At 35.0% G+C, this 143,131-nt stretch overlaps 14 protein-coding genes across 27 annotated transcripts; 5 read left to right on the forward strand and 9 right to left on the reverse strand.

Moving 5' to 3' along the window:
• The first annotated feature begins 21,651 nt into the window (after window positions 1-21,651).
• On the forward strand, window positions 21,652-22,266 carry LOC140879021 (uncharacterized). Its single transcript, XM_073282652.1, has one exon. The coding sequence runs from the start codon at window positions 21,652-21,654 to the stop codon at window positions 22,264-22,266; it is 615 nt and encodes a 204-aa protein (XP_073138753.1).
• Window positions 22,267-23,936: 1,670 nt separating this feature from the next.
• LOC140884265 (cytochrome b-c1 complex subunit 8-like) lies at window positions 23,937-25,318 on the forward strand. Its single transcript, XM_073290971.1, has 2 exons — window positions 23,937-24,203; window positions 24,964-25,318. The coding sequence occupies exons 1-2, from the start codon at window positions 24,034-24,036 to the stop codon at window positions 25,010-25,012; spliced, it is 219 nt and encodes a 72-aa protein (XP_073147072.1). The 5' UTR covers window positions 23,937-24,033; the 3' UTR covers window positions 25,013-25,318.
• A 544-nt stretch (window positions 25,319-25,862) lies between these two features.
• LOC140884473 (CDT1-like protein a, chloroplastic) lies at window positions 25,863-29,468 on the reverse strand. The gene is made up of 8 exons (XM_073291247.1): window positions 29,402-29,468; window positions 29,032-29,243; window positions 28,820-28,939; window positions 28,142-28,367; window positions 27,237-27,879; window positions 27,053-27,143; window positions 26,358-26,459; window positions 25,863-26,144 (listed from the first exon to the last, which is right to left on the reverse strand). Exons 2-7 carry the CDS (start codon window positions 29,226-29,228, stop codon window positions 26,405-26,407), a joined length of 1,332 nt encoding a protein of 443 aa, XP_073147348.1. The 5' UTR covers window positions 29,229-29,243; window positions 29,402-29,468; the 3' UTR covers window positions 25,863-26,144; window positions 26,358-26,404.
• A 12,216-nt stretch (window positions 29,469-41,684) lies between these two features.
• Window positions 41,685-50,200, forward strand: LOC140884362 (uncharacterized). Of its 5 annotated transcripts, XM_073291099.1 has the most exons (14): window positions 41,686-42,104; window positions 42,283-42,351; window positions 42,539-42,589; window positions 42,890-43,160; window positions 43,240-43,314; window positions 43,395-43,453; window positions 43,553-43,688; window positions 45,512-45,608; window positions 45,697-45,763; window positions 47,007-47,105; window positions 47,605-47,694; window positions 48,226-48,380; window positions 49,391-49,492; window positions 49,801-50,200. In XM_073291099.1, exons 4-14 carry the CDS (start codon window positions 42,908-42,910, stop codon window positions 49,922-49,924), a joined length of 1,257 nt encoding a protein of 418 aa, XP_073147200.1. In that variant the 5' UTR covers window positions 41,686-42,104; window positions 42,283-42,351; window positions 42,539-42,589; window positions 42,890-42,907; the 3' UTR covers window positions 49,925-50,200. The 5 variants fall into 5 exon arrangements, with proteins under 5 accessions (XP_073147202.1, XP_073147200.1, XP_073147199.1 ...); XM_073291101.1 differs by lacking the exon at window positions 42,283-42,351 and having other exon boundaries at window positions 41,685-42,104; window positions 43,243-43,314; XM_073291098.1 differs by lacking the exon at window positions 42,283-42,351.
• Window positions 50,201-50,534: 334 nt separating this feature from the next.
• Window positions 50,535-52,265, reverse strand: LOC140884363 (uncharacterized). Its single transcript, XM_073291104.1, has 4 exons — window positions 51,997-52,265; window positions 51,587-51,719; window positions 51,365-51,479; window positions 50,535-50,902 (listed from the first exon to the last, which is right to left on the reverse strand). The coding sequence occupies exons 1-4, from the start codon at window positions 52,233-52,235 to the stop codon at window positions 50,853-50,855; spliced, it is 537 nt and encodes a 178-aa protein (XP_073147205.1). The 5' UTR covers window positions 52,236-52,265; the 3' UTR covers window positions 50,535-50,852.
• A 143-nt stretch (window positions 52,266-52,408) lies between these two features.
• LOC140884361 (uncharacterized) lies at window positions 52,409-55,459 on the forward strand. The gene is made up of 5 exons (XM_073291097.1): window positions 52,409-52,436; window positions 52,489-52,706; window positions 52,807-53,641; window positions 54,644-54,810; window positions 54,893-55,459. Exons 2-5 carry the CDS (start codon window positions 52,525-52,527, stop codon window positions 55,098-55,100), a joined length of 1,392 nt encoding a protein of 463 aa, XP_073147198.1. The 5' UTR covers window positions 52,409-52,436; window positions 52,489-52,524; the 3' UTR covers window positions 55,101-55,459.
• Window positions 55,460-55,774: 315 nt separating this feature from the next.
• LOC140885155 (NDR1/HIN1-like protein 6) lies at window positions 55,775-56,653 on the reverse strand. Its single transcript, XM_073292090.1, has one exon. It carries the CDS (start codon window positions 56,598-56,600, stop codon window positions 55,902-55,904), a length of 699 nt encoding a protein of 232 aa, XP_073148191.1. The 5' UTR covers window positions 56,601-56,653; the 3' UTR covers window positions 55,775-55,901.
• A 530-nt stretch (window positions 56,654-57,183) lies between these two features.
• On the reverse strand, window positions 57,184-61,398 carry LOC140883459 (alcohol dehydrogenase-like 6). Its single transcript, XM_073289928.1, has 9 exons — window positions 61,166-61,398; window positions 60,942-60,988; window positions 60,024-60,346; window positions 59,457-59,539; window positions 59,269-59,344; window positions 59,111-59,172; window positions 58,522-58,617; window positions 58,287-58,448; window positions 57,184-57,605 (listed from the first exon to the last, which is right to left on the reverse strand). The coding sequence occupies exons 1-9, from the start codon at window positions 61,358-61,360 to the stop codon at window positions 57,489-57,491; spliced, it is 1,161 nt and encodes a 386-aa protein (XP_073146029.1). The 5' UTR covers window positions 61,361-61,398; the 3' UTR covers window positions 57,184-57,488.
• Window positions 61,399-63,328: 1,930 nt separating this feature from the next.
• LOC140883202 (uncharacterized) lies at window positions 63,329-69,535 on the reverse strand. 6 transcript variants are annotated; one of them, XM_073289577.1, is made up of 5 exons: window positions 69,426-69,496; window positions 66,801-66,866; window positions 66,528-66,719; window positions 66,001-66,421; window positions 63,329-65,733 (listed from the first exon to the last, which is right to left on the reverse strand). In XM_073289577.1, the coding sequence occupies exons 3-5, from the start codon at window positions 66,556-66,558 to the stop codon at window positions 63,444-63,446; spliced, it is 2,742 nt and encodes a 913-aa protein (XP_073145678.1). In that variant the 5' UTR covers window positions 66,559-66,719; window positions 66,801-66,866; window positions 69,426-69,496; the 3' UTR covers window positions 63,329-63,443. The 6 variants fall into 6 exon arrangements, with proteins under 6 accessions (XP_073145678.1, XP_073145677.1, XP_073145682.1 ...); XM_073289576.1 differs by lacking the exon at window positions 66,801-66,866 and having other exon boundaries at window positions 69,426-69,533; XM_073289581.1 differs by lacking the exons at window positions 66,528-66,719; window positions 66,801-66,866 and adding an exon at window positions 68,589-68,784 and having other exon boundaries at window positions 69,426-69,509.
• Window positions 69,536-84,361: 14,826 nt separating this feature from the next.
• LOC140881457 (pentatricopeptide repeat-containing protein At3g29230) lies at window positions 84,362-93,934 on the reverse strand. Of its 4 annotated transcripts, none has more exons than XM_073286785.1 (5): window positions 93,771-93,934; window positions 88,053-88,163; window positions 85,146-87,230; window positions 84,853-85,027; window positions 84,362-84,702 (listed from the first exon to the last, which is right to left on the reverse strand). In XM_073286785.1, the coding sequence occupies exons 2-3, from the start codon at window positions 88,110-88,112 to the stop codon at window positions 85,443-85,445; spliced, it is 1,848 nt and encodes a 615-aa protein (XP_073142886.1). In that variant the 5' UTR covers window positions 88,113-88,163; window positions 93,771-93,934; the 3' UTR covers window positions 84,362-84,702; window positions 84,853-85,027; window positions 85,146-85,442. The 4 variants fall into 4 exon arrangements, with proteins under 4 accessions (XP_073142886.1, XP_073142885.1, XP_073142884.1 ...); XM_073286784.1 differs by having other exon boundaries at window positions 84,362-84,707; XM_073286783.1 differs by having other exon boundaries at window positions 84,362-85,027.
• A 422-nt stretch (window positions 93,935-94,356) lies between these two features.
• Window positions 94,357-98,626, reverse strand: LOC140877785 (phytochrome-associated serine/threonine-protein phosphatase). Its single transcript, XM_073281362.1, has 10 exons — window positions 98,340-98,626; window positions 97,769-97,915; window positions 97,621-97,688; window positions 96,699-96,756; window positions 96,321-96,431; window positions 95,922-95,972; window positions 95,567-95,710; window positions 95,313-95,408; window positions 95,143-95,214; window positions 94,357-94,762 (listed from the first exon to the last, which is right to left on the reverse strand). Exons 1-10 carry the CDS (start codon window positions 98,418-98,420, stop codon window positions 94,679-94,681), a joined length of 912 nt encoding a protein of 303 aa, XP_073137463.1. The 5' UTR covers window positions 98,421-98,626; the 3' UTR covers window positions 94,357-94,678.
• A 1,131-nt stretch (window positions 98,627-99,757) lies between these two features.
• On the reverse strand, window positions 99,758-102,228 carry LOC140883190 (UPF0426 protein At1g28150, chloroplastic). Its single transcript, XM_073289557.1, has 3 exons — window positions 102,157-102,228; window positions 101,857-102,024; window positions 99,758-100,079 (listed from the first exon to the last, which is right to left on the reverse strand). The coding sequence occupies exons 1-3, from the start codon at window positions 102,193-102,195 to the stop codon at window positions 99,897-99,899; spliced, it is 390 nt and encodes a 129-aa protein (XP_073145658.1). The 5' UTR covers window positions 102,196-102,228; the 3' UTR covers window positions 99,758-99,896.
• A 2,772-nt stretch (window positions 102,229-105,000) lies between these two features.
• On the forward strand, window positions 105,001-106,277 carry LOC140885028 (aquaporin TIP3-1-like). Its single transcript, XM_073291946.1, has 3 exons — window positions 105,001-105,130; window positions 105,218-105,468; window positions 105,879-106,277. The coding sequence occupies exons 1-3, from the start codon at window positions 105,001-105,003 to the stop codon at window positions 106,275-106,277; spliced, it is 780 nt and encodes a 259-aa protein (XP_073148047.1).
• A 3,419-nt stretch (window positions 106,278-109,696) lies between these two features.
• LOC140880959 (elongation factor G-2, chloroplastic-like) lies at window positions 109,697-119,350 on the reverse strand. Of its 2 annotated transcripts, none has more exons than XM_073285876.1 (4): window positions 119,057-119,350; window positions 110,952-112,366; window positions 110,113-110,625; window positions 109,697-110,024 (listed from the first exon to the last, which is right to left on the reverse strand). In XM_073285876.1, exons 1-4 carry the CDS (start codon window positions 119,328-119,330, stop codon window positions 109,857-109,859), a joined length of 2,370 nt encoding a protein of 789 aa, XP_073141977.1. In that variant the 5' UTR covers window positions 119,331-119,350; the 3' UTR covers window positions 109,697-109,856. The 2 variants fall into 2 exon arrangements, with proteins under 2 accessions (XP_073141977.1, XP_073141976.1); XM_073285875.1 differs by lacking the exon at window positions 119,057-119,350 and adding an exon at window positions 112,897-113,208.
• Between the last annotated feature and the right edge of the window lie 23,781 nt (window positions 119,351-143,131).

Raw genomic sequence — 143,131 nt, forward strand, 5'->3', positions numbered from 1 at the left:
ACTCGGTTCTGATTCAATCTTAAATAAATAAATAATCACAGTCTTCAGATAAAACATGCTTCCAATCAATTCAGATAATCAGGTAGCATGTCATAAATCATCAGAATACATGCCTCTAATCATTTCCGATATTCCAGTAAGCATGCATCTTTAATCATCGTAATCATACTTTCAAATAAAATAAATACAACATCTTGTAATAAAGACTTGAAAGTAAATCATGCTAGCATTTACAACATGTAATTCAATCATGTAATTAAATCATAGCGTGAATCCATAAATAAGTAAGGCAGAAGACTCGATCTACCCCACTCACAGTCTATCTAAGTCCAGAATTTTCTTGCTCTGATACCACCTGTTGTGACGACCCGAGTTCTAATCTCTCGATAATCAAATCATCAAATAGAATAGACAATAATAAATGTCTAAACAAAATAAAAAAAAAATTTAAAAATGGGAGCACCTCGCTCGATCATTAAACATCTACCGATCGAGCGAGCACAATGCTCAAACTCTCGGGTGCAGATAATAGTGGCATCGCTCGATCTGTAAGAAATGACCGATCGAGCGAGCCACTTCTTTCAAGTGTTCTGTTCCTGATATAACAGCCTAGCTCGATCGGTAAGAATTGCCCGATCGAGTGAGCACAGGTTCAGAAGCAGAACAGAAACTGCATTTTGCTGTCAAAAATGAGTTCATTCATGCATTTCCATCCACGATCAACTCATACAAGGATTCATACATGATCTAATCCATATCAACATCTAACATGCATTCTAACATGCTATACAATTGATAGAATTAAATCATAACCAGGCCTTACAATCATAATAATCAAGGCTTTCCAAAAAAACATGCAAGAAGCATTGTTATATAATAAAGATCAAGATACACCATGTTGTCTCAAGGATTTACACATCTATCAAATCCTAAATACAACAACAAGATACTAACTTATTCATCAACAAGTCTTAGAACAAGTAGCTCTAACATTCTCATGTTTAAGACACTCAACAACATCATGACAGCTCACACAACCATCTACACTCAGATCATCACGCTATCTTCTTATCCTTTGTTCTTCACGTTCGCTTTTGCCCGGTTCCACTCCCTCCTATTGCAATGACACATACAACAAAACAATAGCCGGATAACTCCGGTGAGAAATAGATTTCCCAGTAAAAGCAACTAAACATGCATACAAACATATATCAAGATCATGATATAAAGAACATAACTTCAATGCATGTTTTAAAACAAGGTTCATCTCTTCATTCGTCGGTTGTAATCCCGAGAAGTAGATATCATAACTAATCCACCGACTCTCCCGATCGAGGTGGGGCTACTTATCTCACTTCTCTAGACTTTGAGGCCATCATATATGTAAATCAGACACTAGGCTAAAACAACCACCCAGGCCATACATATACAATCCCTCAAATCGTCTAATCGAACGTTTTTGTTCATTTCAAAATCAAGGAATAAGTCTTGCAAGATGAATGCAACATATATCATCAACAAAGCATTCATAACATCAAAGACTCATTCAATAAAGCATAGAAGAGCATATAAAAGCAATTAAGCAAATAAGTATGTGATTTAAGGGAACTCGATACAAACCATCTCGAGTTGTAATCCTAATCAAATATAGTAGTCCACTTTTACATTTTAAATGTGATGTGTAGGATGTCTTCTAACTTGTCAAAGTCTGTACAACATAAACCACCAAACCTATCTCAAAATCTGCTCAAGTTTCAACCCAAATGTCAAAGCAAAATGCTACCAACCTTGTGCTTTCTTCTTTCGGTTTCAAAGTCAAGATTATGGAGTTGAAATGCCCTGTTTATGCACTGAAATCACAGCATAACAAGCAAGGAATCATCAGCTAATAATTCAGCCACTTCTTAGTCCAAGAACAATAGCAAATCACTTCAAATCATGAGTTCGATGGCATATCGGTATAACTCGGCGATTCCGAACACATCTATAACCAATCTAACATTCATATCAGCTGTATATCACCTCAAACCCAACATATCAGCAGGTATAAAAATCGAATCATAGCTGGAAAATCATAAGAACATGATACAACAATCATTTCTCAACCCAACTTCAATATTACAAAAGATAGAAGCTCATCAACAACAATTCAAACACAAGTCTGATCTCTGTCCATTTCGAATTCTCAAACCTTGATGAACTAAGAGAAAACTTACATCAATTCGAAGGTTTCATTGCGAGGATTCCAGAACATCTTTCGGAATCGAAAACGGATACCCGTAACTCAAGATATGTGAATTGGAAGATGAAGATTGAACTTGGAAATTCTTTTGCTCTCACTCGGTTCCTTCCTTTACCTTTCTGATAGAAATCTGATGGAATACACGTGAATAAGTTTAAAAATCACAAGTGTCCAAGCTATTTGCATTTTAGCCCCTCAACTATTCAAAAATTGCAATTTGGTCCTCAGCTTCTCATTTCATTCAATTTCAATCCTAAATAATTTAAGAATATTAGAATTTAAATCAAAACTCCAAATATTCCCAAATTAAATATTCTCGGATTAAAATTAAATAATTCCGGGAGTTACATCTTCTCATGAGATTTTCTCCCCAAAATTTGACCCTGAAAGTAAAATATTTTCCTTCATCAAAGATTTCCACCCCCAACAAACAGCTGAAGCACCCAACTTCTTCCAGCTTACATCACCTAATACAAAAAAGAAGACGGTGGCACAATGGCTACCAAGAAACTGGTTCGCAGAGCCTGAAGAATCAGGACGTACAGATAATGATGACGCTTTTCGACTATCATTCCATGGTTCAATCTTTACATTCCCCTGAATTTTACAAGTTATGCATGGAAAGGAGACAACGTGTACACCTCCGCCTTCATCCGCACCGGCTGCTTCCACATTTCTCTCTAAATTCAGCAATTAGGGTTTGAAATGCAAATTGGGGACGAGATATCCTGGATTAGTCAATGTTAATTAATTTGTGTCCATTTATTTATTCAAGGTATATTAATTGATAATATTTAATTCATGTTGTTAGGATCGAAAACGTGTGGATAGAGGGGTGAATACACACTTTTAAAATGTTTTGAGTTACAATATATATCTCATTCTTAAAATGTTAAAAAACGAATCGAGCACCGAGAAATTATATCGAATTTGGTTACAAAACCAAACGGAAGAAACTCAACATAATCCTCTAAAATTTTGTGAAGAACAAAAATTAAATCGAACAATTAAATTTGCCCAGTTGGTTCAAGACAATTAAAATTATATCATAAATTGAGGTTCAGTTTCACTTGCATTGGAAATGAATTCCCCTCATTTATTCAAACCATCATTTATTTTTTGGGATTTGATAATTTGGCTAGACTTCTGATGTTTCATTTTCTAGGAATAGAGATTATAAAAATAATGGTGAGAACTAATTGTTTTATAGTTTTGAAAATTTTAAGTATAAAAAATTATAAGGACTAAAATTGTAATCAACAACAATAATTTCCTCTTATCCAAGGTAAAAATTACTCTCTTCGTCTCACTTATTTAGGTTAGTGTATATTTTCACATATATTAAGCAAGTTCTTAGAAAAATAAATTTTGTAAAGTAATTTCTCATTTTTTCCACTGTTAAGGAAAATGTTAATAATATGGATTTAATTTAATATGGATAAATTGATAAAATAGTAGGAAATATAATATTTAATATGTAAAGTAAAATATATAATTGAGGCAAATAAAAAAATAAATGTAGTTTAAATAAGTGGGACGAAGAGAATATACTTATAACTAAGTTTCGTGTTGAACAATTGAAACATGCATGTGTTTGTTTAAACTCTTGTACAATTTAAAATAGGGTAAATTTCATATATTACCCTTGTGAAATGTCGGGTTTGCTGATAACCCCCTATGAAAGTTTTTTAAGCTAATAACCCTCTGGGATTCTAGATATGTAGCAAGCACACCTTTACAACTAAAAAATGACGAAAATATCCTTATTTAAAAAATGATTAGATTAAATTTTTTTTATAATTTTATATTTAATTGAATAAAATGATAAAATTTTAGTTAAATAACTATGAAAATTATATATAATTATTTTATATTAATATTTTCATTTTTTTAAGCATGGGTATTTTCGTTATTTTTTGTTATTTTTAGCTGAAAAGGGTGTGCACGATACATATGTAGAATAATGGGGGGTTATTAACTTAAAAAACATTCATAAGGGGTTATAAGCAAATCTGAGATTTCACAGGGGTAATATGTGCGATTTTCCCTTTAAAATATTTGAGTTGCTCAATTACGACCAACGATAACTTGTAGTAAAACACAAAAATCTTGATCCTACAGTTTATAGAAAAAATCTATGTATATTTTTTACGCATTTCAACAAATATATAACATATGTTATTAGTTTAAAGTTGTTAGCTAAAAAATAAATCAAATTCAAGGTATAAACATGTAATAGCACTAAAAGAAAAATGATGATCGGAGACAGATAAATATCACAAAAAAGAAAGTTAAACACGTAATATTCCTGCTTCAGTAACTAAATAGATATTGAATCATTGAGACAGAATTTTGAACTTGTCCGTAAAAATTATAATATTTTCATGATATTACAAAAAAGCTAACATTCAAAATTTGATAAATTTGGTCTCGACCAAATAACATTGTTGTTACGTGCAACGCACGTGCACTTTTCTAATATATATATGTGACTAACAATTGTGAATTTTCTTAAATATTCTTGTTTTTTATACATAGTTTCCTATAATGTTTACAAAATAGTGTATGCATATTTGTGACTATTCAATTAAATTATTTATTTAAAAATTATACCATGCACTCTTTCAAATAAAAAAACTAAAATATTATTAATATTTTTTAAAAGTTTTTTACCATGATTTATAATTAATTTTATATCTATAAATTTTTCTATTAGTCTATCTTGAATTAACTTATTTATTTAAAAAATATATTTCCCAATTTTTCAAATAAAAGTTTAAAATACTATTAATATTTTAAAAATCATTTTTCCCATGATTTCTAATTAATTTTATATATAGTATCTACTCTATTAATATTATAAATACATGAGTAACAATTGTGAATTAACTTCAATATTTTTTGTTTTTTACACACTATTTTTTTATTGTTCACCTTTATATTTTATGAATATACTATGTTGGAACTTTACATACTTTTGATATATGTGAAACTGATCAAGCAAAGCCAGTAATCAACTGCACTCGCTCAACATGCAAAACCAAAGAAGAAAAATATTCAAGTTTGTTACGGAGCCAAACTGAAGACATCAACTGAGTTGATCGTTGCCCAAATCTCAACCAAAGCAAAAGAGATGAACTGTATTAAGTTTAGGGAGCTAAACTGAATCAATCTCACGTAAGATAAATTGAAACAGTTGATCACAACCAAACTACTCTAAGCTAAATCGCTAGACTAAAGCTGCCCAGACCGGAGATTGCATAATCCTATATGAGTTTAACTCTTGTGGATAGACTTTCCCGTACAAGATCAGACGCCGCAAAAGTAGACCACTATGGTGTATGATGTTGTTAGAAAAAGTATGTGGAAAAGAAAAGTTAACGATTTCAATTTGAATATTTGAAGTAGTCGTTACCCACCAAGTATATATAGACATCAAGGATCACTTGAAAAACATCCGGCTCCTTATAAAAGTTCTCACACACACATTTATCATTATCAGAGGTAAAGTGAATTGTTTCAGTTTACTCAAATTTATTCAGTCAAGGAACATAAAGCTCAATTCAAAGAATATCTCAAAGACTCGAATAACACAAGCACACATATCAGTGTATCAGATCATTGAAGATCATATTGTGCTAAGTGTTGGATTGTTATACAAAGTGTTGTATTTGTGACTTATCAGTTGAGGTGCTGCAATACTCGTTGTAACAAGAATCAATCGAGAGTTGAGCTCTTGAGTCTAGGGAGTTCTGTGATAAACAATCGTGTATAAGTCCTAGTCTTGGATTGGGTTGTTGCATAGTGTTGTAATAGTCAAAGTATTCTAGAGTAAATCTTTAAGTGGTGGAATAATGGATGACGTATGATTTTTAAAATCTTCGAACATCCAGAAACAAACCCTTGTGTTATCTTACTTTCAATTATGCATTCTTACTTCCTTGTTGCTCCGATCAACCCATTGAATTACTAGTTAGTTTTAATCTGTTAGTTGACATCATTAAATTGTTTCAGTTTATTCAGAAGAATGATGCTCACATGTTTGACGATTACATTACAACTAGCAAAAACCTTTGTTAATTTTTCATGGTAAAATAAATATTAAGACAATGTTATACATTATATTTGAAATTATAAAACTATCCCAAAGAAAAAGACCTTTTCATTAGTTTATTTGAGATAATTTTATAATTTTAAAACTTAATATAACCGTAAGTATAACATTCGTTATACATATAACGACTAATTATTTATTTATTTATTAAAAATCGACGATCATCTATTATTATATTATATATATTTTATATGCAAGTTTCATTGTAAATTTACAAACATATATTTGTGTATTTAATGGTTTTAATTAATGATTTTTCATTGCTTTCTAATGAATTTTATTTATATGGTTTATGTTTATACATTACTTGCATAAAACATGGTGAAAACATTATTGTGAGCAATTTGTTTTATATTATATTATATTATATTATATTATATTATATTATATTATATTATATTATATTATATTATATTATATTATATTATATTATATTATATTGTGACACTTTTGATTATGAATTTACAAATTTTTTCTCATTATTTCATTTAATAATTAATATTTTGTCATTTTCATGGTTTTTAAAGGTTTTCCATGTCATTTTATGGATTAGTCAATTTATTTATTCAAGGTATATTAATTCTTAATATTTCATTCACGTCATAAATCTATGTTGTGGCACTCATGGACACAAAAAAATTATTATTGAAAGCTAACTTAATATTTGGTCTATAAATTTAAAAAAATATTAATTTTTTTTGGACTTATTTCAAATTTAACGTATAGTTATGTTTTTAGTTTGCTAAAAAAATTTAACGGAATATTTTGATTATTAAACTTTTAAGAAAAACAAAAAATTAAATTAAATTGAACCATTAAATTTCACCATCTTGTTCAAGACAAGTGAATTCATGTTATTAGTTGAGGTTCTATTTCACCTATATAGGAAATATACTCTCATCCTTTATTCAATTATTCATTTATTTTTTGAAATTTGATAATCTAGCTAGACTTTCTGATGTTTAAGTTTTTAGGAAGATATATTATAAAACTAATGGTGACGACCAATTGTGTAATATTTTGAAAATTTTAGGGAATAAAAATGTAACCATCAACATCAATAGGTTCTTGTCCAAGGTAAAAAATGTACTCATTTAATCCTAATAATTTAGGCTTGTGTGTATTTTCACACACACACACACACACACACACACACATATATATATATATATATTAAGAAAGTGAAATTTTAATAAAATAAAATAATTATACATTTTATGAATTTAATAGGAATAAATTGATAAAAAAGTATTACAGATGATATTTAATATGGAAACTAGACTATATAATTGAGACAAATAAAAAATAAATGTAGTTTCAATAAGTGAGATATCAAGAGTATGATTATATATAAGTTTCATGTTGATGTTTGTACTATAATATAATACTTTTCTAATAGAATTCATTAATGTTAATACTATTGAAATAGTAAAAATTTGCGTGACAAAATAGAAAATCACACTAAACTCAAATCGATTTTTTTATGTCAGAAAAATTATTATTATATCTAATTAGTTACTTAAATCCTTAAAATGATTGATTATAAAAAATTTTAACTTGTTTAAAATAGATTGTTCATCCTCTAAAAATATATTTTTCTTCTAAAAATATATTTTTCTTCATATTTTTTAATCTGCTCACATTTTTATTGCAAATAACATAATTAACATACTATTATTAAAAATTATAAATTAATTATCACATTGTATATATAAATTCTTTTTATGGCATGTACTTTATAAGTATATCAAATTTAAAACTACCAGATTGGATTACAATTGAATAAAATTAAGCATAAAACATATTTGAGTCTTATCTAGACATTATCCTTTAAATTAATGGTTGAAAAAATAGATGTAATGAGATTAGATGACATAAAATTATTCTATCCATATACTTGATTAGAGGTTCGAGAAATATAAAAATAAGATATCTAAACTGAAAACTATGTTATTAGCGATAACAATAGAAAAAAAAATTATTTGTAGAATTATAATCTCGATTAGGAAGAAAAAATATAATTTAAAATAATGTCACGAGTCCCACCAAAACTAATTATTCTAAGAATTTTTTGAACAAAATATTACAAGATTTGAACAAATAAAAATATAAAATAGTTTTTTGAACAAAATATTAAAAGATTTGAACAAATAAAAATATAAAGAATAAGATGGAAAAATATACTTAAGAGGAAAATTTGAATATATTATTGTGTATGACCAAGATGATTGAAAATCAAATCAAGTCAAGCTACAAAAAATGTCTTATTATTAACAGGGTTTACTAGAGAAAAAAAAATAATATGCGATTTATATTTACTTTATCAATAGAAGATCAACTTCCATCTCAAAATAAAACTTTTGAATAAAGGAAAAATAATTTTTTTGTTCACCAACTTATTTACTTTTAGGATTTGATCATCTAAATTTTCAAAGTTTGTTTTTGGTACGCTAAATTTTAATTCTCGGTAATTTTTGGTCTAATTGGTAATGTAACACTGGAAAATACTGATTTATAATGGTGGGTTGCGGGTTGGCCCGCAAAAATCCGCCAATTTACATGTGAGCCCTCCGGGTTGGCCCGCCTCGCCACCTAAAATAGGTAGTTTGGGTTGGTGTTTTTCAAACCCGCCTAAAAGGTGGGCTAATGGTGGGTTGCGACGGATTGTGGGTTGTCCCGCCCCGCTGGCCCGTTTTGACACTTCTACTCAAAGGATTTCACTACCGAGGAAGCTGCAAGGATGTTCTTGAAGAACGTGGTCAAGTATTGAGGATTGCCAAGATACATCATAAGCGTCAAGGATCCTCGATTCACAGGACGACTATGGACAGAAATCTTCAAGCTCCTTGGGTCGGAGTTACATTTCTCTACAAGTTTTCACCCGCAAACGATGGCCAAACTGAGTGGGTAAATGCCTTTTTAGAATGCTACCTAAGGCACTTTGTGAGTGCCAACCAACGATATTGGGCGAAGCTTATGGATGTGACACAATTCTCTTATAACTTGCAACAAAGTAAAGCCACTGGGAAGAGCCCATTCAAGCTAATCATGGGGCAACAACCGACTAATCCACATATTTTGCAAATATCTTTTAGCAAGGGACAAATCCTAGAAACGACAAAGATGAACAAGTCTTGGAGCTAGTACATGGACTTGGCCCGAGTGCACTTAGAGAAGGCGCAACGACGCATGAATAAATGGGCCGATGCAAGGAGAAGGCAACAAGAGTACTCCATCGGAGATGAAGTACTCATCAAGCTCTTGCTACATCAATTTAAACCCTTCCGAAGTGTACACAAGGGTCTACTCCGGAAGTATTAAGGACCTTTTACTATCATTGCAAGGGTTGAGAAGGTATCATATCGTCTCGACCTCCCCAACACATTGAAGATTCATCCAGTCTTCCATGTGAGCATGCTAAAGCCTTATTATCCAGATGAGGAAGACACAAGCCGAGGTGATTCTCACCAAACACCTCTTGTAGCAAAAACTTCTTTTGACAAAGATTTTTGAAGAAGTGTTGGCCAAAGGCATCAAGCGGCGACGTGGAGTGAAACCTAGCACTCAATATCTAATCAAGTGTAAGGGATTTCTAGAGTCTGAAGCTACATGTGAAACAAGATATATCTTGAGGCAATTCAAAGAATTACTCCAACAATTTGAGGCGACGAGGGCATCGGCCGAATAGGTTGGGGAGAATGTCACAACCGGCACCTTCATGAGCATTTCGAAAGAATCTAAAGCATGGTGCCTGGTAGAGTTTGTACATATTCTAAAAGTCTCTACGTTATTCATGATATAAGTTTATTTAAAACTCTCTAGAATACACTTGTATATATATTACTTGAATAGAATCTTGTAGAAGGAAGACTCTAGACTTGTGTAAATGGTAGAAGCTTCTGGAGAGTTAATCTATACCGTCGGATCAAAACGATCTTGACCATTCATTGTAGGAAGTCATCATTATAAAGACACTTGCACACACACTTGCGCAACAAGGGCTACTTTGCTAGTACTCGCGAGGGTCGAAGTCGAGGAGCAAAGGTCGCACGTGATCTTAGAAGGGATAAGTCCGTGACAAGCTGCTCAGCCTTGAGGTAGAGAAAGAGACCACTGCCTCTTCAGAGTCGTCAAACCTGGCAGCCCCCAAGCGCGTGAAAACTGAAAATTAGCTGTCTGTTTAAAATTTCGATGGGAAAGTAGTGGTTGCGGTCGATATTTTCCATCAGCGTTAATGTTTGATGCTCTATTTATTTGATTAGTTTTTTTTTTTTGTCATTCTTCTGGTTGCCCCTTGTGTCTATCAATGTAAAGTGTCAGTCAACCTCTAAACTCCAACAATTCTTTCAAGTGAACCATAGATGACTTGCCTCAAGTAGTGACGGTCAGTTGGTTGAAACACTGGTGCAAACTACCCCATTAAGAATAATTCCACAAAATGAATTAGCGTTGTCCTGTGAAGATGAGAGCAAGTCAACAGCTAGCCAAAGCTGCAAGCAGCCCTCTTCTACGGCTAAGAAGTCATTAGATTTTTATTGCTTGAAAAATATCATTATTACAAACATTATAAATGTCAAGGGAAAACAATAAATGTGAATCCAGTTGACCAAGACTAGAGTGCAATAACTGAGCTCACAAGAAAAAAAGATAAAATCAGCTTATTGAAGATAAAATATAGTTAGGAGTACATTGACCTCAATAAGCTTCTTCTCATGAGATTTTCTTCCCAAAATTTGACCCTGAAAGTAAAATCTTTTCCTTCATCAAAGATTTCCACCCCCAACAAACAGCTGAAGCACCCAAATTTTTCCAGCTTACATCACCTAATACAAAAAAGAAGACGGTGGCACAATGGCTACCAAGAAACTGGTTCGCAGAGCCTGAAGAATCAGGACAGATAATGATGACGCTTTTGGACTATCATTCCATGGTTTAATCTTTAAATTCCCCTGAGTTTTACAAGTTATGCATGGAAATCTACTCATACGTCGTTCTCTTATTAATATCTTCAATTTAATGTATTTATTATTATTCTTATTATTATCATTATTATTATTTGGTTAAGAAAATAATTCTAAATATAACATAAAAAATTAATTTTGTCCTCATTTATTTAATTTAATAATTAATATTGTTGACATTTTCAAGGATTTTAAAGGTGTTTCATGTTATTTTATATATTAGTCAATGATAATTAATTTGTATCCATTTATTTATTCAAGGTATATTAATTGATAATATTTAATTCATGTTGTTAGGATCGAAAACGTGTGGATAGAGGGGTGAATATATACTTTTAAAATGTTATGAGCTACAATAGCTCGTTCTTAAAATGTTAAAAAACGAACCGAGCACCAAGAAATTATATCGAATTTGGTTACAAAACCAAGCAGAAGAAACTCAACATAATCCTATAAATTTTGTGAAAAATAAAAATTAAATCGAACAATTAAATTTCCCTATCTGGTTCAAGACAATTGAAATTATATCATAAGTTGAGGTTCAGTTTCACTTACATTGGAAATGTATTCCCCTCATTTATTCAATCCATCATTTATTTTTTGGGATTTGATAATTTGGCTAGACTTTTGATGTTTCATTTTCTAGGAATAGAGATTATAAAAATAATGGTGAGAACTAATTGTTTTATAGTTTTGAAAATTTTAAGTATAAAAAATTATAAGGACTAAAATTGTAATCAACAACAATAATTTCCTCTTATCCAAGGTAAAAATTACTCTCTTCGTCTCACTTATTTAGGTTAGTGTATATTTTCATATATATTAAGCAAGTTCTTAGAAAAATAAATTTTGTAAAGTAATTTCTCATTTTCTCCTCTGTTAATGAAAATTTTAATAATATGGATTTAATTTAATATGGATAAATTGATAAAATAGTAAGAAAGATAATATTTAATATGTAAAGTAAAATATATAATTGAGGCAAATGAAAAAATAAATGTAGTTTAAATAAGTAGGACGAAGAGAATATAATTATAACTAAGTTTCGTGTTGAACAATTGAAACATGCATGTGTTTGTTTAAACTCTTATACAATTTAAAATAGGGTAAATTGCATATATTACCCTTGTGAAATGTTCGGTTTGCTGATAACCCCCTATGAAAGTTTTTTAAGTTAATAACACCCTGGGATTCTAGATATCTACAAGCACACCTTTACAACTAAAAAATGACGAAAATACCCTTACTTAAAAAATGATTAAATTAATTTTTTTTATAATTTTATATTTAATTGAATAAAATAATCAAATTTTAGTTAAATAACTATGAAAATTATATATAATTGTTTTATATTAATATTTTCATTTTTTAAGCAGGGGTATTTTTGTTATTTTTAGCTGAAAAGGGTGTGCACGATACATATGTAGAATAATGGGGGGTTATTAGCTTAAAAAACATTCATAAGGGGTTATAAGCAAACCTGAGATTTCACAAGGGTAATATATGTGATTTTTCCTTTAAAATATTTGAGTTGCACAATTACGATCAACTATAGCTTGTAGTAAAACACAAATCTCTTGATCCCACAATTTATAAAAAAAATTTATGTATATTTTTTACGCATTTCAACAAATATATAACATATGTTATTACTTTAAAGTTGTTAGCTAAAAAATAATTCAAATTCAAGTTATAAACATGTAATAGCACTACAAGAAAAACGATGATCGGAGACCGATAAATATCACAAAAAAAAAAAAAAAAGTTAAACACGTAATATACCAGCTTCAGTAGCTAAATAGATATTGAATCATTGAGACCGAAGTTTGAACTTGCCCGTAAAAAGTATAATACTTGCATGATATTTATAAAGCTAAACATTAAAAATTTGATAAATTTGGTCTCGACCAAATAACATTGTTGTCACGTGCAACGCACGTGCACTTTTCTAGTAAAAGCCCACAATCTAACATAAAATAAATTGAAACAGTTGATCACAACCAAACTACTCTAAGCTAGATCGCTAGACTAAAGCTGCCCAGATCGGAGATTGCATTATTTTATATGAGTTTAACTCTTGTGGATAGACTTTCCCGTACAAGATCAGATGCCGCAAAAGCAGACCACTATGGTGTACGATGTTGTTAGAAAAAGTATGCGGAAAAGAAAAGTTAACGATTTCAATTTGAATATTTGAAGTATTCATTACCCACCAAGTATAAATAGACAACAAGGATCACTTGAAAAACATCCGGCTCCTAAAAAAGTTCTCACGCATACATTTATCATTATCAGAGGTAAAGTGAATTGTTTCAGTTTACTCAAATTTATCCAGTCAAGGAACAAAAGGCTCAATTCAAAGAATACGCCAAAGAGCCGAATAACACGAGCACGCATATCAGTGTATCAGATCATTGAAGATCATATTGTGTTAAGTTTTGAGTTGTTATACAAAGTGTTGTATTTTTTACTTATCAGTTGAGGTGCTGCAATTCTCGTTGTAACAAGAATCGATCGATAGTTGAGCTCTTGAGTCTAGGGAGTTCTGGGATAGACAATCGTGTATAAGTCCTAGTCTTGGATTGGGTTGTTGCATAGTGTTGTAAAATTCAAAGTCTTTTAGAGTGAATCTTTAGGAGGTGGAATAATGGATGACGTATGATTTTTAAAATTTTCGAACATCCAGAAACAAATCCCTGTGTTATCTTACTTTCAATTATGCATTCTTACTTTCTTGTTGCTCCGATCAACCCATTGAATTACTAGCTAGTTTTAATCTGTTAGTTGACATCATTAAATTGTTTCAGTTTATTCAGAAGAATGATGCTCACAGGTCTGAAGTTTACATTACAACTAGCAAACACCTTTGTTAATTTTTCATGGTAAAAAAAATATTAAGACAATGTTATACATTACATTTGAAATTATAAAACAATCCCAAAGAAAGAGACCTTTTCATTAGTTTATTTGAGATAATTTTATAATTTAAAAACTTAATATAACCGTAAGTATAACATTCGTTATACATATAACACGACTAATTATTTATTTATTTATTAAAGATTGACGATCATCTATTATTGTATTATATATATTTTATATGCAAGTTCCATTGTGAATTTACAAACATATCTTTGTGTATTTAATGGTTTTAATTAATAATTTTTCATTTCTTTCTAATGAATTTTATTTATATGGTTTATGTTTATACATTACTTGCATAAAACATGATGAAAAAACTATTGTGAGCAATTTTTTTATATTATATTATATTAATTTTTATTTTTATATTATATTGTGACACTTTTGATTATGAATTTACAAAATTTTCCTCATTATTTCATTTAATAATTAATATTTTGTCATTTCCAAGGTTTTAAAAGGTTTTTCATGTCATTTTATGGATTAATTAATTTATTTATTCAAGGTATATTAATTGTTAATATTTCATTCATGTCATAAATATATGATGTGACACTCATGGATACAAAAAAGTTATTATTGAAAGCTACCTTAATATTTGGTCTATAAATTTCAAATTTATCGTATAGTTATGTTTTTAGTTTGCTAAAAAAATTTAACGGAATATTTTTATTATTAAACTTTTATGAAAAACAAAAAAAATTAAATTAAATCGAACCATTAAATTTCATCATCTTGTTCAAGACAAGTGAATTCATGTTATAAGTTGAGGTTCTATTTCACTTATATATGAAATATACTCTCATCCTTTATTCAATCATTTATTTATTTTTTGAAATTTGATAATCTGGCTAGACTTTCTGATGTTTAAGTTTTTAGGAAGATATATTATAAAACTAATGGTGACGACTAATTGTGTAATATTTTGAAAATTTTAGGGACTAAAAATGTAAACAACAACATCAATAGATTCTTGTCCACGGTAAAAAATGTACTCATTTAATCCTAATAATTTAGGTTTGTGTGTATTTTCACATATATATTAGTGTTTGGAAAAATAAATTTTGTAAATAAATTTCTCATCTTTCCCTTATTTAGTGAAATTTTAATAAAATAAAATAATTATACATTTTATGAATTTAATAGAGATAAATTGGTAAAAAAAAAAAAGTATTACAGATCATATTTAATATAAAAACTAGACTATATAATTGAGACAAATAAAAAATAAATGTAGTTTCAATAAGTGAGATATAAAGAGTATGATTATATATAAGTTTCATGTTGATGTTTGTACTACAATATAATACTTGGCTAATAGAATCAATTAATGTTAATACTATTGAAATAGTAAAAATTTGCTTGACAAAAAATAGAAAATCACACTAAAATCAAATCGATTTTTTTATGTCAGACAAAATATTATTATATCTAATTAGTTACTTAAATCCTTAAAATGATTGATTATAAAAAATTTTAACTTGTTTAAAATAGATTGTTCATCCTCTAAAAAAAAAAATTTCTTCATATTTTTTAATCTGCTCACATTTTTATTGCAAATAACATAATTAACATACTATTATTAAAAATTATTAATTAATTATCACACTCTTTATATAAATGCTTTTTATGGCATGTACTTTCGACCAGCTAAATCGGTGTGATATAAATCTACTGGCAAGCGTACCAGGTCAAGTAATAGTAAAGTGGACAGAGAGTTCAAGTATCGACCCCACAGGGATTGTTGTCAATTCTCAAGAATTAATTATTTTTCTTAATCTAGACAAAATAATAAAAAGCAATTTGATTTAAATAAAATAAGAAAATAAAATAAAATAAAAACTTCTTAATAAATAAAAATTAAAATAACTGAAGATAAAATTAATTAAAACGAGACAACCAAGACACACGTAGGTACCGAATAAATCATGTAACAAGTAGTCGATTCAGGACTCAGATTTAATCTTAAATTACGGGAATTCTCCTATCTTGTTCAAAGGACTATTTTTAAAACAATCAAACCTATTCAAATATTGATGAACTAATCTTTCGTAATTCTAATCAAATTTGAATGCATTAAATATTTGTGAAAATTCAGTTTACACCCAAACCGCACACTGAAACCGAATTCTATTTTTAGTCAGTTTTACCATATGTTAATTATCAAAGTGATCAAAATCAATACCTCCTCTGTCGACTTGAAATCGATTAACATGCAAGCAAACAGTTGATCAGACTATTCACAAGACAAATATAAATCTGACAATCAATAAAATAAAATCAACTCTGAAAAATCCCAAACAAACATCCAAGTTTTCTACATAAATTTGTTCGGCCCAATCACGCCGTCTTGGTTGAAAATAAACTACTCAATAAGTAAAAAAATAATTCAAAAATAAAAATAAGAAGAAGAAAAGAAAAGAAAAATCTTCTCTCCCAAGCCTTGTAGCCGCCTCCCTTGCGTTGTCTGCGTTCTGGAACTTCGGAACCCTCAAAAATATGTTATATCTTCTATTTATATGGTCCGAAACTTGTACCAATTAATTTCCTTCACAAAATAGGACTTTTCAGAACCAAACTGACCCCAGAACCCGCGCGCGCGCGGGGCATAGGCCTCGCGCGCGCGCAGAAAAAAAAAAAACAAAAGTCTGGAACTCCGATTCGTGCGCGCGCAAGCTTGATTCTCGCGCGCGCAGTACAAATTTTTTTCTCCGAGCGACAATTTTCAAAAAATCATATCTCACAATCTAACCGTCGGATCAAGCTGAAATTTGGAGAAAAGCTTCAAAACATCTTGAAATTTAATCGGAACGGTGGAGATCGGATTTGTTTTTTTCTAAAATTTAATTTGAGTTTTCGAACAAAGCTACTCCGTAATTCACACTTCAAAAATCCATTTTCCTACAAAATCAACCCGAGGAGTGAAATACACAAGCATGCACCAAAACACAGAAAAATACATAAAAACAATATGAATGCACACAAAATAGACATAAATCTATCACAAAATAATGCACACAAAATGCCCTTATCAACACCCTCATACTTAAACCTTGCTCGCCCTCGAGCAAGACATACCAAAAACAATATGCAAACAACGACATAAGTAAGAATGAATCATGAACAACATAGCCTCCGATAAGTTTCAACTTCAACAACTAAAAACCACAAAAACTTCTGATTTTTCACAATACACTGTCAGTTTAACGTAAACGTGTGTGTATGTGCCATGTCATTCCAGCTTCATGCAACTTCAAAAGACTCTGTCCTAAGAATGCTTAGCGACCTATGACAAATCAGTACAAGTGTCACAATCCAATACTCCGTCATCTCAACAATCCCAAACAAAAACATGTACTTTCTTGAGATTAATTACGTACCTCCGGATTTTTCACCCGGTATTTTTAATAAGCCCCAATAATTACCCGCAAACTTAGCTATAACTAAGATAGGATTCAAATTTCAATCCCCTCGTCTATAACCCGGATGGAGCATCAATCTCATTTAACCCGCAAACTTAGCTATGAAACAAAGATTAGGATTTCAATCATTGTCCAAGCCCGGATGGAATTGTTACTTTAAAATTTTAAATTTATTAACCCCATGGAATCCGCATACTTAGTCAAGAACAAGAGATTAGGATTTCAATCTCTGCTCGTAACCTGGATGGAGTTAACTTAATTTTCAACAAAAGTTTTTCAAAATTTTTTTTTATAGGTACGTCCAAGATCATCATACATGCAATGTCTAACAACTATCAAGAATCCAAAGCACTATCATGATCAACAAACACCTATTGTCGTGCAATGATCAAGCAAACACGAACTTCATCAATTACATCGCTACACACACTAGTCTAACATGCGTGCTTAAAAAGATTCACGATTCAACCAACAGTTTCTCATGTTCAATCAAAAGCAACATTTTTTTAAAAAAACATTTTTAACTCTATCATCATCGGCTATTATGACTCATCCTACTTATGCAACACAAAACAAAAAAAAACAACAAAAATGAACGAGATGCAAACAAACACAAAACATTACTAATGCAACTCAAACACAACAAACAATAAAATAAACTAGTCTACCCCCTCATACTTATCCAAAGATTTGACCTCAATGCTTCAGAACAATGAACAGAATGCGAAACAAAACATACAATGAAAACAAAAATAACACTCCCCTGGTTTCATATTTGTCCTCTTCATCTTCCTTTGTAAAAGTCCAACAACAACTTCTGGTGTCGGGGCAATATACTGCACATATAAAGGCGACAGGTAAGGCATTGGATTAGCAAAATATAATAAAAAGAAAAAATAACAAAAACTAAAAAAAATAATGAAAAGAGAACACTGGGTTGCCTCCCAGTCAGCGCTAAGTTTATAGTCTACAGCCCGACTATGCAGAAGCAACCATCAAAGAGCGGTTGCCGCCCATAGTAAGAATCATACGACTCTACGTATGGGTCTTGATTTCTTTCTCCCTCAAGCTTGGCGTGATATATACTTTGTAAGCTCGTCGGTCCAACAACACTTGGTCTGAAATTTTTCTTTTGGAAGGAGACTCTGAATCTAGGCTGAAGCTCATAGAAGATGGAATATGCTGGAGGTGGCGTCAATGGCAAGAAAGAATCTTTTAACGGTGTACATGGAACAACCATTGACGAGGTAAAATATGTAGCCTTGTATGTTTCTTCCTCCTCCATTGTCACTTTTGATTCATCCTCACAAGAAGACTCCTCAAAAATTATTTCCTCATGCTCTGGCTCAATTACTTCACGCTCTTGGCAGATCTCAAAAACTGGTTCTCTATGAAGCGCAATCTGTTCATCCAAAAGACTCAAAAAATTGATGTGGCTTTCGAAGAACTGGTTTGTCTCTTCGTGCCTTTTCACAAAATTCTCCAATTAAGCCACATGATCCTCAAAATACCCTACACACTCTTCTTGACGCTCCGGTGGTTGGTTCGCAAAATTTGTGGAGTTGAATTCTGGAGGATATTTGTGACTCCAACCTTGCAATGAAGGATCACAATGCCATCATTTAACAAGTGCATAGCACTGTCTTCATCTCTTCTGAACAGGTGACTGCCAGTGGCCAAAGCACCATAATCCACCCAACTTCTTGTAGTCTTATCCAAACCACCATAAAAAATCTGAGTAAGCGTGTAGTTCGAAAATTGATGACATTGAAATCTGTTCGCCAATTCATTGAATCTCCCCCAAGCAGCATAGAAAGACTCTGAGTATTGTTGGCAAAATCTTGTGAATATCCGTTGATGATCCATCTCCAAGTACCTCACAAGCAAAGAAAAAATAAAATTAAAATTAAAAATAACGAAAAGAAAGAAAAGATAGAAGGGGGAAAAAAGTCTAGTCTCAAGCAAATAATCTATCCTAATATTAACTAAACAGTCCCCGGCAACGGCGCCAAAAACTTGACCGGCTAAATCGGTGTGATATAAATCTACTGGCAAGCGTACCGAGTCAAGTAATAGTAAAGTGGGCAGAGAGTCCAAGTATCGATCCCACAGGGATTGTTATCAATTCTCAAGAATTAATTATTTTACTTAATCTAGACAAAATAATAAAAAGCAATTTGATTTAAATAAAATAAGAAAATAAAATAAAAAATGCTTAAGAAATAAAAATTAAAATAACTGAAGATAAAATTAATTAAAACGAGACAACCAAGACACACGTAGGTACCGAACAAATCATGTAACAAGTAGTCGATTCAGGACTCAGATTTAATCTTAAATTACGGAAATTCTCCTATCTTGTTCAAAGAACTATTTCTAGAACAATCAAACCTATTCAAATATTGATGAACTAATCTTTCGTAATTCTAATCAAATTTGAATGCATTAAATATTTGTAAAAATTCAGTTTACACTCAAACCGCACACTGAAACCGAATTCTATTTCCAGCCGATTTTACCATATGTTAATTATCAAAGTGATCAAAATCAATACCTCCTCTATCGACTTGGAATCGATTAACATGTAAGCAAACAGTTGAAATCAATACCTCCTCTGTCGACTTGGATTACAATTGAAAAAAATTAAGCATAAAACATATTTGAGTCTTATTGAGACATTATCGTTTAAACTAATGGTTGAAAAATTATATGTAATGAAATTAGACGACATAAAATTATTCTATCCATATATTTGATTAAAGGTTCGAGAAATATAAATATAAGATATCTAAACTGAAAACTATGTTATTAGCGATAACAATAGAAAAAAAGTTATTTCTAGACTTATAATATCGAATAGGAAGAAAAAATATAATTTAAAATAATGTCACCAGTCCCACCAAAACTAATTATTTTAAGAGTTTTTTGAACAAAATATTACAAGATTTGAACAAATAAAAATATAAAAGAGTTTTTTGAACAAAATATTACAAGATTTGAACAAATAAAAATATAAAGATAAGCTGGAAAAATATACTTAAGAGAAAATTTTGAATGTATTATTGTGTATGACCAAGATGATTGAAAATCAAAGCAAGTCAAGTTACAAAAATTATCTTATTATTAACAGGGTTTACTAGAAAAAAAAAATAATATGTGATTTATATTTACTTTATCAATAGAAGATCAATTTCCATCTCCAAATAAGACTTTTGAATAAAGAAAAAATAGTTTTTTTTGTTCAATAACTTATTTAATTTTAGGATTTGATCTACTAAATTTTCAAAGTTTGTTTTTGGTACGCTAAATTTTAATTCTCGGCAATTTTTGGTCTAACTGGTAATGTAACACTGTAAAATACTGATTTATGATGGTGGGTTGCGGGTTGGCCCGCAAAAATCCGCCAATTTACACGTGAGCCCGCCGGGTTGGCCCGCCTCACCACCTAAAATAGGTAGGTTGGGTTGGTGTTTTTCAAACCCGCCTAAAAGGTGGGCCGACCCGCGCCGCCTAATGGTGGGTTGCAACGGATTGTGGGTTGTCCCGCCCCGCTGGCCCGTTTTGACACTTCTACTCAAAGGATTTCACTTCCGAGGAAGCTGCAAGGCTATTCTTGAAGAACGTGGTCAAATATTGAGGATTGCCAAGACACATCATAAGCGTAAAGGATCCTCGATTCACAGGACGACTATGGACAGAAATCTTCAAGCTCCTTGGGTCGGAGTTACATTTCTCTACAAGTTTTCACCCGCAAACGATGGCCAAACTGAGTGGGTAAATTCCTTTTTAGAATTCTACCTAAGGCACTTTGTGAGTGCCAACCAACGAGATTGGGCGAAGCTTATGGATGTGACACAATTCTCTTATAACTTGCAACAAAGTGAAGCCACTGGGAAGAGCCCATTCAAGCTAATCATGGGGCAACAACCGACTAATCCGCATATTTAGCAAATATCTTTTAGCAAGGGACAAAGCTCAGAAACGACAAAGATGACCAAGTCTTGGAGCGAGTACATGGACTTGGCCGGAGTGCACTTAGAGAAGGCGCAACGACACATGAAAAAATGGGCCGATGCAAGGAGAAGGCAACAAGAGTACTACATCGGAGATGAAGTAATCATCAAGCTCTTGCCACATCAATTTAAACCCTTCCGAGGTGTACACAAGGGTCTACTCCGGAAGTATGAAGAACACTTTAATATCATTGCAAGGGTTGAGAAGGTATCATATCGTCTCGACCTCCCCAACACATTGAATATTCATCCGGTCTTCCATGTGAGCATGCTAAAGCCTTATTATCCAGATGAGGAAGACACAAGCCGAGGTGATTCTCACCGAACACCTCTTGTAGCAACAACTTATTTTGACAAAGATGTTGAAGAAGTGTTGGCCAAACGAATCGAGCGGCGACGTGGAGTGCAACCTAGCACTCAATATCTGATCAAGTGGAACGGATTTCCAGAGTCTGAAGCTACATGGAAAACAAGAGATATGTTGAGTCAATTCAAAGAATTACTCCAACAATTTGAGGCAACGAGGGTGTCGGCCGAATATGTAGGAGAGAATGTCACAACCGGCACTGTCACGTCCCGAAACCGGGCCTAGTTGACATCGGTGTTGTTTAACAATTTAACATTGAAACAACAAGTCTCGTAGTACAAATCTTTCCAAAAACTAGTCTATTTCATAAACCATAACTGTATTTTACAGTGAAAAACACAAGTGCAGAAGCAATTAACGTAGTAAGAAATAAAACTGAAATAAATTCTTGAATTTCCATATTTTGAACTTGATCACCAACCCCAAAATGCGTGTTGTTCATCATCTTCCAACTCATCTTCGCCCGTATCTGGGGAGAGAAGTAAGGGGGTGAGTGTTTTGAGAAACACTCAGCAAGTGGGGGCCAATCGTACACACAAATATCGAATATATATACATGATACGAATTCAATATGAGTCGAGACAGGAGACAAATAGAATACGAAACAAAGAATCAAGACATATCATAACCGAATCATAACTTATACATGGCACTGTTATTCATCTCGTTAATCCTGACTAATTATCAGTCCCTAATTGTTACTCCTCTAAGGGGACGAGGCCTTAAACGGTTATTATAACCCACCGCATCAGGGCCTTATCATATCATGTTTTCGAAATTTCCTTATCATTTCTTAATTTGAATCCTAACAGTGCATTTCAAGATCTCATTGCATAACAAAGGAATCGTACAGAACAAAACATGAAACGAAATCAAAGGACATGAAACGAGGAATGTACGATCGAGTTTTCAAAACAGGAACATCATTCTTTTAAAAATATATTTATTCATATCTTATCATAATGACCATGGGCTTTTAATGGTTTTGTGCTCCCTCTGGGGCCTTTTCCTGTAAACGGGCTCCCTCTGGGGCCTTTTCCTGTAGACAGGCTCCCTCTGGGGCCTTTTTCCTCACAGGATTTTTCCAATACGCCATTATTCAAATCAGAATCATCACAAACGAACATATCAGATGGGTATCAATTGGAACGAAAAGAACAGAATGAATCTGAACAAAGGCTTAGCAAAGAAATGCATAACGAATCATAAGGTACTTCAAAATGCTGAATGTATTCTTAGTCACCTTGTAAAAATTGACTTTTTTCTTGTTTTCATAGAATATCCATTAATTTCTACTTTCTCAATAGTTTGAAAAACATCACCAGTGATTGCCACAACCGTGTTTGCTTTCGTAATAGTCATGGGTCGATACAAATGTCTTCTTGGTTGAATATTTCTAAATGCGCATCTTTTTTAACAGTATAGATACATGCATAAATAACGTCAAGTATAATATTTTTTTATATCAAGCTTTATCATTAGAGATTAGAGATAGTTATGGTAGAGTATCCTTGTATAAATTAGTAATAATCATATGAGAAAATAAGTTTTTTTTTGTTTAAAAACTTGTTCTATTTTGGATTTTGATTTAGTAAATTTTTATTTTCGGCTATTTTGGTCTAGTTACTGATGCGACATTGGAAAATGATGACGTGCCTCTAGAAAATGATGTATTGTCAAGTTGACACGTCAGTAATTAGATCAAATTATCCAAAAATTAAAACTAATGTATCAAAATAAAACTTTGAAAATTTATTGGATCAAAAATAAAAAATAGAAAAACTGAAAATTAATATCCGAAAAATCATTTCCTTATCACATTAAAATTCCTGAGCCCAAAAATTGGCAATATATGTATTCTTGAGCCTGCTGAAAATAAATAGTCCGGCCCATTTCGAGCCTTATTTTGTCTCCGCCTGGATGAAACTCTGAATCAAGATATCTCGTTCCCAATTTGCATTTCAAACCCTAATCGCTGAATTTAGAGAGAAATGGGGAAGCAGCCGGTGCGGATGAAGGCGGTGGTGTACGCGTTGTCTCCTTTCCAGCAGAAGGTGATGCCGGGTCTCTTGAAGGATATCCCAGGAAAGATCAGCCACAAATTCTCGAGCAGTTGGATGGGAGCCACCCTCCTTCTGGGACCTCTCGTTGGTACCTACACGTAAGTATATTACTTACCCTCGAGTCTTTAGATTTTGTTGGATTGGGTGTGTTTTGTCGGACTTGTTTGATTTGGTTTTACGTTAAGCTGGATGCAGCTGGCAAATTGTGGTTTCTGATTCTGTTGATTCGATGGATTTGGTTGAACATGATTCTGATTCGGCATTGGTTATGTTGCTTATATGAATTTGTTTGCATCATTTGACCGTAGATTTGGAGACTTCCCGTGAATTCTCTTTGGATTAAACTGTCTGGCTTGAGAAATGAGGAATATCATTATTTCAATTTTGCCAACAGGATGAAAAATCCTCCTTTTGTTCAGTGTCTGGTATGTATCGAACACGGATTCGCTTTGGGACAGTGTCTGCTATGTGCCAAACTACACATATGCATAACTTGTAAAATTCATGGGAATGTAAAGATTAAACCATGGAATGATAGTCCAAAACCAGTTTCTTGGTAGCCATTGTGCCGCCGTCTTCGTCTCTTTTGTATTTGGTGATGTAAGCGCCAGGTGATGAAAATGGAAGAAGTTGGCTGCTTCAACTGTAACTGTTTGTGGGGTGGAAATCTTTGATGAAGGAAAGATTTTACTTTTTTGGGGAGAAAATCTCATGAGAAGAAGCTTGATTTCCATTATATTTTCTTATTGAATGGTCGCATCAACTTTTGATGTTGTCACTGCTGTCCATACAATTCACGGGATTGTATTTGGCTAGTGGAACTACATAATTCACTCTTCTAATTGTTTGTTCTTGCAGGTATGTGCAGTGGTACCAGGAAAAGGAGAAGATGGCACATAGATACTGAGGTCGATGTACTCGATTCATCTGCAAAGATTCCATAATCTTCTACTTTTCCTTAGTCAATAAGCTGAGTGAGCTCAGATATTGCACTCTTGGTCAATTGGATTCACGGTTATTGTTTTTCCTGGACATTTATAATGTTTGTAATAATGATATTTTTGGGTTGTACGAAGGAGATATTGCCTCCGGTATATCTGGCTTCCCCTTGATTTCTATTTTTTTCCCCCTCGATGGACTGAAAATCAAATCGCTTGAACACTGTTTGATTATGGGTTCGAACTGATTTGAATTGAATCAATATTTATTTAAATTTAGTGTGAAAAATAAGAAAAACTTCTCATTATGTAAGTAATTACATTCAATTCAGTAGTTCTATTTCTAAATATAATGGAAGTTATGTTTCCTATTGAAAAAGAAAGGAAAATTGGCTCGAATTTAATTTATAGAAATTGAATTGTCTATACACGTTCAGGCCTTGAAATCTGTATGAATTTATATTTTTGTGATTGCATTATTTCGTGTGTCAAATATAATGCATCTCCTGTCGAAATGGAATTTATGCTTGTGATCTCGTGTTTTATAAAGGGCTTAGATTCGAGACTGGTTGGTGATAACCTTGTGAACTAATTAATCACATTATGCTACTAAATTCGTGGAAGTCAAACATTTTTGCTTGAACAAACTGAACAATGATCAGTTTTGTCATTATTTAATTGAGATTTTAATAGAATAAATAATTGTACAAGTAGTTAATGATATTAATTTATTATAAATAAATTGATAAAAGGGTCGGAAGATAACATTAAATATGGAAATTAGATTATATAATTAAGATGGATAAAAAATGAAATGTAACCTAAATAGGTGAGAGGAGGAAGTATTATATATTTTACAGGAGTAGAAAGATATGAATATTTTAAATACACCAAATAAATACTTGTGAGAATTAGCAACTCAAATTCTTGAATGCACAGCTACCGGATGACCAATAATAATTCTACATTGTCAAACAGTAAACAGTCTCATACTGAGGAAACTTCACTTTTTTTAACCATCATAAAATCTTCAAGGAGAATAAAAATTTTGACCCTTCAGTTCTTTACATCGCAAATGGACCAATCTAAAGTTAACATTCCCTGAAAAGAGATCATAAAGCATTATCAGAGAGTAATACAACAAAAAAATATGCCTAAATTCTTCAAGAGAAAACAATACACTTAAAAATTTTCGGTTTTTTCTTTATTGAAGGGGAGCGAATTGCACCTTCCGCCCCCCTCTTGGTCCGCCCCACTACTGTAATGATTACAAGAAACACAACAGAGCAGGTTTTACATTTTCCTGGAGCTTACCCCATAAGAGTATGCAGGTAGAGAGGCCTTCGGCACAAACTTACAGATCATATGACATTAATCCTTTCGCGAACCATGTTCAAATCTGATTCCTTTTTCACACTGCAAATGGGCAAAAAAGCAATAGAATCTTACATAAGCATGCAGTAACTTTATCAAAACCACTTCCATTCATTCAAGAATAAAGTGCTACAACCATTGGTTCCTTTTCAATGTAGCACCAGTATGAACCGTCATATAAGAGCTCATAAATTCGTAAATGATAATCAACCACTATAATAAGTATTTCGGTTAGCTTATGTACAGACTACTGCAATGTCTACATCTTCCCACAAAGCACATTACTTCCTCCAAAAAAATTATAATAATAATAATAATCATTCACTTTTTGAAGCAGCTTCTCAAGGTGATAATTGTCAACAATCTGCAAGTGAGAAAATATGATCAAGTTCAACTTCCACATACAAACTACAAAAGAACAGAAAAATCAGATTGTGGCACAAATGTGAGATATCACAAGTTTAATTGTCATGTTGCATGCAAAGAATCATTCTTTAGACTTTCTCAAACAAAACAAACAATAATTACCTTGTGAAGACACCGTCTACAGGTCAATATGCAGGACTAAAAAAATAGAACTTGCAAAGATTCAGAAAAAGCACAAAAAAAAATAAAAAGAAAGAAAAATAACTTACTTATATAGAATGTCGCCACTTAAAACCAGTTTCTTATTGAACCAATCTGGAACCAGTTTCTCAAGGTGCTCTATTTGTTTTTCAACCTCATCTAAGTAATTAACAACAGAATCAGGCTCTTTTATACGTAAAAGGAAAAGGTGGTCAATAGAGAAGAGAACAACACAGAGGCACGTATGCATACCTTGGTCATCAATCTCACAATTGTGCAAAATAATTTTCTGAATAAGTTCTTCCTTAGTAATCGGACAAAAGTTGACAGATTGGAATATCTTGTGAATCAACAGAACAAGGTCAGGCAAGCAAGCTGATATTTCCTTAGGTGAATTTTTAGTGTCATCACCATCCAAGCAATAAAAATCTAATGATTTCTTAGCCGTAGAAGAGGGCTGCTTGTAGCTTTGGCTAGCTGTTGACTTGCTCTCATCTTCACAGGTCAGCGCTAATGCATTTTGTGGAATTATCCTCAATGGGGTAGTTTGCACCGGTGTTTCAACCAACTGACCATCGCTACTTGAGGCAAACTTCACAGGAGTGCTCTCACATAAGCTGGCTTCAGGAGGATAATCTGAAAGCATCATTGCATTTTCATTCTCTTCATTAATTACACCAGCGGATGTAAGAGGCAAAATGAGATTAGTCTTCTCTATTTCTTGAACACCAGCTTTTTTAGAGAAGAATCTTGTAAAAGAAGGAGAAGAATGAGACAAATCCAATCTATCTGAGTCACATGAAGCTGACAAGTCCTTTAGAACTGGGTCTTCCTGGACTGTGAAACTTCTCTGGTTAAATGGCTCCAGTAGTGCAGATTCAGGGACATTTGTATCCTGCTTGGCAAAACCAAAACCACAGTTTCGAGAATTTTAGTGAAAATTATATGCTGAGGTTTGCATATCAAAGGCTGGAAAACAAGTAAAGATCTTGAATTGATGGCAAATTTATAATATTAAATGTGTTTTCGGTGAATCTGTTTTGGTGTACAAATAATTTAGAGGCTCAGTAACCATTGATCATTTCCGGAAATATTCAGCAACTGAATCTTGTCAAACCTCAATAACAACATTCTCATTTAAAGAAAGATGGCAATACCTCAGGATGTGCCACATAAAAATCTCTTAGCCTGGAAGAGAAAAGATTGCTTAAAGCAACAAACACAGATTCCTCACAGTGGCCATCTACAACATCAAACAGCAATGTGATCTTCATTTCTGGCTTTATGCACTTAGTTTTGTCGTCATGTATGAGAATCTTATCAATCTGAACTGCTTCAGGCAGTATGTATGTTATTTGTGCAAGATGTGTGACTAGGAATTCCCTGATAATTGGAAAAAAAATAATAATGAAGGATTAAAATGCATACAGCAATTGAATATGTTTTGAAGAACAGTATGAAAGTTGCAACGGGTAAAAATATTGCACCAAGATGGACGGATACAATCACAATTGCAATTACAGCAAATTATTTTTTAAGAGCAATTTAAAGTAGAATCTCGGTTCATATCACTACTTCCCACCGTGATAAAAATTACAATGATAAGTGGCACCATATCAGTAAGATAAAGTACATAAAGTTTTTGTCGAGAATCATCAATTAAAATCATCTATGGTTCACTTAAACGAAATGTTGGAGTTTAGAGGTTGACTGACACTTTACATTGATAGACACAAGGGGCAACCAGAAGAATGACAAAAAAAAAAAGGGAACGATCAAATAAATAGAGCATCAAACATTAACGTTAACGGGAAAATATTGGCCGCAACCACTACCTTCCCGTCAGAATTTTAACCAGACAGCTAATGTTCTTAAATGTAGGTGCCCTGTTGCGCAGACTGAGCAGCCTCAATGAGGTTATCATACCACCGTAAAACTCCGATAAGACCCCGTAACTGAAATTCAGAAACAAAACTTGTCTTGTTAGGCTGCAGGCTTTAGATAGATTTAGCAAAACATAAGAAAATGCAAATGCTCGGTAGCTCACTTCTCAGGAAGTTCTTCCACTGACGTTTCCTGGCATTTAACCAGCAAAGGCTCTTTCGTTTTCACTGGGGTAGGAGACGAAAAGTCCACACATTGATCATGGGTTTCACCTTTGTTTTGTGAACCGTCGAGGAAAGAGACAATATGGTCGGTTTCGGTCAATTCACGAACATTATTTTCCTCTCCTAAGTCTTTCATCTCGCAGACTCGAACCTGAAACAAACAGAGATGAGAATGCTTCGTCAGAATATACATTAATCAAGATTCAAGAGCACCTTGTGTGGTTCATGGTTTCGTGAAAGGAAAAAAACTTGTGCCAAAATATTGTGTGATTAAAATGAAAAGATGATGAGCAAGGAATCGATTTGTACCTCTTGTCCCAGAAATCGAGCTAATTTAAAATTTGAATGGTAAATGGAATTGGGGTTTAGGGTTTCTTCATCGGTTCGTATACGTAGGTGCAGGGGAGGGAAAGTAGCGAGTGTTTCAAAAAATGGGCTGGTTTGGCATTGGATTTTGGGCTCCTGCATCTCGGGACCCATTGGGCCTTGGAATACAAATCCAATCATTCGGAAAGTAATTGAACTCAAAGTTGGAATCGAACCAAAACAAGTTTTAATTATTGGAGCTTCATATCATACTTGAGTTCGAACCTAACTAACTCGATAACTTTTTTCATATACGACTCGATTTGATTTGTTATACTCTTACTTGAAAACTATGAGTTTATATGCAATCATAAAAATTGTCTCAAATTTGATTTAAAATATGAAACTTAATATTAACATTTAGATCTATTTAACATTATTGGTTTCTATTTACTCGATCGAACCTTGAAAACTTCATATACCACATTTTAAAAAATAATATTTTGAATTTTTTTTTCAAAAAACTGAAGTTATAAGATATGTGTGTGTGCACATAAACGTTGGTTGTGTTTGGATTTATAGATTTCAAATGTATTTTGTAGTTTAGAAAAGTAAGACAAAAAATTTCAAATCCAACATTTACATATTTGTTTGATATTTCACTTTAATTAAGATAGATTTCGAGTTCAACCAATGATTGGTATAACTTGAATTTTTTATTTTCTTTTAACATTGTTCTTTTTTTAAGTGTATGTTTGGATCCTATTCATATGCGCAAATACGTTCATGTTCTTGGGAGTTTAATATAAAATTAAACTATTTTAAACTATTTCTATGCAAATTAGCTTTTTATGCGTGATATGTTCCAATTTAAACCATCTTTGTACATAGAATTTACATATAATGTTAAAATTTAAAACTTTGTAGATAAGTTTTTACGACAAAATAAGAAATTATTTTAAAAAAATAATTGTCTCGTTGTTTCTTAAGTTTCCAATATTTTATTACAATTATCATTTGGTTCGAGGATAGGATAAATAGTACTTGAATAAGTAATATAATGTAATATAAAATAAATAAAAATGATAGTTAATATAGTATTTGATTTGATGGATAGATTATAGTTTATGTGATTTGATTGATTGTATTTTATATAAAAATGATAAATTACCATTTTGTCTTTTTTAAAAATAAATAAAATATGAATAATATTATTGATAAGGGTAATATAGTAATTTAAATTCAATGATTTGATTGATATAAAATAAATGATTAATGATTTGATTGATGTAAAATAAATAATTAATAGATGGATAAATAGTATGACGAGAAGAACGAATGATTAATAGAACAAGTTATACAAGTATTATTTGTATTTGTACCAAACAAGTTAGATTACGGGCAATGTGATAATTTGGTAACTACTACGTTTTGAGCAGGATTGCACCAGAAACACATTACTTTTCGTTCCATTTTCCGTTAAAGAGTGTAAATGGATATTTTACTTAAATATGTTTTAAAAAAAACATAAATAAGCTTCCGTTTGGACAAGTACTTATAAAATATTTTTATAAAAATTTGTTTAAAAAAAACCTTATAAAATGTTTTAAAATATATTTTAAAAATAAATAAATGTTTGACAGCTATTATATAAAAATGTTTTTAGAATAAACAGATTATGTTTTGTTTTCCAACATAGTTTTCAATTCTAAAAACATTAAGAAAACACATTTCAATTGTTTTTTAAAAATTATATACTTGAAAAACACTGTTTTAAAAATATTTTTAAATAAATTTTTATTAAAATCTTGTTTAAACATATATTTTGAATTTTTTTAACTTATAAAACACTAAAAACGTTTCTCAAGTACTTGTCTAAACAACCCTTGATCATCATTGAAACAAAATATATTATAGTTTCGATAGTTCGCGAGACGGAACAATGAGGAATGTTGATTAATTTTTAATATAAGAACTAAATATATAATTTTAAACATTATTTTTAATAAAAGGCCCACCTATTTCACTCATTTATATCGATATTATGGTGGAGAAGTTTTGATACTCAAAATATCTTATTTGTTGTGCCCAATTTAAGGGACCAGATGGGAGGAGAAGGGTAACCGTCTATTCGACGTACAAATTCCACGTGTCCCTACAAAAAACATATAGCCACCCACCCACTGAATATTTCAATTTTATATGTCTACGTTCACAATATGTATTATGTGACATCGTTTAAAGACTCTTTATACGTGAGAAAAAAAAAAATTGTTCTGAGATGGTCTTATTTTGTTAAGACAAATGTCGATTCGGAAAAAAAAAAAATTATATTAAAAATATATTTTTTTATCGTAAATATGAGTTGTATTAATATATCTCATGTGAAACCTATTACCTATGTGAAAATTGAACGATTTGTTCTTTATTTAAAATGTAAAGTAATACTTTTAACATAAAAAATAATATTTTTTGACGTGTTAAATGCGATATCTATTTTATAAACTCAACGTTGTAAAACCGTCTCAAATTGAGTTTTTGAGTTGCGTAATAAATTAGAAGACGAATACTCATTAAATTGTTGTTATTAATTAATTAATTAATTAATTAATTAATATTATTACTTAAAAACAGTGTTTTTAGAATCGAACCAGCCGGTTCGACAACCGGTCGTCGGTCAGGTTCGGTTCACCCCCCAAAAACCAAAAAAACGGTTCAACCGGTCAAGAACCGGTTGAACAACCCAAGAATCGGAAAATCGGTTGAACCGATTGAATCGGTTTTTTCGAATTTTTTTAATTTATTTTTGAAAATTTAATTTTTTTTATTTTTAAAACTTTAAATTCAGTATTTTTTATATATATGATTATTTGTAATTCATTAAAAATATTATTTTAATAATAATAGATTTTTTAAATTAAATAATTTGTTATTTAAATAATTTATAACTATAATTGACATTTTGAATGTACTTACATATTTTTTTTAGTTTTCAAACTATGATAATATATATTTTTTTGTCTATTTATATGTATTTTTGAGTTTTTAAAATTCAAAACATATTATTTATTATATTATATTATATAAACGGTTTTCTGTTTCGACCTTTCGGTTAAAAAGATCCGACCGATTGGATCGTTTTTTAACTAGACCAGTTCGATCACCGATCTGATTATGAAAACACTGCTTAAAAGCAGCATAGCCCTCTTCATTTGATGCGCGCATTAATAATACCGCTGTGTTTGTTTTAAAAAAAAAAAAGAAAAAAAAAAACCTTCGCAATAGAGATTTCCTTTTTTTCTTGAAACAACAATTTTTTTTTTTGAAAAAGAAACAACAAATTAATATAAATAAATGTGAATGAAAATACTAAACTAATTAATTTAAATTCAAGAAATGCTAAATATTATTGTAATTTTGTGGCTCGTCATCGTTACTATTGCTCACAGTATTTGTTTATTTTAATTGTTTTGCTTATAATAAGTACAAAGGAAAGTGTTGCAGACACGTGGGGTGGCAAAAAAATGGAATTTTTGGACAATACGTGACACACACCATGCATAATATCTGCGACCTAGTTTTATTGTTGTTTAACTTACCATATATCCGGAGATATAATTTTTTATGAAATAAGTTGGAAAAATGGGTTTTGAGGTCATTAAGACTTGGAAAATTAATCGAGCGCACTCGTCCGATAAAACTAGAAATTGACTTGAGAATTGATATCTACTTTTGATTAGATGATTTTGGTATATTAATTTGCTCAAAATCGATTTTGGGTGAATGAGAAAATAATTGTTTAAGATTGGTGTTCAAGACCCAATTAATGTATAGTAGGTGAGATAAGACTTGATCCACATGGAAAGTTTTGTACTTTTTATTCCTACATATATATTGTTGTGTATATTGAATAATCATTTCAAGTCAAATCCAAAGGCGAGGGAGGTGCAACGTGGTAGATAATATCCTAGCATATGGATAATACCCAAACTATGCATCTAATGGTTCTTTTTTTTACACATACGCGTAATTAATTATATATTGTTGACGTGGCAAATCATGGGACATTAGATCTATCATTGGGGTAATACTCATATGATAGGTTGAAATCTACCGGTGCAACGCACCGACCGAGCACGCACACGTGCGCAAAGGGTGCATTGATGGAGCACTGTGCATCGTCGCGAGGAGCTTTTCTTTATGCTACTCGAAAATGGTGTAAGCTGACGTGTCATGGAGTCCACGTGTGTGTGGATGTGGGGTACAGTGGATGCTATTGTGACACATGATATGGAGACGGTTGAGGAGTGATCAGATGCGTTGGATCTGGACCACTAGATTGGTGGCTGCTAGATCAAAAGGTACATCCAAGGAATGTTATCATCCTGAAGGGGTGCGATATGGATCGTTGATATGGAGATTGGACGCACTAGATTAAATACTACAAAAGAATATCATTCAGTGGCTGAGATCAATCAGACGGATTCAAATCTGATGAATCATATTGAATCTACTCTAAGAGACACAACTAATTGTGAAGAGACCCTATTATTCTTTTTGAACAAAATTTAATTAAAAATAATATTTATTATTATTTATTAAATTTATTTTACACCTCCCAGTCAAAACACTTCGGATCAGCGTGTCTGCTCGATGGGGTTCGTTCACACGAGGTGTGTTCGTTCATGCAGAGTCGTGTCTCTTGGTCGCATCCATTAACTGTCTTTAAATATATAAGTTCGCTTGTTTGCATCGAAGGATTTATTCTTTTGTATGCGATTTACGCTTCTGCTTTCTCACTTCAGATTTCTACCATATTTTGTTTGCTGCTATCAATAGATTTGTTGTGCTTCTATCACTTGCGTTGACGTCGTTGTATTTTAGAGACGAATTGCCGCTACCATTTAAGAACTTTGTATGGAGCAATTTCATCTTGCGGACAGAGAAATCTTCTTGCCTTAACTTACTTATTGTTGTTGTGTTGCTACAATCCAGAATCCGAAATACACTTTTTACAACAAAAAAAATAAGAAAAATTAAATATATATATATATATATATATATATTCTTACATGTATATAATACTATATTATATTGAAAATATTTGTTCAACTTCTTATCAATCTTATTCTTAGATATCTTTTTTTTAAAAAAAAAACTTATTCTTAGCCACTCATTTAATGCCACAGTACCCACTATTTCCATAGGTCAACTGTTTAAAAACGTACGTGGCACCCAATGACTCATCGGCCACAGGACTCCCCGATATTTCCCAGTCAAATGGTCCTTCAAATCTACGACAAATGTTTTTTCCCCAAGACATGAAAGTCTTAGATATTATTATTGAATCTTATTTTTAAGTTGAGACGAGATGATTATTAGTTATTACAAGAGTGATATTATATGTATAAAGAAATTTGTACATCAAATCTTACAATACAAAAAAATTAATATAAAAAATATTTTTTTTATAAAAATCTCAAGATACGTTAAATACAAAATCTCGCGATAAAATAACAAAATTTCACGATATTATTGTTGTAAATATCGTTGTACACGATATTTGTTGTCCCTCTACATTTTTCTTGTTATAATCGAGTTTTGAATTTAACACATCATCTTAAAATTGAGAAATTGGTGTTAAGCAAACTTTTGATTGTCGACTTAGGTAGTGTTGAGATAGATTATAGAAAATACTTTTCATTTTTTTTTTTACAAAATTTCAAAATTGAACCGAGTTAATCCATTAATCGATATGATTTAATTTAATAGGCCTACAAAATTTTCAAAACTCGAGCTTCATATATTTTTATAGTTTAAATATAAATTTATATATTTAAATGAAGGAAAATGCTACATGCACAGTGTATACATTGAATTACACACTGCACATAAAATTACAAAATTATCCCTCCATTTTATTTGAAAAAATTATATTCAAAATATATTAAAAGATATTTATGTAATTTCATGTGACTCTCGATCCTTAATTATACATACATTTAGCATCACTTTATAGGTATTTATAGATGTACAAGAGTCATGTTTTCAAATTGGAGTTGTATATAGCTTGCCCAATCCGCAGGACTTAACATGATTGGTCGAGATTTGTAAAGGCTATGATTCAAAAATACTGTAATTTGTACGAATATATTTCTTATTAGCTTATATTTGTTACTAGTGTTTGTTTATCTGGGGATTAGTTGGATAATTGTATCATGTGTCGGGATGTTCGGTTATTTTGTCAAAAACTACAAGTGTTGGTATCATGGTTATAACTGACATCTGTTATCTTTTGATGCACACTAGGTAAATTTTCGGACTAACCCAATAATCTGAAAATCACGTTAGTCAGGTAAATCGCATAGTTCGCACTAAGTAAATTATGTGCAACAGGTTAGTCCAATAAAGTTTTGATAGTGAGAATCGAACATTTAACAATTGACCAATTGCTTACCTACTTCACCAACATGACATCCCTTGGGAACGTCTCATCGTTATATTTGATCCTAACAGTTATTATCAAACTTAATATCATGTATTTGATTATCATGAATACAAGGTAGTATAATTGTTGGGAGAAAATTGTAAATAAACAATAATTAAATTATTGATAATTACTAATATAGAGAGATAAAGTGCGTTTGGATTAAAAAGCAAAAAGAGAAAATTCATTTTTTAAAATAAAAAAAATATTTTTATTGTTTCAAATGTATTTGGGTAGATCTGCAGTGCTTTTAAAAGCACTTATTAAGCCAAAATAAAAAAATATTTTTTTAAAGCTCATATTTATAGCTTTTCAAATGTTTTTTTATAACTCAACTAAAAAAGATGATTTCAATCTATTTATTCAAACACAAAATTAATACAACTTTTATTTAAAAAAATAATTTTAAAAGTCAACTTAAAAAAACCATTTTAAAAGTAAATGCTTATGTAACCAAACTGACTCATAAATTTGCGGTGCAAACTAGTGGAGATTTCAAAATGGGTAGGTCCATATAACAACATGTACGTTCAGTCATATAAAATAGGTGGATTGAATTGATAATTCCACGACCCGTCCAATTACACATAAATTGGTTAGGGACCTATTGAAAGGCGAATGAGCCCGTTCAACTAACTTGTTTTGAAATAGAATAATGCTAGAGGTACAACCTATATCGTGTACAACGATATTTACAACAAATATATCGTGAAATTTTGCTATTATATCGTGATATTTTATATTCAATTTATCATGAGATTTTGTTAAATGAAATTTGTGTATTGATTTTTTTGTGTTGTACAAATTGATGTACAAATTTGGTTGTACATGTAGCATTGTTCTTTGAAATATCTACACTGAGGCAACCTACTTTTATTTGGAAACATTTTAAATCTAATCCAAAATATTATATTGACAGAGTTTTTCCTTTTTAGTTTTGATTCAAGTTTGAGCCGATTTAATAAATTTTAAGATATATATATATATTATTTATAAAAAATGAATATTAATATTAGACACTGATATAGATCAATTATATGCTTCAAATGATTGCAAGGTTATAAATGTTGCACGTATATTTATATTGTACGTATAATAATTATTGAAAAAACATGTCTTTTGTTAGACGGTTTTACATGTTTATATTTGTGAGATATCCCAACTCTATCCACATTTATAGTAATTTGACTTACAAAATTGATTTATAAAACGATCTCATATTAATTTTTAAGTTATTTAAAAATATAAATAATGGTTGACAAATGAAGAGGCTTGATAAATAAAAAATTTGTTCATGTCACAAATGGGAAATCTCGAATTTTATAACTCTCATGAAATTTGAGTATAGCATACCACTAAACCAATGATCCATGACGAAATTACAGTGATAATAATTGTACTGTATGTACACAAAAAATTTCTATGAGACGTTCTCACGAGTCAATTATTTCATGAGATCAAGCTCTTATTCAATTTGATCCATATGTAAAAATATTATTTTTTGATGTCAAAATTAAATATTATTTATTATTGTCTACACATGTCAGATTGATACGTCTCACAAATATAAAACTATGAGATTGTCGCACACACGACATATTCGTATATGTATATCAGTTTGGATGTTATCTATAGATTGAGCATGATTTCTGAGGCAAACACGTGTCCTCGATGCATGCATATCTTTGTCATTCCAAAACATTACATTAGACTAAAGGCATTCCATTTTTATACATTTTTCACTGTGCCAATATATAGCTCCTCAATCCCTTTCAACAAATATATATATATATATATATATATATATATATATATATTATCATCATTATTATTATGATCATTGTCATCTAATCTAATTGATACACTAAGATAAGGGTACGGTGGGAACAAGAAAACAAATTAATTGTTCGAACATTTGTCGAGACTTTAATTAAATAATTTTTCTTATTATTTGTATAAATAGTTTTAACACATCTAATTAATTCAATATAAAAAGGTGGTGTTGATATATCTATTATTACAGTTAAATGACTTTTATTAATTGATTTAGTACGGATCGTTTATCCGTGAGACGAATCAACCTTACTCATATTTATAATAAGAAGTAATACTTTTAACATAAAAATTAATATTTTTTCATTGGTGACTGAAATAAAATATATGTCTCACAAAATTAATCCGTGAGACCGACTCACACGAGTTTTTGCCAAATTAAACGAGTATAGAAATTGCCTAATTATAAACATAAAAAACCTAAAATTTTAGGATTGTTTCATTTGAGCTAAAATAAACTATAAATGTAATAGGAATATTTACAAAGCTCACTAATTAATAATAGAATATAAACTAAAATTCAAATAAAATATTTCTATATCACACACGAAATTAACAAAATTTATCACACAATTTTTTTGTATTAATGTACAGTTTGGATTAGTTTGATTCAGTTTAATTTTATCTAAATCTTGAACCAAACAAAATTCTCGGTATGGTTAATTTAAAATCGATCAAAATTCAAAACCATGCGAGTTGGTTTGGTTTTACAATTTGGTTCGATTTTTGAACACCTTAAATATTATAATTTGGGGTATTACACTGATTTATATATATATATATATATATATATATATATATATATCCGATGATCATCACTATTTAAAATATGTGAGTTCATGCATGCTTGACTCAACATAAATATTTTTAAAAAACAATATATGATGATCATGAGATCTTACCACAAGGTATATGATGTCATACATCAATACTATTCATGCATTATAAATTTAAATAATTTTCTTATGAAAAAAATCTAAATACTTTAACACAGACAGAAAAAACAATGAAATTATTTAAATATTTTAAAGAGACCCAAAAGGTTTATGATGTGGAAAAAATTCAGGTGATGAATACGACCTTCAAAAGGTAATATTCGGTGCATTTAAAAGCTATGCGCCACAACTTATTCTCTTTGTCCACCTTGTTTAGGCATAATTTTTTTCCCCCAAAGCCGTCTTTTGTGACGGGGTCAGGCGGATTCTTACACGTTTATTAAATAAAAGGTAAATACAAAAGAGTGAGACAAGACCAAAATCTCTCAAAAAATTACATGATGTAAATTCCAAAATTAAGAAACACTAGACTTAACTCTAATATAAAGTAGACCAGATTTATCTAGTCTACAAATCCCTTTAAGCTTTTCAGAAATATCGTCGAGGTTAGCTAATTCATCCGCCGCTCCATTAGCTTCCCTATAAATATGCGACTTTCGCACCTCAGAATCCACAAGAATAGCATGAATCTTAGTCACAATTCCAATGAGTTCCCAAGAAGAAAATTCTGCATCCAAAATAGCTAGAGCTGTCAAAAGATCCACTTCGAACCAAAGTGAAAACAAATTATACAGCTTGCAAACTTGCAGACCCCTTAAAATAACAAGAAGTTCTGCCCTCATATTAGAACCAATCCCAATATAATCATGAAAAGCAACAATCGTCAGCCCATGATGATCTCGGATAATGCCTCCAATGCCAGATTATTTTTCCACTTTAGAACACAACCATCAATATCCAGCTTGAAAAAACCGATCTCCGGAGCCAACCATCTTACTAAACGAATGGTAGTAGATCTCGAGATTGCAGAATTCAGTCCCATTGATGTAGCCATGTCCTCAAAACCAGTCCAGTGACTCCCCTTCAGCAAGCCTGCACGGCTAATAGAAATAATAAACTCATTAATATGCAGAATAATCCTAGCCGATTGAATTCTAGATTGTTTAGGCATAATTATGTGTTCTTGATATTAAAAAAAAATTGTGTTGGTAATTGATTTTTATAACCATAAATTTAAACAGAATAAAAATTTTGACAGAGAAAGATATTAATTAAATCAAGAAAATGAAATGTCACTCGTCAAATAATCCCGAGTCAAAATATTTTGAATCATGATGTTTGAGTTGTTGTATAATTTAAAATATTTATATTATACTATTATTATAGACTCGAAAATACTTTGGTTAATACAACCATATATACTTATTAGATTCATTTAATCATTAAATTTGAGAGCAATTGACATGATTCGAGAGCCAATGATAAAGTGAGTGTGTTTTTAATGATTTGATTACTTCACTCCAAAATACATATCCAGATTATGAAAATATCGATCCATCAAAAGCATAAAAATGCACACGAAAATCAAACTACTTCAATTATTACAAAATTTATCCTTGAAAATACTTTTTTCCCCCACTAATTTTGGCTAATCTCGATCTTTTTTTTAAAAAATCACTATTATATTTAGAGATAAAAAAATTTAAGAGAAGGTACGGGTCAAACTGATACATACCTGTAATGAAAAGATAATAGTTTAATGTGAAAATAATATTTTTTTATGGATTAGATTGGATATTAGTTTCATGAAATTGACTCATGAAATATTGTCCACACAAATTTTTGTGAACTTTTAAAAGAATATTTAGAAGCCTGAAATTTAAATTTTAGTTTTCAACAATTTTTTTAATTACTTCGATATCTACTCGAACATATTATATATACTAGCGTCTCTTGCAAGTGATGCATGCGTATGCATAAAATTGTTTATGTAAATTGATTTTCATGTTGTTTTTAAAAATCACATGATGAATTAGATATTCAAAAGTCTAATAGTGATAATTATCTAATCTAAAATTTTAAAAATACAAACAAATAGAGCGTGATTTCATTTTTGTAAATAAGATAAAATCTAATGGCTAAAAAAAAGAAAACCATATAAAATGACTAATTTGTCTAATAATTTTGGTTTTGTCGATAATTTAATTATGATATAATCGTAAATTCATCCCAAATTTCACCAATTAATTGAAATTTAATTAATTAAAAGTTCTCTACGGTAATAAGGGTTTAGTTTAGTACATGCCGCCCGCAGGGCACTACCCTGTGGGTGACGTGTAACCCCATGATTGGTCAAAATTAGTGGGTCCCACGTAGGCCCCACTGATTTTAACCAATCTTGAAACCCCACATCACCCGCAGAGGCACTATCCCGTGGATAGCATCGACTCAACCTTTATAAGATAGTAAGATATATCTATGTCATATATATATATATATATATATATATATAGTTTTGTTATGCTGCTCACCTCTCGTGCCCACCTATGAGGTGTCACTCATCCATTGGATGAACCATTTGTATATGATTCATCTCATCCATGGAATGATTGCCACCTCATAGGTGGACATGGAGGTGGGCAAGAGAAGTGGACAGCATAACAAAACTCTATATATATATATATGACATAGATATATACATAAGGTTTTATTTTATTTTATTTTTGAGTTGAGTGAATAGTCTCAAGACAGTCCGTCACAATTTAGGAATCTTCATATTAGGAATAGGGAGGTAAGAGGTTAACAATCGATATACATGTTTTACGTGTATGGAAATAATTTGTCTTTCATTAAAATAAAAATAAATATGAAATATTAATAATTTGCAAAGAATATGTTTAGCATTAAACAAAATTACACCCAAGTCATCAAAATGACATGAAATACGAATTGGTTTTTGATAGTGTTGACGCAATCAGTCGATCAAAACAATGTATTGAGTGGTCTCAATTTTTATATAGAAATAGTATAGATAAATTACAAACATCGAGTAAAAAACATAGACATAGATTTGTTTATTCAAGTTTCGAATCCAAATCTCGTCTTAAATTTGAGACGATGCATCGAGTATTGATTGTATTTATTTGATATATCTATCTACTTAGGTCCGTTATAAATATATGATTAAATAAAGAGTTTCAGGTCAGATAAGCTTCAAACCTCCAAATCTATTAGACCCAAAGTAATAATAATGATTGACACGAAAGCAAGTGTTTAGATTTTCCTTTCCTTCTCTTCTCTTGTTTACTTGCTACGTTTGCTCACCAACATTTTCACTCCACGTCCAAGCTCCAAATCCCAATTGATTCATATATTTTCATCTCGCCTTTCGATTGAATTGTCCATTTCCTGCAATTGATGTTCACGTTGAATGGTTTTTTTTTTTTACTGAAAATTTCAATATCTATTGACTTCGCTATAGTCTCATCACTTTTGACCGAAACCCACAAGAGAATCGATTCGACAAGACTTTAAGATCGCATCTTTATCATTTTCCAGCTCGTTCATGTTTCCGTGGTTGATGGGATTCAACGGCCCTGTTTTGCTTCAGGTGAAATTTTTTATTCTGCTCGTTTATGTTTTTCTGTGTACTGATGGAGTTGATTGATTCCTTGGTTTTGGCTTGTGGTAAATTGAAGAGGGTCTCTTTCTTTTTTGTTTTCCTTTTTTGGGTTTTTTTGATTTACTGCTGTGAAGACTGAAATAAATTGTTTTATCGTGTTTTTCAGTAGCTAGCTGCAGTCTGATCTTAATTGCTGCTCGATTCTAAAGTTTCTGTAAAGAGAAAAACAGGAAATGTGAGTTTCTTTTGTTAACTGAATAAATGAGGGAGCGTTAAGGGCTACTAGCATTAGAAAAGGAAGCACGAGAGAATTGTCGATGTGTCATGCCTCTCTTGTGACATTGATGTAACCATTTTTTCTTGATTTTTTTGCTTTTGTTTTAATTTTGATCTGAATTTTATTTCTTATTATTCTGTTGCAGAAATTGCTGGACAAATTTACCCGTCTGTCTTCTGATATCTAAAGACGCCTGGTAAGCACATTTACCACCCACTATTTGTACAGTTTGACGTAATCTTGCCACCACCCGTGAGTTGCCATTTACTTTGTTAGTTGTGTAGTTTATTGACTTCAACTATTTATTCTGCGCCTCTACTCTGTTTTCTTATTTTCTTGTGAAAGTTTTGTGCATCATTTTAACTTTTGGGTCTTAAAACAAGAAACCAATTCTCTATGTGTATATGTACATCATAAAACTATCAAACTGCCTTTTTGACGACCTTTTGTGGCCGATCTCCTGATTTGCACCGGTGAATTGTGCTTCTGTTGACAGATCAAAAAAATATAGGACATGGGGTGCCTAGTATCAACTCCTAATGATTCAGGTGGAAATAGGAGGCGGCCATCAAATATTGGGGAGGTTTCTGTATTCGTCCCAGGTTTACGGATCCCTAAGCCTGTTGATTTCTCTCAGTCATTAGGTGATCACATCTCTAAAAGCTTAGTTGAACGCCTTTCTGCTCTCAGAACCAGAATAGTAGTTATGGCAGCACAAGAAGCTCCGACAATTACAAGAACGAGACGGAAAAGTGCTACTCAACATGGTTGGTCACCGAGATGACCTAAAAATTTCATGGTATCTAAAATTGCTGATATGGATGTTTGATCATCTGTTCTTTGCAGTAGGTTCAACCGTGGGTGATCTTCTTCAGGCTCTAGAAGACTACTTGCCAGTTCTTTTGGGATTGGTTAAAAATGGTAAGCATTTCCAATACCAATCCAGACACCAAAACTTTCCACGAAAATCATACTTTTGAGCACCCCTTTGTGTTGTGCAGGGAGCCTATCGCAACATAAAGTACAGTTTGTTTGGGTTAATCAAGAGGACGAAGCAGAGGTCCCGCTTAAATTTTACCTTCAAATCCATAATTTTCTTTAACCTGTTCTCTTGCGTTCAAAGCACTGATAATCTCATAATCATTATCAATATCTCCAGGAAACAGAAATGTTCAGCACTTGGTATGAAATATTATCTGTTTTGCACTTGATGTCCATGCTATCATTATCACAAGCCAATCTATTGCTTCTTCCAAGAACATCCATTGACGGCTATCAGCCAAAGTTATCAGAAGGTACTCAAGCTAACTCCAATTCCATATAATTTCAGTACCCAACGAGTTTTCATTATATGATCTCTCTCATTCATTTGTCAGTAGATCATCCGACAATTTTCTTATTTCAGACACCTCAAATAAAGAAAATTATCTCATTGTTTTTTGTTGGGTACTATGTTGCATAGATACGGGTACTGGTATCGGATACGATACGGGTACGGCGATACGAGAAATTTTTGAAATTATAGGATACGACTAGGATTAAAAAATAAATAATATATATATATATATAAAGCATTAAAAATCCTAGAGATAGGGCAGCTGAGGCGGCGGCGTGCAGCGGAACAGTTCAGAAGTGGTGTTGGTGATGATCGATGATGAGAAGCAGAAAAAATGAAAGAATGGGGAGCGAGCAGTAAGGACTAGAGAATGGAGAAGTAACGGACTGAGATAGGGCTTTTTAAGCCCAATTAAAATTAATATATTTATTAAGAAATCCTTATAAATTTATTATTTTTCAATTGAACCCTCAAAACTTTAAATTATTTGTAATTTAGTCCAAAACGTACCCAAAAACGTACTCGGGCCGTACCCGAGCCATACCCAGCCTGTATCCAACCGGTCAAACTTGAAAATGGTCAACGACACGGGTTGACAGTATCCGACACGCGTATTTGCGTGTCGTACCCGTACCCGATACTCCAAATTTTTTTTTCTGCAGTACCCATGCTACATAGGTTGGGTGAATCTATGTAAATTTTGTTGGCATATATGATAAAATATCTGGAATGTGCTCGTTACTCAATTCTGAGCATGCTAGTAAGTCGTCAATGATAGATGCTATGGTCATAACCAAATTAGGTTAACACAAATTTTTTCTTACTGAGATACTCAGTTGTTAAATGAGATTGAGTTTAAGTGAGATGCTGTATAAATGAAGAGGAGATTTCATGCTCTAATTAAGTTGCATTAATTGGCCGAGAGAACCTGAAATTTTTTGAGAGATCACTGCGGGAATGCTTGCATTCAGGAGTGATATGAGATGCTGTTTCAATAGAAATTAGACCTTGTTCATTTACCTGGCTAATGGATGATACAATGCACAAACAATCATCATTTACTGGATGCTTTACTCAAATGTCAATGAGTGACGCTGATGCATAATTTTAGATACAAAGTTAAAGTGATAAAACTGGTTTAGTTGCTTTTAATAGTTAAGAGAAAAAAATGAAGCGCTCAATCGGTAACTGGGGAGCAGGGGAAGGTGTTTCGATCAGCAGGAGATAAGGCCCCATCTTATGATTTCTTTGTTATATGCTGAATGCTTAGGTCTATTGTATACATATACGTTGAAGATCACAAGTATCAAATGTCACTCATCTCTAATAGCTTACAATTTCATTATTTCAATACATTGGCCATTCAGCATGAATCATAGCTTCTAATCCCATTGGATGCATGAGGACAGTCTCTTTGCACCCATTAATAGAAAAGAGTTTCACTTGGAAGGCTTAAAAAGGGGCGTGCAGAAATCTTAAAATTTAATTCTACATATATTTAATGGATTAATTTTTTAGATGAGATAGCCATCAGCAGTATGTATCCTTGAATGAACAGTCAATCAGTCATTTAAACATAAATATAACCAACGTATATATAATGTATCCAGCTGGAAGTTAACTGTACAATGGCTTGAACAAACACTATATAATAAAGACACAAATTCCACCTTTGTCATGTCCTTCCAAGTTGTTTGGTGGATATGCAGCATGTTCCTTTTTCCCCCCTTTTTCTTTTAGTAAATTTCTCACTTCTGCTGTGCTTTCTACATTTTCCAACAGAGAATCGACGATCTTCTGTTGATGTTTTCTTGAAGGCTGCTGGTTACCTTGATTGTGCTGTCCGACATGTTCTCCCACAGTTCCCCAATGAACTAAGGTATCTTGTTGTGGGCTGTAGAATGATCAATTAGGAGAACATTATGTGATATGGATTCGCCTTTCCCCCAATTAACTTATTTCTTTAGGAGAAATCTTCCCGTGGATCTTGCCGAAGGAGTTCTGCGAGCTCTTTGCCTCCAAGCGCTAGGGCAGGTATTATGTTTCACGAAGTTGCCACCTACGTTATCATGATGCCACTATTCAAACATGCATATACATTGACAAATGCTGAAAATTTACATTTCTTGGTTTTGTTAGTCAGATAGTGTTGCAAAGTTTTGGTCCTTGAAGCTGCATGGTTAATACAATTCATGGTCATGGTTAAAATGGTGTCTGAGCTTATGAAACATCTTAGACTTCATTTAGTTTATAGAAATTTCGTCAAAATGTTTAAACGTGATATGATGGAACGTTCTTCACATTTTCCTCATGAATGGATTCCAATTGGATGTGATGTATGCCATCTAAGAGTCTAAGGGAAGAGCAATTGTGTGAAATTGTTTAATTCCCATTAAGAATCATGCTTTAATTGTGACATTTTCTGAAAGAGCAGTTGCGGATATGACCAGGGAAGCAATCATTTTCACACAAGTTTCATAAGATAACTTGTAACAATTTTATGGATGTGACTAATGGCATCAGAGGCCCTAAATATTTTGCAAGACTCATTGACAAATTTATTAGTGATCTTGTGTGATGTTTGAAGATTATGACATATCCAGCTCTATCTTTGTACACTGTTTTGAGTCGGAGAAGACTTGTAAACCTAACAAGTTAGAAGTAAATCAATAATTTATTACCCAAAAGGTAACATCTCGCACCTCATACCAACAGTTGGCAAGGTGTGTTCAATCATAAAAACCTGGCCCTGCTGAGATGGATTATTTTTTTTATTGTCATTCTAGGACTAAGGTTTCTTTATTGTTGTTGTCTATTAAAATTACTGATTAGTAAATATTGGACGTCTATATAAAGTTGCATATTACATGCTTCTGATTATCCGCTGTCATTTCACGCCCCTTCTCTCGTGCATCGCCTTTGTGGTTGAAGCTAGTTATTGTTGTACAACTTAACTAATATTGGAGCTTTGAAGGATATGAATGCTCATGTGGTAGTTAGGAAATAAATAAATCAAAATTTAATGAACTTTGAAAATATACTTTCATTGGGTAGGCATGATATAAGTAGTTCTAGCGCATTTTGATGGTTTAAAACTTCAGAAAGCTACCTTTTGCCATGTGTATAATATTCCATGCAATTGCTAATAGACATGATTCCTGCAAGTTAGTTATGATTGCTATATGTCTACATTGTTCGTGCAGTTTAATTAATATATGATGCTCGTTTAATTTATATCAAGTTATATTTCTCTGGGCCTTGCATCTCCTTGGAATAGGGTGTTGATATTCAGCTGGGACTTGCAATCGATAGTGCCAAGGCCACCCTAGCTGTGAAAAGAAGACTTGCTTGTGAGATGGTAAAATACTGGCAGCAGGTATTAATGGATTTTATTGTCCTTTTTATCCACTGTAAATAAACTTTTCAACTTGTTTGGTTCTATGATTTGGCTTGGTAGTGTCAATTGTACCAGTATTTCTGGGGCTTTTTGTATTGTCTTCTTCGTGATACTATTTAGTGTGCCATACCTCATTTTGCAGTTTTTCTAGTTAACTTTTGTGGAGATAGGTGCCATTAGCATAAACTAATTAGAGAACAAAGGGGGCATTCAAACTCATGACTTCTGGTTTTTGCAAGCTGACATCCTCGATATTTGGATCACTTGTTCCATCCTTTGCTGACTTATTCATGGGGTTTAAAGAATATTCAATTCATTATAATAGTGTGGTTGAATTGAACCTTCTCAATTGCTTTTTGTTTGTTCATACCGAAGAGTTGAACATAGTTCATCTTTGTTTTCCTTCATTAGCTCCATGGGTATAACTCCTTTTTATGATTTTAGGAGGACTTAAGTCCGTGAGATTGTAATTTTGCAGGCCCAAGATAACATCATGAACCTTCCACTGGCAAATGGTTGGGGAGAAAAGCATTCTCTATTCGTGAAGTGGAAACACATTGAGGCTAAGGTATTGTTTAATGTCTTAAAATTGCCATTATCTTTATGTTGCACTGCAAGATCTGGCCTACTTTTATAAACCTATCCAAAAACAATTACTATGAGGGAACTTGAAATGCTATACTCTTACATACTTCCTCTGCTCATTAGCTCCTTGACCTCTTGACAATGGAGTTATTTCTGCTATTTTGAAATTTGAAGTGCCTCAAGGATTGGTCAAGTGGAAATTCTGATTACGATATGTATGCCAACCAATTGATTTATTATTTGGGATATATCTTTCAGTCTGAAATAAGGTATGTCGGGGTTGCTACATAACAATGAAGTAGAATTGATGGGATGTGACTGTTCAAAGTGATCCTGTATCAATAGGTGATAAAGAGCAAACTTTTCCTCATAATTGTACAAAATTATTACTCTATTTTGATATTTTGGTTATCAATATGTGAAACAGGATGTCCTTTATCATGATAATTTAGTTTTCAAAACCCCTTTCATATTCTCTGACTTGTGGTTAACAGAAGATTTTGATATGTCATAGGCTGCGGCATACTACTACCATGGTTTAATTCTTGATGAGGGGAATACAGAGAAGTCCCATGGGATGGCTGTTGCTGCTCTGCAAGCAGCCGATGAATATCTCAAAGAGAGCAAGAAGGCAGGTGAAGCTTTTAATGCATCAGTCCCTGTCTCTAGGTAATTTCTGTTACCCCCTTAATCTCTTGTTCACGCTTACGAGTAATATATACAATTAAACTTCCACTCTCCCAACAATCGGATTTCAGAAAATTCTGAAATTTATCATTGGGCCAGGGAAATTTTCTTCTTCACTCTTCATTCACTTAATGTGGAAATCTATTCTTATCCATGCTAAAGTTCTGAAGCCTTTGTCCTGTTCCCCATTCCTTTTTTCGGTTTCGGTTTCCATTTGTGATAACATCATGTTTTGAACAGGCCTCACATATCTTCTTTCAGTCCTAGTAATCAATCGCCGGGTGTCTTTTACAGTCTGTTTGGATACTTAAAAAATAGATTTTAGAATTGAATTTGGAATTGGAATTGGATTTGGAATTGGAATTCCTAGAATTCAAATTCCATTTTGGTGTTTGGAAAAAAGTTAAAATACATATTGGAATTTGCTAGCATAAATTTTAGAAAAGTGATATTTTTTTAAAAAAATTTTTTGAAAAACTTAAATTTATAACTAAAGTTTATAAATTTATTGTTTAGAAATAATATTATTATTTTATAAACTCAAATCCCATGAAATCCGACCAATTTTGTAAGGATTTCAGTTAGTTAAATGAAATTCCATGAAATCTCATCAAATACCAATCCCGTTTTAAAATTTCATTTTGCCAAACACCAAAAAAGTATTTGTAAATCCAAATCCCATCAAATCCCCTCCAAATCCTATCTACCAAACACACTGTTAGTGATTGGGGTCAGAAATTGTTTAGGAATGTCACCGTTTAATTTTTTCAGTCTGTAATGAGATAAAATGTGCATGTTAATCTGTAAAGATTTAATCCTTTCAAAAGAAATTGTACGGGTTTAAGCCTTTAATGCTTTTTTTTTTGTGGGGTCTTCTTTGCCTCCTATTTTTCTACCTGCTTTGTGTTTTTGGAACCAGTTCCTATAGAACAATGCACATCATTACACTGCTAAATGACATGTGGGAATAATAAATTCCAATTTTGGTGCAGGAACACACTACTTTGGGGAACCATGAAGTATCTGTCTGAAAAGATTCCTAAGGACACTTCTAACAAGGTGCGAATCAACAAGGATCTATACACTTATGAAAAGTAAGTACTGGACAAATTAAAGCATCTTATTTATCTGCGTACAAATAATTTATCCTTATTTATTAGCTTAATAAGCGAAACTTAATGCTTAAGTTGGCTAATTCACGAGTTTGACGCGTTGAGTCATTGGTAGCTAATTCTCTACTTAGGAGCTCGTAGCAGTCATCAATCGTTTATGCCAACGTCTGCTAATTAGGATGAATATCTGTAGATAGTTTGCCATGTGGTGATGTCATATAAATTAATGTACTAGCAAATTGATATAGAATATGTTATTCTCATTTTCATATTCCAATATGTGGGTGTAGAATTATGGAAACAGCACCTGCATTACCAGACTTTGCTTTGGCTCTGAAACCTGATGAATACCAGCTTCCTCCTGTGGACGTCTCTTGGAACGATGAAGAAGCTAACACGTCCTCTAAAGTGTAAGCTATCCAATCAAAAGATCCGGTTCAAATTTTTTTGAACATTTCAAATATCCGGCTATCAAGGTCCTCCAGAATAGTTGTAAAAAACTTGTCCAGAAATTTTTTGGGTCTAGACCCCATTTGATTATTGCTGTTGATTGTATGTCACTTCGAAGCTCCATCTACCGAAGGATGTTGTAGTTCTTCAGCCGAATATACCTTGTACGATTGAGATTTGTGTTTCCTGAATATACCTTGTACGATTGAGATTTGTGTGGAAACAGACCGACGAATGTATAATCTATATCTTGGTCATGGTAGCATAAGATTGTGTAGATTTTTTTTTGGGTACTTCAAAAGGCAAATTAGAATTTTATTGAACGGTTGGATAGAGTTATTCATAAATCTTTGTGATATATGTAGTAGAACGCAGCATTTGACAACAACGTATCCATTCTTCTTGAGTTGTTTTTCCCCTGTCCGAACAAAATCATATTGCTATGTGTTGAAGGCTTGCTACTTTATATTTTTAAGGCATAATAATTTAACAATCATCTCATTTTTGCAAATTTGTATGTAAGCTCCCTGTAAGTGTCAAAAGGTTTTCTACTATATATTCTCAAGGCATAATGATTCAACTATTATCTTAGTTTTGCAAATTTGTATGTAAACTAAAGAAGACACCTACTACATACACATCTTTCGCATGCAAATTTCTAAGTTGATATATAGTAAATCGTGCGCATTTGTGTACCTCCTGAGATTGTACAAATTCTAAGCGAAGCAATCCATGACAAAAATGAAGGAAAAAAAAAACAAATTATTTTCACACCAACTCATGGGAAATGATAAAAGGACGTCTCCATCTAAACTACATGGACCTTGGATCTCCGCTTCAAATCTAAAAACTCCATGAAATTTTCATTTTGATTCCCTTCTTTCTCCGCCATTTATGCCATGCCGTTGTCTTCCACAGCTCTCCTTTTTTCTTCCTCACGTTCTGCAAAAGAAAATCTAAATCAAGGCTCAATATTGACATGCAACATTAAAATCAATGTACATGACAAGTATGTTGTAAGATGCTGAGTAACCTAGCTAATGTATCGAGGGGATGTTAGGCTAGAAAAATAGCACCCATAAAACTTTGATGTGCTGCTACCCATTGAGACGAGGACGAAGAAAAAACCAGTTATGTACACAAACAAAAAGGGCTCCACTTCTCCGAACTAGTGGTTCTTCTAGGGCTAACAGAGAGTTCTCATTAGCTCCTACCACCAAAGGTGAACTAGATGAGATTTATGCATGAGAACGAGGGGTCTCAGTTATGCTCACAAACCAAAGGGCTCTACTAATTTTCATTTCTTCATTAACCAGGAAAAATAACAAAAAAAATTTAAAACCTTGCGGGAGAGGAGATGTGTGCATTGAGTAAACTACTCTCAAGGGAAAGAAGATACAATACCCATGAGTATCAGCATTGCCTTCTGAGTGCGTCTTTCAAGCTTGTCAAGTCTCTTCTGTACATCCCTTCTCAGGTCCCAATTTGGTTTCTTTGGTGCAATGTTTAGAAATGGATCCTGCAATTTATTCAGAACACATCCAATCACATGACTACATGAGTAATGCAGGGGAGAGTGAGAAGGCCGGAAAGGGATGGAGGAGATAATAAAACATGACAAAAGACCTCTGTTTTCTCCTCCGGTGGAGGTGCCGCCAGGACGGGGTCTTCAAATTTCGGTAGCACAGGCGGGGTGACTTTGCCTTCTTGAAGCTGCTTGTCATGAGGAAGGTAGTTTCGGAATTTCATATTGACATTGCTGCAATCAACAAATACCATTTAACCTAAAGAGTAGAATTGAAAGCTCACCACTTCCGAAATATCAAACAATTACATGCTGAGCACAAGTGTTCAAGTTCGATCAATAAGAACATCCGAAAGTACGGCAGCAACTTTATAATGAAAATGCGGAACTGGTGACACAATCAAAGTTGGCCAAAGTAGCGAACCCTAAATTGAAATCGCTCAAGTGTAGTAAGAAAAATACTTCCCAATTCCTACAAATTAAGACCTATGCTCAAAATTCGGAAACTTACTCCTCTCCTTCATCTTCTTCTTCATTTTCTTCTTCATCGGATTGATGTTGAGGTTCGATTTCACGAGTATCCTGATCGTTATCTTCACCTGTTGTAGCTTGGTGAGGTTTACGAACAGTAGCATCGTCATCGGGAGTGTTGAGGAGCTCCTGAGCGGCTTTAAGCGCTCTAAGCCTCTCCCGCCGCGCGGCCGCCGCCGCCTCAATCGATTCTTCTTCTCCTCCTCCTCCTCCGGCCATTCAGTTAACAGGGAAATTTTGCAAACTGAAGCAGATGTGTATCGCTTAATTAAGAACCGTCCTGTTCTTTGTCCAGCCCAAAGTAAAAGAACAAGACTAATGGGCCAATTGGGTTTACATAAAGATGATCCAAAAACAATAAGATTAGCCAATCTTAAAATACCGGCGTATTTTTCCAACCCAATGGGCTAATATACCTAATTAGACCATTGGGCTATCGATATATGGGAAGTTGCATCTCGATTTCCAATTTTCCAACCTCAGCCAGCTGGAGCTCTGGCCGGAGAAGATGGAGCCGCCGGGAACCGCCGCCTCTGCGGTTGAAGATGCCACGAGAAGGTTAGTTGCACTCAGGTATCGGATAATTCGCACCACAATTAGTCCTAAAGACACGCTACTTCGCCTGATCAACTCCGAGCTGTCCTTTCTCCGCCGTATCTCCGCCTCCACTCCGTCTTCTTCTCCTCACAGGTTCTCGTTGATTTATTGCTTTTTATCTTCAAGTTTTATCAGTCAAAATAGCTTCCTGCTGAGTGTTATTATGATCAATTCTAGCAATTTCACGTTGCAGTTTCAATGTTGGTCACTTAGAGGCCGTGGTTCACGTTCTTCAGCTACCATCTATAACTGGGGTATCGCGCGTTTGCAAGTCGATTGCTTTATCTCCTTCCCACAGCATTTACGTTGATATAGTTTGTTCTATGAATGGGAATCCGGTTTGGTTCGTTGTATCTGACAGAAATCCTAGATACATTTCGTGGGACGGCGGACCTTCCGAGAAGATTAAGGGATTGAAGTTTAGAATTGCACAAGTTGTTGATGCAGCTAGCCAAGCGCCTGTGACGCTGAGGCCGTCTTCGGTTGTGCTTTTTTTCTCAAATGGGCTTGATGAGAGTATTTGTCAGAAGATCAAAAAAGAATATGAAAGCATAAATTTGGAAATGGACCCGTTTTCCTATGAAGAGTTTGAACTGGAGCATGAATGGACCAATGTGGTCGTTGGGAGATCATTCATGCATGCTTGTGTTATTCAAATAAAGGTTGATTGGAACTGTCACGAGACAAATGGGAGAAATCTTTCGAATTCTTCTTCAAGGTTGGATAAGCCGATCTCTTGTAATAAGATTGATGAATTCTCTGATATGAATCTAGGGAAGTCTTTCTGGTCTCTAATATCTGGGATGAAGTGCTGGTGCTGCTCTTTGGCTGTTGATACAGCACCTGAGGTTGGATTATTGAAGGTTTCTTTGGGCGGTGCGCGTACCAAGTTGGTTAATTTTGACACAACTGCAATGATTGCGATTGTTTCAGGGATAAGTAATGGAGGGACAGAGAGACTTTTGGCTACACCTGAGAGTGAGTTGGTAGGCCGTTTCAAAGGCAATTATGAGTTTGTGATTGCCCAGGTAACATCCGGATGCTAAATATGTGTTCAGCATCATGTAGTTCATCTCTTATCTTCATTTGTGTCTTATCTTCATTCGTGTCGTTTTAGTTATTCTCCCTCTTAACAAAAACATCATGTTTATGTCAAGAAAATGCTTTTGTGGAATATGTATGTGCAATGACTATCTTCTTTCATTTCGATCTTCAGGATAGTGGGTCAACGTTATGCACTAAACTTACTTATTTACACTCCATGGTTCCACCATGTTCCTGTTTTCAGATTGAGATGGAGCAAATCGATCACAGTTTGGATCTTAACTGTCTGAATCAGCATGAATAGACTTTGGTTCGACCAAATTTATTGGCTGAAGTCTAGAAGAGGTGCATGGTATTCAAATGCATTTGCCAACTGGGCATGCTCATCATTTTTGTTTCCGGATATCAATTAAATTTTTTCCCATATTTCACGGGCCTCGTTCTAATTGGTGAAATGACTGCCTTATCAATTCTAATAAGGTCAATTTGAAACTAGAATTATGTTTTTAATTCTTAGTTAATGGTGTTAAGTTGTGAGAACTAAAAGCCCAAGTACTTATTTAATCTTTTCTCGTTTTCACAAAAAGAGCATATGATAAATTATTAAATCCCAAAGTACCAGGGCTTAGATAAAGCTCCATTTTCTATAATAATAAAAAAAATTTATTGTGAACAACGGTCGCTTATAATACACGAGCATATCTTGGTCTATCCAATCTTTAGTTAGTACTTTCTGATTTTTCTCATTATTGAATCCATGTTATGAAACCTTGTTTAATGGGGAAATCAATGCTGAGGAATTTTGTTTTCATCTGAACGAGTTATTGCAACCTTGCAATTCCATAATTCACTTTGGCTGTGCACTGTAGTTATAACATCCAAACAACATCTACATGAAGTATCGATACCCTATTGTTACTGTTAAACAATCGGTCAATCACTCACTGTCTCCATTTTCTGGTTTCTGACCTTTAATCTGATGCCAGATCAATTCTGAAATTCAAAGTCCAGTCATCAGTGAGCTTTCTGCTGTGGTATCCGGAAAAAGAGGTATTATATGTCAAAGTGTTTATTCAGAGTTCCAGGAGCTTATTTCAATGTATGGCGGACCTAATGAAAAATTAAGAGCCAAATGCCTGCAAAAGTTGCTCAAGTGAGTTTTCAGCACCTCTAGTGTGTGTTTTTTGACTTTTTCCCCCAAATTGTTTTTGTAACAAACAATCCAAATGGCCCAGGGTAATGCCTGATTGTCCATCAACACGTCTGGCGAGCCTTAAAACAACAAGGAAACTTGCTTTGAAAAACAAGGTGGTTTTTGGCACTGGTGATTATTGGTATGCTCTTACTTTAACGGCAAACATGGCTTTTGTCCGAGCTGTTTCACAGACAGGAATGTCTTTATACGTTTTGGAGCATAGACCACGGGCACTAATTGGTGACTGACATGTATTGATTGACTGAGCGATTGCTTCTACTTCATGGAAGAGGAAAAAGATCCTATCCTGTTGATTCTTGAGTTCTGTGGCTGGTAGGAATAATGGTTTGATGGTGAAGATGTTTATCATCTTTTTTGGTCGTCACATGGTGCATATTGTCGGAGAAAATTTCTATTTGAAGATAACAAACTATTGTTTAGAATCTTTAGATTCTTGTGATGAGAGTTCTTGGCCTGGTATCACTATCATCGTATGTATTTCCAATTTTCCTCAATTTGTTATATAGTTGCTAAGGGTCCATTCCAATTACCCATGTGATTATGTGAAGCACAAATGGTATTTACTAATAAAATGCAATTAATCGAACGGTCTGTTGATTGAATTCTTGTTAGAAAAGAATGAAAATTTTAATGTGTATATATTGAGTGCAAACATGTGTTGGTTGATGGGAGATAGAACGGCATTATGTGAATGATTATTTTCTGTCACTTACACAAGTCCTCCCACCAACACCCACCCCTCCCCCCTCTCTCTTTCACACTACTGTATAGTATGGTTGCCACAGGATTCTGTACTGAGTCATAATATGTAGAGGCCTTGTTAATTAACTTTCTTGACGAAGCAAAGACCATTTGAACACAGTACTACTTTGAAAAGCTTTATAAAATATATACCCTTAGATATCAGAACAAAGAATACGAGCTGTCTGCACCAAGCTAATTAAGGATTAAGATGCCGGAGGAAGGGGAGGGATAATATTACTCAATAGGAGAACTGTGGAAAAGAGCCATGAGAAAAAAAGTAGTGCTCAGGGTTTGAGTCCAAAATTACAGCTACTGGCTTTGATGCTGATAAACTTGTTGGTAGACAGGCTATCTACAATCAACTTGCAGCTGCCTAATATCCTTACTTTCATCAGCTTAAGCTTCCCTAATTTAAGTCTGACTGGCACATCTATCTTAAGATCCAAAGGAATCCTTCCAGTCTGTTGCTGCTCTTGCAAAGCCTGAAGCAGAGTTGTTCCGTATTGATTTTGGCCTGTTAGCCCCACGTCTAGCACTGTTGTATTCTGGTGACCCTGGTAGAATCTGGGAATTGATCCCTGGCACAGATTAGTGTCTTTATACCAGACACTAAGACGACTTCCTTTCTCGTAGTAGATTCCAATCTTTTTGTTGGGGTTATTGGCTGTGATGCTGACATCGAACCTCGCGTAAAGCGTTAAGTCAAAATTAAGTGTCAAATCTGTTATCCTGAGATTGTCAACAGAGTATTTCGGAAACTTGGGTTGGAACACAACGTAAAGAATGGCTAAAGCAGCCACAACTGTGATGAGTAGGAGGATGAAGGTGGTAATTATCCAACAAAAGCACTTGCACCAACAGTTCGTCCTTTTCACTACCGGAGCGCTACGTCCTGATGGATCCTCCTTTACTGATGGGAACGGACCTTGAGGAGGGCGTGTAGGCGGTACCACGACCGGATGAATTCTTTGTTGGTCTGCCATTCACAAGTATGCATGCACCACTAATATCAATATTTCTTGATTTTGAAATGGTGATACTAGTAGTTCTCTTGCTTCTACCAATTGTTTAATGTAATAAATATTGGTTGAATGGAGACAAGTGGTATTGAGTGTGGTTAATTTATGTTTCTGATTTTGGTGGGTTAGGAAAAGTTGGTCACCTTTCTTGACACCTAATATAGTGAACTGCTACGTCAAACCTTGCTTTGTAAAGTGACAATGGAATTTGGGAACTCATCAATATCGTGTTCCTCAGAGTCAAACACACATTGTGGAGGTGCAATCAAAATATGGAGTTAGTGTATGTTTGTGTTTGTTAACCTAAAACTCTGGCAAGTTTCAATGATGGTGTGATGATTACGCTTCTGCCCAGAAGATAGCTGGCAAGGAGGCATTTGACAGCATACATCTCACTTTCACCACGATGGTTGGGTTCAAGCAGTGAAATATTTTTACAAAAGAAGACACTAAGATAGTAATATAACATAGGAAGGGTTGAGGAATGTCGTGTACCGATCAAGATTATCATAAAATGTAATTAACTCAATAATGCATCACACATTCATTTTCAAAATGAGATATCCTCGTTATACATTCATTTTCAAAATGAGCTCAACAATGATTCACATAGTACATACTTTTTGACAGAGGATATGTACATTCCCTTCATATCCTTAAAAACTGTGATGATAAATGAACTGACGAAAAGCAAGCCAAAAATGTATTTCCTTGATGAGTGCAAAAACTAAAATCTTGGCACCACCTCACAAATATGTTCTTAACTAGAGCAAACTCCAGTAGCCTACAACATAATTACTGTGGAAGTTGCATCTGTTTCATCGGTTGCGCACCCAAAAGAAATTGATCCCCCTACTTAGCCATGTGTATGACACAGCGCAAGCATTGTCCTTGTCTCATCAGGTCAAATGATTTGTTAATATCTTCAAACATCAGGTTGTGTGTGATGTATTCATCAATCTTGATTTCCTGAAATTAAAAATTGCAATCATAAAATTATTCACATCTGCATATCTCAGCTGCAAAAGACGTATATTTTTCATTTCTAAGTTGAGATATACAGATATAACATCGACGAAAATTTTGAAAAACAGGAGAAAAGAAAACAGGTAACGTCACAATATCGCCAACGATGTATAACATCTGTATACACATGTGAAATAAATATAATGGAAGAATCAGTATTCCACTTGTTAGTTCAAGGAAAAGTCCTTTTTAAAATCTTATAAGAGCATCTAAACTTTTCTGCCATTTTCTCTTTGTATATATACTAGGTAACCTCCTCAGAGGAAGAGTAGAAAGGTGATATTGTCAAATACAACAATTTGGAAACATAAGATATTTTACAAATACAATGACAGAATCGAGATTGTTCGGTATCTTGAGATGACCTTTTTGTGGAATTGTTCACTTGCCTCACATATTGCTCAAAATTAAAAGTACTAATATTGCTTGGGACAATATACAGCATAATAATATGTAGTTCAGTAACAAATTTAGGTTGAGCGTACACAATTGTTAAGTCAAGGTATAATTTAAATTTAAAATCATAAACCCTTCCAATCCATTAAGCAGAAACCAAGAGTCATGTTAACTGTAGTCAACTTGGTACAAATTAAAATATTAAGAGACATTCAAGTTTTTGCTTACCTTCTGCAGGTACTTGTCAACAAGTGAAGGAAGTTCAGATTTCGGTTTCCATCCACCGAAAAGAGACCCTGTTAGTGTTCTTCCACCGAGAAACAGTCCATAGTGAGCCGCGATCTCAGGCTTCTCTTTGGGCACACCAAGGGTCACAGTCAAACCCCATCCCTAATGAATGCAAGGTTGATCAAAAAGATTTTCTATTATCAAAAGTATTGACGTCAGAGGCTACAGAATTTACACTGCAGCAAGACTGCAAAGCAGTGGTAATCAATCCAGTATCTCCTACACACTCAAATGCGTAGTCTGCCCCACCGTCAGTCATCTGGTGTATAACCTGAAAAAGGAAATCGGGTTCACTATATACATTTGGGAACATAAATTTTGATCATTTTATCAAACCGATTTACTTTCATGCTTGATGTATTGGTGGATCTTGGCTTTCATGCTGGAGCATGATCAGTTTACTATCTGGTTATTCTTCAAAACTCAACTTACCAAACAAGGATCTTGGCCAAGGACGCGAATGAAGTTTTGTTTGATGGTTCCTAGGCTTAATTTGTGCGTTTACTGTTTTACCGTTAAGATTTTTCGCTAATCTTGTGGCTACATCCAGTAGCAAGCTACTTTTTGATGAAAAATAGCATTCATGCACTGGAACTCTAGCACACCAACGAAGTGATTTTGCTTTAAAAATCATGTTTCTCGCTACACCAAATGCATCTATTGGAATTATTTTGTGGTACCAATTTTCTAATTAGTATCATTTTTGCGCAGACTTTGAGAACTTACGCCGGTGGCTGGTAATAAATAAAAAGATGAGAACAAACCTGCTGAATTGGTTGATCGTAGTCATTTGGATTTAAAAAGTCTGTCACTCCAAAAGCCTCAGCTGTAGTATCAAGAATGTTAAATAAGCTTCTTAAAATATATTCAATGGCATATATCATGCACTTCCTTACACATCAATGAATCAATCATTCAGTACCTTTTTCGCTCTTCTCGGGATTTGTGTCGACACCAATTATGCGAGATGCTCCCCTTAGCTTAGCACCTTGAGCAACCTATCATTGATGCAGTAAAACTTCCAATCTCGATACAAATCCAGAACCCTCTAGTTTTGCTGAAACATATCAATGCTAGTATTATATGTACTGATGAAAAGTTCACACTCACAGAGAGTCCTACAGTTCCCAGACCAAAAATGACAATAGTTGATCCTTCGGAGATGTTGGCGACCTTCCAAGCTGCACCTAGACCTATTCATGGCGCTCATTCAGATTCTTTGTCATCTCTACTAATGAAATTTGAAAATAAGGGTGGAAACAAGCATTAATAGAACAACTATCATAATCTAGCCGGGGACACAAATAGTGATTACTGAACAACCTTAAGACAAAGTAACTAAATTTTAAGAATGCATTCACGTGTTTCAAGGAAGCATGGGGATATGGAAACAGGGCACAGGGGCCAAACTTATGACTGGAAATTATCACAAGCAAACTACTAGTGAAAAATACCAACATGCATGTGGAAATATTAAAGCATCCAAGTAAATGAAAAAACCACAATTTTACGGAAGTTTCTTGAATAATGAATGCAAACAAATATTTTCAACTAGTTAAACAGAATTGCTTCCTACACCAACCACCAATACACCATACATACTAGGAAGAAATGAAAAATAATGATATTAACATCTATGCTCAATCTGAGATCCTGAAACTCAAGTGAGAAAAGTACCTGCTGCAACTCCACAACTTAGAAGACATATTTTCTCCAGAGGTGCAATTGAGCTAATCTTGACAGCACATCCAGAGTGCACAACAGTGTATTCACTGAAACTTGAAACAGCACAATAATGATAAATGGATTTTCCTTTCACCGAGAAGCGTGTTTTCTTGTCACTGTGCATTAGACCTTGACGCTCCAACCCAAGCACTTGGCACATATTGCTTTTCCCTGAAGCACAGTGCCTGCAACTCATGCATTCTCCAGTAAACAAAGTGAGAACATGGTCACCCTCTTCAAATTCAGTAACCTCATGGCCGACGCTCTCTATAATGCTGCAGAAGTTATACAGAAAAGTTTAGCATGATTTGCATTGTTCTTGGAGCTTTGAATGAAAGAAATGCATTTTGTAAGAGACTTCACATTTCAACATCTTTACATATCTTCCTCAAAGGTAATAATGGAATGTCCATGTGTGTGATATCATAAACTCCGATAAGAAAAATTTTGGAAAGAGTATTTTCAGAAAGTAGCATATATGGACTTCTATATGGCGTGATATTGGAGCATCAAATAGCAGGCAGGCAAATTGGCTTAACAAGAAAATAATAGTCAAGTTGGAGTAATTTGATTTATCATACTCGGTGGACAAGGATAACATTCAAGTTAAACTAAAATATTCAGATCCAAAAGGCTTCAGGGCATAGGCAGAGCATGAAAAATTTCTATCTTAGATTTTAAAAAAATACAAATCTAATAGTATGGATTAAATTTCAGAGAATCCAAGTAAAATTGACCAAGAAATACACATGAAAGATACAATTAACGTAAAAGACGTTAGAGAACCAGAAATCACTAAGCTTATTCTGCAAGCACGAGACAAGCTTAATAGGAAATGCACAGCAATAGACAAAAGCAATTAGAACTCACCCCGAAGCTTCGTGCCCAAATATTCGAGGAAATAGTTGAGGTTGAGCCTGCAAAAACATTAATTAAGATCTTACTTGCGAAGAAAGCTATTTTTCACGAGATTATGAGTAGGAATTGCACGCCGACCACCACGAGCAGCAGCTCATGCAATAACGATGGAAGTGGAAGCATACGCGATGAATGATCCACCACATTTTCTAATGCATAATAAACGGATAAATTACCTCAGAGAGCCAGGCAGTGAGATCGCTGCGGCAGAGGGAAGTGGAGACGACTTTAATGCGGATCTCCAAGGGTCCAGGAGGGCTGAGCTGCACCTCTTCGATCACCAATGGCTCTCCGGCGGCCCATGCCACCGCTGCTTTGCAAGTGATCACGCCTCCGGCACCACCTTCCGCCGTCGAAGTGGTTGAGTTCATTATCGGAGCTGTTCTCCACCAACAAACCAACTACTACTGTTTTTTGCTTTTAGTTTTGCTGCCTAAACTTGGCGGTAGGTAAAACACGTGATATCACGTGAGGCTGGGCGCGTGCATCTCTCTCGATTTCTTATTTATTATTATTATTATTAAAGTCTCTTTTTTATTTTATTTTATTTTATTATTATAGTGTTTTTTCCCCTGAAAACTGCATTTTTTTTTTGTTTTACGTGTTTTTTTTTTGAGTAAAAATTAATTTGGTACACGAACTATTGGTGAAATGTCAAATTGATATACGAACTTTTGTTAATGACTTAATTGATGCATATCCATCGAATTTCGGTTAATTTCCGGTGACATTTATAAAAAATATTCAATTTGCCTTTTATTACAAAAAAATACATATTTTATTTTTAATTTTAATTAGATATATTTGTATATTTTATATTTTAGACGTAAAAATTGATTTGATTAAAATTTTTATTTATACATAATATTTATTATATTAGATAGATTAAATAGATTATATATTTCAACGAGAAAGATTAGATAAATTATGTTAAGACATACAATATCTAAGTGATTGTAAATAAATAAATTGATATATTAGAAAATAAAAATATATTTTTAAAGCTAAAATTCTGATTTTTGTATACATGATTTTTTATTAATATTTTGAAAAATATATTAATAAATAGTGATTGTGATGAAATATTTTTAAATATTTTAACTATGTAAAAATTTATTGAATATATTATTTTAATAAAAATATTACGTAAGTTTTATTGAAAATTAATTTAAATTTTCAAATTATATTTATAAGAAAATTTAATCAAAGCACTAATTAAATTTCGTCATAACATGTCACACGTTTTTTGATCAACAAATAAAAATTGTAAGATGATTTAAACACAATAATTTTATAAGAGAACATGACTAAGATAAATTGAAAGTCCTTCTCGTTTTTCTGGTGGACAAAAACGATGAAGTTGGTTTTGAAACAAAATAATATTATTGCATTAATTAATTTGTATTATCAAAAGATTTTTATACTTTTTTCTTCATCATAATTTGGTCAAAATCTGGTGGACATGTATCAATTAAGTCATTAACAAAAATTTGTGTATAAATTTGACATTTAACCTTCACGTACCAAATTAATTTTGACTTTTTTTTAATATATTTTAACATATTATATTGACAAATTTTAATTTTAGTTATATTTCTTTTAATTTTTAACAATTTCAGTATTTTTTTCATCGGAATGACATGATATTGCATACGTTAACATAATGTTTGTGTGCATAAGTGGCACGCGCTGCGCTACCATGTCAACACTACATAAAAAGAAGTGAAACAAAAAAAAAATAATAAAGATAACAGATTACACTGATATTTGATAACATAGTGGACCAAAATCGATAAAAAGTAATATGTAAGACCGAAAAAATAATTTCCCTTTACTTATTTTTATTTTTTAATAATCAGAAATAGAGAGAATATTAACAAATATTTTTTTTAAAAAATATATTTTCCACTTTGTTTGGAACAATATATTTTAGGATTCAAAATACCAACTTATTGTTAAAATCAACTCAATAAACTCTTAACTTATTTGATACCAGTAATTTAGATACCGGTAATTTCATTCATTTTTTCGTGCTCTAATTTTATTTATCTAATTATTTTATTATAAAAATATATAATTCTAAGACTGAGATCTTATTGAATATGCACATAAATATCTTTCAATTAATGGGAAAGAATGGATTCGAATTCATGTTAAAACACCACCACTAATGGATAAAATATTCAATATCCATTTATTATAAAATCTTAGAATTTTTTTTAAAAAGATTTTCCATAGAACTGAAGGGGTGAACCTACTACTAACTGTTTGGGCAATTCCTTTTTTTTTTTCCCTAAACTATTTGGACAATTCTAAGAATCAACAATCACTGCAGAAAATCAAAATTCAATATCATATATTCATATGTAATTAGCAATAATTTCTAAGAGTTCATCCCTAGATTATGGTTGATTATACAAGATGTACAGTAGCAAATTTCCAAAATAAGCCTGCCTAAAGGGTGAGGGTAGCCTTACAAGAAGATCTATTGTGTCCAGGTTCTTTGCATCTCGAACAAGTGACCGTTCTTTTATCCGGATCCGATGTTTTAATCTGTTCCTTACTCTGTTGATTCTGTGCAGGAGGAAGCACCTGCACAGAACTTGAATCACCCTCTTCTTTTTTCATTTGTGCACCAATGCCAGGAATAGGATTTATGGATTCTAAATATGTCAGCCGGTAACTCTCAACTGTGAAGTGCCTAGAACAGTAGTCGTACAAGCTCATTCCGGCAGAGTTGAAAACAGCAATAGCATGGCGACAAGGCAGCCCCTTTTGCGTCCATTCTAAGCATGTACATTCCCATTTCTCAATATTCACGACGTGAGTAGAATCATCATGAACCTCAAATAATGTATTGGAGGAGATAAACACTCTAAGACCATGAGCTCTCAAGGCTGCTTCTTGTATCCTTCTCTCTTTGGATGGTGTCAGTGTCATCGTCCATGTACTGGACTCTTTCTGACGAGTATTTATCAGTTTAACCATCATGTCCATCAATGCTCCTATCTTCTGCATTATTGTCGATTCTCTTACTTCATCGACCAGCTTGCTGTATGGTTCTGCCACATTGTGAATAATATAGTTGTATGGTTCCCCTTTAAATGACAAACTAGTAAAATGATCTGGTGCACTCTGCATAATCCAATCATAAGCATTCTCAGAAATCTGTTTGATTTCCTCAGTGAGCTTCTTGAAACTGCTGGATCGAAGTGCACGTGCTGCAGCCAAAAATTTTCCAGGTAAAACACCTCTTCCTTCTCCATGAAATGGACCCTTCAAGCTCCTCTTGAAACTTTCTAAAAGATGATACATGGAATAACCATGGTGAGCATTCTCAAATACCGCTTGCACTAACTTATTTAGTCCCTTTTCCCTCTCTAAGACAAAAGTTAAAGGTCGGGATATTGAGACCGCAGATTTCAGTTGCTCCAGAAACCAAAGCCAGTTGTCATCATTTTCTCCATCAACTATGGCCAGTGCAACTAGAAAGAATCCATCATCTGCATCAACTGCAGTAGCTGTCAACAAGCTTTCTTGGTACTTGGATTTCAAAGACGTGGAATTGAGAAAAAGAATGGGACGGCAAAAAATCAGGAAGCTCTGTGTACAGGAATGAAAAGAAATAAAAAGGCGTTGCAGTTCTTTCTCATCATTAGTCACCAGCTTGACAGAACTACCAGGATTTGTCTCCATCAACTTTTCGCAGAACCAGGGCAACCGATTATATGACTCTTTATATGAACCCTGAAGTTGCTCCCGTGCGTCCTCCATCCCACGCCTTACTTGTGTATACTTCAGTTTGATTCCGAAGTCCTGTGAAATGCTTTTAGCAATATCATTGGGTTTGTGATGTGGGGAATCTCGTAACTTATACTTTATAACACTTGCCAACAAATTCTTTGCTGGATGAGCATTTTTCCAAGACTCCCCTCCACAACTATGTAAATTGTTGAACTTTTTTATCCTAAATGTCTGAGAAGCAGGAACCCAAGATGCATGTACAGTCCAAGAACAGCCTTCATCAGCACATATGCCACTTGCACGATTAGTGTCGTTCTTTTTTAGCTTATAAACAAAGCGGTGAGCTACAGCATACTTTTGCAGTGCCTCCCGGAACTCTTTAACACATTTGAAATCCTGACCTACGCCAGTTATGCAATCTTTCCATGAGGCAACTAATTTTTCGGGTAAATCATCATCACAGAAAGCAACAGTAGTTAGACTGTCACCATCAGTTCCATGAATAGCATCTCCTTCGCCTTCTATCTTGTCGTTGACAGTTAAAGTAGAATGATCTTTCATATTTTTCTTCCGCTGTCTTTCTCCCCCATCATTATCGCTAACTGCAACTATAGTCGGACCATGGACACCAATCATCCATGAGGCAGTGCGCCGCCGTTTCTTCACAGTATCTGCTGGACTGCTATCCATATCAAAACCAGCTGAACTCTGGGCACCATCAACTGCAGTAACTAAACGTGGCTTGTAATCAGAATCATTGTCAGCTTCATTTTCAGAGGACAGGGGTGAGACTGGACATGATTGACTGCGGTTTGAGCTGTCTACATTTTTTTCATCCGTTGCTGAAGAATTGATCGGGACATCAACAAGTCGGGTAGCATCATCAGGTACACTGTTCTTACGGGAATCCAAAGGTTTGCCATCACGGACAACTGTATTAGCAGCAACTGAGGGTGTGGAAACATGATTTACTGTTTCAGCCAGCTTCAAACCACTATCCCTGCAGATATCATTCACATATTGATACACAAAAATTTTTAAAAAAAATTTAAATACACATGCCAAGTGCCACAGAATCCATGAATTGAAAGTACAGCTACAAAATGCGGGAGAAAAAAAATAGAAAAAGAAATGGTAAAAAAACAACAAAAATTCAATTTTCAATCCGCGTGGTTTGATAATAACACATGGGAATCATACGGCAAACTTCAGAATGCGATGTTTGAACTTTGAAGAATATGAAATGAGATGTACAACAGTCACTTGCCTGCTAGAGTGTGCTTTTATCACAGTGGGGTCAAATCCTTTTTGTCCATCAACAAAAATATCAGCGGTGACTGAATTCACGTGAAAGCCAATCATTCTCTTTAGATCTTTGTCATTTCTCAATGTGATGAGATTTCTCTTGTTTCCTGGGAGGAAATACTTGATAGAAATTGTTTTATGATCTAAATTAGACATTTCAGCTAGTTTTAATTTGAGATCATCAAACAAAGTTCCATGGCTGATATTCACAGCATTTGCTTCTCCCCCCTCATATAACAAGGTGCCATCACCATTGGTTATTAACTCACCACCAGACTGGCATATCAGTATAAGCTTTCCTTTCGCCATTATGTGTATCCTCAAAAAATCAAAGTATAAGATAAAAATAGAGGAACACCTTGTCCGTTGTTGAAAACACAACCCTGCTTGAAAATTTATTTGATGTTATGTATTAGTTCAAAATTCCTCACAAGCAACACACCCTATCGCCAACAAAAAACAAGGAAACAGAAAATGAATAAAAATCACCCTCTTTCGTGCTTTCTTTGTTTAGGGGCATAGACAAAGTGTAAATTAAAAGTTGGGGAAAGTATCATAGTAGCAAAACTATGAGGAAAAGTAGCTTTCTCATTGACTTGAACGTGAACCACATCAAAAATTTTACAGCTGATGGCAAGTGAAAATGGTATATAGTATGATTCCAAATGGTGTGGAATGTATCTGCAGAGAAGAACGAGAATAAGTGATGACAACAAAGCCAATGAACAAAATTAAATAACAAATTAACAACATTTCTGGCACCTAAGCTGATCGTGAGAACTAGCACAATCATTCCACAGGTAAGAATTGTGCAGACCAAATTTATCCCTGGGATGGTAATTTTGAAAAGAAATTTAGGTAGCTCATGCAATCACAATGCCTTTGACATAACAACAAAATTGAAATGGCAAAAAATTCAGTTATTTTAGTATTACTTTATGTTGGAGGGAGGGGGAAGGGTGGAGATTGCGTGAGAGAACCCTCATTGCCAAGATCAACAACCAACTAAACCAAATACTAAATGTTATGACTTTTTATTTTAATCGATTTTTAGTATTATCCCGGGTTAAATTTACCATTAAGTTTGTTGTGTAGTTCCAATGTCTAGACATCAACAATTGTCTAAGGTAATTGTTTGTTTGTTTGTTTCTTTGTTTTACCAAGGTATTTATTTTTTAATGAGTTGTTTCTTGTTTTTCTACTTATACTAAGTCATGAGTGAGAAAAAAACATATCAATAGATATTTTAGAAATTTCCTTTCCATTTGCAATCTTCTCCTTGGGTCATTAGAATTGGTGCTGAAGCATGATCTTGGCCACTGGTCATGATGGAGGAATTGGAGGTGGAAAAACTTAGGGTTGGAAAGGTAGAGTCAGCTGCTGAAAGAATCACATGACAAACAAGTAACCTTACAAGAATTATCCAGTACGCCACTGCTAAGAATGTGAAATTTGAACAATGCAACAATGAAGGCTTTGTCCAGTTGGAACACATTTCAATATCATTGCTGATCATCTATGTTTGAAGCATTTATTGACAACGTCAATTCAGGAGTTAAATCTAATGTTAATGGCCATTGCTTTTCCTGTGGCCCATCTGCTCCAAAATTTTAAGAGCCCATACAAGAAACTCAAGTCGCACCAAATTACCATTCTATGTTTAGTTAGTCCAATGATCGAATGATATACAAGATTATGGCTAGGCAATGAACACAAACTCAAGTAAATGTATTGCAAGAAGCTCAAGGTGGGATTGTTGATGCTCATTGTGGGGTCAAAAAAACTTGAGATAATATCTTTTTAATGGAAAAATATGAAAAAGGAAATCAGTAGATTTTGTGACTGAATGCGGTTCTTGTCAGCGAAACAAGACTAATAATGCTGATTATGCTGCCATTTTGCATCCATTATCGATACCAAAGGAAATATGGTTTTTAATCTCCATGGATTTTGTCAAGGGGTTACTATCTAGGCTGCAAGGTAAGGAGGTTACTATGGTTGTTATGGATAGATTACACAAGTGTGCTCATTTTTTGACATTTGTCACACCCTCATACAGCTAAGATGTCTCTAAATTATTCTTTGACAATATCTACAAGTTACATGACTACCCAATATCCATTTTAGAATGCTACAGCTCTTGATTTTAAAATCTATTTTGGTAAAAAATTTTAACTCAATTGGGTTTGAATCTAATCAATTCATCATACCATCCTGAACTTGAAGGTCATACTCAAATAGCAAATAAATGCTTGGAACAGTACTTGAGATCTATGTGCACTGGCAAACCAAGAGACAGAGATTAGATGGTTGCCACCAGCTAAATGGTGGTATAATATTTTGTTTCATTTCTTTTCTAAGGTGACAACCTAGACTAAAGTAGACCTTGAAATTGGTGATTGTATGTGGGCCTATCTCAAGTAAAAGCCTTTTAAACAAACTTTTGTAGCCTAATCCTCCAATAGGTAGTTTTCTCCTTGATTTTATGGTCCCTACAAAGTGCTTTAGAAGATTGACCATGCGGCTTATCAACTTGAGTCCTTGACTTACCTTGTAATTGTAAAACTCATGCCGACTTTCATGTTTATTGCTCGAAATGGAAGTTGCTCCCATCTCAATCACACTTGCCTTTGATCCACGAATATCAAAGACTTTCAGTGGTCGGCAATCAGGTGGCGAAAAAGAACAATAAACCAGTTGTTCAGTGGCTCGTTCACTAGTCTAATTTGCTTCCTAAAGAAGCCACCTGGGAAGAAGCTTTGACGAATGAGTAAAACTTCCCGAATTTCAGCCTTGATCATCAGACTGTTAAACTAAGGAGAATGCCACCATGGCATTGCCACACCACAATAATTTTATCTTAGTTTACTTTTAATACCATCCTCATTCAAAAGTTGCTATCTTTTTTGTTGCTTCTTCCAATAACTTAGTTACGTTGTGTATTCCAATGTCAACATATCAACTATTTGCAATCTTATTTATCACTGTCTTCCAATGGTTTCTTGTTTTTACCTTTGCACAACGTTCTGTATTCACGATGGACATCACCAAAAAGAAAAAAAAAAAAAAAAAAAAAAGCAAAAAGAAAACAACAGAAATTTCAGAATTTTCCTTTTTCTATGGGCAACATTTCCCTCAAGACATCAGTCTAAATTCAATCACATCACCAAAAGCAACATCAGGACCATTTTAAATTCCACTTTTTGATATTAAAAGCTAGGCAGATTACTATTTGCAGCATGGATATGCGACGGGCCATAGCATACAAACATGAAATGTAGGCAGTTAAAGTTTGTGAATCCACCATATCAATCAGCGGCACTAGCAAACCCAAAAAAAAAAAAGTAAAAAAGAAGAGAAATTGGAACTCATAAATTTACAATTTACCTGATTAATGGTAGAGAGTGATGAGTGGAGGTTTGGGGAAGAGGGTGATGAGTGAAAAACCCTAAACATTGTGGGCTGATTTAGAATTTGCTGCGAATGAAAGATTGGGGGTACCATTCTTCTTAATTACAGAAAGTTGAAGGGTTAGAACTGAATTATGTGTATTTGTTGGGTTCTTTCGTTATTTCATTGAAGGGTCTCTCGTCCCATCTTCTTAGTTGGTCTAATTTTTGTAAATTTTGGTATTGAAATATTAAATAGTATATTAATTAATGGGTAATTCGCATTAATATTTTTACGGTTTTAGCCTTCTGTTTTTGACATTCAACTTTTTTGTTTTTGACATTATCTCTCTTAAATTATAAGATAAATATATCTATTCTACTCTATATTGTTATATAATACTTCAACCTATTATACTAATCATTTTTTTTGTGTCAAATCAAACCAAAATTTCTTCTCATTTTATCCCTAAATTTAACAAACTCTTCTTTTATATTATATCTTAAATGACTAAATTATCTCCACTTTTCTCAAACATCCTTATCTCTTTTCATCTCTATCTCATTTTTCAAATGTCATCATTTATCAATTCTTATTAAATTATCAAATAATTGTTTACAACTTCTCTCTACTTTATATCAAAACTTCCATATTTTTTTCATAGTGATAATTTTTTACATTTTTTTAAAATAATTAAATTATCGAGCAGGTGAAAATCACGTGCGACGATTGTTAGTATTAAATCTATGAATTTGCCAAATCCAACTAAAATAATATGATTGATCAATTTATATTTCAAAAGTTTACATGTAAGGAAATTTAAAATCAATTTATTGGTTGAGTTTTTTTTAACATAATAATTAAAATATAGTATAATTTTAGTTTAGAAAAACCGACTATATAATGATTTTTAAGAAGAGAGATTGAAATTAAAATAATACAATAAATTTTCTTAAAAAATAATTGTCAATCGAACTATGTAATTAAATAAAAAGAAGACAAATCATTACGTTACCAAATTTAAATAGATTAACGTGCACTTGAGGAAATAAATTTAAAATCCGTGAATTTTGATTATAATTTTATTATTTTAAACAATACATCGAATCGTAAATCAGCTAAATGAAGATGAAATTGTAGTGAGAAACAATGCACGTCTAGTTGCTCAAGGATATATACATGCAAGAAGAAAGAATAAACTAAGATGAAACTTATGCACCATTAACAATATTGGAAGCCGTCCGCGTGTTTCTTGTCGCCTCTTACAAAAATTTCAAAATCTAATCAAATGGATGTTAAGAGTGCTTTCCTCAACAACCAACTGCGAGAAGAAGTTTTTGTGGAACAACTCATATGCTTTGTTAACCACTTATTCTCCTATCATCTATATCACCTTAACAAAGCTCTATATGGACTGAAACAAGATCCAAGAGCTTAGTATGAACTCTTACTAAATTTCTTTTCGAACACGTGTAGTGACCCAACCTAGATCACCTACTAACTAGCAGTTTTATGCATTCAATTAGCTTAATATAAAAACACTTAAGAAAATAATAGAGTTTATTGCGAAAACATAAAAACTCAGTACAATAGAAACCAACTGAATACAATCGGTACTAAAAACCCAAATGTATTTTTTCATATATTTACAACATAAAATTGACTCCAGGTAGAGCTGTTAGACGGGCCAACCCATGGCGGGGTGGGCCGGCCCACCAAAAACCACCTTTTGGCGGGTCGATGGAGGGCCGGCTCACCATCCCGACGGACTGAAAATCCTCAACCCAACCCAAGGTGGGTTGTGAGTTAGGCGGACCGACCCGCGGGTTGGCTCACTGTAAATAAAAATAAAAAAAATCATTATAATTAATTACAAATTTCATTTCATAAATAAATATTAATAGAAACATATTAATAAAAAAATTTAATTATTTATTTCATACGTGTAAATTTTATATAAAGTAATTAATACAAAAAAAAATTCACAACTTTCATTAAAAAATACATATATCACAATAAAAATTAAAATAAAATAATAATTCTCCAGGCCCGCGGGCCAACCTGCGTGGGTCGCCCACCTAGGACCACCTTTAGTTGGGGTTGAAAAAATTTCAACCCAATCCACTTAAATTGTGTGGCGGGGCGGGCCGACCCAACGGGTCTAACCCAATTTGACGGCTCTAACTGCAGGCAATATAACTCCCCACTAGCTCGTGGCCCTGCTCTAACCCTGCATCTAACTGTGGAATGAGGTGTCCAAGATAACACCATGAACATGGGCTACTGAGCCCAGTACGTAAATATGAGTACACAAACTAATATGATGCATGCAGTGTGAGATGACTGGGTGACTAGTCAACTACCACATCCTGCTCAGACTAGGCGACAATGATTACGTAACACCATCTAAAAATCTGACCACGGGGTGACTCACATACTCATCTAGATCACCGTAGTATCAGTCTCCGCTCGTTGCAATAACTTTCAGTATCAGACAGTATAAACAGGTGTAGGACTAAGCGATCCTACGAGAAATGCTATATCGAAGGAGATACGACTCAAGTGTATGTGCACATGCAGCATGTATAAAAATCAGTAAAACATATATCATGGCAGATAAATGCAATATCTAAGCATGCATACTTAGCCGACAATCTCAGTCAGTACTTATTTACCTCTAGGTGGTAGATCAAGTCTAATCAGAGTCTAGGTTCTAAACCTACAGTCAAGTAATTATCATATCACTAATCATGTTCTAAAAAACATTAACTAAGCTAACAGATACTCCTATAGTTTAAATAGGATTTTCGGACCATATTTCCGTCCGTCGTTAAAACTGCAGCCTTGGACTCCTATATATATGCGGAGTTCGGAAGCTCATAATTCTGCATGCCCGACACGTATCTGGGTGTCTAGGTTCGGACGCTCTGAACCCATGTTCGGATCTTCTGAACCCTGCATGCAATTGCTGAGTCACAATTGTTCGGACACCTCATTAACAAGTGGCTTGGACTGGGATCAGAATTTTCGATCATGGGTTCGGAATTTCTGAGCTTTCGAACCAATCATGCACACTTTGTTGCTTCTGAAGTGGGGGTGTGGACCTTACAAACTGCCCTGTTTACGAACTTAACAAGGGTCCGGTCCGATACTTCCGAACAATGGTTCGGATCTTCCGAACTCTCCGGTGGTTCTGAAGCCTACAGGACACTTCCGAACTCTCCGATGGTTCAGTTGTCGAAAACTCAACCGACAACTGAACCAGTTGAGGAAGTGTCACTGTTGAATGTTGACTCAATCTTAAAAACAATCACTCGGGACATAAAAAAAAAGTGACTGAGGGCAGTAGTCAAGGTGGTTTTGATAATCAATTCGAAGTCGAGATAGAAGATGCATCTATGAATAATGAAATTCCAAATACTGAAGTTGAAATGGAACTTGATGTTCCTGAAATCCCTGAACATAGAGTCTGAGATAGAGACTGAGATTCTTGAAGATAGAGCAGAGATGGAGGTAGAAACCAAGCTCCCTGAGATAGGGAAGGAAACTAAGAATTCAAAAACGAAGGTTCATGTTTCAGAAACTGAAAAGAACTCGAGACTGAGAGTGAGACCCAAGAACAGAGCAAGTACCATAAGTTGAAGAAGAAACTGAAAAGAGACTAACACTGAGACTCAAGAACTGGAAACAGAGAAATAAACAAATAGTGAGTTGGAAGTAGAGGACAATGAGAAAAAAAAAAAGGAATGGAAATAGAAATTCTTGAGAAAGTGAATGATACTGAACAAAAAGAAACTGAACAGGAAAAAGAAACTAAGCCAGAAGGTGAGAAAATTGCACAACCAGAGACGAAGAGTGAACCTGACATTGAAAACAGAGAAGTTGAAAAGTTTTCAGTTGAACTCGAGTCTGATGAAGCTATCTCGAGCAAGGGAAAATCAGTGAGACTTCTAAACCAGTAACTGCCAAAGCTGGTTCAAGTAGGATTCCTCTCACTTTGACAGAAACTGAAGCTCGTCACGATTTTGAATTACCATCAAATCTTGAAGATCATTTGATAGAGCAAATCGAACAAGTCTTGTCATTCCATGACAACCACCTAATTGAAGACTAGCTAGGGATGGCAACGGGGCGGGTTTGGGCAAACCCGAGACCCGCCCCGCCCAGTGGACCCGACGGGTTCAATCCGGGTGAGACTCGTTGGACCCGCCAAATTAAATATAATTTAAATTATATTAAATAAAATTTTAAATAAGTTAAAAAAATAACAAATAATTATTAAATTTATTTTTCAAATTTATATTAATAATATTTAAGATAAAAAAAATGTTTTACAAGTTAAAATATATCATTTTAATTTAAATAATAATTAATAACTAAGGAAAAATCATAGTACTATATTTTCATATTAAAAACATCATAATATATTAAAATTATTTAAATCCAAAAATATTATAAACTCAAATTAGGGATAAAGTATTGATTATGTAATATAAATAATATAATTATATATTGTTAATATATATACATATATAATTTATATTTATATTTAATATATATATTTTTTGGCGGGGCGGGTCCGGCCAAACCTGGGACCCGTCCCGGACCCGCATCTGGACCCGTTTGGTCGGGTCTAAACCCGTTCCGCCGGGCCGGGTTCAATGCGGGATCGAGTTTAGACCCGACCCATTGCCATCCATATTGAAGACGGGTGTTCAGCTCAATGATAAGAACATTTCCAAGCTAAAGAGAAAGAGTTACAACTGATCTTTTAAGTCCATCCAGACAAGTGCACTCCCTATTCAATTCAATGGAATCACTAAGTACTCAACCTCTCATAAGGCAGCCTCACATGAAACTTTATCCAAGATGATTGAAACTATTGAGACAAAATTTGATAAATATCAATCCATGATATCTTCTAAAATGGACTCCTTAGATGAACATGTAGCTGCCCTTGTTAGCACCCTCCAAAGTCAATCCGCAACCCCTGCTGGTGTTGACAAAAAGGGAGAAGAACAACCTAAGAAACCATATAGCAACAGTTCAAGAGCCGAACCAAGAGGTCATCAGGGCCATAATAGTTCAAGAACTGATCAGTCTAAGCCATCATGGCAGAGGCCATCAAGGCCACAACAGAAGATAGATGACTTTTTCTTATTTTATCTACTATTTATATCAGTCATCTTATTCTATCAGAATTTATCAGAATTCACTTTCAGTTATGACAGAAATTTTACGTCTATAAGTTATTTCAGTCATCTGTTGTGGGGACCTCGGGTTGCTAATCTCATCTTAGGACAATTAAGAATTAATAAAACAATTAATCAAGTCTTAAAATAATATTCAAACCAAGAGCTAAATTTTTTTTAAAAATATAGCACCTCGCTCGATCGGGCAAATTCAGTCGATCGAGCGAGCTAGGAGTTCAAAATCTCGGGTCTGAAATATTTTTGGCCTCGCTCGATCGGTGGAACTCATCCGATCGAGCGAGCTCAAAATTCCAATTCTCTGTTTTGAAAATTTAAAGGCCGCGCTCGATCGGTGGAGTTCACCCGATCGAGCGGGCACCCTCTCCAGAAAATCTGCAGAACAATTTTTTTGCTGTCAAAACTTGGAACATTCAATCCAAATCACCAACTCAAATCATGGTTCATAAAATCAGGAAACATGCATATATTGATAATACCAAGTATCAAGCATAAATCCATGCTTTTCTTATATCAAACGGCACATTACAAAGACATTAACCACAAGCTAAACAAAGTATCAAAATGTGTACTTCAAGTTTTAAGTTTCATAACAAGTTTGATGCTATCTAAGGTACATTATTTCAGCTAAAACCCGAGTTCTCACGTGCTAAAATCTTTCCCGAGCTGGCAATGACGTCTCTGATTAACTCCTTCCCCCTCTGTTGCCATGCACACATACAAAACAAAGCAACAACCGGATAAACTCCGGTGAGAAATCATTCTCAGTATAATCGACATATAAAGCGTTAAATAAATCATATCGACTCTAATCATAATCGACTCAACAATAGAGTAAATAACGCATATATCAATCAAGAATTGATTCATATAATGTCGTTACCATCAAGATTCGTAACCGATCTTGATATGGATATCCATCTATCGTAGTCGTCTCAGACTAGAAAATAAGATCGCCTCAGATCTTGGCATAAAATCAATTCAATATAATATCATATCGTAATCATATCGACTCAAACTCAAAGATCCACTACTTGAGATGGATCGACAACATCAAAATCAAATCTAAAAGATAAACAAGTATGTGATTTTAACGGGACAACTCAAGAAGCTTCATTCTCGAGTTTCAAATCCCTGATTCGCGATGTCATCTTATACCTTCTGGTTTTCTCGGTTTTGAAAGCTTAAAATCTGTAACATAACATCAAAACATTCATATCAAACATCGTTCAAATCTATCATTTCAAAATCAATTCAAAATCATCAATAGATCTTCAATCAAAATCACTTCAACCTCAACTTCTTCTTCTTCGGTTCGAATTCAAGTTCTTGAGTCGTTAGCCTTCAAACCAGTATGAAATTGAAGAATAAAAATACTACAACGTCAACAACATCTCTAAGAACGTCTCAGCTCAATCATCGGCTATTAAAATGGTCTCAAAACACGAATCGACAGCGTAGCGACTGAAAATCGGTAACCGACAAAATATCGAAATCAATATCAATCTCATATACTTCAAATCAACATGTAGCAGCAAGATAACATCATATATCCTCATATCAGCAGCTATAATCATCAACTATAAGCTGGAATTCATGATTATATATAAATAAGATAAACTCTTCGATCCGGTTGCAAATATATCGCGCATATAAACCTCAAGAACATACATAGAGCATAAAATCTTATCTCTGCCGAAATAAGTATAAACTTACACTAGATCGAAGCCCTTGTCGCAAGAATTCCAGAACTATTTTCGGAATCAAAATTGGACGATCGGATCAAAAGTTACGGCGATTTGAAAATCGAAATATCAAAGAAAAAAAGAAGATCTCGGCTTCTCTACTCTATTTTTCTGAATTCCTTATGACATATACACGTATACATGCTGATAATCTCATAATAATTCTGATAACTTCAATCAATATTGCAATTTAGTCCCTGAAACTTCAAAAATTGCAATTCAGTCCTCGACCCTTATTTTAATTCAATTTCAATCCTAAATAATTTAAGAATATTAGAATTTAAATCAAAACTCTAAATATTCCCAAATTAAATATACTCGGATTAAAATTAAATAAGTTCGGATTAAATCAAATAATCCTGGTTTTAAATTAAATAATTTCGGGCCTTACATTTATCCCCCACTAAGACATGAGTTCGTCCTCGAATTCATAAACAGTATAGATATACAGTCTGAATACTAATAAGAAGAAAGAATAACAGAAAACTGAATAAGAACTCGCATCAGTGGAATAGATAGGGAAATCTCTGCCTCATGTCTTCTTCGACTTCCCATGTAGCCTCTTCAACTCCGTGCCGACTCCATTGAATCTTCACCAATGGAATGGTCTTGTTTCGGAGTTGCTTTTCCTTTTGATCAAGTATTTGAATCGATCTTTCAAAATAGCTAAGAGTTTCATCCAATTTAGCTTCATCAGGTTGTAAGATATAAGATTCATCAGGTTGATACTTCCTCAGCATCGAAACATGAAAGACATCATGAATACCAGAAAAATATGGAGGCAATGCAAGTCGATAAGCTAGATCGTCTATCTTCTCCAGAATCTCATACGACCCAATAAAGCGTGAAGATAACTTCCCTTGCTTGCCAAATCGTATAGTACCCCTGAAAGGTGAAATTTTCAAGAATACTCTATCTTCCTGTTCAAAATATAACGGTCGTCGTCTGATATTCGCATATCTGGTCTTTCTGTGCTGCGTTGTTCTCATTCTCTGCTGAATTAACTTCACCTTCTCAGTCATCTGTCTGATCATATTCGGTTCCAACTCAGGTACCTCTGATATATCATCCCAATACAATGGCGATCGACACTTCTTTCCATACAGCGCTTCAAATGGAGTTATCTCTATACTTGTCTGATATATGTTGTTATATGAAAATTTCACAAGTGGTATGAAATCTTGCCATGTAGTACCAAAACCAAGTACCACAGCTCTAAGCATATCCTCAATAGTCTGAATGGTTCGTTCAGGTTGTCCGTCAGTTTGAGGATGATAAGCGGTACTCAAATGTAAATGCGTACCTAGAGCTTGCTGTAGGCTATGCCAAAAGTGCGAAGTAAATATAGGATCACGATCAAATACAATCGACTTTGGCACACCATGTAATCGTACCACTTCTCGAACATATAAATCTGCCATTTGATCATGACGATAAGTCATTCGGTATGGAATAAAACATTCAGATTTTGTCAACCTGTCAATAATCACCCAAATCGCATCACATCCTTGAGATGATCGTGGTAACTTCGTCACAAAATCCATGGAAATGTGATCTCATTTCCATTCAGGAATAAATAGACTCTGTAATAAGCCACTTGGTTTCTTTCTCTTAGCCTTCACCTGTTGTCAGTTCAGACATTTTGATACAAATTCAGTCACATCAGACTTCATTTGCTTCCACCAGTACTGATTTTTCAAATCGTTGTACATTTTTCTTCCTCGAGGGTGAATACTGAATTGACTACAATGGGCTTCTTTCAAGATATTCTGTCTCAAATCTGAAAGATCGGGAACAACAATTCGATTATTCACATACAGAATATCATCATCACTAACCTTATACTCAGACTAATGTCCTGATCTGATCATTTCAATCGATTTCTGAACATTCAAATCAGATTTATGTGCTTTTTTAATTCGAATCAACAGTTCTGGCTCAACACTGATAGCACAAACTCTCATTGGTCTTCTATCTGTCTCAAATATTAATCCAGAAATACAACAATCTTCAATCAAATGAGATATACCTATAGTAGACAAGGATAAAACACATACCTTTTTACTTAGGGCATCAGCTGCTGCATTTAATTTTCCTGGATAATATTTGATTTCACAATCGAAATCTTTCAATAAATCGAGCCATCTTCTTTGTCTCATGTTCAGCTCAAATTGTGAAAACAGATACTTCAAACTTTTGTGATCAGAAAAGATTTCAAACTGCTCACCATATAAATAATGTCGCCAGATCTTTAATGCAAAGACAATAGCTGCAAATTCAAGATCATGAATTGGATATCTGACTTCATGTGGTTTCAGTTGTCGTGAGGCATACGCAACAACATGTTCTTTCTGCATCAAAACACATCCCAAACTCCGGTGAGAAGCATCGCAATAAATAACAAAATCATCAGTACCTGAAGAGATTGTCAAGACTGGCGCTGTAGTTAATCTTTTCTTCAGTTCAAGGAAACTCGATTCACATGCTTCAGACCAAACAAACAGTGCATTCTTCTGTGTAAGATGTGTAATAGGCTTCGCAATAGACGAGAATCTCTGATAAATCGACGATAATATCCGGCTAAGCCCATAAAACTTTGAATTTCTGGCACAGATGTCGGTCTCTGCCAATTGATCACAACTTCAACTTTACTCGGATCAACAGAAATACCATCTCCTGAAAATATATGACCAAGAAAAACAACTCTCTGCAACCAAAATTCACATTTTGATAACTTTGCGTACAATTTCTCTTCTCGTAAAGTTCTCAATACAGTTCTGAGATGGTCAGCATGTTCACACAAATTTTTAGAGTATATCAAAATATCATCGATAAAGATAATCACAAAGTCATCTAGATACTTCTGAAATACTCTATTAATCAATCCCATAAATACTGCTGGTGCATTCGTTAGACCAAAAGGCATGACTATGAATTCATAATGATCATACCTCGTTCGAAAAGCAGTCTTAGGGATATCTTCATCTCTTACCCTCAATTGATGATAACCGGATCTCAAATCAATCTTCGAATATACTGACGAACCCTGCAATTGATCAAACAAGTCATCGATTCTAGGTAAAGGATAGCGATTTTTTACCGTTGTTTTATTCAATTGCCGGTAGTCAATACATAACCTCATCGATCCGTCTTTCTTTCTGACAAACAAAACCGGAGCGCCCCAAGGAGAAACACTCGGTCTGATATAGCCTTTGGTTAAAAGATCTTCAAGCTGTTTTTTCAGTTCTTTCAATTCAATTGATGCCATACGGTAAGGTGCTTTCGATATCGGCTGTGTACCTGACATCAGTTATACTGAAGTCTACCTCTCGAAACGGAGGCAATCCCGGAATCTTGTCAGGAAAAACATCACCGAATTCACTAACCACTGGCAAGTCAGCCAATTTCGGGCTAGTCTTCAGTTTATCAACTGCATAAATCAGAAATCCTTCTGCCCCTTTCTGCAATAAATCAGTCATAGCAAGAACAGATACTAAATGAATTCTGGCTCGTGATCCCTTACCATAAAATTTCCACTCATAAGCCATATCAGGTCTGAATCTTACAATCTTCTGAAAACAGTTAACTGTAGCTATGTACTTGGTTAACATATCGATACCGATAATACAATCAAAATCAGATAAACCAAGAACAATACAGTCTAGCTCAATCTCATGACCCTCAAACTGCAATGTACAATTTCTTACAGACTTCACTGATATAATACATCTTCCCAAAGGTGATGTAAGAGACACGAAAGTAGCTAAGATTTCAACAGGAAATTCATGTAATGCAACAAATTGCTCAGAAATAAAGGTGTGTGATGCACTTCCAGAACCTCGCTGTGGACATACTCTCGCAAAATGACCCGGTTGTTGGCAAATGTGACAACTGTCAAACACTCCTCTGCACTGCTCATTGGTGTGACGTCCTCTACATTTAGAATAGTAGACATCAGAAGTACCGGATTTCTGTCCACCTCTAAACTGTCTCGGTCCACTGGAACTCGAAGAGCTACTACCTGATCGCTTAAACTGTTTGCTTTTTCCTTTAAAGAAATTCTTCTTACCACTACCGCTACCTCCAGCATCAAATCGAGGTGGTGGTAGAATCTGTGGCTGCTCTTGCCGTTGTTTCATTGGCTGTGGGACAAACTGTACTCCTCGTTGCCTCAGTATACCTACTTCAGCTCCTTTTGCACGATCAAGAGCATCAGCAAAATTATTCGGTCTTCCCAAATTTACAAGAGTGAACACATCTGGATTCAAGCCATTTATAAATTGATCGGCTTGAGCTTCATCACTTACAACAATATGAGGAGCGAACTTCAATAGGCTGGTGAACTTTGCAACATATTCTTCAATATTCATCTGGCCTTGTTGCAAACTTGCAAACTCCGCTCCTTTGTCCTTACGATAAGAAACGGGAAAGAACCGTTGATAGAAAGCAGTTTTAAATACAGCCCATATAATAACTGTACCTCGATTTTCAAACGCTTTCTTCGTCGCTACCCACCAATTCTTTGCAAGGCCATGTAATTGATGGATCACCAGTCTCACACGACGTTCATCTGTATAGTCAAGGGATTCAAATAACTGCTCGATATCCTCTAGTCAATTCTCACAATCCACAGCATTCTCAATTCCTTGTAATGTCGGTGGTTTGAAGGATTGAAATCGTTTCAGCAGTTTTTCCATCAGATTGGCATCACCACTCATCATATCAACAGAAGTACTACCCTGTCCTAGTTCAGGTGCTGTCACTGGTACCTGTGGTACTGTCTGTGCTGCATTAGTCTGCTCTGGCTGATTCACTGCCAAAGTGTCTAGTAGTCGGTGTTGGTCGGGGAGGCATATCTGATAATCAAACAGATTAGTGTACAATTCATTATCATATCATAACACAATTATGTTTCAGGCCCTCCTCTGATTAGCACTTTCATGCCTTCTCAAAAGATCGAATCTGATTCAGTCTCAGTCCAACATGCTTCCAATCATATCAGATAACAGATAGCATGCAATTCTTAAAGCTGTAAATCAATTAAGATAATAAACATGCTTCAAAAATAAATAAATCAGAATAGAAGACTCGATCTACCCCGCTCATCTATTCTTAGTCCGAGAAACTTAAGCTCTGATACCACCTGTTGTGGGAACCTCGGGTTGCTAATCTCATCTAAGGGCAATTAAGGATTAATAAAACAATTAATCAAGTTTTAAAATAATATTCAAACCAAGAGCTAATTTTTTTTTTTTAAATATAGCACCTCGCTCGATCGGGCAAATTCAGCCGATCGAGCGAGCTAGGAGTTCAAACTCTCGGGTCTGAAATATTTTTGGCCTCGCTCGATCGGTGGAACTCACCCGATCGAGCGAGCTCAAAATTCCAATTCTCTGTTTTGAAAATTTAAAGGCCGCGCTCGATTGGTGGAGTTCACCCGATCGAGCGGGCACCCTGTCCAGAAAATCTGCAGAACAATTTTTTTGCTGTCAAAACTTGGAACATTCAATCCAAATCACCAAGAACCAACTCAAATCATGGTTCATAAAATCAGGAAACATGCATATATTGATAATACCAAGTATCAAGCATAAATACATGTTTTTCTTACATCAAACGGAAACATTACAAAGACATTAACCACAAGCTACACAAAGTATCAAAATGTGTACTTCAAGTCTTAAGTTTCATAACAAGTTTGATGCTATCTAAGGTACATCATTTCAGCTAAAACCCGAGTTTTCACGTGCTAAACTCTTTCCCGAGCTGTCAATGAGGTCTCTGATTAGCTTCTGCCCTCTCTGTTGCCATGCACACATACAAAACAAAGCAACATCCGGATAAACTCCGGTGAGAAATCATTCTCAGTATAATCGACATATAAAGCGTTAAATAAATCATATCGACTCTAATCATAATCGACTCAATAATAGAGTAAATAACGCATATATCGATCAAGAATTGATTCATATAACGTCGTTGCCATCAAGATTCGTAACCGATCTTGATATAGATATCCATCTATCGTAGTCGTCTCAGACTAGAAAATAAGATCGCCTCAGATCTTGACATAGAATCAATTCAATATAATATCGTATCGTAATCATATCGACTCAAACTCAAAGATCCACTACCTGAGATGGATCGACAACATCAAAATCAAATCAAAAATATAAACAAGTATGTGATTTTAACGGAACAACTCAAGAAGTTTCATTCTCGGGTTTCAAATCCCTGACTCGCGATGTCATCTTATACCTTCTGGTTTTCTCGGTTTTGAACGCTTCAAATTTGAAACATAACATCAAAACATTTATATCAAACTTCGTTCAAATCTATAATTTCAAAATCAATTCAAAATATCAATAGATCTTCAATGAAAATCACTTCAACCTCAAATTCTTCTTCTTCGGTTCGAATTCAAGTTCTTGAGTCGTTAGCCTTCAAACCAGTCTGAAATTGAAGAATAAAAATACTACAACGTCAACAACATCTCTAAGAACGTCTCAGCTCAATCATCGGCTATTAAAACGGTCTCAAAACACGAATCGACAGCGTAGCGATTGAAAATCGATAACCGACAAAATATCGAAATAAATATCAATCTCATATACTTCAAATCAACATGTAGCAGCAAGATAACATCATATATCCTCATATCAGCAGCTATAATCATCAACTATAATCTGGAATTCATGATTATATACAAATAAGATAAACTCTTCGATCCGGTTGCGAATATATCGCGCATATAAACCTCAAGAACATACATAGAGCATAAAATCTGATCTCCGCCACATTTCAATCTTCAAACCATGCCGAAATAAGTAGAAACTTACACTAGATCGAAGCCCTCGTCACAAGGATTCCAGAAGTATTTTCGGAATCGAAATCGGACGATCGGATCAAAAGTTACGCGATTTGAAAATCGAAATATCAAAGAAAAAAAGAAGATCTCGGCTTCTCTGCTCTATTTTTCTGAATTCCTTATGACATATACACGTATACATGCTGATAATCTCATAATAATTCTGATAAATTCAATCAATATTGCAATTTAGTCCTTGAAACTTCAAAAATTGCAATTCAGTCTTCGGCCCTTATTTTAATTCAATTTCAATCCTAAATAATTTAAGAATATTAAAATTTAAATCAAAACTCTAAATATTCTCAAATTAAATATACTCGGATTAAAATTAAATAAGTTTGAATTAAATCAAATAATCTTGGTTTTAAATTAAATAATCACGAACCTTACATCTATTATTATCAGTTGAGTTTTGCCTAGAACAATGAATATATATGCATAAGTTTTTTCAACACCAAAAAGAGAAAAAATGTTGAAACATTAGTTTTGGTATTAAGTCTTTTAAAATACAAAACTAGACCAAGACAAAACTGAAAAATATATTCAAGTCAACTAACCACAAGCTTAACTGACCTTACAAAACTGGACTTACAAGACTAGACTAGACAACTGGACTGGTCAAAGGATCATAAGTGGAAACAGTTGAGTAAATAACATAGACAAATCACGACTGACTCAACACCTTGAAGTATTTTAATAATTCAATAACCCTTGATTGATCATATTATATGGATGAATTTTACCCTAAAGGGATGAGCTTGATGAGGTATGCATATGCTCTGTTTTTCTCTATAGTAATATATTTTTAATAAAAAGTGTAAATATATGAATTATATTAATTCAAATGAAATTAAGAAGAAAAAAAAAGACAAAGGGAGAAGGAATACATGTTTTTCGTTCACATCTCTTATATTTAATGAGTTTGACATTCATCTATCTCGCATGCTATATTTTCCACACTTAATAAGAAAGTAATAACCACATGCTATGTTTCTCCAAAAAAAAAAAAAAAAACCACATGCTATGAGTGATACTATCACAAAGAAATTCTGGAAGATAAATTCATCTTGCAATCCTTTAATTTATTTATTTATAAATGAAATTTGCATATCAAGAATAAGTACCACTACGAAGAAAAAAATACCATCCATGCTAGAATTCATAAGTGCAAATGTATCCTAAAGCAATACCATCAAATTGAGTATCTTGTGAATACAATTGAGTACAAAAATCATAGAACATAAACTCAAAATTTTCCTAAATGTAGTGGCGATCCAAAGGTCAATGCCATCAAACAATATAGCGCCGTGTGCGGCCCAGACACAATATATTGTACATGGCATGGCTAGAATACAAGCTCTCATGTTCCATAATCCCTCGATTCATTGTTTTGAAGCCACTTCAACGTACTGGTTAACATAGAAAACTTGATTCCCAACCGATTCCGAACCCTGAACTAGAGATCATTGCTAAATGAACGTTCCAGAAGAGATCATTTTCAATCAAAAGTTCAAAACGCATCTCTTGTACGTCTGAACATCGTAGAATCTACATAAAGAAAATGTGGTAAATGCTTCCAGCCCACTCATCACTTAATTTACCTGTTGTCCGGGATTTGAACATCAGCATTCTACAATGGGCGACTGAAGAGAAACACTCCAAAGAGAGATAACTTGCAAACCAAAAGAGAAGGTCATGTTAAGGATGAAGGACTGATCAAATGAAGCCTCCCGTTTGGTGCTATAATATGGTGGATCGAAGCGCATACATTCATACCTTGCACATGTACAGAAGCTAGATTTCAGCACTTGAATATATGTTTTCCATACGTAAACTTCATTCAATCTGTAAAATTCTAACACAAAATGAATGTTTCATAGCTGCAAATTCATACCTGGTCAAATACCCTCCGAGGACACGAAGTGCGAGGACTTTCAGATCCACATCAAGAGTATATATCTTAAGGACAGCCAAAGTTTCTAGATGAAAAACATCTGGAATTCAAGACTTTTAAGATACTGACTTAGTCAGATGATCTTGCACTATATTCTCTGGTTTTGAGAGAAATCTGACAAGATTTAGAAACAAGCCAGTCTGCAGAATTCCTACTGGGAAGATATAAGGGCTCTGAGGACATCTAGTGCAAGGACTTTCAGCTCTACATGAGTTTATCTGGGACACAACACAGGTTTTAGACACAAGCATCTGGTGCATAATCAATCTTTTTAATATGCTGGCTCAGCGCATCGACGAACTGGTATATGCTGTTTGATTCAGGGTGAGTCACATCCATAATAGTGAATTCATGAAATCTATCATCCAACTCTATCGAACTAACTCCAGATGGATTTTTGTCGTCTGCCTTTCGCATCTGCATTCTTGTGTTTGAGACATTTCCCCAATTTCCAGATGCGGCATATATATTTGACAACAGCGAAAAATTTCCCGCATTAACTGGCTCGAGTTTCAATAATTGATTGAGTACCTTCTCGGCAAGGAATGCATCACTCTGCATTCGACAAGCACCTAACAGAGAACCCCAAATAACAACATTTGGTTCAAATGGCATGTCATGCACAAGCCGAAAAGCTTCACTTAGACACCCACCACGACCTAAAAGGTCAATTAAGCAACCATAATGCTGAATCTCAGGAACAATCCCAAAATCTTTTTCCATGCCATAAAAATAACAAATCCCCTCCTTGACCATACCGGCGTGACTACAAGCAGATAAGACACCAACAAATGTCACTTTATCTGGTGTACACCCCTCTTGCTTCATCCTAGCAAAAATCTGAAGAGCCTTCCTTTCATATCCATGCATTGCCAGTCCATGGATCATGGCGTTCCAGGTTACTACATCTTTTCTTTCCATCGCATTAAAAACACCCCATGCCTTGTTCAAGCTGCCACACTTTCCATACATGTCAATCAAGGCATTACTCACCACGACACTACACTTATGCCTACTCTTTATTATAGACTGATGAACCCTCTTCCCTAAACCTACCGAACCAGATTCTGCACAAGCAGATAAAATACTAACAAAAGTTCCATCATCCAAATTGAACCCTCCCTCCACCATTCTATCATACAACTTTATTGCCTCCTTCAAAAACCCCATTTCAGCATATCCAGATATGATTATTGTCCAAGGAACGGAATTTTTCACTGGCATTTTATCAAACAAAACCCTAGCCATTTCGAGATCACCCAGTTTTGCATAGCCTGATATAACAGTAGACCATGAGATTACATCCCTCAATGGCATCCTCTCAAAGAGCGCAAATGCCTCGTTCATCTTTCCAGCCTTCACATACCCATCCAATATCGTGTTCCAACTCACCTTATCTCTCTGTGGCATTTCGTCAAACATATTCTTAGCTTCACTCAACCTACCTGTCCTCACAAGCCCATTAATCATCGAATTATAGGTAACGACATCCTTCTCATCCATTGCATCAAACACATTCCTGGCCGCTCTAATACCCACTATTCCACACTTCGAGTATGCATCAATCAATGAATTACATACAAATAAATCCAAATAAAGATTGAGTTTTTCCACATGGGCATGTATCATTCTCACACATTCAAACCGTGAACATGCCTTCAGAAGAAAAAGATAAGTCCAGCTGTCTGGAGAAATTCCAGATCTCAGCATTTCACTGAAAACATCAAAAGCTTTCAATGAATCAGAATTTCGTAAATGAGCTTTGATTAAAGTATTACATAAACGAGCATCTGGGCAAGGAACTTGATCGAACACATTGATGGCCAACCCCGTTTGGCAGCAAAGTGAAAAGGCTGAGATAAGTTTCGGAGCCACAAAGGGATCTATATGAAGATTATATTTGTAAATAAGAGCATGGAGTTGTTTTAGTTCGTTGATGTTTGTGCATTTGTCGAGGTCTGCGAGTTGCTGCTCAAAAAGCCTTCGTTTGGAGAAAAATGCCGGAGCTCGAACCGGGACAGGCATCTGCATTTTGTGGTGTTCAGTGAGCAAACGTGTGCCAAAAATGGAAATAGACCAAAAACAAACTTAGCAAGGGATTGTGTTTCTGAACATGAAAGTCCATTGCTCTATCCATGACCAATTCCCAAAATAATTTTCAAATTACATATCTAAAGTTAAATTATGTTCTTTTCATATGTTACATATGGTGCATTGCACTTTTCCTTCCTATGTAACTGAAAAATACGATTGATATATTATCTCTGATATTTTTAAAAGAGAGGCAACATCATGTTAGTTTCTATTTACAAGTGGTTTTACCAATAACAAAGTGCTTTTTCAAAGTCAGCCCCCCACAATGCAACCAATCTAACGTCGAGAAGAGGTTTAGATGTAAATTAACACTGCCCAGTGACTAGATTTTTTTCGGTAACATACTCGAAGGTGAAACTACTGGCATAAGAATAGGGCTTAAAAAGATTCTTCAAACATAGTTGAAAAAAATTAGCTGACCACCTAATTACAATAAATAAACTCATATATACACTTCAAATTCAATTAATAAGTTAATCACTGGGGCTGGAGCAAGACAGCCATCTAAATTTCTAACAAGCCTGGAACTCTTTTACAACAAATCAAAAGCTAAAGACCCGTAAGGGTTCAGTCTGCTGAAAATAAACCAAATAAATAAATACACTTGATGTTCCTGTCAAGACGTATTAAAGAAAAGAAATTCAGACGCAATAAAGAGAGGAAAGCAGAGAAAAGAAAAAAGAAAATCATGTAGCAGATACCATATCATGAGTGACAATAAAAATTGTTACAGAAGATAAGAATAGTGTTTACCTTGAGTGCTTCCTTGAGAATGGGTGGTTGAATGGTATTGGGATTGAAGAAACACGCCATAACACAAAACTCACGGCACTTAGCTAAGGAATCACTCCTTCTCGAACAATGCTGATTGGAGGTGAATATTAAATGTTTTCACATTGACGCAGTAGCATTTTGACAACAACAACAAAGATAATAACAAAACTAAAATGGAGTAGATTAATTACAAATGAGTAGCTAAAGTGGACTGGAGATAATCATGCTGAAAAAGGGGGGGAGGAAGGGGAAGGCGAATTTGACTAACTGAGTCAGAGCATGCTGATAACTCCACAAGAAATTCTGCTAGCAACATCATATACTATCAGTCAGCATCTAATTCGAGGGTCGATTCCGAACACTACATTAAATGCCTTCAACATAACATCATCAAAATACAAAAAACACGAGCAGCTTCCCATTTCTAATCAAACCAGTATAAACCGTTCTATTATGATAGAATGCCACGATTAAAAAAAAAAAATTGCTAAATGTTGAAGAAAAGAAAAGACTTGGATTCCAATATTTCTGAATATTTGGAGATATATTAACTGTATATATTATATATATAATTGATTCAGTCAATATTGTAAAATAGGAAAATAGTTTAGATTGATTTCTTTCCTTCTATTAGAGATTTGTGCATGTATAAATAAGAACCATTGTAAAGAATTAAATATGAAACAAAATAATTTCTTCTCTGCTACAATCTTCATGGTATCAAAGCCACCCTAAACGAGAACACAGCCCCACCCATAGTTTCTGCCCCTTTTTTCCACTAATTAACCATGTCTGAAGAATCCTCCGTGTCTACTCCTCCTAGATTGACCCAGTTAAATACTCAGCCTCTGACATCCAATACCGACTCCCATTCTGTTCAGATCACTAACATTCGCCTTAATGGTGACAATTTTCTAAGGTGGTCTCAATCTGTGCGAATGTATATCAGAGGTAGGGGGAAAATTGGGTTTCTTATAGGAGATAAAAAAATGCCAGCTTCGGAGGATCCTTCATACGCGATCTGGGATGCAGAAAATTCGATGGTGATGACCTGGCTTGTGAACTCCATGGATGAAGATATTAGCTCCAACTACATGTGTTATTCTACAGCGCAAGAACTCTGGGAAAATGTGAGTCAAATGTACTCTGACTAAGGAAATCAATCTCAAGTTTATGAGTTGACGAAAAAACTTGGTCAGATCCGGCAAGGAGAAGACTCGGTCACCAAGTATTTCAATTCCTTAAAGCGCATTTGGCAAGACTTGGATCTGTTCAATGATTATGAATGGAAGTCCACCGAAGATGCTAAACATTACAAAACGATTGTTGAGGCTCATCGGATCTACAAATTCCTTGCTGGCCTCAACGAGGAATTTGATGAAGTGCGAGGGAGGATCATTGGTCGGAGTCCGCTTCCTCTAATTGGTGAGGTGTTCGCTGAGGTTCGAAGAGAAGAGAGCCGAAGACACGTTATGCTGGGAAAGAAGAATATTAATGGGCCTGTTGAAGGTTCAGCCCTTACTTTAGGCCCAGTTGAAGGTTCAGCCCTTGCTGCCACTAATAAATCAATAAACTTTCGACGGAAACCCGACGAAAAGCTGAAGGTCTGGTGTGATGTCTGTGAAAGATCATATCAAACTTGCTGGAAAATCCATGGAAAACCAGCAAATTGGAAAAGCAACAAACTTGGTAACAGACACAACCGCGTAATTCCTACTGCCAATGAAGCTGAGACAAGTCCATTTAGCAAAGAACAAATGGATCACCTCCTGAAACTGCTGAAATCCAATTCATTATCTGGTATTCCTAATGTTTCTCAAGCACAAACAGGTAGTGCATTTCATACTCTCTTTTGTAATACCACTCCATGGATTATTGATTCTGGAGCATCAGATCACATGATCTGTTCTTCAAACCTTTTTAGCACTTACTCACCATGTTCTGGTATAGAAAAAATTAGGATCGTAGATGGTAGTTTCTCGTCTATTGCTGGAAAAGGTTTGATAAAATTATCCAAGCACATAGACCTTAAATCTGTTTTGCATGTCCCTAGGTTAACCAGCAACCTTTTGTCGGTCAGTAAACTAACCAAAGAATCTAATTGTCGTGTAATTTTCTTTGATTCCTACTGTCAATTTCAGGACCAGAACTCGGGGAAGATGATTGGCAGTGCTAAGATGACAGATGGACTTTACTATTTTAATGGTGACTTCTCTGGTCATAATAGAGTTCATGCCTTCAGTAGTGTTAGTTCCAATCCTGTATATGAAAAAATAATGTTATGGCATTCGAGGTTAGGACATCCGAGTTTTCCATATCTTAAACACTTGTTTCCTGCTTTATTTCATGGATTGGATTTTTCATCATTTTATTGTGAAAGTTGTGCACTATCTAAGAGTCACCGTGCTACTCATTTACCAAAAGCTTACAAACCTTCAAAACCATTTTATTTAATACACAGTGATGTTTGGGGTCCTTCAAAAGTCACTACTATCTCAAAAAAAAGATGGTTTGTCACATTTATAGATGACCATACCCGTTTGTGTTGGGTATACTTGATGACTGAAAAATCAGATGTCGAAAAACTTTTTAAGGATTTCTACAGCATGGTTGAGACTCAATTTCAAACCAAAATAAATATTTTGCATTCTGATAATGGAACTGAGTATTTTAATGAGAAATTGGGGAGTTTTTTGAAGGAAAAAGGCATCCATCATCAGTCCACTTGTTTGGACACTCCCCAACAAAATGGAATTGCCGAACGGAAAAATAAACATTTACTTGAAGTAGCTCGTGCTATAATGATTTTCATGCATATCCCTAAGTATCTTTGGGGTGAAGCAATTTTACCAGCATGCTATTTGATTAATAAAATGCCTACACGAGTTCTGCCCTATAGCACACCATTAGAATGTTTCAAAAAATTAATTCCATTCTCAAGACTATTCTCTGATTTACCTCTAAAAGTTTTTGGCTGCATTGTTTTTGTCCGTATACCTAACAATAACTACTCTAAAATTGATCCCAGAGCAGAAAAATGTGTTTTTATTGGGTATGCTTCTAATAAAAAGGGATATAAGGGCTATAACCCCCAAACACGAAAAACTTATTTTAGCAAGGATGTCTCATTCTTTGAACATAAACCTTATTTTGCACAAAATTTTCTTCAGGGGGAGATTAACAAGGTAGTAAAAGGAAATTTTTGGGATTTATCCTATTCTTCTAATCCTTTACCAAATGTGATTTCAAGTTCACCTTATACTCATCTCATCCCAATTCATGAAAATCAAAGTCAAGAAAATGAAAATGAAAGTACTGAAGGAAATCCTAAGCATATTGTGCCAAACATTATTGTATCTAATACAAGGGGAGAATCACTTCAACATGGCACAAACAAGCCTGAACCTCGATATTACTACCGGAGAAGACATCATAAAATGGGTACAAGCCAGCCTGTTCATCTTGGTCATGATCAGTCTCGACCTCAGGGAGCTGGACCTCCAAATTCCACAGGTAACTCTGTTATTGATTCTCTTGTACTTCCTAATATTCCCCCTGTCCAAGAACCATCAGATCTTGATATTCCTATAGCCCTTAGGAAAGGAACCCGAACTCAAAAAAACAATCTCAAATATCCTATTGTTGAATACCTTTCGTATAAAAAACTCTCTCATCCTCATAGGGACCTTACCTCAAAGATTTCACACTTGTTTGTCCCAAGAAATATTCAGAAAGCCCTTGATAATCCAAATTGGAAATTGGCAGTGATGGAGGAGATGCATGCTCTTAAAAAAAGTGGTACTTGGGAGTTGGTCGATTTACCTGATGATAAAAAAATAGTGGGTTGTAAGTGGGTGTTTACTGTAAAATGTAAAGCTGATGGAAGCATAGAAAGGTACAAGGCAAGACTTGTTGCAAAAGGGTTCACTCAGACCTACGGAATTGATTACCAAGAAACCTTTGCCCCTGTAGCAAAGATAAACTCTATCAGAATTCTGTTATCCTTGGCTGCAAATCAAAACTGGCCATTACACCAGTTAGATATAAAAAATGCATTCTTAAATGGGGACCTTGACGAGGAGGTGTTTATGAATTTGCCACCTGGATTTGAAGGGAAATTGGGACCAAACAAAGTCTGCAGGTTAAAAAAATCATTATATGGTCTCAAACAATCTCCTAGAGCCTGGTTTGAGAGATATGGAAGAGCCGTGAAGAACTATGGCTACAGTCAAAGCCAAGCTGATCATACCATGTTTTACAAACACGGTAAAGAAGGCAAGACATCAATTTTAATTGTTTATGTTGATGATATTGTCTTGACAGTTAATGATAATGAAGAATTAAGAAGATTAAAAGAAAGACTAGCGGCTGACTTCGAGATTAAGGATTTGGGTGCATTAAAATATTTTCTTGGAATGGAATTTGCCAGGTCCCAAGAAGGAATATTTGTTAATCAACGCAAATATATCCTTGATTTACTTGAAAAGACAGGTTTACTTGGATGGCTTACCATTGAGGCCAATCTTAGGCTACAACCATGTAAAGATGATAAAGTTACAAATAAAGAATAGTATCAAAGACTTGTTGGCAGACTAATCTATTTGTCACATACGCGTCCAGACATAGCATTTGAAGTTAGTATGGTCTCTCAATTCATGCATGCCCCGGGACAAGAACACTTTGATGCAGTCTATAGAATCCTCAAGTATCTAAAAGGTAATCCTGGAAGAGGACTGTTGTTCAAGAATTGTGGGCATTTACAAATTGAAGCCTATACGGACGCTGGTTGGGCTGGGAGCACTATTGATAGACGATCAACCTCTGGCTGCTGCACATTTGTTGGTGGCAACCTCGTTACCTGGCGAAGTAAGAAGCAAAATGTGGTAGCAAGAAGCAGTGCAGAGGCTGAGTTTAGATCAATAGCCCATGGAATTTGTGAAGTATTGTGGATTAAAAGACTACTGGAGGAATTGAAGATCTTTAGTCCTAAACCTTTGAAAGTATACTGTGACAACAAAGCGGCTATTTCCATTTCTCATAATCCTGTGCTTCATGACCGAACCAAGCATATCGAAGTGGACAAACACTTCATCAAGGAGAAGATCGACAATGGATTGATTTGCATGCCTTATGTTCCTACCAGTGAGCAAATTGCAGATGTACTCACCAAGTGCCTTCCGACAAGACAATTTGAAAGATTAATTTGCAAGCTGGGCATGGGCATGGAAGATATTTTCAAACCAGCTTGAGGGGGAGTGTTGAAGAAAAGAAAAGATTTGGATTCCAATATTTCTGAATATTTGGAGATATATTAACTGTATATATTATATATATAATTGATTCAGTCAATATTGTAAAATATGGAAATAGTTTAGATTGATTTCTTTCCTTCTATTACAGATTTGTGCATGTATAAATAAGAACCATTGTAAAGAATTAAATATGAAATAAAATAATTTTTTCTCTGCTACAATCTTCATTAAATGGGAAAACTTAAAAACTAATACGTGGAACTTTTTAAATCAACTTCAAGATAGCAAAAGTCAAGGAGATTACAATTTGCAGCAAGAAAATGCTGGGCCATAAAATACAAACATGAAATGCAGGCAAATAAAGCTGGTGAAATCCACTCTATCAACCGGTGGTCCAACAAAAAAATAAAAAGAAGGGAAAATGGAATTGGGATTGAAAAAGTACCTGATTATGCCTGGACAGCGATGCGTGGAGGCAAGGATGGAGAGAAAAATCGAGGGCCGATTCCGGATTTGTCTGAATGGCGAGAGAATTGAAGATTGGGTGCTGTTATTAATGCACAGAATGGGTTCTCTTACAATTCAACTGAAATTTGGAGCGCTTCTTATCCGATTCTCTTTGTTTCCATATAACGAGACTCGGTTCACTATATTTATAGTCCGTCGAAGGAGCAATTATCTCCTAATCCGTATTTACTCGGGAAACAAATCTAATATTTTTTAAATTAAAAAAAACTATATATTCATTAATTAAATTGAATTGAATTATTCCGTCTACAAAATTAATTTGTCTACAGTCTCGCAAACGTCTGTGTTTTTTTGTTTTTGTTTTTTTTTTTGAATAAGTCTCTGTTTCTTCTTAAACATAAATAGTCGATTTTTTTTTTCATTCGTTCCAAATATACGGTCAAAATTTCATATTTAACTAATATAAGCATATAACGAATTCAATATCAAGAACTCTGAATCTTGGGATACTACGACGTACCCCAAGGGGCATTCATTTTAGGCAAACGAGCATATCCAATTCCAAATAACCAGCTTTCTGTCAATAATGTGTGCAAATTTCTTTTAATCAAGAATCAAGAAAGTGGTTTCATTGTATACAATAAAATTATAAACGAAGACTTCACATGTAATCTGATCTAAAACTGCACACGAAGCTATCTGGATACACAACAAAGAACAAACGATATAAAAGAAAGGAGCTGGGTTGACTCTGGTGGCAACTTTGCGCAGACGGAGGGCCGTTCCTTCAAGCGAATGTACTTCTTTAGTTCCTATTTTAAGCAGGAGACAAGCGTGTTGCACCAATATTGCAGTCCGGGCCTCGAAAGCAAACGATTTCTTCACCTAAAGAAAATACGGGACTCCGGTTCTTGGTCCTCGCATGTGGTTGTTCTCCTCAGTCTCAGTAAAAAACTTCACTTCTCTTTCCTGGGAAGGTAGAAACCGAAAACAGATAAGATTGTATGAATAATACTCAGAAACAATGTTTTCTAGTTTTGGATGCTGTTTGGTTTCAAATATACTATCCATGCCTAACGACCTTGTTGCAAAGGAGACCTTTACTTCAAATGCGAACAACTTATGCCCAACAACGTTTTGACGCACAAGGCATCCTTTTAAATATTTGGTGAGAGTTTTTTCCCCCATCAACCCTAAAAATGATCTCCCAAGGTCATTGAACAAATAATAAATAGGATCTAATTTCACATAGTAAAATATAAGCTAAATTATTCAACATATACACAAATTCACTTTACCGAGACACACACACAGATAAAGAGAACACCACAAGGATACGAGCCTAGTACCATATTTTCATTGAAGCTCAATATTGAAGCAACATTTCCGCACCGGTAACAATAGTTTGGCGCAGACCATACCTGCATGATACACGGACACAATTAAAATTAAAACAGAGGACATTCTTTATTTGAGCATGGGATACACCGTCATCCACGATACAGAGTTGGCAACTCACAGTCACAAGTCCTTTATCTTGAAACATATATTTTAAACCTTCTTGGACAAGTTGGTGGGCCCGACAAACCAAATCAAGTTTGTTAATATGATTGAACTGCAGAAAGCAATAACTATGTTAGCATGACTTCCATACATTGAAATCTGCTAAGCAATCCAAACATCATCGAGTGTTTTGCCATCAAAAGTTCATAACAATCTACTGATCATGTGCAGCTATTTTTGGCCATTTCGTCGGACGTCTCGTTGCCTCACCTCAGATGTAACCCTTGATCCAAAAAGCCAGCCTGCTCCTCGAGGACTGACTGCCCACGTCTCAATATCTTCAGGATCACTCCACATTAAGTCACAGAAGGGCCCTTCATGAGGGATTTCACAATTCCGCTCAATAACACGAATCTGCCAACCAAAACCAAACAAAAAAGAATCTAGCATAACTTACTCACTAACAAAAATTATTGCATACGCATGACATGCTCAACTCCTTATTCTCCTCGGAGAGTATATCGTCACAATCTCATATTATATCTGAGTTTTATCATTCTGTCAATTTTGACATTTCAATGCATATTCACAAAAACAATATTCTCGAAACTGATATTGATCTAACCTGATCAACAGTTCTAATATCTGGGGATAAGCCACCATGCACGCAAAGTACCTGGAATTCCAAAAAGGTAATACTTACTACCACCAGCAAACCATAGGGTGCATGAGAATAACAACAATGCTATTATAAGTGGATCTTCAGAGTATAATAAGCTCTTTACATTCCATTTCAAACAAATTTGAAAACCCTAAAAACTATGCAAAAATGGCACCAATATCTGAAGAAAATAGCAATCCAATGGTTTATTTTTTGCGACTTTCAAGTAATATAATATTTCTCTAGGTAGTTTTTTTCGCGGGGCGGGGAGGGGATGGGGGGGAGGGGTGTGTGTGTGTGTGGAGTGTAAGGCAGCATGGCTGGGGTTTCGGGGGGTTGGCTGGGAGGAGGGTAGAAGCCTACCGTCCCATCTATAATTGCTGACAGAGTTAGATAGTCAAAAACATCTGTGCAGTATCGCCAAGCATTCGCATTCCCATATTTCCTTTGACATTCATCGTAGAATCCATAAACCTGTAAAAACAATCATGTGAAAACCAGTCAACACACAGCAGTTTCCTGTCATGATGAATAATTATCTTGAGTAAAGGCTGTTGTTAGTTGATGCAAGAATCAGTAAATGCCATAATGTGGTCCCGCGATTTCTATCTAAAGAAAACTTATAGTTGTAAATATAAATAAGAATTTCATCGCCAGCATAATACAGTTCTTGTATGAACTTAATCATCAAACCTTGTAATTGTTACAGATAATAATGGCCAAGTTTACAGCGTCAATTACCTGTGTTAGTTGCCTGCTCTCATGATTTCCACGTAGAAGAGTTATGTTAGCTGGGTATCTGGTAGCAAAGGAAAAAGGATGAAAATAACTATCCAACTGGAGGAAAAATATGAGCTCAAAACCATCTAAATTTACTTAAAGGCTTCTGGCTATCATCGAGCTCAAAAAATAGAGTCCAAAGTGGTTGGTAATCCAAGAAGTCAATTTAAATATTGCAGTAAGACAAAACAGAAAGGGTGCAGAATTCTATTAACTACAAAGACATGTTGAACAGAGGTTTCCAGATATCCCTAATAGTGTTTTGTTAACTAAGGTCACAACAACAATAACTTGAGGAAGTTGCTTTCAATAAAAGGAAGAATTCCAGTTTGAGTTATATATTTGAAAAACCATGTATTTAATTTCTTGAATACCAAGCACAGTAATCAATATCAGCCAACAGGTCAACTTTGAATATCCCAAAGGTTTCAAAAACCACAATGATGTTGACATGTGTTCCTGAAAAGTTCTATATTGCCAATGAGCCCTTGGCCCAATGGTTAAGGGTGAGGCCCTGAGACCAATTGGTCTCTGGTTCGATTCCCGCTGATGGCGGGTAGGTTTCCCAATTTATTTAGGTAGATTTAAGTAGTTTCATCGCTCGAGATAAGCAAGTCTCGAGTCCATGCTCAAGTCCCGTCGGTTGTGCGGGCAGTTTCATTCCATTGTTGTATCGTGCAGTTGTAATATTGATGAAATATTGTACATGTACTCTCCAAAAAAAAAAAGTTCTATATTAAATCAAGTGAGCCAAATGCATAGCTAGATGATTTCGTAGAAACAGCAAAGCAATCTTATCAAAAAAGGTGGTGAATAAACTAGCAAGCAGATTAACAAATGCATATATGATCTTAACAGTTAAATCTCCCAGTATTTTACGCACCTTGCTTTGAGAAGCAAAAGAATCGTGAAAACTTCTAGACTATTATAACCACGATCAACAAAATCTCCCTGCCAATAAAATGCAGTAAGCAAAAGTTGGGAAGAAATTGACATATTGCTAAAAAACTTTTTAAGCTTCGATGGCTTACCATAAATATGTAATTTGTTTCTGGTACATGACCTCCAGTTTGGAAAAGTTTCATTAAATCATGAAACTGCCCATGGATATCCCCACAAACAGTAACTGGACTATTGACTGGTTGAACATTTGACTCCTCGATCAATATCTCCTTCACCTGGAAAAGGCACGTGCAGCTTAAGTTAAACAAAACTTGTATAACCACTCACAGCCCAACACAATACATAGTAGGAGTTTTGAGCAACTTATGAATCAGCACGAATCTTAAGTTTGAGAGAAGCAATGCACATCTCAAACGACCTTCTCAGATACAATGCACGATAACCAATTACCGAATTACTATATCCCGAACTACACTGTTTAACAACTTCCAACGAGAACGCTAGACAACAAAAGGCAAAACCTAACCACAAAAACCTAAATGCGAAGCTATTCGAAAATGAAAACCCAGCTCCCGATTCTCCCCCTTCCTTTCAGAAATAATTTCTTCAAAGCTTCCGGTTAATAAATAAGGGAAGAAAAACAATTCACCGCAAACCAAAAAAAAAAAAAATCTGAAAAACAGAAACTTTAAAACGTACGTATTCGCAGAGAAGTTGAAGCTCATCCTCAGACAAGTGCTGACCATCTTTCACCTTTGCTATCCACTGGTCCAAATCCATTCCCTTCTCTTTGTATTGCAGTCAATTAACAACTGCAGGAATATAAATACACAATGTGAATGTATGTATCGAATAAATCTAGCAGTAATCGATGTACAGCTAGGTGACAGAAGGTGCCGGGCAGGGGGGTAAGGAGGCGATCGGCGGCGGGCGGAGGAAATGGTGGAGTCGGAGAATGTATTCACTAGAACTAGTTAGGGGTCTGTTTGTCAGCTAATCATACAAGCTATTTATTTATTTTTCAGTTATTTAATTTAAGGGAAAATTTTCATAAATAATTGAAATTTTGATATTACCATATATTAATAATATGTCAAAAAAATAATATGTCAAATTTCACTATTTTTATTTTTCAAAATTATACTCGTAAGAAAATAGAAACTATAAAATAATTATAAAAATATCTCAAATTTTATCTAAATATAACCATAACAAGTCACAAAAACTTCAAGAAAAACCCAAATTATATAATAATATAAAACTATCTCAATTTTAATCAAACGTCTCAATTTTAACTAAAATAGCCTAACAAAATGACAAAAACTTCAATAGACCGTCTTATTAATTAATTTTGTAAAATAAATTTGATCTAATATAACTTATAAAAAATATTATTTTTTGTATTGAAAATATTATTTTTCAATTTTTATTATAGATACGACTCACGAGTCGACTTATGAATATTTGTTTCAGTCTTATATAAATTTAAATATCAATATGACATGATCTAAAAATTATTATAAAGATCATATTATAAAGTTTGAAATATCAAATTATTCTATTTAAATAATTATTCTAGTTACATCTTTTAAGTCTTAGAAAAGTAGTTTTTGCTAAATAAATAATGTTCCGTATGATTTCTTACGTATATATTATATTATTAAATTCAAGAGACTTTTGTACCAAGAAATTTTAATCACACATTTTTTTAATCAATGCTAAATTTACTTTCATCTGTTTTTAGTTTTTACATTTATTATTTAAAGAAAAAGTCTATAAACCATATACTATTATTATTGTTAAAAAGTCAAAATCCTCTATAATTTTTAATTTTAATTAATTTTTTAAAAACATTAATTTTATTTTTATAAAGACATTGCGTTAAAAAAATACTAATATATAAATTAAAGCCAAGAAGCTAAATAAAATTACTTTTAGATTTTAATTTCACTTCTAAAATTCAGAAAAACTCTTTTTCATTATTCCCTGGATTTTGATTCAAGTTATTTTAGTAATCACAAATTACCGTAAAAAAATGGCAACTTTAAAGGTACAAGGTAAGTTGTGTCAAAAGGACGAAATTCTAATAATTAATTTTTTTTTTGTTTTGAGGAATAATTAAGTATCAATTTACCAAGTATTGAAAGTGTATACAAATTCAAACAATAAGCAAATAATGATAATCCAATAACTGATGTGTGAAGTTATTAGTACTAAATATTTGCAATAAGCAACACACATTGATGACACTTTCTATCATTCTATCTCTATCTGCTGCGGTACCGTTTCTTCAGCTTCAACACTATTACTCCTCTCAATCTCTTCCACACTGAGTCCCGCGGCTTCAACTGTCCTGGTCACCCATTCCTTCAAAGGCTCTTCGTTCAAATCGAGCCTCAGGAGCCCTGCAAATATCCCTCCCACGAAAGCTACCGGCTCCTGCAAATTATTCAACAATATAGAAACTTGTTTAAAGGAAAAAAAATTGTCCTCCCATTTTGCTGAAATAAACGCAAGTAAAAGAAAGAAAAAAGAATTTACTCGGTGCAAGCAAAAAATGAGTAAAAGAAAATATATGTGCCCATGAATGGAGATCAATTACAAAGAATGGTAAATATAACAGCTGATTCTTATGGGGAAGAAATGAGGCCAAGGCATCAAATTCAAGGACTTTCTGCTATGCATGCATTTGATATCGGGAAAAAATAGTTTTCTTAGGCACAAGATTCTGGGGAATGGCGATCTTCTTAATATGTTGGCTCAGCTCATTAACTAACTGGTATATTCTGTTCAATTTAGGGCGTGTGATATCCATAACGGCCAACTCTCGGACTCCTAGAGAATTTTTCTTGTCTGCCATTCACATTTGCAATCTTGTATTCGAGCCATTTCCCCAGTCTCCAGATGCAGCATTAACGTTTGAGAGACAGAAAATTTTGCCCCAGTCAGTTGGCTCAAATTTACCAATCGCTAGAATGTCATCTCAGAGACGAACGAATCATTATGCATTTGGCAAGCACCTAAAAAAAGAACCCAAATGATAATAATCAGTTCAAGTGTCAAGTCATGCCCAAGCCAAAAGCTATCACTTAGATGCCTCCCACGACCTAGAAGGTCAATCACGCAGCCATAATGCTGAATCTTGGGGATATTCCTATAATCCTTTTCCATGCCATTAAAAATTCTCTCCTTTACCATATCGGCGTGATTACAAGCAACTAAGTCATGAACACAAGTCCTTTATCCAGTGCATATCCGTCTGTATCCATGCATTGCTAGTCTATGGATCATGGCATAATACAAATCAATTGCCTACTTCACAATCACATGCCCCTTTTCATCATATCCAGATAGAACTATCGTCCAAGATATCAAATTCTTCTCCAGCTTTCAATGTCACTCAGTTTTGCATTAACCCAACAAAACAATAGACCACGAGACAACACCCCTCAATGACATCATAAAACAGCAAATGCCTCGTTATCTTTCCAGCAAGTGCACATTCCAAACAGTGCATACACCTCATTTATCTTCCAGCAATGGCATCCTCTCAACAGCACAAACACCTCACCTATCTTTCCAGCCTTTTCACATACCTATAACCTATCCAATATTGTGTTCCAACTCCTTTAATATCTCTGAGGCATTTCATCAGATAAACTCTTAGCTTGTCTCAACCCACCTGCACTCACAAGCCCACTAATCATTGAATTATATGTTACAACACCATTCTCATCTATTCCATCAAACACATTACCGGTCGCTCTAATACCATTACCCACCACCCCACACTTCAAGTCTGCATCAATCAACAAATTACAAAAGAAATCCAGATAAAAATTGACTTTTTGTACATGAACATGCATTGCAAACTGGTAGAGCCGAGATGAGTTTCAGTGCCCCCAAAGGGATCTTGAAGATTAGGCTGTAAATTAACACTGCCCGTGATTATATTTTTTTGGGTGACATCCTCAAAGTTAAATCATTAGCTTCAAATCTGAACACCTAATAACCATAAATAAAGCACCTATACGCTTCAAACGCAATTAATAAATAACATAATCAATGAAAATGAAACCAAAGAAATAATAAAGATTGACAGCAGCAAGTAGTATTAAAGCAAAAAAAATTAACGACGCCACCAAGAATAACATACAACAGATAGAGAATTACGAGTACCCCTAGAATTGACATGAGAAACAAGAAACGAGTTTACCCTGAGAGCTTCCTTGAGAATGGGCATCTGGATACTATTGGGATTGAAGGAACACGCCCTAACTCCAAACCCGCCACCACACCCAGCTAACGCATCATTCCTTCTCGAATATCGCTGATTGGATGTGAACATCAACAGTTTCCCAGAAACAAAAGCCCGGGAATTGCACTAACACAGATTAAACGTTCACTTATTAGCATTTCAACAACAAAAATGGAGAAGATTACAAAGAAAAAGGGGGATTTTCAGATGATTATGATGCGAATACAAGGGAAGAAGAGGAAGTAGAATTGGACTCACAGGAACAGAGGATACCGATGGCGCCACAAGCAAAGCCATTCGCTTCCCTGCAGTGCTAGCTGGGGTTGGATCGAGCTTGCTTTATGAGTCTTATGACAATATATTTTTATATTTAATTTTTATCTTTTTATATTTTTATTTTGATGATAAATATAGCTACTTTTATATAGTTTGTTTTTTTAAAAAAAAATTATATTTTGATTTTAAAAAAATAACAATAAACATATGAGATAAATTGATAGTATTAATATTATAAAATGAATTAATAGTAGCAATGTTAAAAAATTTAAACTCAACAATTCACCCACTAAAATTAAAAAGCACAATAAAAAAATAATAGTATTGTCAAAATTAGGATCGAACAAAGGTCCCGTTTGATTACAAAAGCCAGACCAAAAAAATATTTTTTTTAAAAAAAGTGTTTTTTCAGTTAATATGGTGTTTGGATGACCAAATAAGTTCTTAAAAATCATTTTTTTTAAGTAAAAAAAAAAGCTTTTTCAAAAGCTAAAAATTATAGCTTAAAAATCACTTATTTTAAAAAATCTCTACAAAATCCAAACGGGCTCAAAATTTGAGTAAATCGAAATGAACCAGCTTATTTTCTAATATATATTGATTATGTATATACATATACATTAAATCTAATCAATTGAGTTTTTAAATCAAATTCTGCATTTGATATGAGATTTTTTTAAATAAAATTATATTATTTGAAGTAGAATTTTTTTTACTAAACCAAAATCTGGCAAAAAAAATTCATTAAAAAAAACGAACCGAATGGAATCAAAATCTATTATTTTGGTTTGAATTCGAGTTAATCGAATTTTGTAAACAAAATTTAAAAAATATATTCTAATTATTGAAATATCTAATACATATTGAATATAAAAAAATATGTTTATTAATAAATTGGTTTACTCAGTTTCATTTGTTTTTTGATAAAATCAAATGATAACCGAACATAGACGGTTTATTTTTTTATTTTTTGAAGAGAACATAGACGGTTTATTAATGACGATTATTTGAGACGCTTGACTATATATAGGTTGAAATGTTTTTCGTCTCATTAAAAATCATAAAGCTATAATTACAATCATTTAAATTTTGTATAAGTGTGAACATCACCTGAATTGATCTCTAAACAAATATAATTATTGTATTAATAAATAACGTGTTACATGATTAAATAACTAATAACCTCAATTAAGCATATATAATATATATTTGACGGGTTATAAGCCAAATTTCATTAATATTTGACTCATCTTGCTAAAAAAAATTCCAAGTGAACTAGACACTTCTTAAAATCTATAAATAGAGATTAGAGAGTACTTATTCACCATATCCAAAGTATACGTTTTCATTTGAGCTCCTTCATTTTTAGAGATTATCATTACGTAGTTTGTTGACTTATCAGCATGGAAGTGTTTACGTCGGCTAGGAAACCCCCGACGTCTCTAACATTTGCTTGTGATGTAGGTGATATCCCACGAAATTTGTTGTTTACCGTCTTACAGGCCTGCGAGAGTTTGCAATATTACGTATGAGACCATCTGCAAGACTGCCTACGAGACCAAGCAAGAACATCGCTTACGACGCTACATCTACCTACAAGCTTGCAACTTATTGATCTATGCTTATGACGTTCGTTGCAGCTTATACGAGGTTCCAACTCAGTGGCGGAGCCACACTTATTGCTACCCGGGCTTTAGCTCGGGTGGCACAAATTTTTTTAAAATTTTTATATATATTAACTTTGAATGATTTTGGAATAATTTGATGGTAGCCCGAGTAGTTAATTTCAAAATATTAAATGATTCAAAGGATAAAAGTTATAGCCCTGGTAGATTGAAATTTTTGGCTTCACCCTTGTATCCACCCTTATATCAACTTACTCCTCTACGCTTACAAGGTTGTAGCTTGATCTACGCTTATGAGGTTCTAGCATACCGGTCTATGTTTATGAGGTTCTTCTTACAAACTAGTTTGATTCAATTATATCTAATTTAACTACATTAATATTAATCGCCAAAACACACCTTTTGCGTAGGCATGATATATATATATATATATATATATATATATATATATATATATATAATATTAAAAAAATAGTTTTTAAAACATTTTAATCATATCTAATTAACTTAATTTGAACGATGACGACAACATTTAAAAATATATATATTTTCATATTAAGTTACACATATGATTATATAATATTTTTGAAATTACAAAATTATAGATATTTATATAATAATAAATAAACAGATCTTTTCGTGCAGTAATAAAAAAATCTTCTTATAGAGACAGTTTTATAAATTCCAAAATTAACGCAACTGTGTGTACATGACTTTTTCTTGATTTTAAGGTAGTATTTGTGAGAAATTCTTAAAAGCATTTTTCAATTTTTCGGTTAACAAAAATTTAAAATTTTATAAAATTTTTAACGAAATTTGAGAAGTGCGAAACTTTTCCAAACCCTACTTAATTAGTACTATGATAGATAGATGATCAAGTTCTATTATTAAAAAGAAAAAAAGAAAGATGATCAAGCAAGCAGGTATTCGATGTCAGGTCTATCTTTTACCTGGTTTGACTCGTAGTAGCGATATAGGATTTGCACTGAAAGAGCCCACGCACGCCACTACGTGTCACCATTCCTGCACTTCATCTCCCAAGTGTCCAAATATATCAATCCCTATCTCGTCTCCGCGTCTCTGTAAAGCACCATTTTCAACATTCTTCCGCTCCAGTTTTCTCACCAAAACAAGTAATTCAGAAGCAGATTTGAACACCAAAGTTCGTATACTATACCAATACAGCAAAGCAAGAAGAGATATGCCTCGCAGGTATGATTTCGGGAGGGCTGAAGAAGCCACCCACCCCGACTCTTTCAGGGCCACCTTGTCCGAATTCCTCTCCACTTTCATCTTCGTCTTCGCCGGCGAAGGCTCCATACTTGCTCTTGGTAAATTATTCTTGTTTGATTTGGTGCATGCATGCATTAGCGAAATGATAATGGTCTATTGCATGATCTACGTATATATGTTTTCAGATAAGATGTATAGGGACAGGACTTTAGGGGCTTCGAGTCTGCTCGTTATCGCGCTGGCCCATGCGTTAGCGTTCTTCGCGGCGGTTGCTTCTAGCATGAATGTTTCCGGCGGACACGTAAATCCAGCCGTAACCTTCGGCGCACTCGTGGGCGGGAGAGTCTCCTTGCTTCGCGCCGTTTACTACTGGATTGCTCAGCTCTTAGGCGCCGTAGTCGCTTCTCTTCTCTTGAGGCTCTCCACTGGTGGCATGGTATATACATTCTACGCAAACTCGAACAATTTGTGTGTAATTTCTGTTGGAAAAATTGTTTGGACAATTGGCCGTGAATGAGATATTGATGTTCATTGTATAAAATGTGGGAATAGATGTCCACATATATAGCAGCCTAAATTGAGACTAGGGGTTGGTACCCCATGGGTACCCATGTTTGTTAAGGGAAGTGGACCTAGATTATGCTAGGTTCGAACCATGAGCCCCACGCGCCGCCGCCCAACCGGCACGGCACGGACCGAGTAGGGGAAGACAATTTGATTAATCCCGTAAACACCTAGGCGGGCAAATTTGTCTTAAAGATTCGGCTCGCTAAATTCTGTTGTTGCTGCGTGCATATTGATCAAGGTTGATAACAATTTCTTGATTTTTGTTCGTTTTGCATGCAGAGACCTGGCGGGTTTTCGGTGGCATCGGGAGTAGGATCTCTGAACGCGTTGCTGATGGAGATAATAATGACATTCGGGCTTGTTTACACGGTGTTCGCAACCTCGATCGATCCGAGAAGGGGGAGCTTAGGCACGATCGCGCCGCTGGCGATCGCGTTCATAGTGGGTGCCAACGTGTTGGTGGGAGGACCTTTCGAGGGGGCGTCGATGAACCCGGCTCGAGCGTTCGGGCCGGCGTTGGTGGGGTGGCGGTGGAGACACCACTGGGTGTATTGGCTGGGTCCCTTTGTGGGTGCGGCGGTGGCGGGTCTGATATACGAGTTCGGGCTCATACAACCGGAGGCGGAGGCCGTTCGCCACACCGGCATTCACCAGCCTCTGGCTCCGGAGGATTACTGAGCTAGCTAGCTACAAAGCTAGTGCTTCTCTGATTTCTTCTTGAAAACGTCGGCTTAAACGAAACGAATAAGGATCGGGAGGGAGTAAATAAAACGAGACTACTGGTTCATGTACGTTTGATTGTGTAGTTTAATTAACTTTGTTACATTTTGTGGTGTGATCAGTGGTTGGACCGGCTCCTGATATGCATGAATGTACGTACTTTGGTTTTCATGTGTGTGTGTGTGTTGCAACAATTTGAGACATCTAATTAATAATCTATATATGATATTGCTAGCTACTTGCGGCCTGTAGGGTTAGCACAAGCTAGGTTTTCCATCCTGTAGTAAGAAGAGGTTGTATCCCTTAGATAATAGTTATACGTACCAATTGTGGCAAATAAGGAAATTAAAGCAAATATTTCATCTTCTAAGGTGGGCAAGAAGTAAAAGATTTTAAGAGCTTAAAGAGTTATATATGTTACATATATATATTGGATATTATAACCGCGTGGTGTTGAAATTACAAAACTAATTTGACGTGATGTTGAAATTATATAATTATCTTAAATGTATCTTTAATAGGGATGACGAACAAACGGGGCAGGTTTGGGGAGTATTTTTGGATATGAGTTCGGGTGCGGGGATTTTAAAAATCCCCAAAACATATTGAGGTGGATGATAGCGTGATTTTTTATGGATGATGTTATTCATGTTACTTAAACATATAAAATATTTATATTAGTTTAAATATATATATATATATATATTATTTATTTTGATAAATTTAAAAATAATATATAATCTTATTAAAATAAATTTTTGATACATAGTATTTTTTTTAAAATAATAATTTTGATTTATAGAAATATTTTGTATTTAAAATATTTTTTTAATTTTAAAATTTAATATTATAATAAAAAATTTGATCCAAAATATTTTAAGTATTTTATTATAAAATTGAATAATAATTTTTATATTCTTATATAATAAAATTTATTAATTCATATATATATATTATAATAAAATTTATTTATAATATAGATAAATAAATATATATATATATATTTTTTTGGGTATGGGGATGGAGACTTGATCCCGCGGAATGGGTATGGGGAATTCCAATAAAAATTAATGGGAATCGGGGCGGGTATGAGTATCAGATTTGAATTCGAGGATAGGGATGGGGAAGACATCCCCGACCATCCCATCCCCGACGCGCCCATTGCCATCTCCAATCTTTAAATCATGTATTTCTGACTCATATTTATGAAAGAAACATATATATATATGGGGTCTTAAATGTATTTCGGAAAGATACATAATGCATATTGAGTTTTAAAGAGTAATAGACATTACAAAATGATCATCCTAAATTTTTTAAATGTAATTCTGAAAAGAAATTACAAAAGTGTATTAGAAATTTAAAAACCGGTACTTGCAAAGTGTATTTTATATATAAATTACAAACCATTTTTTTGATAAGAGGGTTTGATTTTCTGGGCATCATCGTGGGCTACGACATATTGTGCATTTAATAGGGTATAATATCGCATGCATGTGCAATATTCAGTAGTTAAATATCACATTGTTTGGGTCCATCATCCATGAAAGTGTTTATGGTGGATACTCAAGATATCAAAATCCGTTTTCGTTTTCATTACGTATACAGAATTTCCGTTTTGGAATTACAATGCAACTGTACATGTATTTTTCAGTAATTTTGAAGTACGAAAAGAAACGTAACAAGACATAATTCCATGGAAATTATTTCAAAGTATATTTTGAAATCATGTCCTCTTATTGTAGATCAAAGTCTAATTTATTTTGCAGGAGTAAAAAAAATTAAAAGCGTAACTATCGAGTATTTGAGTGGTTGGGTTGGCTCCTGATGCATAGGGATGTTTATTTGATCGATGAATTAGTTAGTTTTGGTTTGAATTTGATCGCTTAGAGCCCCTCTTTCATCAATAGGTACTTCCAAGACGTTGACCACACGCCCTAGTTAAATGTAATCTTGGTTTAAAGCTAAACTGGTTTTGAATTGAACCAAGCAAAAAGTCCATGCAAATCTATTCAATTGACAAATATTCTATGGGACTGCATGGTTGAAAAGGGATTAAAATATTTGATAGGTACTACTCATATCACGAAATTGCAGCTTATTTTCGAGATCTTTTCACATTAGAACTTCAAAGTTAAGCATGCTTGACTTGAGACAATTATAAGATGAGTGATCCATTGGAAAGTTTCTCAGGGTGCGTGTGAGTAAGAACATAAGCACGCTGAAAAAACCACTCTTGATACAGTGAGGACAGTTGTTGAATCTGGGATGCTACGTTGGTATTAGAGCTTGACCTGAAAGATAGAAATCCAACCAATGAATGGGTGATGGGTGGCATGAATGAACTGATCCCACACTAAAATGAGAGTACAAAAAATTTGATATGTACTACTCATATCAAGAAGGTTCATCTTCTTTTCAGGAGCTCATCAAATAATAACTCTAAAATTAAGCGTGCATGACTTGGGGTAATTATAGGATGGGTGACCCCTTGAAAAGTTTCTGAGGATACGTGTGAGAGGAGATATAAGCACGCTGGAAAGATCCGTCTTTATACAGTGGGGATAGTCTTCGAATGTAAGGAGTCATCCACAAGTTTGAAGTCCGGATTTCAAATCCGAGAACGACTCTTATAAGTCATCGAATGTAAGGAGTCATCCACAAGTTTGGAGTCCGGATTTCAAATCCGAGAGACTCCTATAAATATCAAGCAAAAGAAGACGAAGACATCGATCATTCTCTTTATTTTTATTCAAAATAAATTTGTAATATTTTATTTCAAGTTTATGTATGTTGTATTTTCCACTATTCTTCAAAATAAATTTGTAATATTATCTTTCAAGTGTATGTGTGTTGTATTTTTCGCTATTAATAAGTAGTTAAACCAGTAATCTCTTACTTTATAGGAGGTTACTAATGTAATAACATTTGACATCTCTGAATAAAATTTCAGGCCTTTGTCCCTCTCATGTTGATTTCATTTATAAATTTAGTTTATTACTGTACGCCTAGAAGTAGGAAACGAGACAAAATTGTGCTAAGTATTGTTGAAAGAATCCATGACAAGAACCATCGGTTGCGACAACGTGGTTAGGCTGCAAGGAATCGTCTGTAAAACCTGATGGATACAACCCGACAACATTTTGGTCAAAAATACTAAACTAATTTATTTATTTTACAAAAGCATGATGAACTAGATAAAAAAAATGTAAAAAGTAAATAAAAAAAGACTAAAATGGGACAATCCCTAAAAATAGACTATTTTAGACATTTTCAAACAAAAGGGACTGAATCGAGAAATTTGTGAAACAAAGAGGACTAGAATGGGGTTTATCCCTGTAATTAAGCTACAACCTATGCAACATGAACTTCTGGTATGAGACCATATCTATTTTCTCAATCAACTCATTCGACAGTGATAAATACAAAGCAGACAATCGAAACCTTTCTTTTATGTATGTATCTATCTGCATTTTGCACGTCTTTCATACAAAAAAATCATCGAGTGCACTATGTTACAGATCCTGGAAAACTACATTAGGCAGCAACAGCCTCCTCTTTTGCAGCGAGCTGATTCTGAATGTGCAGTGGAACCACGTCGAATTTGGCCAACTGCATGGTGTAGGAAGCGCGGCCTTTGGTCATGCCTCGGAGAGTACTGACGTATTGGAACATTTCGGCAAGCGGAACCAGTGCATCAACCACCTGCAATCGTTGGTTGTCAATTTAAAGAGATCGAATAATTTGCGCAAATTTCAGACCGTAAAGGAGCATGAAACACTCTGTCACATACCTTCAATCCACCGGGTTTGTCCCCAAAGTTGTTGATCTGACCTCTCCTCGAGTTAAGGTCACCAATCACGTCTCCCAAATGTTCTTCAGGAGTGACAACTTCGACTTTCATAATTGGTTCAAGCAGCTGTGGGCCTGCTTTCCTCATCCCTTCTCTGAAAGCTCCTCGAGCAGCCAACTGGAATGCCAACACACTTGAATCCACATCATGGTAAGAACCATCCACTAATACTGCACGAACATCGACTACAGGATAGCCAGCCAACACCCCATTGGACATGCTTTCTTCCAATCCTTTCATGACACCAGGAATGTATTCTCTTGGGACAGCGCCTCCCTTGATCTCACTCTTGAACTCGTACCCGTTTCCTGCTTCCATTGGCTCAAACCGAACTGTAATATCAGCAAACTGACCAGCACCACCGGACTGTTTCTTGTGAACATACTTCACTTCTGTGATCTTGGAAATACTTTCCCGGTAGTTGACTTGGGGTGCTCCGACATTGGCTTCCACCTTTTAGAAACAGGCAAAAAATATTTATCAAAACTTTGCTATGAAATACGTTGCATTGACAATGACAAGGATGGAAGTCCAGAACAGCAACTCTTGAATTTCACACGTTAATGGAGAGATTGGCGGTTAACACACGTGCCACTTGTAAAAACATCATGTACGTATAATATCTGTATTTTCCAATCATGATATTGAACATGACTATAATTCTCTTTTCCTTTACCTGACTGGATTAAGTATGATATAAGTTTTTACCAGAGGAAGTCATGAAAACATTTTTGGCAATTGGCATACATATGGATAAATGAGTAGAGGCAAATACGAACCTTAAATTCTCTCTTGAGCCTGTCAACGATAATTTCAAGGTGTAATTCTCCCATTCCTTCAATAACTGTCTGGTTTATCTCTTCATCTCGTGAAAAGTGAAAAGATGGATCTTCTTGAGCAAGCTTGATTAAGCCAACCGCCATCTTATCAACATCAGCTTTTGTCTTCGGTTCAATGGCAACCTTAATAACAGGATCAGGGAAATCCATTCGTTCAAGTACAATAGGCTTATCTGGATCACACAATGTTTCTCCTGTAATTGTGTCTTTCAGACCCGCAAGAGCTACAATATCACCAGTTAAAGCTACTTTGATGTCCTCTCTGCTGTTAGCATGCATTTCAAGGAGTCTACCAATCCTCTCTTTCTTTCCTTTGTTTGCATTTATTACATAAGATCCAGCAGCAAGCTTCCCGGCATATATTCGAACAAATGTAAGAGAGCCAACGAAAGGATCGTTCATGATCTTGAAAGCTAATCCAGCAAATGGTTCGTCATCATTTGCATTCCTTTCAATTATCAACTCAGGGTCATCAGGGTCGGTTCCTTTCATTGCTGGCAACTCAATGGGAGATGGCAAATAATCAACAACCGCATCAAGTAGCGGCTGGACGCCTTTGTTCTTAAAGGCGGAACCACATAAAACTGGAACAAAACTGCCTGAAATAGTTCCTAGCCTGACTAATCTCTTTACTGTTTCCTCATCAGGCTCAATTCCTTCCAGATAGCTCTCCATAGCTGCATCATCCTGCTCCACAACAGTTTCAATCATCTGTCCTCTATATTCTTGAGCCAAGTCCTGAAGATCACCAGGAATGTCCTCGTAGGTAAATTTTGCACCCAATTCCTCTCCAGACCATAGTACTGCTTGCATCTTCACAAGATCAATAACCCCTTTAAAAGTATCCTCTGCACCAATTGGGAGTTGAAGAACAAGCGGTTTTGCACCAAGATTCGATACAATCATGTCCCTTGTTCGGAAAAAATTTGCTCCTAGACGATCCATTTTATTTATGAAACATATTCTAGGAACACCATATTTATCAGCCTGCCTCCAAACAGTTTCAGACTGTGGCTCCACACCAGCAACACTGTCAAACAAGCATATTGCACCATCTAAAACCCTGAGGGCTCGTTCCACTTCAAGGGTGAAATCGACATGCCCCGGAGTATCAATTATGTTAATCCTATGCTTGTTCCAAAATGTGGTAGTTGCAGCAGAAGTAATGGTAATCCCTCTTTCTTGTTCTTGCTCCATCCAGTCCATGGTAGCTGTTCCCTCATGTACCTCACCAATTTTGTAGTTTCTACCAGTATAATACAGAATTCGCTCGGTCGTGGTGGTCTTCCCTGCATCTATATGGGCCATAATTCCTATGTTGCGATAGTCCTTTAATGGAACCGTTCTCTTCTCCTCTGCAGAAAATTTAAGCAAAACTCTTGTTCTTTAGAGTTCCAATACCAATCAGCATTAGAAAAGAACAAGTTGCCCTCAATGGCTCACTTAGAATTAACCAGACAAATCATGTTTCAACAGCTAGTAAATCATCAGATAATTCAGGATAGGTATTTTTAAAACATATAATAATAGAGAAGAGAAGCTAATGCTGAAAGATCATTTGTTTTCGGAGAAAAGGATAAATGATAATGAAAAGTTCACAGAAAAGAAAGGGTAATAAGCATTCCATAATTCGCATGATGACCAATGATCTTGAGCTAAGAACACTAGTTATCTAACAATTGATAAAGAAAGTTGCAATCAATGAAATATGAATAAAAAACAATTCCAAATAGACAAGACCCAGAAACGAAATTTACACCAAACACAAAAAAAACATGAAATTGCTAGATTAATACCTAAAAGGGCACCACACAAGAAGTCATCTAAAAACAATTTGTACAAAAAGAATAGGAGAAAAGTGGAAATACAGGGATAAAGAGTTCACCAGCAGCCATAGAAAAGACAGAGAAGTTGTTCTTCAGCTGTTTATGCCGAAAAGGAGACATCTTGGCCGGCTCAGGACTGAACCTCATGGTCCCCAGAAACGAAGAAGTAAGGGCACGAGCTCTGGAAGCAGAATCGGCAATACGACGTCGCGTGGATGGAGAAAGAGGCGGCACGGACCTTCTGGAAAAGCCATTGCAGTTGCAGAGGGAAGAAGCATTGGACGTGGCGGCCATTGACATTTTCAGCAACGATTCAGCTGATGCTGTCGCCATACGTCTTGCACTTGGATAATGCAAACCCCAAACGAATGGGCTTTTGTGGATAGTAAAAGAAGATTTTTTTTTTTTTTTTTTTTTTTTTTAAATGAGTAAAGAAGATTTTTGTGAGGTTCAATTCATTCACAATTTTGGCCATACGATTTTCGGGTTTCTTTTATTTTATTTTTCGCCTCTCCCCGTTTCGTTTTTGAAATTATGACTCTCTCGCAAGATGTAAAATCCTTAGTGACATTTTATTAATTTTAATTTAATGATATTTGATTTATAAATTTTACTTGTTATTTTTTATATTTATTAGTATCTTCAATTAAAAAGATTTGATCGATTCGTATTGAGATATAATTATTTTTAAAGCTTGAAGACCTATCTATATAAGGACTATTACATGCATATTAGAAGATGGATCAACAGAGAAAATAGCGCATAACAAATTGAGAGGTTGATCAAGATTTTTCTAAAGAAGTTTTACATTCGGTCGTTGCTGTAACACTTATTGCAAAGTGTTGGTAGAAGACGTTCTCTTGTTATCAGATTTCAACACTCAGGATTAACACTCTATCGTTATCAGATTTCGACGCTCAGGATTAACACTCTATTGGTTTTATTATTTTTGTTGTTATTTGTTTTTAGGGTGTCATTTATTTTGTAATGTCCAAAAGTCCACTAGTTCAATCACGATAATTTTAAAAGATTTATATGAATTTATGTGTTTTATTCATGGAATTTAATTGTTATGTTTAAATTTTATATGATGATATGATTTGCCTGATACTTATGTGTTGCAAGTTATTTTAATGTTTTCAGGTTGGAATTAAATTCTGGACCGAAAAAACGAGTCTAGCCCTCGAACGAGTTAAGAAAATATTTCATGTTTAAATTTTAATTTAATGTTATGCACTGTATTTTATTTGTTGAGTGGGAGTATTTTTAAAAATAAATATTTAGTTTGCAACTAATGAGCCGAATTTTAAGCCCATTAGTCACAAACTTAGGCGTTAAACATTTCACCTCATTCTTTTTCTTCCTTAACGCCGCATACTCCCTTCTCATCTCCTTGTCATGTTCAATTGTACCAAGGCTAGGAAGATTCATCTTTGTTCAAGGCTAGATCGCTCCTAAAGTTCAGGTTAAATCCAAACGACGATAATCAGGCAAGTTTTAACGTTTTTAAACCACCGTTCAAGAGTATAAATATGTTTAATATGAACCCTAGGTAGATTTATGGTGTTGATTGATGCATGATGTTAGAAAGTTACATGAGTATGTTGCATAATCGTGAAGCGTGATGCGTTCCTGATGTTTTCGGTGTAAGTTTATTGAGATTCAAGGGAATCTATGTTGAAAAATCAGAATTTTGATGAGGAAGTTTCGAATGTGAGGTGTTGATTCAATCTTTGAAAAATTGTGTTGTGTGTGTGGATATTTTGAAGTTTTTCATGTGTTTGATGATATTTTTCAATGGGTAAGTGTTCAAACTTGAAAAGGAATGGATTAATGTCAAAGAAGTCGAGAACAGGCAGAAACGCGCCCTGCGAGCGGGCAGCCGCACCAGTGCAGGGAGCAGCGCTGGGGCCCGTTTTCTGGCACCCTTGCACTTCTCGGTCTATCCTGGCCAATTTAATTTGTTGTTTTTGAGTCCTAAAATTATGTTTATGATATTTTAAGGTGTTTTAAGTATTTTTAAGTGTGCTTATGCAAAAAATTTTAAGTTTTTGATGTCCGGGGCAGATGAAACTAGGGATGTAAATGAGCCGAGCCGAGCCGAACAGTATCAGGCTCGGGCTCGGCTCGTTTGACAGAAATAAGGGCTCAAGCTCGATCCAAGATTTTATCATAAGGCTCGGGCTTGGGTCGTTTAGTATATATATAAAAGCTCGGGCTCGGCTCGAGCTCGGCTCGTTTATCATATTAAACGAGCCTGGATCGAGTTCGGCTCGTTAAGCAGACTTGTTAGAGAGCTCATTTTCAGGCTCGTTAGTGAGCTCGTTTTCGGGCTTGTTAAGCAAGGCTCGTTAGCAGGCTCGTGAAGGAAGCTCAGGCTCGTTAAGTGAGGTCGTTAAGCAGACTTGTTAGCAAAACTCGCTTTTAGGCTCGTTTTTTGGCTCGTCAGACATATAACAGAGCTCGAGTTTGATTTTTTTTCGATTATAATTTTTCGATCAAATTGACTATAACTTGATTTATAAGCTTACCATGATCTAAAACTTCAACCTCCAACACAGCCCAATTCGAAAAATCCACCAATTTTATTTATTAAAGTTTTCGATCTTTATGAATTTACAACATCATTACTAACTGCTCAAGTCATGATATATCTTGAAATCTCCAAATTTATAATAGATCAAATTCTATATGCAAATTTCAACCACAATACTTCGGCTGCTTTCAATCTGTACAAGTTCAATGTGCACTATCCTATGCTATATAGTACATAATTGTATTCATCGTTTCCAAAATTTCACCACACGATCAAATAATTAATAAACTCAAAATTCAAGCTTCGTTATTCTTTATATCTTTCAAATAAAATCTGAAGCTTCCAAATAAAAATCCTAAACCCAAGTTTCGAGCACTTACTTTTGAAGAAAATCAACACAGTCAATGCTTATTTCACAAATATATAAAACTTTATTGTGTCGCTTAATTATTATAATATGTATTTTTTTAGATTTCAAAAAAATGTATATTTATTTTAAAATATTTTTAAAAAAACATCACACTATTATTTTTTATAATGAGATATAAGCATTACTTGTGATACGATCTGCCCGTATATGAAATATTTTATTTAATGATATTATATAACTTTATTAAAATGTTGTGCATATATACATATATTGAGTTTACAAGTTTTAACTCAACAAATTTAATTTAGATAATTTCACAACTTCTTTTAACTAAAATTTTTTAATATCATTAATCTATCACATATAGTTCTAATTCTTGCAATAAATTTTAAATAAAATTTTTATTTCAGTTCTTTAAAAATGTATTGATTGAATTGTCATCATTAGTAATATTGCACATAGAAATATTTTATTTATTGTGTTTTTAAGAGAATTTTAATACAATGATTTTAAAGTTAAAATAAAAAATACAAATTGTGGCTACATCTTATATATTGTAAATTCATCTTTATTTCAACAAAGTATTATGTTCTAATCATGTCATTTGTATTAATATTAATATTTTTTTTATTTTTCCACTCAAACTCAAACTAGATAAAGTCACATAAATTAAATGAACATATTCGTGAGCCTCCGAAACGAGCCAAGCCCAAGTTGGAGCTCGCAAGCTTCCTAAACGAGCCGAACATCCATAAGCTCAAGCTCGGCTCGTGAAAATTTTCGAGCTCAAAATCAAGCTCGGACTCGGCTCGATAAGCTTACCAAACGAGCTCGAACGAGCTTTCTACCAAGCCGAGCTCCGAATAGCTCGCTAACCGTTCGGTTCGTTTACATCCCTTGACAGAACGACTCACGTGGATCGATTATGCTATGTAACGCATGTTTACGTCTTGTACCTTCATGAAAGATATTTTTCCATGATAGTCATGAAATGTTATGAAGTATTTTATGCATGAATGATTTCTATATCGATTTTAGCATGCATGACGTTTTTACGAAAAATTATGAACAGGAAAGGATGAAGTTTATGGCCATGAATGTTATGATGATGCATGAGAAATATTTGATGTTTTATGTGCTCTTGTGGTGGCAATACGGGACTGGTACTTCGGATTGAGCTCCGGAGAGGCCTTTCCAAATATGTGCTCATGAGACATAATGATAAGACTGGCGTTCTAGAATGAGCCTCGGGGAGGACCTTTCCAAAGAATGAAAGTTTAAATGCCCGATGCCATGTGGTAGTTGTACAACAAATCCGTGATAACGGGAACAAATGATGTGCTCAAAATGATGGTTGCCACAACTACATGTATTTCATCTTCATAAATGTCAAGTTTTTTTATTTACGTTCATATAATGCTATTATTTTAAAGTTTCAAGTGTTATGTACGAATTTTTGTATGCATTTTTTTGATGAATTTTTAGACTCACTATATTGGAATGGTGCAGGTAATGATGATGTCGATGGATTTATTGACGAAAATGGGTCAGGGCAAGAAGATGAGCAAGGGGTCGGTCCGGTGGAATGTTGGGTTCTCAGCAGCTGAAGAGACAATGTGAAATTTGACCTATCTCATCTCAATTCAACTTAATCTCTTGATTTTAGGGAAGAATGGGTCAAACAGTTAATAAATAAAAAGCAACGGGTAGATTCGGTCACTTCCTAAGCTTGTACAAGTCATTCGGTTTATTTTAACTTCAATTGGATGGAAGGATCGATTGCAAAAAATGACAAAAAATTGAGGACCAGATCAGGTCATTTGAAAAATGAGGGACCAAGAATGCGACATAAATCGAGGGACTAAATTGAGAATTATCTATATTCTCAATATTAATTTTTGAGATATGTTTATGTAACACCCGGAATTTTTAATACGTAAATTCGCTTGCATAATTAGGGATTTTATTTATTTAGAATTTTAGATTATGGGTTAAATAATTATGTGAAATTATTTGTGCATGTTTTAAGTTATTTTAAGCATTTAACCCATAATTAGTGATTTTCATGATTTATGGAAATTTAATTGTTTTGATCGCGGAGACGGGACCGTGGACGGACGAGATACCGAAATATTTAGCCAAAAATATTTTATGAGTTCTATGAGCCTTAAAATAATATTTTAAGATATTTTGTCAAGAAAATTTTAGTATTTATTTATATATTTAATTAAGGGTTGATTTTTAGTCAAAATTAGTCCCTTTATTGACTTTTATTAAAATTTAAAATTATCCTATATTAATATTTCGAGATTTGAGATATTTTATCAGATTGTTATTTTTATTTAAGAGTTTAAAATATTTTGTTAAGGTATAATATCTTTATATTGAGTAATATCTATTATTATTCAATTATCTACCAATATTTTAAACCTAAATCACTCCCTAATCTATTCCCAAAACCCCATCAGCCGACAACCCTTCTTCTCCCACCCCAATCTTCAATCTTTTCATCGGCTTCCCACAGAAAACTCCATAGCCTCGTTTGTTCAAGCTTCAAGTTAGGTTGTTCGTCGTCCCGTCGTCCCGGAATCATCACCTTCGCTTTTTTTTCTCTTCAAACATCGGTGAAAGGCATGGTTTTTCTTCTAATTTTTCACGGAAATCAGTTTATATCATGTATGTTGGGTGTAGCATCGATTTTTCTTCAAATTTTCAGATTAAGGATCGGTTTTGTTGTTTGAAGCTTGTGTATGCGGTTGTTCATTCATCTCACAATTTTTCCTTGACATGGCTTGTTCTAGCTGTTGGTTATGGTTGGTAAGAGGTCTAAGGTGGGTCTAGGCTAGATAAAGAACAAGTTGCCCTCAATGGCTCACTTAGAATTAACCAGACAAATCATGTTTCAACAGCTAGTAAATCATCAGATAGTTTCAGGATAGGTATTTTTAAAACATATAATAATAGAGAAGAGAAGCTAATGCTGAAAGATCATTTGTTTTCGGAGAAAAGGATAAATGATAATGTAAAGTTCACAGAAAAGAAAGGGTAATAAGCATTCCATAATTCGCATGATGACCAATGATCTTGAGCTAAGAACACTAGTTATCTAACAATTGATAAAGAAAGTTGCAATCAATGAAATATGAATAAAAAACAAATAGACAAGACCCAGAAATGAAATTTACACCAAACACAAAAAAAACATGAAATTGCTAGATTAATACCTAAAAGGACACCACACAAGAAGTCATCTAAAAACAATTTGTACAAAAAGAATAGGAGAAAAGTGGGAATACAGGGATAAAGAGTTCACCAGCAGCCATAGCAAAGACAGAGAAGTTGTTCTTCAGCTGTTTATGCCGAAAAGGAGACATCTTGGCCGGCTCAGGACTGAACCTCATGGTCCCCAGAAACGAAGAAGTAAGGGCACGAGCTCTGGAAGCAGAATCGGCAATACGACGTCGCGTGGATGGAGAAAGAGGCGGCACGGACCTTCTGGAAAAGCCATTGCAGTTGCAGAGGGAAGAAGCATTGGACGTGGCGGCCATTGACATTTTCAGCAACGATTCAGCTGATGCTGCCGCCATACTTCTTGCACTTGGATAATGCAAACCCCAAAAGAAATGGGTTTTTGTGGAGAGTAAAGAAGATTTTTGTGAGGCTTCAATTCATTCACTATTTCGGCCATACGAATTTCGGGTTTCTTTTATTTTATTTTTCGCCTCATCGTTTCTATATTTTCCACAAATTTTACATGTAATATATTCTTTTTCTCGGAAATTCGATAAAAAGTATTTCATATTGGTACTTGTTTGCACACAAAAAATGGCTCGAGCGTGTTGATTGCAGGCGTGTCAGATATGTGAGTGCCAAATGAAAATAACAAATGAAAGTAAAATCTAACTTCTAAAACCAAGCGAAAATGAGCCCCGGTTCCATCGTCAGTCTCAAGTTCACCGGTAAAACACTAAAGAACTAAAATAAAGTAGAAGACGGATTATTAATAGCAACCGAATATTGATTCTTTGCTAGTGAAAATTCAAAATGACAAATGTTTGTCATACTAATCACAAAAGAAAGTGTTGTAATAATTCGAGGAACCCAGCAAAAATAAGCTAAACATGTACGCTACAATGTCTAGAAAATGATAAGATGAAGGTACGAAAATTCTGCAAAAAGATTGCTGAAAATACAGAGCTTTTTTTAGAGCTATGTTTGTTGTTGAGATGATGTCTGCTCTTTTTCTTATGCCGATGGTTCTTTTTGTTTCCAATTCCATAACTTTCATCCCACTACTTCTCAAAATGGGTCACGTTCACTTCTTCCCTCTTCAAAATTGTTTCTGACTTGGTCATCCTTTTCAAATGTAACCTCCACCTCACTTTTTCCGCTGGATTTTCATCTTTTGGGTTTCATTTCTACAGACCGAAACACTTGGGCAGCATGGTTTTTAGTAGCTGGGCCAAGAACTTTGGATTTCTAAAATATTTATTTTATGGGCTAACAATTGCCCTCTGCAGGTTGATGGCCCATTGGGCCATCGAAACTGGTTGATGAACTCCCTCTTAACTGTCGGGCCGCGCAACCTTACTAAAGTGGCTTTGAATTGAATAAGCTTTGTGATTTTTCAAAAAAAACTTCAATGATCCTGTTCTTCAAATTTTGAATCACTTGATCACGTCATCTCAACATTATCATTATTGTTCCTCCGATATTCGCACCTCTCTTTCTCTCTCCTTAGGGCTCTTCATCTTCACCAAGTAATTACTTTGAGCTGGCTTTGAATTTCATCTCTTTGCTCTTTGTAACGCCTCGATAGCCTAGGGTTTTGTCTGATTCACTGCTGCTTCCCTGATAAGTAAGCTTATACCATTTTGTTTGTTCATCCGTTAAAACCTGCACACACAACGGAAAATATCATTCAATGGGTTAATTCACTTTTCATTTGTGCAGTAGTTCCTCCTTATTTTCCATGGCTTCTACTCCTGCCAGTTCATGAATCGCTCCCGAGGAAATGGAGGTCATCAGGTATGTTCACTCTCCTTGAGCTCATGGCTAATATTATCGTTGCTTTGATTGCTTGGGACCCCTGTTTCCTAATTTGACTTATGTTCCTCACAGGCCTCCAAATCCCCTTTATATTAAACCTAACTGTGTTGAGGTTTTGGCCACAATAAATCACGCTCCATACGTAGAGGTTCCCTTGCCATCGGCAGTTTTTTCCAACCTGTTTCCTCTTGACTCTTTATCGGCCTCCTCATTACTTTTGACCAGTTCCGTACAACCCCCTGCCAAAGTGGCTAAATTCAAATCTTGGCCCTGTTTCTCTCCTGAATGGGTGAATTGGATCGATAAACTGGAACCCCATTTTGGTGATATCTGGAAATCCCAAGGGTTGTATTATTTCATTCAGCTTACAAAAGGTTCGTTCCCGTTGCAAACCAACCTACTAGAATCTGCACTCCGTTTTTGGTCTCCCTCTTGCAATTCCTTCATATTTGCTTGTGGACCAATGACCATTACTCTTCATGATATCCTTCGTTTACTAAGGATACCAATCATTGGTCTAGAATTGATAGGTGTCATCTCGATGATGGACGTTCCCAATCTTCCAGATGAGTACCTGAACTACACCTCCTATGCCTCTATAATAGGAACTTGGCATACCACCTCTGAGACCCCTAATGCTGAGGAACATATCTTGTTCATGTGGGTACTCATTTTCAAATTCTTGTTCTGTCCTGCTTCTGATCGTCCATCCACAGAGTACTTGTCCCTTGCACGTCTGTTGATTATCGGGAACATTGTCAATTTAGGGGTCATGTTCTTAGGGTCTATCTACTGAGGGTTGAGTAAAAGTGTACTCGATACTCCCCTCCGTAAACTTCAAGATGTGTGCTGGTTCTTGCAGTTGTGGCTCTTTTCCTATTTTCGGACATTAGGAACCTTCCGTTTACTAGCATTAATACTTCTGACAGTAACGCTCTATCCTACTGCATCACCATAGTTTTTAAGGATTTCTTGATGACCTTTTTCAATACCCTTGGGGAGGGGCTTTGTTACTATTTGCCAGTGTTTCTCAACACGGCAAGTTATCCTTGGATCTTGCGTTTCATGTCTCACCAAAACAGGTCTTTTCCACAAGTTGTTGATGACATACGAATTGTTTGCCTGCATTTAAAATTTTTGATTAGCAGTGGTGCCTTTGCCAATGATAATGCAATTCTCCCTTTTGAGATATATAATCCCTTGATAGTAGCCCGACAATTTGGTTTTCCCCCTACTGTACCCGAGAACCACTTTTTCTTCCCTCAATAGTTAACTGAGAACATTTGGGATGAGTTAGTTGATCGTCGTTTCTCTTTGGCAATCGCCAAATTAAACTTAGTGTGGGGATCCTTCTTTCAAGCTCTAATTCAGGAAGTGGCTCGTGATACATCGTTCCTTACATGCCCTAGTGGACTCCAAATACCAAGCTCTCACTGCCATGCTGACAGTTCCTCCCGGTAATCTTACGACCTTTAGTCTAAAAATTGAAATTGGTTTGCATACTCATGACCATTTTCCTTTCTTTGCAGTGCAATCTTCCACCAAAAAATTGAAGACCATGGGAAGTACAGTTCCAAAAGAGTCTCCCCCGGCTAAGGTCAGAAAAAGCACCCGTGCATCGCGCAGATTGGCCATGCAACCCTCACGTAGTTCTGAGGTTCCTGCTAATGCAGAAGAAGATGATACCATATCTATTTCCTCAATTCCCTTCAATGTTGACGCTCCTGGATCAACTGTTGAAGTGGTTCAGCCGCCGAGTTCTATGCCATTGAAAGATGCAGCATTCCCCACAAAGCACACAACGCCTGCTGATGTTGCTGAGAACATCATTGCGGCACAAATCATCACTGACATATCCTCAAAGATCCTCCTCCCAAACTAAGTGTTCCTGTTCATGCATCCCAAGTTGAACAAGTCTCCAATATAGTCACTGCCTCAACTGTTGTCGCGGTAATAATTTGCTTATGACTGTATGCTTGTGCCTATTGTCAGTACTTCACTAAATCCTAGTACCTTATTGTAGGATTATTCCTCTCGCCGGGTCCAAATGTGCATTCTTCCTTCAGTCACGATGGACTTAGACTTCAGCTTTTTACAAGACGTTAAAAGTGAACCTGAAACATCCTAGACTTATAAATTTCTAAAATGCGGAAAATTTAAAAATTTTTCTTTTTCTTTTAATTTTAAAATAAATACTAAGTAAAATATTTATATATATATATATATATATATACATATATGCCCATACATATATGTACAACCATAAAAGAGATTTAAAAAAAAATTTAATAAATAATCATGCAACATAAAAATAATTACTAAAGCGTCTGAATCATGCAATACTTAAAATAATTCAAAACAATTTAATCAACAGTGCATACCCTAAAAAAATTTGCATAAAAATAATACTTAAATCTCAACACTGGAATAAAAACTTCAAATAAAATAGTGTTTAAAATATTCATGCATAGACCACTAGCACGATGCAGACTACGGTCACGGGGCCACTGCAGCTCCGCTCATACGTCCTCACCACCGGTAGGGGTAACCTGCTCCTCTACGTACTCACCTGCACCATATCAGTGTAGTGAGCCTAGAGGCCCAACATGCATACTAACAAGGGTTTAAAATAATTTAATACACTTTCATACATACTACTTAACCTATAAATGCATGAGCATGCTTCAAAAATAATAACATAAATGTTGCTTAAAGAAATCACTGAATTATACATAACATACATAATATCATACATACTTGAGTTGTTGAGCACTTATTTTCTTAACATCGAATGGTCCTATCCGTAAGTGTGACCCATACTTATAGTGCGACTGATCAGTCTAAGAAACCATCGTACGAGGCTGGTGGCGAACCACCCATACATAAATGGCAGAAACTGCCCATACATAAATGGCCACACTACTTCAATTTCCACCTAAAATATTTTATTTGCTCAACCATAGAACTTCAATCATAGCATAAAAATTGATTTCATGAATGCATGTACTTTAAATAAATTGTGTGTCCTTTATTTATATTTAATTTATTTTCTAATATCATATAAATATTCAACTAACTTTTCATGCATAAAATAATTAAATATAAACTCAGGACACATGAATTTTCTCATGGTTTGATCCAACTGCTGGCCCTAGACATACAAGCCCATTAACTTAAGACTTGGCCCATTAGTGCACTTAAGCCCATTAACAACTTTTCTAGGCCCAATAAATCAACCAAAGCCCATTAAGACTAACTTAGGCCCAATAACACTGTCCCTGGCCCAATGGGCCCAAAAGCCCAATAACAGGCCCAATAGCTTTCATGGGCTCCCAAGCCCATAAAAATTTTCTGGCCAACTTAAAAATTAAATAAAAATTAATAAAAGCCCAAAATAATTAAATTAACCCAAAATAATTTAATGGAGCCCAAATAAATTAAATGGTACTAATTAAATTTTTTTTGGGAATTTAATTAGCCCATTTAACTCCTAATAAACTTAAAAACTTAAAAATAAAAATACCCGAGCCCGATTGAAATAACCCGGACCCGAACCCAACTAACTTAACCCATATTATTTTAGACCCGACCCGGACCACATGACCCGACCCGGATCCACCAACAACCCAAAAACCCGAAACCCTATTCTCCCTTTTCTCCCTTGCCGCGGCCGCACGAGCAGCAGGCCTTCACGGCCTGCTGCAGCCCAGGTCCGACCACCGTGGCCGGAGCCCCTCCGGCAGGACCTCCCCAGGGTCCTGCCGGTTCGAACCATGCCCTGGCCCGAACCCCATGCTTCCTAACCACTGAACACGAAGCAGCCTTCCATGAACCCTAATCTGTGCAGAAAAACGGGCAGCCATGGTTCAGTTCGAACCAGACCAATCCTAGCCCATTCCAGCCCATGTCTGACCCTACCACTCGACCCTAGGGACCCCAAGGGACCCCTATAACCATGGACCAGCAGCCCACCTAGCCATGGACATGAAAAACGTGAGTCATGATGCAAACCTTCAAGAACAAGATGCATAGATAGGAAACTGTGATGTTTTCTTTTTAACTTTCTTGATATGAAACGAAGCACTCACACACACACATGATATTACACTAATATGGATCGAAAAAGTGAGAAAGAATCATGCCTTTCACCGTAGATATGGATTTAACACGTGTAGGAAAGACTTCGGGACGACGGAACGACTTTGGCTTGCTTGGGACCTTGAAAACCGATCTACTATGGAGTTTTAGGGCTGAAGATCAACTGGAGAAGATGATGAATAGTTGGGGTGGCGGCTAGGAGCTTGGAGGCGCGGGGTTTGGGTAGTTTAGGGTTGAAATTTAGGATTTATAATGTGTAATATAATTAAAACGATTAATGAATGTTATATATATAAAATATACAACTTAAAAACCCCTAATTAAATATACATAAGATAATTTAGCTCAAAATCCCGAAAATACAATTTAGGGAATTTTTAAAGATACATAAAAGTCATTATTTTGGCTTAATTTGGATAAAAACGGGTCCTATAATTAAATAAAATTAAATACTAAATATTTTGGGGAAACATAACTCAAAATAATATTTTTGGGTTCATAAAAGACTCATAAAATAATTTAGGTAGAAAGTTGTCATCTCGTCCGTCCACGGTCCCGTCTACGCGCTAAAATAATCAAACTTTCATAAATCACTTAAAATTACTATTTATGGGTTAAACACTTAAAATTTAATTTAAAACATGCACCAATAATTCACATAATTTATTTAACCCATAAATCTAAAATATAAATAAATAATTAAATATCCTAATTATGCATGCGGATTTACGTAATTAAAAAACCGGGTGTTACAGAACCCATTCCAGAAGTTCCGCCATATCCCAGCATAGAGTCCGTCAATCATGCTATGACCACCATCAAGTCTTTAATCATTCAAGATTTATTCACATTAACAGAGCAGCAATATCAAGAACTTCTGAAACTTTTTCACTTACTTCAGAGTTCCCAGGGGTTTTTCGAATCCCCACTAGGTATGACTTCTCATTCTCTGCATTCTATCCTTTCACAGGCCCAAGATGCTGTGAACAGGCATACAGAGTTCTCGGCCAGACTGGAGACTTTCAGGGCCTCTAAAGAAACTTGGGATAATCTCAAGAGAGTGAGAGAGAGCAATGTCAACAAACTAATTGAGGAGGGTCAAAATTTTGATATTGTGGAAGAACAAATATTGCATTTGAAGAAGGAATTGGTTACCTGTGAAGCCATGAGAGTACAACTACTAAAGGAAGGTGAATCTCTCAAAGCACAAATATTGTCGGTAGACCAGGAGATTGGTGACACTGGGATTCAATTGTTGAATCAAAAGGCTGAGTACCAGGATGGAACACAATTCTGAATGAATCCATGTCCACACAGCTAGAATGTAAGCATAAGTGGGAAGAATTGGCAGCTGCAATAAGTTAATTTCACTGTTTCATGGAGAAAACAATATTTCTTTTTGTTGTTAGAACCTTTTCGAACGCATGCTTTTGAACACTTAGGTTTCTTCTCTGTTTCAGACCAATGGTCTGATTGACCATTTATCGTTGGTTATTTTACGCAATCATTCCTGCAAATTCTCAACTGTTTTATTTATTTACAAACACTCGGCCATAATTTAGCCTGATAATTACAAATGTGGCTTTTACAGCCACTTTACATTACTTAGAGAGCATGTTCCTCTCGCATACTAGGAACGTATTGCTTCAAATATCTTCCATTGATGCATCGTTTGTGAGGTTCCCCTTCTACACTAGCTAGTGACCGGCTATTTCGGTATGAATAAAATTCTACTAGCAAGCGAACCAGGTCAAATTATAATAAATTGGACAACGGTCCAGATGTCGAACCCACAGGGACTGTAAAAATATGATTACCAAAATATATTTATTTCTACTTAATCTAGGCTAATTAAAAAGAGCGATTTCAGGTTTTTAAACTAATAACTAAAATTGCAATAAAACTCAAATTAATTAAAATAAAGCTGGAATATTTTGGATTACTTAAAATTTGGAAAAAACTTCGATCAAGGACACACGTAGGTACCAGACAATTCACACAACAAGCAATCTATCTAAGATATCAGACTTAATTATAATTTACGGAAATTTTCCTAAATTGTTCGAAAGACTATTTCTAGAACAATCAAACCTATTCAAATTTGACGGATTAATATTTCATAATTCTAATCAAATCCAAATGCATAAACACTGTGAAAATTCAGTAAACACCTAAACCGCATAATGAAACCGAATTCTATTTCTAGTCAGTTTTACACTATGTTGAAAACCAAAGTGATCGAATTCGAAACCTCCTCTGTACAAATTGGAATCGATTAACAAGCAAACAAATAACTGGCCAAGAAATTTGTAAGGCAAAGATAAATCTGATAATCAATAAACTCAATTAAGTCTGAAAATCTCAAATAAATAAATCAAGTTTTTACATAAACTGTCTGGCCCAATCACGTGGCCTTGATCGAAATAAAGAAAAACTACTCACAATTCATAATTCAAAATCAAGTTTTAATCATGAATTGACAAATAAAATAAAATAAAAGAAAAGAGAAAAAACTCCCAAGCCTGTGCCGTAGCCGCCTCTCCAAATCTCCTCTAAAATTCTGGAACCCTTATAAAATAATAAAAACTCCTATTTATAGTGTTTGGAAAGACTTAAAAATTAATTTCCTAGTTGAAATATAATTTTCAAAATTTTCTGGCCCGTCGACACGCGCGCGTGCGCCTTGGAGTCCTCGCGCGCACGCAATTATATAAAACAGTGGCCCAAACTTCCTCTCTCGCGCGCGCGCGAGAAATAGTCCCGCTCGCGCGCGCTCCACTCACGAATCTCTGGAATTTTCTTCTGCACGCGCGCGAGATAATGCCCTCGCGCGCGCTCCATTCACGAATCTCTGGAATTTTTTTCTGCGCGCGCGCGAGATAATGCTCTCGCGCGCGCGCGTTATTTAATTGCTGAACATGCGCGATAGCGCTGCTTCTTGCGCCAACCACAGCCATAAAGCGCGATAGCGCTAATTCTTGTGCTAACAACTTGTTTCTCAGCGCGTTAGCGCTTCTCCCATGCTTATCAACGCCTAGACAAGGGCAAACGCGCAACAACTCTCATCATCAGCGCAACCTTCAACCTGCTCCGAGCGACGATTTTGATATGAAAAAAAAATTCATATCTTGAGTTCTAGCCGTCGGATTGAGCTGAAATTTGGACTGCAGCTTTAAAAATCTTGAACTTCATTCTGACCGGTGGAGATCGGATTTGGATCTCTGAAAAATTAAATATGATTTTTAGATCAAGGCTGCTCCGTTATTCGCTCTTCAAAAATCTAATTTCCTACAAAATTAACCGGGGAAGTGAAATACACACATATGAACTAAAACACATAAAAACACATAAAAATAATATGAATGTACACAAAATAGACATAAAAATAACATGAAATAATGCATACAAAATGCACTTATCAACACCCCCATACTTAAACCTTGCTCGCCCTCGAGCAAGACATGAAAAAACAAAATGCAAACAAAAACATAAGTAAGGACAAGTCATGAATGTGCACAGCCTCTGAGAAGTTCAATTACCAACAAAAATCACAGACATGCTCTCAACTTTTCATAATACACTTTCGGTTTTACGTAAACGTGTGTGTGTGAAATGTCATTCCAGTTTCATACAACTTAGACCGAATTCGTCTCAAATCTGCTTAGCGACCTATGACAAATCAGTGCAAGTTTTACTTTTCAAGTGTCCATTCATTCCAACGATCTCTAGACATACCCACCTCCCTTGAGATAATGAATTACACACCTCCGGATTTTGCACCCGGTATTGCATTAGCCCCAATAATTACCCGCTGACTTAGCTACAACTGGATAGGATATGAAAAATCATTCTATTTTTTCTTTCTAATCCCCTCATCTATAGCCCGGATGGAGCATCAATCCCATTTAACCCGCATACTTAGCCTTAAATTTAATCTTTTATAGGATTTTAATCCTTTCAAGGCCCGGATGGAATTGTATAAAACTCTTTTTTTTTTTTTTTTTTTTTAGGTGCGCCCAAGATCATAAGTGTAAACTAGAGCCTCATCAAAATTCATAGTACACAATCAAGATTCACAAACCACCTATTGTCGTGCAATGGTCAAACAGACAAAAACTTCATCAAATCTTTTGTTACAGTCCACTGGTCTAACATTAGTGCTTAAAAATATTTACGGTTCAACCTACAGTTTCTCATGTCAAGCCAAGAGGAAAATTTTTCAAAATTTTTTTTTTTTTTTTTCAAACTTCATCATCATAGGCTACCATGACTTATCCTACCCATGCAGGACAACACAAACAACAACAAAAACACACTATATGCAAACAAAAACGAAACACGACAAATGCAAAACAAACACACAAATGCTATAAATTAGTCTACCCCCCATACTTATCCAAAGCATTACCCTCAATGCTTCAGAACAATGAACAGAACGCAAACAAACACACAATGTAATGAAAAACAAAAATAACACTCCCCTGGTTTTCGATGCATTCTCTTCCTTCTTGACAGTATCCTCTGGGACGGTATCAATAGTCTAGATTATCGGCGGGCACGACCAACTGGCATGGGAAAGAAACAATAATCAAATAAAAACAAAAATAAAAACCAAAAACATAATAATAAAAAAAAAACAAAAACACTGGGTTGCCTCCCAGTCAGCGCTAAATTTATAGTCTATAGCCCGACTATACTCCTCTTTGAGTGGTGAAATTCAAGGTGGTTTATCCACCGTCTGTGAAAAACTCGAATCAGTCCTGCACTTGCATGCTACATCATTAAAGAACTTGTGCAAGGGATTAATTCCTGTAGAAAACTGCACCTGCAGACATGCACCAACATCATGCATCTCATCAACCAAACGAATAACAGAACAAGATTTCAAAATTGGGCTCTCAGTAGCCGACTTAGACATAGTAAAAACTACTTGTTCATCGTTCAATCTCAGAACCAACTCTCCCTTCTCAACATCAACTAGGGCTCTACTAGCAGCAAGAAAAGGACGCCCTAAAATCAGTGGAACCTCACAGTCCTCATCCATGTCAAGAATAGCAAAATCTACAGGGTATATAAAGTGTTCTATCTTGACTAGAATATTTTCCACTACTCCTCTTGGATATTTAATAGAACCATCAGCAAATTTAAGAGAGATAGCAGCAGGTTCTATATTTTCAACTCCTAATTTTCGAGCAATAGAATAAGGCATTAAATTAATGCTCGACCCAAGATCACACAACACATTCTCAAAAGACAAACTTCCAATATGACAGGGTATAGAAAAACTCCCTGGATCCTGAGATTTTGTTGGAAGCTTCTTTTGCAACACCGCCGAGCACTCTTCCTTCATTGTGACTTGCGTAAGATCATTCAGCTTCTTTTTATTTTTCAGCAAGTCTTTCAGAAACTTTGCATATCTCGGCATCTGAGCTAAAGCATCTGCAAAAGGTATGTTAATATGCAGTTTCTTGAAAATTTCAAGAAACTTCTTAAATTGAGAATCAAATAATAGTTGCTTAGCTCTAAGAAGGAAAGGTAAAGTAGATAAATCAACATTTTTATTAACTTCAAATTTTGAAGTCTTACCTTTCTTACCTGTCGTGGAGGATTTTTCTGTACGCACCTCCTCTTTTTCTTCATCAATTTTCGGCCCTTCCATAGCCTTCTCGTCTTCCGGTTGCTTCTCAGACTGTTCAGATTGTGATCTCGTCACTACCATAATTGCATTCACGCTTTTGGGATTGAGCTCAGTGTTGCTCGGTAGAGATCCAGTAGGACGATTTGACAATTGGGAAGCAATTTGACCCATCTGACTTTCCAACCTCTGCATCATAGCTTCTTGATTTTGTAAACGAGCCTCAGTACCCGCCACATATTTCATCATTATTTCCTCGAAGCTCGGCTTCTTCTCCTCTTGCTTGGACTGCCAGTTCTGATTATAATTATTGTTGTAGGAGTTGTACGGCTGCCGTCCTTGATTTTCCATAAAATTTACAGCATGAACTTCAAACAACTGCTGATCCTCTTTCAGATTCCCTTGTGTTGGCGCTGTTTTCATGAGTGCCGCTTGATGTGTTAGAGAGTCGATCTTAGCGTTCAGGGCCATCAAAGCATCGACCTCTAGAATTCCACCCCTCTTTTCCTTCTTTACATCCGGCCACCCAATATTACTCTCTGCCATGTTGCCAATGATCTCCCAAGCTTCAGCTGGCGTCTTCCTGAATAAGCATCCATTGGCGGCAGCATCCAGCATAGATCGAACCGACTGATCGGCTCCGTTGTAGAACGTCTGGGTCTACTGGCTTTGAGTAAGATTATGCTGAGGACATGTCCTCAACATCTTTTTGAACCTGGTCCACGCCGCATGTAGAGATTCTCCCTCCTTTTGCTTGAAAGATATAATATCAGAGAATAACTTAGCCATCTTCGTAGGAGGGAAGTATTTCTTTAGGAATTCTTGGACAAGACCCGTCCAAGTAGTAATACAACCAGTCGGCAGGTCATCAAGCCACTCCAAGGCTTCGCACTGTAGAGAGAATGGGAATAACCGCAGTCTCACTGCATCAGAGGTTACCCCATTAAACTTGAATGTGTCGCAAATCGACAAGAATCGCTCCAGATGAGCGTAAGGATCCTCAGTAGAAGTGCCTCCAAATCGTGCTTGAAGTTGGATCATCTGAATAGTTGAGGGTTTAAGCTCAAAGCTATTCGCCTCAACAGCGGGGCGAACGATGCTGGATCCATAACCTTCAACCGGAGGCCTAATAAGATCCCAAACAGTGCGGTTGTCAACTTCTTCTGCCATTTCTTCCTCAGACTCAGAATCAAGCTCCAAATTAAGATCTTTCCTAGCTCTCCGAATCCTATTAAGCGTGCGTTCTATCTCCAAATCGAGTGGTAGGAGATTTTTGAATAGTCGAGATCGATGCATGCACTAGCAGATGAGTACCTGACAAACACAAATAAAATAAAAAAAATTCAGAAAGCAGATAAATAAAAAAAAAACAGTCTAATCTCAAGAGAAATAAAAATTTTGATATCAAACAGTTCCCGGCAACGGCGCCAAAAACTTGACCGGCTATTTCGGTATGAATAAAATTCTACTGACAAGCGAACCAGGTCAAATTATAATAAAGTGGACAACGGTCCAGATGTCGAACCCACAGGGACTGTAAAAATATGATTACCAAAATATATTTATTTCTACTTAATCTAGGCTAATTAAAAAGAGCGATTTCAGGTTTTTAAACTAATAACTAAAATTGCAATAAAACTCAAATTAATTAAAATAAAGCTGGAATATTTTGGATTACTTAAAATTTGGGAAAAACTTCGATCAAGGACACACGTAGGTACCAGACAATTCACACAACAAGCAATCTATCTAAGATATCAGACTTAATTATAATTTACGGGAATTTTCCTAAATTGTTCGAAAGACTATTTCTAGAACAATCAAACCTATTCAAATTTGACGGATTAATATTTCATAATTCTAATCAAATCCAAATGCATAAACACTGTGAAAATTCAGTAAACACCTAAACCGCATAATGAAACCGAATTCTATTTATAGTCAGTTTTACACTATGTTGAAAACCAAAGTGATCGAATTCGAAACCTCCTCTGTACAAATTGGAATCGATTAACAAGCAAACAAATAACTGGCCAAGAAATTTGTAAGGCAAAGATAAATCTGATAATCAATAAACTCAATTAAGTCTGAAAATCTCAAATAAATAAATCAAGTTTTTACATAAACTGTCTGGCCCAATCACGTGGCCTTGATCGAAATAAAGAAAAACTACTCACAATTCATAATTCAAAATCAAGTTTTAATCATGAATTGACAAATAAAATAAAATAAAAGAGAAGAGAAAAAACTCTCAAGCCTGTGCCGTAGCCGCCTCTCCAAATCTCCTCTAAAATTCTGGAACCCTTATAAAATAATAAAAACTCCTATTTATAGTGTTTGGAAAGCCTTAAAAATTAATTTTCTAGTTGAAATATAATTTTCGGAATTTTCTGGCCCGTCGACACGCGCGCGTGCGCCTTGGAGTCCTCGCGCGTGCGCAATTATATAAAACAGTGGCCCAAACTTCCTCTCTCGCGCGCGCGCGAGAAATAGTCCCGCTCGCGCGCGCTCCACTCACGAATCTCTGGAATTTTCTTCTGCGCGCGCGCCAGATAATGCCCTCGCGCGCGCGTTATTTAATTGTTGAACATGCGCGATAGCGCTGCTTCTTGCGCCAACCACAGTCATAAAGCGCGATAGCGCTAATTCTTGTGCTAACAACTTGTTTCTCAGCGCGTTAGCGCTTCTCCCATGCTTATCAGCGCCTAGACAAGGGCAAACGCGCAACAACTCTCATCATCAGCGCAACCTTCAACCTGCTCCGAGCGACGATTTTGATATGAAAAAAAAATTCATATATTGAGTTCTAGCCGTCGGATTGAGCTGAAATTTGGACTGCAGCTTCAAAACATCTTGAACTTCATTCTGACCGATGGAGATCGGATTTGGATCTCTCAAAAATTAAATATGATTTTTAGATCAAGGCTGCTCCGTTATTCGCACTTCAAAAATCTAATTTCCTACAAAATTAACCGGGGAAGTGAAATACACACATATGAACTAAAACACATAAAAACACATAAAAATAATATGAATGTACACAAAATAGACATAAAAATAACATGAAATAATGCATACAAAATGCACTTATCAACACCCCCATACTTAAACCTTGCTCGCCCTCGAGCAAGACATGAAAAAATAAAATGCAAACAAAAACATAAGTAAGGACAAGTCATGAATGTGCACAGCCTCTGAGAAGTTCAATTACCAACAAAAATCACAGACATGCTCTCAACTTTTCATAATACACTTTTGGTTTTACGTAAACGTGTGTGTGTGAAATGTCATTCCAGTTTCATACAACTTAGACCGAATTCGTCTCAAATCTGCTTAGCGACCTATGACAAATCAGTGCAAGTTTTACTTTTCAAGTGTCCATTCATTCCAACGATCTCTAGACATACCCACCTCCCTTGAGATAATGAATTACACACCTCCGAATTTTGCACCCGGTATTGCATTAGCCCCAATAATTACCCGCTGACTTAGCTACAACTGGATAGGATATGAAAAATCATTCTATTTTTTCTTTCTAATCCCCTCATCTATAGCCCGGATGGAGCATCAATCCTATTTAACCCGCATACTTAGCCTTAAATTTAATCTTTTATAGGATTTTAATCCTTTCAAGGCCCGGATGGAATTGTATAAAACTCTTTTTTTTTTTTTTTTTTTAGGTGCGCCCAAGATCATAAGTGTAAACTAGAGCCTCATCAAAATTCATAGTACACAATCAAGATTCACAAACCACCTATTGTCGTGCAATGGTCAAACAGACAAAAACTTCATCAAATCTTTTGTTACAGTCCACTGGTCTAACATTAGTGCTTAAAAATATTTACGGTTCAACCTACAGTTTCTCATGTCAAGCCAAGAGGAAAATTTTTCAAAATTTTTTTTTTTTTTTCAAACTTCATCATCATAGGCTACCATGACTTATCCTACCCATGCAGGACAACACAAACAACAAACAACAACAAAAAAACACTATATGCAAACAAAAACGAAACACGACAAATGCAAAACAAACACACAAATGCTATAAATTAGTCTACCCCCCATACTTATCCAAAGCATTGCCCTCAATGCTTCAGAACAATGAACAGAACGCAAACAAACACACAATGTAATGAAAAACAAAAATAACACTCCCCTGGTTTTCGATGCATTCTCTTCCTTCTTGACAGTATCCTCTGGGACGGTATCAGTAGTCTAGATTATCGGCGGGCACGACCAACTGGCATGGGAAAAAAACAATAATCAAATAAAAACAAAAATAAAAACCAAAAACATAATAAAAAAAACAAAAACAAAAACACTGGGTTGCCTCCCAGTCAGCGCTAAATTTATAGTCTATAGCCCGACTATACTCCTCTTTGAGTGGTGAAATTCAAGGTGGTTTATCCACCGTCTGTGAAAAACTCGAATCAGTCCTGCACTTGCATGCTACATCATTAAAGAACTTGTGCAAGGGATTAATTCCTGTAGAAAACTGCACCTGCAGACATGCACCAACATCATGCATCTCATCAACCAAACGAATAACAGAACAAGATTTCAAAATTGGGCTCTCAGTAGCCGACTTAGACATAGTAAAAACTACTTGTTCATCGTTCAATCTCAGAACCAACTCTCCCTTCTCAACATCAACTAGGGCTCTACTAGCAGCAAGAAAAGGACGCCCTAAAATCAGTGGAACCTCACAGTCCTCATCCATGTCAAGAATAACAAAATCTACAGGGTATATAAAGTGTTCTATCTTGACTAGAATATTTTCCACTACTCCTCTTGGATATTTAATAGAACCATCAGCAAATTTAAGAGAGATAGCAGCAGGTTCTATATTTTCAACTCCTAATTTTCGAGCAATAGAATAAGGCATTAAATTAATGCTCGACCCAAGATCACACAACACATTCTCAAAAGACAAACTTCCAATATGACAGGGTATAGAAAAACTCCCTGGATCCTGAGATTTTGTTGGAAGCTTCTTTTGCAACACCGCCGAGCACTCTTCCTTCATTGTGACTTGCGTAAGATCATTCAGCTTCTTTTTATTTTTCAGCAAGTCTTTCAGAAACTTTGCATATCTCGGCATCTGAGCTAAAGCATCTGCAAAAGGTATGTTAATATGCAGTTTCTTGAAAATTTCAAGAAACTTCTTAAATTGAGAATCAAATAATAGTTGCTTAGCTCTAAGAAGGAAAGGTAAAGTAGATAAATCAACATTTTTATTAACTTCAAATTTTGAAGTCTTACCTTTCTTACCTGTCGTGGAGGATTTTTCTGTACGCACCTCCTCTTTTTCTTCATCAATTTTCGGCCCTTCCATAGCCTTCTCGTCTTCCGGTTGCTTCTCAGACTGTTCAGATTGTGATCTCGTCACTACCATAATTGCATTCACGCTTTTGGGATTGAGCTCAGTGTTGCTCGGTAGAGATCCAGTAGGACGATTTGACAATTGGGAAGCAATTTGACCCATCTGACTTTCCAACCTCTGCATCATAGCTTCTTGATTTTGTAAACGAGCCTCAGTACCCGCCACATATTTCATCATTATTTCCTCGAAGCTCGGCTTCTTCTCCTCTTGCTTGGACTGCCAGTTCTGATTATAATTATTGTTGTAGGAGTTGTACGGCTGCCGTCCTTGATTTTCCATAAAATTTACAGCATGAACTTCAAACAACTGCTGATCCTCTTTCAGATTCCCTTGTGTTGGCGCTGTTTTCATGAGTGCCGCTTGATGTGTTAGAGAGTCGATCTTAGCGTTCAGGGCCATCAAAGCATCGACCTCTAGAATTCCACCCCTCTTTTCCTTCTTTACATCCGGCCACCCAATATTACTCTCTGCCATGTTGCCAATGATCTCCCAAGCTTCAGCTGGCGTCTTCCTGAATAAGCATCCATTGGCGGCAGCATCCAGCATAGATCGAACCGACTGATCGGCTCCGTTGTAGAACGTCTGGGTCTACTGGCTTTGAGTAAGATTATGCTGAGGACATGTCCTCAACATCTTTTTGAACCTGGTCCACGCCGCATGTAGAGATTCTCCCTCCTTTTGCTTGAAAGATATAATATCAGAGAATAACTTAGCCATCTTCGTAGGAGGGAAGTATTTCTTTAGGAATTCTTGGACAAGACCCGTCCAAGTAGTAATACAACCAGTCGGCAGGTCATCAAGCCACTCCAAGGCTTCGCACTGTAGAGAGAATGGGAATAACCGCAGTCTCACTGCATCAGAGGTTACCCCATTAAACTTGAATGTGTCGCAAATCGACAAGAATCGCTCCAGATGAGCGTAAGGATCCTCAGTAGAAGTGCCTCCAAATCGTGCTTGAAGTTGGATCATCTGAATAGTTGAGGGTTTAAGCTCAAAGCTATTCGCCTCAACAGCGGGGCGAACGATGCTGGATCCATAACCTTCAACCGGAGGCCTAATAAGATCCCAAACAGTGCGGTTGTCAACTTCTTCTGCCATTTCTTCCTCAGACTCAGAATCAAGCTCCAAATTAAGATCTTTCCTAGCTCTCCGAATCCTATTAAGCGTGCGTTCTATCTCCAAATCGAGTGGTAGGAGATTTTTGAATAGTCGAGATCGATGCATGCACTAGCAGATGAGTACCTGACAAACACAAATAAAATAAAAAAAATTCAGAAAGCAGATAAATAAAAAAAAAACAGTCTAATCTCAAGAGAAATAAAAATTTTGATATCAAACAGTTCCCGGCAACGGCGCCAAAAACTTGACCGGCTATTTCGGTATGAATAAAATTCTACTGACAAGCGAACCAGGTCAAATTATAATAAAGTGGACAACGGTCCAGATGTCGAACCCACAGGGACTGTAAAAATATGATTACCAAAATATATTTATTTCTACTTAATCTAGGCTAATTAAAAAGAGCGATTTCAGGTTTTTAAACTAATAACTAAAATTGCAATAAAACTCAAATTAATTAAAATAAAGCTGGAATATTTTGGATTACTTAAAATTTGGGAAAACTTCGATCAAGGACACACGTAGGTACCAGACAATTCACACAACAAGCAATCTATCTAAGATATCAGACTTAATTATAATTTACGGGAATTTTCCTAAATTGTTCGAAAGACTATTTCTAGAACAATCAAACCTATTCAAATTTGACGGATTAATATTTCATAATTCTAATCAAATCCAAATGCATAAACACTGTGAAAATTCAGTAAACACCTAAACCGCATAATGAAACCGAATTCTATTTCTAGTCAGTTTTACACTATGTTGAAAACCAAAGTGATCGAATTCGAAACCTCCTCTGTACAAATTGGAATCGATTAACAAGCAAACAAATAACTGGCCAAGAAATTTGTAAGGCAAAGATAAATCTGATAATCAATAAACTCAATTAAGTCTGAAAATCTCAAATAAATAAATCAAGTTTTTACATAAACTGTCTGGCCCAATCACGTGGCCTTGATCGAAATAAAGAAAAACTACTCACAATTCATAATTCAAAATCAAGTTTTAATCATGAATTGACAAATAAAATAAAATAAAAGAGAAGAGAAAAAACTCTCAAGCCTGTGCCGTAGCCGCCTCTCCAAATCTCCTCTAAAATTCTGGAACCCTTATAAAATAATAAAAACTCCTATTTATAGTGTTTGGAAAGCCTTAAAAATTAATTTTCTAGTTGAAATATAATTTTCGGAATTTTCTGGCCCGTCGACACGCGCGCGTGCGCCTTGGAGTCCTCGCGCGCGCGCAATTATATAAAACAGTGGCCCAAACTTCCTCTCTCGCGCGCGCGCGAGAAATAGTCCCGCTTGCGCGCGCTCCACTCACGAATCTCTAGAATTTTCTTCTGCGCGCGCGCCAGATAATGCCCTCGCGCGCGCGTTATTTAATTGTTGAACATGCGCGATAGCGCTGCTTCTTGCGCCAACCACAGTCATAAAGCGCGATAGCGCTAATTCTTGTGCTAACAACTTGTTTCTCAGCGCGTTAGCGCTTCTCCCATGCTTATCAGCGCCTAGACAAGGGCAAACGCGCAACAACTCTCATCATCAGCGCAACCTTCAACCTGCTCCGAGCGACTATTTTGATATGAAAAAAAAATTCATATATTGAGTTCTAGCCGTCGGATTGAGCTGAAATTTGGACTGCAGCTTCAAAACATCTTGAACTTCATTCTGACCGATGGAGATCGGATTTGGATCTCTCAAAAATTAAATATGATTTTTAGATCAAGGCTGCTCCATTATTCGCACTTCAAAAATCTAATTTCCTACAAAATTAACTGGGGAAGTGAAATACACACATATGAACTAAAACACATAAAAACACATAAAAATAATATGAATGTACACAAAATAGACATAAAAATAACATGAAATAATGCATACAAAATGCACTTATCAACACCCCCATACTTAAACCTTGCTCGCCCTCGAGCAAGACATGAAAAAACAAAATGCAAACAAAAACATAAGTAAGGACAAGTCATGAATGTGCACAGCCTCTGAGAAGTTCAATTACCAACAAAAATCACAGACATGCTCTCAACTTTTCATAATACACTTTCGGTTTTACGTAAACGTGTGTGTGTGAAATGTCATTCCAGTTTCATACAACTTAGACCGAATTCGTCTCAAATCTGCTTAGCGACCTATGACAAATCAGTGCAAGTTTTACTTTTCAAGTGTCCATTCATTCCAACGATCTCTAGACATACCCACCTCCCTTGAGATAATGAATTACACACCTCCGAATTTTGCACCCGGTATTGCATTAGCCCCAATAATTACCCGCTGACTTATCTACAACTGGATAGGATATGAAAAATCATTCTATTTTTTCTTTCTAATCCCCTCATCTATAGCCCGGATGGAGCATCAATCCCATTTAACCCGCATACTTAGCCTTAAATTTAATCTTTTATAGGATTTTAATCCTTTCAAGGCCCGGATGGAATTGTATAAAACTCTTTTTTTTTTTTTTTTTTTTTTTAGGTGCGCCCAAGATCATAAGTGTAAACTAGAGCCTCATCAAAATTCATAGTACACAATCAAGATTCACAAACCACCTATTGTCGTGCAATGGTCAAACAGACAAAAACTTCATCAAATCTTTTGTTACAATCCACTGGTCTAACATTAGTGCTTAAAAATATTTACGGTTCAACCTACAGTTTCTCATGTCAAACCAAGAGGAAAATTTTTCAAATTTTTTTTTTTTTTTTCAAACTTCATCATCATAGGCTAACATGACTTATCCTACCCATGCAGGACAACACAAACAACAACAAAAACACACTATATGCAAACAAAAACGAAACACGACAAATGCAAAACAAACACACAAATGCTATAAATTAGTCTACCCCCCATACTTATCCAAAGCATTGCCCTCAATGCTTCAGAACAATGAACAGAACGCAAACAAACACACAATGTAATGAAAAACAAAAATAACACTCCCCTGGTTTTCGATGCATTCTCTTCCTTCTTGACAGTATCCTCTGGGACGGTATCAGTAGTCTAGATTATCGGCGGGCACGACCAACTGGCATGGGAAAGAAACAATAATCAAATAAAAACAAAAATAAAAACCAAAAACATAATAAAAAAAACAAAAACAAAAACACTGGGTTGCCTCCCAGTCAGCGCTAAATTTATAGTCTATAGCCCGACTATACTCCTCTTTGAGTGGTGAAATTCAAGGTGGTTTATCCACCGTCTGTGAAAAACTCGAATCAGTCCTGCACCTGCATGCTACATCATTAAAGAACTTGTGCAAGGGATTAATTCCTGTAGAAAACTGCACCTGCAGACATGCACCAACATCATGCATCTCATCAACCAAACAAATAACAGAACAAGATTTCAAAATTGGGCTCTCAGTAGCCGACTTAGACATAGTAAAAACTACTTGTTCATCGTTCAATCTCAGAACCAACTCTCCCTTCTCAACATCAACTAGGGCTCTACTAGCAGCAAGAAAAGGACGCCCTAAAATCAGTGGAACCTCACAGTCCTCATCCATGTCAAGAATAACAAAATCTACAGGGTATATAAAGTGTTCTATCTTGACTAGAATATTTTCCACTACTCCTCTTGGATATTTAATAGAACCATCAGCAAATTTAAGAGAGATAGCAGCAGGTTCTATATTTTCAACTCCTAATTTTCGAGCAATAGAATAAGGCATTAAATTAATGCTCGACCCAAGATCACACAACACATTCTCAAAAGACAAACTTCCAATATGACAGGGTATAGAAAAACTCCCTGGATCCTGAGATTTTGTTGGAAGCTTCTTTTGCAACACCGCCGAGCACTCTTCCTTCATTGTGACTTGCGTAAGATCATTCAGCTTCTTTTTATTTTTCAGCAAGTCTTTCAGAAACTTTGCATATCTCGGCATCTGAGCTAAAGCATCTGCAAAAGGTATGTTAATATGCAGTTTCTTGAAAATTTCAAGAAACTTCTTAAATTGAGAATCAAATAATAGTTGCTTAGCTCTAAGAGGGAAAGGTAAAGTAGATAAATCAACATTTTTATTAACTTCAAATTTTGAAGTTTTACCTTTCTTACCTGTCGTGGAGGATTTTTCTGTACGCACCTCCTCTTTTTCTTCATCAATTTTCGGCCCTTCCATAGCCTTCTCGTCTTTCGGTTGCTTCTCAGACTGTTCAGATTGTGATCTCGTCACTACCATAATTGCATTCACGCTTTTGGGATTGAGCTCAGTGTTGCTCGGTAGAGATCCAGTAGGACGATTTGACAATTGGGAAGCAATTTGACCCATCTGACTTTCCAACCTCTGCATCATAGCTTCTTGATTTTGTAAACGAGCCTCAGTACCCGCCACATATTTCATCATTATTTCCTCGAAGCTCGGCTTCTTCTCCTCTTGCTTGGACTGCCAGTTCTGATTATAATTATTGTTGTAGGAGTTGTACGGCTGCCGTCCTTGATTTCCCATAAAATTTACAGCATGAACTTCAAACAACTGCTGATCCTCTTTCAGATTCCCTTGTGTTGGCGCTGTTTTCATGAGTACCGCTTGATGTGTTAGAGAGTCGATCTTAGCGTTCAGGGCCATCAAAGCATCGACCTCTAGAATTCCACCCTTCTTTTCTTTCTTTACATCCGGCCACCCAGTATTACTCTCTGCCATGTTGCCAATAATCTCCCAAGCTTCAGCTGGCGTCTTCCTGAATAAGCATCCATTGGCGGCAGCATCCAGCATAGATCGAACCGACTGATCGGCTCCGTTGTAGAACGTCTGGGTCTACTGGCTTTGAGTAAGATTATGCTGAGGACATGTCCTCAACATCTTTTTGAACCTGGTCCACGCCGCATGTAGAGATTCTCCCTCCTTTTGCTTGAAAGATATAATATCAGAGAATAACTTAGCCATCTTCGTAGGAGGGAAGTATTTCTTTAGGAATTCTTGGACAAGACCCGTCCAAGTAGTAATACAACCAGTCGGCAGGTCATCAAGCCACTCCAAGGCTTCGCACTGTAGAGAGAATGGGAATAACCGCAGTCTCACTGCATCAGAGGTTACCCCATTAAACTTGAATGTGTCGCAAATCGACAAGAATCGCTCCAGATGAGCGTAAGGATCCTCAGTAGAAGTGCCTCCAAATCGTGCTTGAAGTTGGATCATCTGAATAGTTGAGGGTTTAAGCTCAAAGCTATTCGCCTCAACAGCGGGGCGAACGATGCTGGATCCATAACCTTCAACCGGAGGCCTAATAAGATCCCAAACAATGCGGTTGTCAACTTCTTCTGCCATTTCTTCCTCAGACTCAGAATCAAGCTCCAAATTAAGATCTTTCCTAGCTCTCCGAATCCTATTAAGCGTGCGTTCTATCTCCAAATCGAGTGGTAGGAGATTTTTGAATAGTCGAGATCGATGCATGCACTAGCAGATGAGTACCTGACAAACACAAATAAAATAAAAAAAATTCAGAAAGCAGATAAATAAAAAAAAAACAGTCTAATCTCAAGAGAAATAAAAATTTTGATATCAAACAGTTCCCGGCAACGGCGCCAAAAACTTGACCGGCTATTTCGGTATGAATAAAATTCTACTGACAAGCGAACCAGGTCAAATTATAATAAAGTGGACAACGGTCCAGATGTCGAACCCACAGGGACTGTAAAAATATGATTACTAAAATATATTTATTTCTACTTAATCTAGGCTAATTAAAAAGAGCGGTTTCAGGTTTTTAAACTAATAACTAAAATTGCAATAAAACTCAAATTAATTAAAATAAAGCTGGAATATTTTGGATTACTTAAAATTTGGGAAAAACTTCGATCAAGGACACACGTAGGTACCAGACAATTCACACAACAAGCAATCTATCTAAGATATCAGACTTAATTATAATTTACGGGAATTTTCCTAAATTGTTCGAAAGACTATTTCTAGAACAATCAAACCTATTCAAATTTGACGGATTAATATTTCATAATTCTAATCAAATCCAAATGCATAAACACTGTGAAAATTCAGTAAACACCTAAACCGCATAATGAAACCGAATTCTATTTTTAGTCAGTTTTACACTATGTTGAAAACCAAAGTGATCGAATTCGAAACCT

This window comes from Henckelia pumila, chromosome 2 (assembly GCF_033568475.1).
Source record: "Henckelia pumila isolate YLH828 chromosome 2, ASM3356847v2, whole genome shotgun sequence".
Classification (NCBI taxonomy): Eukaryota; Viridiplantae; Streptophyta; class Magnoliopsida; order Lamiales; family Gesneriaceae; genus Henckelia; species Henckelia pumila.

Excerpts from the sequence above, each read along its gene's own strand:
- LOC140883459 (XM_073289928.1), bottom strand. The coding sequence starts at position 61,360 with ATGAACTCAACCACTTCGACGGCGGAAGGTGGTGCCGGAGGCGTGATC. Across the intron at positions 60,989-61,165 it reads TCACTGCCTGGCTCTCTGAG|GCTCAACCTCAACTATTTCC; the intron begins GTAATTTATCCG and ends ATGTTTTTGCAG. Across the intron at positions 58,618-59,110 it reads ACGATCAACCAATTCAGCAG|GTTATACACCAGATGACTGA; the intron begins GTTTGTTCTCAT and ends TTCCTTTTTCAG.
- LOC140884265 (XM_073290971.1), top strand. The coding sequence starts at position 24,034 with ATGGGGAAGCAGCCGGTGCGGATGAAGGCGGTGGTGTACGCGTTGTCT. Across the intron at positions 24,204-24,963 it reads CCTCTCGTTGGTACCTACAC|GTATGTGCAGTGGTACCAGG; the intron begins GTAAGTATATTA and ends TTGTTCTTGCAG.
- LOC140880959 (XM_073285876.1), bottom strand. The coding sequence starts at position 119,330 with ATGGCGGCAGCATCAGCTGAATCGTTGCTGAAAATGTCAATGGCCGCC. Across the intron at positions 110,626-110,951 it reads GGCTCAAGAGAGAATTTAAG|GTGGAAGCCAATGTCGGAGC; the intron begins GTTCGTATTTGC and ends TGTTTCTAAAAG. Across the intron at positions 110,025-110,112 it reads ACAAACCCGGTGGATTGAAG|GTGGTTGATGCACTGGTTCC; the intron begins GTATGTGACAGA and ends CAACGATTGCAG.
- LOC140885155 (XM_073292090.1), bottom strand. The coding sequence starts at position 56,600 with ATGGCAGACCAACAAAGAATTCATCCGGTCGTGGTACCGCCTACACGC.
- LOC140883190 (XM_073289557.1), bottom strand. The coding sequence starts at position 102,195 with ATGGCTTTGCTTGTGGCGCCATCGGTATCCTCTGTTCCT. Across the intron at positions 102,025-102,156 it reads CATCGGTATCCTCTGTTCCT|TGCAATTCCCGGGCTTTTGT; the intron begins GTGAGTCCAATT and ends AATCTGTGTTAG. Across the intron at positions 100,080-101,856 it reads TTCTCAAGGAAGCTCTCAGG|GAGCCGGTAGCTTTCGTGGG; the intron begins GTAAACTCGTTT and ends AATAATTTGCAG.
- LOC140879021 (XM_073282652.1), top strand. The coding sequence starts at position 21,652 with ATGACCAAGTCTTGGAGCGAGTACATGGACTTGGCCGGAGTGCACTTA.
- LOC140884362 (XM_073291099.1), top strand. The coding sequence starts at position 42,908 with ATGGGGTGCCTAGTATCAACTCCTAATGATTCAGGTGGAAATAGGAGG. Across the intron at positions 43,689-45,511 it reads TCAGCCAAAGTTATCAGAAG|AGAATCGACGATCTTCTGTT; the intron begins GTACTCAAGCTA and ends ATTTTCCAACAG. Across the intron at positions 49,493-49,800 it reads GATCTATACACTTATGAAAA|AATTATGGAAACAGCACCTG; the intron begins GTAAGTACTGGA and ends ATGTGGGTGTAG.
- LOC140884363 (XM_073291104.1), bottom strand. The coding sequence starts at position 52,235 with ATGGCCGGAGGAGGAGGAGGAGAAGAAGAATCGATTGAGGCGGCGGCG. Across the intron at positions 51,480-51,586 it reads CACCGGAGGAGAAAACAGAG|GATCCATTTCTAAACATTGC; the intron begins GTCTTTTGTCAT and ends AATAAATTGCAG. Across the intron at positions 50,903-51,364 it reads GGCAATGCTGATACTCATGG|AACGTGAGGAAGAAAAAAGG; the intron begins GTATTGTATCTT and ends TTTCTTTTGCAG.
- LOC140885028 (XM_073291946.1), top strand. The coding sequence starts at position 105,001 with ATGCCTCGCAGGTATGATTTCGGGAGGGCTGAAGAAGCCACCCACCCC. Across the intron at positions 105,131-105,217 it reads AGGCTCCATACTTGCTCTTG|ATAAGATGTATAGGGACAGG; the intron begins GTAAATTATTCT and ends ATATGTTTTCAG. Across the intron at positions 105,469-105,878 it reads GGCTCTCCACTGGTGGCATG|AGACCTGGCGGGTTTTCGGT; the intron begins GTATATACATTC and ends TTTTGCATGCAG.
- LOC140881457 (XM_073286785.1), bottom strand. The coding sequence starts at position 88,112 with ATGGCGTGTTTCTTCAATCCCAATACCATTCAACCACCCATTCTCAAG. Across the intron at positions 87,231-88,052 it reads TTCTCAAGGAAGCACTCAAG|ATGCCTGTCCCGGTTCGAGC; the intron begins GTAAACACTATT and ends CACAAAATGCAG.
- LOC140877785 (XM_073281362.1), bottom strand. The coding sequence starts at position 98,420 with ATGGATTTGGACCAGTGGATAGCAAAGGTGAAAGATGGTCAGCACTTG. Across the intron at positions 97,916-98,339 it reads TTCAACTTCTCTGCGAATAC|GTGAAGGAGATATTGATCGA; the intron begins GTACGTTTTAAA and ends TGCCTTTTCCAG. Across the intron at positions 95,215-95,312 it reads AAGATAAAGGACTTGTGACT|GTATGGTCTGCGCCAAACTA; the intron begins GTGAGTTGCCAA and ends TGTATCATGCAG.
- LOC140884361 (XM_073291097.1), top strand. The coding sequence starts at position 52,525 with ATGGAGCCGCCGGGAACCGCCGCCTCTGCGGTTGAAGATGCCACGAGA. Across the intron at positions 53,642-54,643 it reads ATGAGTTTGTGATTGCCCAG|ATCAATTCTGAAATTCAAAG; the intron begins GTAACATCCGGA and ends ATCTGATGCCAG. Across the intron at positions 54,811-54,892 it reads TGCCTGCAAAAGTTGCTCAA|GGTAATGCCTGATTGTCCAT; the intron begins GTGAGTTTTCAG and ends CAAATGGCCCAG.
- LOC140884473 (XM_073291247.1), bottom strand. The coding sequence starts at position 29,228 with ATGAAAGACTTAGGAGAGGAAAATAATGTTCGTGAATTGACCGAAACC. Across the intron at positions 28,940-29,031 it reads GTGGAAGAACTTCCTGAGAA|TTACGGGGTCTTATCGGAGT; the intron begins GTGAGCTACCGA and ends TCTGAATTTCAG. Across the intron at positions 27,144-27,236 it reads TTGTGAGATTGATGACCAAG|ATGAGGTTGAAAAACAAATA; the intron begins GTATGCATACGT and ends TTAATTACTTAG.
- LOC140883202 (XM_073289576.1), bottom strand. The coding sequence starts at position 66,558 with ATGCCCCTAAACAAAGAAAGCACGAAAGAGG. Across the intron at positions 66,422-66,527 it reads CAAAGAAAGCACGAAAGAGG|GGTTGTGTTTTCAACAACGG; the intron begins GTGATTTTTATT and ends ATTTTCAAGCAG. Across the intron at positions 65,734-66,000 it reads ATAAAAGCACACTCTAGCAG|GGATAGTGGTTTGAAGCTGG; the intron begins GCAAGTGACTGT and ends TGATATCTGCAG.